A 144,179-nucleotide genomic window follows, 5' to 3' on the forward strand; every position below is an offset into this window, starting at 1 on the left:
AATAAATGCTCATTTCTGTCATCACCCTGTCTACTAGAAGATGCATTTTTCCCTTGTTGCAATTTTCCATTCATGATGTTATTCTGCTTTTTATAGCAGTCTTTAGCCATATGACCCATTTCACCACAATAGTAGCATTCAACATTGCTGTTTGCATTTTGGCCTCTTTGCCATCCACCACGACCTCTTTGGCTCCCCCTGCCTCTAGAGTTACCACTCCTCCTCCATAGGACTGGTTTTCTTGAGTTTGCTGCATATTCTGATTTCTACCATGGCCTCTAGATCGGCCTCCTCTACCTTTGCCTCTACCTCTTCCAGCATTTGAGTAGAAGACAGCTTCTTTTGAAGTTCCTCCTGAAGAAGATGCACCACCATTTCTTTGCTCCTCAGAAATTAGAAGAGCAATCAACTCCTCAAAATCAAGAAATCTTTCACGGACGAAAATGGATGTTCGAAACTGTGCATAATCCTTTCCTAGACCATTCAAGGTCATATAAACTAAATCATCATCTTCCACTGGCGACCCAATGGAAGCAAGTGCATCTGCAATCTTCTTCGCCTTCATGTGGTAGTCATTGATGCTCATACTTTCTCTTTGCACATTGTGCAACTCTTGCTTGAGCTGCATTTTCCTGGCTTGCGTATTTGTGCTATACATTTTTGACAAAGTATCCCATGCCTCCTTTGGCGTACTTGCATCTTGAATATGCACAATCATAGAGTCTGAAATGTTGATAGACAGCCAATACATAACTTTCCTGGCTCTCTCATGCCATGCTTTAAATGCCTACATTTGCTGTTGATTGGGAACATCAGGAAGAACTGGTTCTTCTTCATTTCCTGCAATGAATTCCCAATATCCTTTTCCCATAAGGAAATTCGTCATTCTAAACTTCCATGCTTGGAAGTTATTCTTGTTCAAGCTTTTCAGTGACAATCTGTGAAAGAGAATCAAACGCCATTACAGAATAGTGCAAAAAAATTCTGTCACTGCAAAGAACACAGCTTCAGCCTCACAAAGACAAATCTGCAAAACTGACGAAAGTGGTATTCGACCACACAGTCACTTCCTAGTGACGATTTTGCATCAACATGCAACAAGGATGATTCTGTAACTCCCAATGTCTCTGCGCACAGGCATACTATGCAATTTCTATAGTAACTTTTCACCGACCTGTAGAACAGTGGTGGCACGGCATAAAACAGGGCCTTTTCCTAAGTGCGTGCAGAAAACTTCCGCCTCCAAAACAGGCCCCGAAATGGCCTCAAATTAAAGAAACAGAGCAACCAAGGGCTAAAGCCTCCCCCGCAGCATATACTGCCCTTTTGCTACACCGCGAAGGGCATCTCAATCTGAGACAATGCACTCTTGCACTTTTCGGCTGTGCTACCTGCAGAGCTTGCTCCCAAAAATAGAAAAATGAAAGCAACACTGGTCCTTTTACCAGAACACCGCGAACTTGGTTTGCTTTCTTGAGCTCCTTACCATGAACAAGGCTCTAATACCATGTCAAGATTGTGGGAGAGAAGGAAGGAGTCTCACTTGTAGCTTTCTTGCTTGCACAATGGGGGAATACACACAAAGGTGGAGGCTGAAAACAATTTTCCTCTTCTTAGTTGTGTAAGCCAAAAGAACTCTAGTACATAGAAATAGAAGAACCCTATATATGGGTCTCAAACCAAACTCAACTAACTAAGGTGGCATACTAACTAAGCCACAAACTAGAGTAGATAAGGATAGGCGTCATCTAGCTATTATTCATGGGTGGTGTACCAACCACATCTGCAAACTGACAAGTCGGTGATATAAATGCACAATGGTCACCCTGGCATATCACGAGTGGAGCTCGATATCTCAATATAAACTGTGGTTACTTTTCAAAAGAGGTCTTCCTTTCCTCTTTCTCCAAGCTTTGGCCAAGCTTCCATGGAGTTTTTCAGTTGAGGTCTTCTCCTTATTCACTGATCCTTGCTTTCCTTCAACAATGGCTTGTATAATGGCCTTCTAGGCAACAAATGCAACATGTTGCATACCATTTTATGGACTGGAAGATCAATCACATGTGCAGGACAGTAGCCCAAAATTTGCGCTAATTTTTTTTAGCCTGCTTCTCATTGATCCTTAGCCAATCTTTAGCATTGATGCTTCTAAATGGTCTTTGGCATTGATTACTTCAACTCTTTGATGTGTAGACTCCAAAATGGGGCTATATTCTTCATCCTTTCTCTCTCTTGAAACCCTACATGAACAGTCCATGGGCAGCCATGAAAGCTTCAGCCCAAGCTCTCATTCTTCAATAATTTCTTGAGGATTCTTCAGCAATTCAGCCTGTGGCATCATCTCAATGAGGATTCTTCAACAAATTGCAAAGATTTCAGCCCGTGGAGGACATTAGAGCTCATATTGAAGGTTTATTTTGGGGCTTTTCTTCAAGAGGCTTGAATCTTTGATATTCAAGTGTTCAAGGGGCATTGATTCTTCACGGATTTGAGCATATTGGAGCTCATATGGACTGATTTAGTGGATATTTCAAACTCCATGGTGGATTTATGGTGGATTTTGAAGAATTCTTCCATCAATGGGATTGGAGCTGACATCTATCATATTTTTCAAGCTTAATCAAGGTATTTCTTTCACTTAATCTCTGAAATCTCTCAATAATCTACTTGCTAATGCTTTTCCATTTATTGATGAGAGATTATTGATCAATTAATTCTCTGAATTGATCAATAGATCAAATATTAGTGCTATTCCTCATTAATCTCAGCCTATTCCATTGAATTTCAGTATTGATTCAATCATTACTTCATCATAAATATTAGTTGCCAAGATTGATGCATAATCTTGACTTGTTTTGGTTGATTTCTTTTGCCCAAGCTGAAATATTATACAAGGGTAAGTACTAAAGCAATCAGCAAGTCATTGAATTGCATTGGTAAGACTCTTTCTCTATCCAAATTTTCCAAATTTCATTCAATTGCATCTCATGAAAAGGGCTGAATGAATATTCCAGCAATGCATTTTATATTGATTGATTAGAATAGAATGCCATTGCCATGTTGATATACCCACCAAGGAAAAAGGTGGATGCCGAGGGAGATAGTGGGACAAAAGAGAGGTGACCCTCCCTCACTATCAAATATCCTGAAGGGGTGCAACCAACCGACCCGGGGGGAACTTTGCCTACCTCCCGGTGATTCGAAGCCTATGTAGGGAGCCTGTCATGCCATTTTATCCCTCACACAAGTACAACGAGTGGAGAATTGAATATTGAAGAGTTTCCAAAAGCTCAAGTATCTTCAGGATCAAAACAAGGTAAAACATGGATTTTATAGGGCACTACACGGCATTTACAGGTTGTTACAGGTACACCCTTCATTACTGAAGCACAGGTGCAGGTGCTACAGGGTACTCACAGGTCCTACTTAGCCTTCTACAGGGTTTGGTAACCATTTGGGGTTACTATTTCACCTTACAGGGTCAAAACAGGGCATTTACAAGTCAAAACAGGGTGTAGGTCTAGACAATTTAGACCCAGAGGACTCAGTGATTGAGTTACAAAATTTTCTATCCTAAATTTGTTCTAGCATGCTATAGCTCATCTTGAAGAGGGCATTATTGGCTTTGATTTAAACTAAAAAATTTTGAAATCGGAGTTTCCTAGCAAAAGTTATAGCCATTTTCCTGACAGGGGATACTGCAGGACAGCACTATTATGGCAGGGCATAAGGGTAAAAATAAGGTCCAGGATGATTATGCTCAGAAAATCAGAGATTCCATGTTGGATAATGTACCTCAAGAGAGCCCTGAAGAGCCTCAAAAACAAGGGGAAATCAGTATACTCAATGATACCTTGTACCTACATGAACAAAAACATAGAGAACGTCATGAGGCCTTGTTATCAAGAATGGAGCAAATGGTTTTGTCTATTGATCAAACGAAGTCTTCCATTGAGAAGTTAGTAGATTTAACGACTCAAAAAAAAGCTTCTATTGACAAGTTGGTGGAATCTAATGCTCAAATTATGGCTCAATTCTCCCAATGGATGCAGATGCAAATGGGATCTAAAGAAGCTAAGGAGAAAGCCTATTCAAACAGTGAGCCTTTAGTCCCACTTCAGCCATCTAACCAAAATAGTCATGGTCATGGGATTATTGGACAAAGAGGCATAGGAAATAGCCAATATGAAGTAGGTGAGACTTCACAAAGACATGATGAATATTTAGGAAGTTTGAATGGAGCTAACTCTCAAGCTTTTGGGCTCAATACTCAACTTCCTAGGGGTCCTCTACCAACAATAGGAAGATTGCATAGTGGTTCTCAGCCACCTATTGGGAGATTTCCATCTCAATTTGGGGGTTCAATGCATGGTACTCATGATTAGTCTATTTTGGGACAGCAACCATTCCATGAAAGAGAGCTAAAGGACAAGATTGTTTTAGCCAAGTTTAATGGTCAATCATCTTCACCATCTGATTTAGAGGAGTGGACCTCTAAGATGGAATCTTACTTTGACATATTCCCCAAATCTGATGACATGAATATTCATTTCGCTTCTTTGCATTTGGAAGGATTTTCCCATATGTGGTGGAGGTATATCAAAAAGGAAAACATACTTGTAGAGAATTGGGAAGCTTTCAAGGCACTTATGGCTAAAGTATTTGTCTCCCCTCTTGAAAAAGAGAAATTGGCACGGAGAAGGTATGGTTTGGAACAAAGAGGCCTAAGTGTAAGAGAGTATGCTAACCGATTTCTCAACCTAACCATGTATGTAGAAAGCATCAGTGATGAGGCTAAGCTCCACAAGTACATGTATGGTTTAGAGCCATCTTTATTAGCTGATGTCATGGCACAAAACCCTACTTCTCTCTTTAAGGCTATTGAGCTTGCAGAGCGCTATGGAAGAAAATATAGAAGAGAATCTTCATTTCAGCTTGGTTTTGGATAGCCAAGGACTATTTTTAAATAGGGGAAAGTTGGTAACACTTATGGCAGCAATCATGTGCCAAATGGGAGCTTAAGGGTGCCAATGTATCCATCATTCAATGCTTTTAGACCTCAAAGTAATTTCAGGATAGCAAATAGTCCTAGAGTTGACTTCAAACAAGGGGACAACAAGCCTAAATCCAATTCAATCAACATGAATCCTAAGTTCATTCCTATGGATCTTTACAAAGAAAGAAAGGAGAAAGGCTTATGTTTCAAGTGTGGGGAAAAGTACACACCTGATCATGCCTCAAAGTGTGTACATAAAGATGTCAAACCCAAGCTTCAAAGTATGTTAGTCTTTGAGAATCTTAAAGACGAGATGGATGAAGCCATTGCAATTGCACTCAATGCTGAAAATGAATATCTTGAGGAAGAAGTTGGGCAAGAGTATTTCTATGATCGAGTTGACTCCTTTCCTTTTGATCTAGGTGAAAGTGTTCCTTTTGATCCAGATGGGACTTGTAATGACACACTTGCTACCACTAGTTGTTCTATTTCTATGGATGCTTGGACATGATCTAAGAGCCCTAATACACTCCATATGAAGGGTAACGTTCATGGAAAGGTAGTGTTCATTCTGATAGACAGTGGCAGTACCCATAGTTTTGTGATTAAGTCCATCATGGACAAGGTGAATTGTATTCCCACAAATTTATATCAGCCCATTAGAGTTCAAGTGGCCAATGGTGAAGAAGAAATCAGTACACAGATATGCCCACAGGTTCTTTACAGTTGGCTGAAAATTTTGAAGCAAAAGTAAACCTGATTACTTTGGAAATGGGGCCTATAGACATCGTACTAGGTTGTGATTGGTTGATGATATTAGGCATGATCACTATGAATTTCTCACAGTTGTATATGGAGTTTATCTTCAATGGAAAGCTCATCCATTTACAGGGAATTCCTAGTAGATCAGATTTTCAGCTTATTACCATTCAACAACTCAAAACGGAGTACAAGAGGCACTCACAAATATTTGTTTTGCATTTGAATAAAGAGATGCAAGATTAGCCCAATAATTCAGTAAACCTTCCAGCCTTGACAACTCTTCTTGAGGAGTACAGGGATTTTTTTGAGGTGCTTACTTCATTGCCTCCCAAGAGAGCAGTAGATCACCCTATTGATTTGGAGCCCAACTCAAAGACAAACAATAAGCCACCTTACAGATTATCTAGGTGTGAATGAGAGGAAGTAGCCAAGCAAATCAAGGAACTTCTTGAGATGGGATTCATTGAGCCAAGTTCTTCACCTTATGAATCTCCAGTTCTGTTAGTAAAAAAGAAAGATGGATCTTTCAGAATGTGCCTTGACTACAGGGATCTTAATAAGATCACAGTGAAGAATAGGTATCCGATACCCAGGATTGATGATTTGATTGATGAGCTCAAGGGGGATCAATTCTTTACGAAGATTGATTTGAGGTCAGGTATCATTAGATTCGCATGCAAGAGGGTGATGAAGTCAAGACTGCTTTCAAGACTGATCAAGGGCTCTATCATTTCTTAGTGATGCCATTTGGACTCACAAATACTCCAGCTACCTTCCAGAGCCTGATGAATACGATTTTATAGCCTTTCCTCTTTCAGTTTATCTTAGTGTTCTTTGATGACATTCTGATCTACAGTAAGACTTTATAGGATCACTTGGCACATATGAGGAGATTTTTTGATGTATTGAGACATCACATTTTTTATGCTAAGGAGAAGAAATGTTCTTTCATGCAGACTGAAGTGGAATACTTGGGACATATTGTCAGTGAAAAAGGAATACAGGCTGATCCCAAGAAGGTTCAGTGTATAAAAGATTGGCCAACACCCACTACTACTACCTCCCTTAGAGGATTCCCTGGTTTATCTTCATTCTATCACTGATTCATCAAGCATTATGTGGCTATTGCAGCTCCTTTTACTGATAGTAGCTTCAACCAGTTAAAGGGACTCCTTACCTCTGCTCCTATCTTAGTATGCCCAGACTTCTCCAAAGAATTTACCATACAATGTGATGCTAGTGGTTGTGGCATTTTGGCTGTTTTGTTACAGGAGTATGAAGTGATTGCCTTTGAGATCTGTAAGCTTATAGATAAAGAAATGGCCATGAATGTTTATGACTAGGAGATGTTGGCTATCTTGCATGAAATTAAGAAGTGGCACCATTACTTGTATGGCAACTGATTCAGAGTACACAGTGATCACAGGGTTCTTAAGTATTTCCTTACTCAGTCCAATCTTACTCCTAAGCAGCATCGATGGGTAGCTACACTACAAAATTATGACTTTGACATCACTCATATGAGGGGCAAAGACAATATAGTGGCTGATTCTCTTTCTCGTATGTGGGCTTGCAAAGTTTCAGCTATGACTGAATTGCATAATGATTGGATTGAAGAACTACAGGAGGCTTATCTTTTGGATGAAGAATTCAACCATATTTTTCAGAAATTATAGCAAGGTCTTATGGAAGAAAACTCGCATTATCAGTTCAAAAATGGCCTTACTTGTCATTCCTTCTACCTCTTTTTTTACACAAAAAATCATGGAGGAACTACATTCTTCGCCTTTAGTTGGACATTTAGGATTTTTCAAGACCTATGACAGGATCAACAAAAGTTTCTATTGGAAAAGACTGTGGAAAGATGTCAAGGACTTTGTCATGAAGTATATGCCTTGTCAACAGAATAAGGATAGCACCCATAAGCCAGGAGGTTTGTTGCAACCATTACCTATTCCTATAGGTAAATGGACTCATATTACTATGGATTTCATTACTGGCTTGCTTGCTACCAAGAAGAGATGGAATAGTATATATGTGGTGGTAGATAGACTCACCAAGGCATTCCATTTTATTCCAACCAAGATCCAGTTTGGGAGAGGAGGTAACTCGATCGGCATGGAGGTAAGCTCACTACACCCGTAGATGTGAATGGCGCATCGGCTATGTGAGAGGTAGCCATTAGTGCTCGGCTTGGAATGCTTGAAACAATAAGCGGTCCGTGGGTCTTGGCGGCTGAGTGAAAGCTCCCACATTTTGGTTCCATTGCCGGGACCAACGGATTCAAGCCTTGAGCACTTGCATGCTTCGAATCGAGCATTGAAGTAGGGTTTTCTCCGAACCGGTGCATGAGGTAGATAGGTAGGAAGCGAGGGAGTTTGAAGAGGTATGAGGTATTCGATCTCCTTAGCAAGTAGGTTTTTGTTGTTTTGGACTTGGGAAAGCATGAATGAGTAGTGTAGGTATTTTTCTTATAATTTTTTCTTGCATTTAGGAAGGATAGGAACAAAACATTGAAGCAAACAGTAGGGTTTTCTGTTACTGTATAACAAGTTGAAATAGAGAAATAGGGGCACAGATTTAGATTTTTGGCTGGAAGAGTATGTGGGACTAACTTCTGAGGTCACAGCAGGCCGGATGGGGCAATAAGAGGCCTAGGGAACCAGAAAATACCATATTTGACATCCTTCCTTCTGAGAAGAGAGTGAGCTTGAGAGCCAGGGAGAGAGCAAGAGAGAGAGAGTTGCGGGGAGATCATTGAAGTGCTGATCGATTCGAACGCCACATTGATTCCAGGTATGCATGGCAGTTCCTTCTATTGTTTTGCACCTATTTGGAAGGCATGAGACGATTTCGTGAAGTAGGTGTTGACCTTGAGGTATCACGCACAACAACCCCGTCCGCGCCGACGAACCAGTCCGTCCGATTCCTAGAATTGGACCATTCAATTTTGGGGTCGGACCGTCTTACTGCTAGAATCGGACCACCCTATCTGATCCGATTCCCAGAATCGGACCACTGTGAGAATCGGACCCAGTCTCAAAATCGGACACTCAGACCCTGAAAATCGGACACACTGAAAATCGGACTTCAATATCAGACACTCAGACCCTGGAAATTAGACACAAGGAATTGGATGGCTTAGAATTGGACGCCTGTCAAAATCGGACGTCCGATTCCAGAAATTGGACATGACCAAAATCGGACCACTGGGCCGATCGGACCAACCCAAAATTGGACGTCCGATTCTGATAATCGGACTCCTGAAAATCGAACATCTGAGAATTGGACAGAAAACTATCAAAATCGGACAAGTATCTAGAACACAAATTCTGACGCATCCAAACCCCGAAATTGATCCCAAAGGCTACATAGAGCTAAAGGCACATCACAGATCCATCACTGGGCTGAAACTTAGAGCAAGTAGTTCAAAATTTGGTTATAAAAGGTCCTCCAAATTGTGCATGGTGTTTATCGTAACGGCCCTGCGGGCCGCCCTGCGGGCCGAGGGATAGGTCCCCCAAGTAGGTTGGAGAGAAAATGCATGTCATGACAGGTCCTCCAAGTTGGACCCTAGTGTAGTAATGGCTCTACATGAGCATGGATTCTCACTTGCAAAAGAGAAACCAAAAGCCCATACCCAAACAGAGAGAAACAGAGACCCTAGATCATCAATGGGCCAATCTAGCCAATAAGGGCAAAAAGGCCACACTGCAAAAACACATACATGTTGCATTCGGACTGAATCTAGTCAAAGTGAAAAGCAACAACATCAAGCTAAAACAGCAAGAATGACTAGATATGACAGTCCTGACGATAGATGCTCCTTGAACAGCACTGCACTGACGAGCCAAGACATTAGTGGAGAATCTACATCTGGTTGTGCAGTTGGGGACTCAAGGGCATTTGTTAGAAGGCTTAAATTTACAAGCCAAGACCCGGAAGACGAAGACATAGTACCACCTGCTTATCTTAGGGTCAAACTCACTGTGAAAAGAAAGCACACTATCGATGCTTTCATTGATGAAGGATTAGATTTTAATATCTTGACCTATGAAGCATGGACCCTACTAGGCCAACCAGAGCTCACACCGATTAATGCAACTCTTAGACCTTATGGGGGACACCCACAAGTGCTCATAGGGAAGTGCAAAATCCTTGCGACAATTGAAACTCAAAGCTTGCCTATCCTATTTCATGTTCCTCCAAATAGTACTAGCTGCGGGAAGGAAACCCTCCTAGGAAGACCCTTCAAAAGGGCGACCAAGTGTGAGGTCGAATGTAGCACAGAGAATACACCTGACACTACCGAGTGTGAGGATAGTCACAACCTTTAGTAAGGGTGACCTCATCGAACCTCGAGGGAAAGGCAAGGAAGTTGCTGACATAATAGTCAAGCCTACTAACAAGAGCAAGGGCTTGTTGGAAGAATTGATACAAGCACAGGTCGAACAACGAGAACCAGTGAGTGAGGCCATACTTGAAATAAGAAGGTCAAGAGACAGTGCCAAGGATGGGCTTTGGACTTACAAATATCGTAGAAGGCCCCAAAAGAAGTCCAAGCCTTATAGGCAAAGGCATCGATGGAGGGTCAGCACAACGCCACGCTGGATATCCAAAGCATTGCTATGTGCTCAAGGGTATTACGCAGGTAACCGATGGATTTGGGTGCCAAAACCCCTTGCTAAACCTCCCTTGTCGACTGAAGGCCAGATCGTATCAAGAGCAAAGAAGCGTAGGAGGAGATCTAAATGAAAAATCAAGTCTCGATTCAACAACAGTGGAGTGACCGAGCCCCTCATGGTCAAAATTAGGAAACCAAACAGGACCAATCGGAGGGTAGATCCTCAACCTAGCATGCTTGACAAGAAAATATTAGATGTAATCATTGAGGATACGCAAAAGGCACTAGTTCCCAAGGAGCTTTTGGTTCCCCAAGAGGATAGCAGGCATCATAGGCACAACATTGCTCTTGGCAAGGTTAAATGCTCAACAAAGCAGATAGCAAAATCATCTAACAGCCACGAGCAAATCTCCTAGCCAGTGTCAAAGCCACTTAGGAGTCCCAAGTCTCCTACACCCTCTTCCCCTAAACTAACACAGGAAGCACAAGGGTCGTCAAGTGCAGCTACTCAATCTCAACCTCTACCTACATCAGAGATTCCAAGTGTCCAAGAGGTAGGACACGACACCACCCTTAGCTCTCAACCTAAGAATATGCCTGTGGAATCCATAGTGGCTAGCTCAACTGATACTCGATCTACACAAGTGAATGCTCTAAGGGCAACAAAAGGCACGACCACTTCCAATCAACCTAAGGACTTAACACCACAATCCACCAATAGTAGCAAGTCCATTGAACTTGTTGCTACTACTTCCAATCAGGGATCACAACAGTCATAGCCCTTGGCCATGACAATGCCCCTTGCGGAACGTGTCCTTAGTAGTTTACCTATGGAGGAGATGTCGCAACCAACTTCATTGACAACTCCAACCTACCTAAAGTCTAGGATGGAGGAGTTAAACATAAGGGAAGAGCTAGAAGCTCCAAAAAGGGAGGCAGTTATACCCTCACACCCTAGCGAGGCTATTCAGCAGGCCACGACTATGTCCCATAAGGACACACTAGAGAAAGAGAATGTTGAGGCCCAACCAAGCACATCAATGGTTGACCTGGTCCAAGGTCTTGAGTCGTTGAGAGATACACCTTCACTGACCAGGAAAAAGAGGAGAAAACAATGAAAACAATAGTAGTTATAGGTGGTTGTGGACTGTTAGATATGATCAATGCCCCACCCTCATTAGGTGCTACCAATGATCCATGGTGCTCAAAGTTGTAAGGCCCCCATTATGAGGAGAAGCCAAATGTGAGCCCGGACATTGGTTGAGTCCTGACTTGTATATCAGATGAGGTCTATGTGACCGGATGGCAAAAAGGTGACTGTTGTGGGTCTAATCTTTGGGTTAGACGGAGTGGTTAAGCTGGTAGCAACTCGAGGCACATTGCATTGAGTTGCATGGTAAGGGAGTTAAAAGGGGCCCCTATTGTGGGGTCCGGGGGCCGCGGAAGCGGCCCCTGGCTGGGGGGTCTCAGGGGGGCCAGCGGCCCCCCTGGCGGGGGTCCGGGGGCAGCGCCCCCAGCCCGATGGTAAAGGGAATATTCCCTAGAATATTCCCTGGCCGACTAGTGGAGGCTCATATGGTAGGTCGGTCAGCAGGCCGACCTAACGACCTTCGCGGGCTATAAAAGCTTAACCCCTTCGCAGCCATCTCTCACTCATCTTTCACCCAGTCAGAGTTTTTGTTCCAGCTAGCCTTTAGCTCTTCACCTATCTTCTGTCTAGATCGCCATCTAAGCTTCACACAGTGGAAGCGCACGGGTGGACAGAGCCATCTTTGTATCAGTTGTTTGGAGTTAAAGAATTTACTGATTCTCCTCTTATCTGTTGTGTACTCTCTATCTCTTTCTCAGATTCTGTTCGCTGCGCCGTGTAATATTTTACATGGTATCAGAGCCCAGGGGGCTCTAGAGATCGGAGAGCGTGCAAGAGGAAAAGGCTTCAACAGCAAAGAGAAATGATGTCGACTCCGGGAAGCAGTTCTGGCGCATCAGGAAGCGGTGCAGGAGGTGGTGCTACTGTACCGGCTATTCAAACACTGAGGATTCGTCCACCAACCTTCAGCGAAGGCAAGTTAGATGGTACAAACTACACCTTGTGGAAGTTCAAAATTACAACTATCCTTGATTCTTATGAGCTTCTGGAGACTGTGCTGGGGACTGACGTAGAACCACAGCCTACCCCCGACCCATCAAATCCTAGTGTGATGATTCCTCCGAATGCAGATCTTCTACGAGCTTGGAAACGAAGGAATGCAGATGCATTGTGTGCCTTAGTTACAAGTTGTTCTGACAGTGTTTTGACTCTGATTCAGCATACAACCAAAGCGTCAGAGGCTTGGAATGTACTAAGGAGTCAGTATGAAACACGAAACCAAACAAGGATTCAAAACTTGGAGAATCAACTAGCAGCGGAGAAGTTTGCTGAAGGAGAGACGGTTGAAGCATTCATCACTCGGATTAAGAATCTGCGCGACCAGATAGCTGGCGCTGGGATACAAAAGACTAGCGAAGAGCTAGCTCGGAGGTGTCTTCGGATTTGTCCACAAAAGTTTGATGGACTAGTAACTGCCCTTAATACTCAGGTGAGACCTCAAGCTTTGACTTTTGAGGAGTTTTGTGCATTATTAATGGAGGAGGAGTTGAGGCTGAAAGCCCGAGAAGGAAGCAACAATGGAGATGCTGCATTCTCTGCCAATGCAAAAGGCAAAGGTGTTTCCTCCACCAAAAATGATGGTGACAAAAAGAAGAAGGGCGGCAAGAAGAAGTTTCAAGGATAGTGCTTCTACTGTAAGAAGAAAGGACATGCAATTGCAGATTGTCGTGTCAAGAAGGCAGATGAAAAGAATGGTACCCTTAAAAGTAAAGGGAAAGAGACAGCCAATACGGCTGAAGCAGAGTTGGAATTATTCATGGCGACCATTGAGGAAGTGTGCTCCTCGGCGCAAGAAGAATCTACCACTGACTCTTGGGTGTTGGATAGTGGGGCCTCCCGTCACATGACCAACAAGAAAGGTCTATACAGTTCTATGCAGCCTCTACAAGAATCCATCACTGTGATGGTTGGAAATGATGCTAAATGCCCTGCTGCGGGCACATGTACTATTTCTTTTGTTGCTGCAAATGGTGAAGTCAAAAAGCTTTCAAATGTGTTGTATGTTCCCAAAATCAGGAGAAATCTCTTATCAGTTGCTGCCATAACTGATCTTGGTCATGAAGTGAGGTTCAAGAAGACAGGTGCAAAAATTATTGATAGTGCTGGCACAATTGTTGGCAAAGGAGAAAGAAGGAACAACCTGTATGAGCTAAGTGCTCTTACAGCCACCGCTGGAGTGGGCACAAGTAAGCTTTGGCATGAAAGGTTTGGACACATCGGATTTGCAGTATTGAAGGAGATGCAAAAGCAAGGTATGGTTGCTCACCTACCTACAATAACTGAATTGAAGGAACCATGTGAAGCTTGTATGATGGGCAAGCAACAGAGAAAGGCATTTCCACAAGAAAGCAAGAATAGAGCACAGGCTCCTCTAGAGTTGGTGCATGCTGACTTGTGTGGTAAGATGCCTACACAGGCCTTGGGGGGATCTTCTTATTTTATGTTGATTGTCGATGACTACAGTAGGAAGATGTGGGTGTACTTCCTTCGTGATAAGGCTCAAGCTTTTGGTAAGTTTAAAGAATGGCTAATACTTGTTGAGAATGAAACAGGGAAAAGTGTGAAGAAATTTAGAACAGATGGTGGTGGTGAGTTCAACTCAAAGGAGTTTGAAGGCTTTTGCAAGAGCAAAGGCATCAAGCGTCAATTGACGACGCCTCACACACCTCAGCAGAACGGTGTTGTGGAACGCAGGAATCGCACCATTGTGGAGATGGCAAGATGCATGCTAAAGGGCAAGGGATTGCCTAATCATTTTTGGGCTAAAGCTGTTAATACTGCAGTCTACATTCTAAATCGGAGCTATACAAAGGCTCTCAAGGGAAAAACACCTCATGAGGCTTACACTGGTAAGAAACCATCTGTCTCACATTTCAGAATTTTTGGATGTGAATGTTATGCACATGTTCCAGATGAGAAGAGAAACAAGTTACAACCAAAAAGCAGAAAATGTATCTTCTTGGGTTATAGTGATGAGCAGAAGGCTTACAAATTATATGACCAAGAGGCAAAGAAGATCATCGCGAGCCGTGATGTGGTGTTCAAGGAGGAGCCGCATACAGTGGAGGAGGAGAAGGCAAGTTCTTCCACTTTATCATCAAGCGAAGAAGTAGTCCACTATGAACCTGTCCCGAGAGCTATCCCTATCCTTAAGGAGGAGGAAGCATCATCTTCAGATGATGAAGAAAAAGTTCACCAACCTGACATCACCCCACCGGAAAAGCCATTTCCGCGCTGGGTGAAGCAGCTCTATGACAATAATCCTATGCCTGCATCTGTTGAGGAGAAGGCAGATGGACCAAGGAGGTCCCAAAGAATAGAGGAGCAAAGGAGGGCTTCTGCTCACATAGTCAATATGGCCTTGATGGTTGAGATTATGAGAGAAGTAAAGGAGCCAACTGACTTAGAAGAAGCACTTGCAGATCCATCATGGAAGGATGCTATGCAGGCGGAGTATGACAGCATAATGAAGAATGACACTTGGGAGCTAGTGGATCGACCAGCAAAGGGGAAGGTTATTGGCACCAAGTGGATCTGGAAGGTAAAGTACAAGGCTGATGGTACCTTAGAAAAGTACAAAGCTAGACTGGTTGCCCAAGGATTTTCACAAGTTGAAGGGTTTGATTTTCAAGAGTCATTTGCCCCAACTGCCAGAATGACCACTATTCGCACGGTACTTGCAGTAGCTGCCCATGAGAAGTGGCCAGTGTACCAAATGGATGTTAAGTCAGCATTCTTAAATGGTGACCTCAAGGAGGAGGTGTACGTGGCTCAGCCACCAGGGTTTGAGGCCCCCCATTCTGAGAACAAAGTGTGTAAACTGAAGAAGGCATTGTATGGGCTGAAACAAGCCCCCAGAGCATGGTACCAGCGGATAGATAGGTTCTTTTTAAACCTAAACTTCAAAAGATGTGCCTCAGATGCTAACTTGTATGTTTACAGGGATGGTAAAAAGTCTGTAGTGATTGTCCTATATGTGGACGACCTTCTTATTATAGGTGACTATGAAGATATGATCAACCAAACTCGAAAGGCTTTGAGTTCTGAGTTTGAAATGACAGACTTGGGCTTGCTACACTATTGTTTGGGGATTGAAGTCTGGCAAGAGCCAGGAAAGATCTTCATCTCTCAAAAGAAGTATGCATGGGAGATCTTGAAGGCATTTGGCATGACCGAGTGCAAGGAGATAGCTACACCTATGGAGGTGAATGCAAAGTTATCCGTCGAGGATACATCAGCACTAGCAGACATTGGGAGGTATAGGAGGTTGGTCGGCAGTCTGATCTACTTGTGTAACACCAGACCAGATATCAGTTTTGCTGTTGGTGTTTTGAGCAGGTTCTCAAACAAACCTCATGAGAGTCATTGGAAGGCTGGGATGCGGGTGCTCAGATACTTGAAGAAAACTCTTGACTATGGTATCACATACAGTTTCGGAACTTCTCTTGTGGGGAACTGTGACTCAGATTGGGCAGGAGACATTGATTCCAGGAAGTCAGTTTCTGGTTATTGTTTCTCGTTGGGTTCAGGAATTTTCTCTTGGATTAGTAAGAAGCAACCAACAGTGGCATTGTCTTCTACCGAAGCAGAGTACAAGGCAGCTTGTTTTGCTGCATGTGAGGCCGTATGGTTGAGAAGGATTCTATGGCATATGGGAGTGCAGGATGAAGAACCAACTGTGCTGAGATGTGACAATCAGAGTTGCATCGCCATTGCCAAAAATCCAGTGTTTCATGCACGCACCAAACATATAGAGATCCAGTATCACTATGTGCGTGATTTGATGGAGGATGGGATAGTGGAATTGGTCTACTGTCCAACAGAGGAGAATGGAGCAGATATCTTCACCAAAGCACTTACGAAGGATCTACTTCAAGTTCATCTTCAGAGACTTGGCATTGGGCCGAGGAGATAGTTCACTTATGGGTGGACATTGAGGGGGGGTGTTAGATATGATCAATGCCCCACCCTCATTAGGTGCTACCAATGATCCATGGTGCTCAAAGTTGTAAGGCCCCCATTATGAGGAGAAGCCAAATGTGAGCCCGGACATTGGTTGAGTCCTGACTTGTATATCAGATGAGGTCTATGTGATCGGATGGCAAAAAGGTGACTGTTGTGGGTCTAATCTTTGGGTTAGACGGAGTGGTTAAGCTGGTAGCAACTCGAGGCACATTGCATTGAGTTGCGTGGTAAGGGAGCGGGGGTCCGGGGGCAGCGCCCCCGGCCCGATGGTAAAGGGAATATTCCCTGGAATATTCCCTGGTCGACTAGTGGAGGCTCATATGGTAGGCCGGTCAGCAGGCCGACCTAACGACCTTCGCGGGCTATAAAAGCTAAACCCCTTCGCAGCCATCTCTCACTCATCTTTCACCTAGTCAGAGTTGTTGTTCCAGCTAGCCTTAAGCTCTTCACCTATCTTCTGTCTAGATCGCCATCTAAGCTTCACACAGTGGAAGCGCACGGGTGGACAGAGCCATCTTTGTATCAGTTGTTTGGAGTTAAAGAATTTACTGATTCTCCTCTTATCTGTTGTGTACTCTCTATCTCTTTCTCAGATTCTGTTCACTGCGCCGTGTAATATTTTACATGGACCCCAAGAACATTGAGACTAAGAGCGTTGGAGAGCTGAGGAATAAAGAATCGAGTCCATCCACCAATGAACCCATTCATGCCTCTCCTAATAGCGGTGAAACCTCAGACACATCCATGTGCTCTGAAAAATCAAAGCAATCGTTACCATCAATGGTTGCTTGCAACACTCAATCCACCGACAAACAGAACTCGCATTGACCAATCAAGAGTGGATACAATGCTGTCACAACAGGGTGACAAATTTATACAAGTCACATCCAAGGAGAACCATGATGCAATAACAAAGCCTTAGGAGAAACATGGAAACCCCAAGAGCATAAGAAATCCTAGCATTGACCAATCTTGCTTGTCTAGGCCTGAGTCCCCAGCTATGCTAAAGCCTAGGCAAACTCCTAGAATCTTGCATGAGATAGCAACTGAGCAAGCCCTCGTTGAACATAGAAGTGTCGTAGAATGCTTAACTGAGTTGGATGCTAAGCTCAAAGTGTTTGCACGTGTCTATGTCCTGGCAGACATGGGCGCATTCCCTAAAGAGCAGCTTGAAGAATACTTGCCATTTCCCTTATCCTAGGAAGAGCAAGAACATCTTAACGAGCACTATAATAGGCTCCTGTATGAACGCATGCGACTAATCTCTCACGAGGAAGCCGATGAACTATGCTTAACTGTAACATTCAATGATGTGCTTTGCCAACCAAACCTCTTAGAGATAGAGCAACTAAAGCGACAATCAGAGGGTCGAAGTCAATTCGAACAACGTTGAAGCAACAATCAGAGGGTCGAAGTCCATTCAAACAATGTTGGTGTGAAAACCACGTTGCTATGACCGAGCTAGGAGCCCAGATCATGACAGTCTCAGAGGAGCGATTGGCCAAATGGCGGTATCAAAGTGACCCAACCTATGTGGCACCAACTTCCTTTCGAGGTGTTGACTGCCATTCGGGGTACGGACTTAGCTGGAACTAGCCAAGAGAACTCTCTGTCTGATAAGGTTCTCACTGAGGAGGAGTTACATGTTGCCAGTAGACTCGGACAAGGTTCCATGCTACTCGATGTTGCAAAATATCTATCGGTATTGAGTAAGCTACCACGAGTACTAGATGCATGTGCCACACTCCAGTACAATCCGAAGTTCTACAATTGGCTTCTATCCTTGAGAAGTGACATGGATTCGTAAATATGTACATAAATAAACAATGAATTTTGTGACCCTGTATAGACAATGTCAACACACACAAGCAATGATAGTCAAGCGCAGGGAGAAGAGTTGGATTCAACAGGCTAAGCTCCTCAGGTCCTCCTCTCACCACACATTTAGAAGTTGTGTGACCATTCCCGCCTCCAGGTGGAGGGCACGCAATCCTCATCACCACCATAGGAAGCTGTGACCAACATCTCTGAGAGTGTAGGCAGGGTACTGTCCCTTTCTATACACCTTTCCCTCTTTTTGGTCTATCCTTTCGAGGATGAGCCCTGCCCCACTCCATGACAACCAGTCCACACAACTTAGCATGAGCCAAGATCTGCTAATGGCTAGAGGCCAAATGAACATCATCATGGGTAAAGCAATAAAAATGCACTAAAATATACAAACAAGGATGATCTAAGGCTATACCTCATGCCTCTACCTTGCCAAACATGCACGAACATTAATAATATTTTTTTCTATTTTTCGAAGTACAAAACCTCATTTTTCTCCATTTTTTTCTATTTTTTCTATTTATTTATGCATAAAAATAGATTTTAAAAAATTTATGATTAGACAATTGAAATATGTTTTTAATCAGAATTTCATTCCATGTGCATCTCTTTTCCCCACCTGAAACCAACAAGATCTTCATTTTTACTCTAAAAATACAATTTTCAGGATGTAATTTAATTATTGTGACTATTTATCATTACGGGTCTGCATTTCTTTTATACACAGCCCTCAATCATGATGCAAAAAAGATCCAAACAAATTTTTGTTCCATATGAATTTCATTTCAACCATCAAACATAAAAAAGAAGCAAATTTACTTTGTAAAAATGAGGCATACCACTTATGCACGTGTTGCGGGTTTTTTAATAATTGATATGGACTGCCACTCGATGATCATTCTTCAATGCTGAGCACCTTCCCTCAACCTCCTCTTGATCTTGGAGCAATCCGTCGCCGGACAAGCATCCTTCAGCCCCTCTTCTTCTTGATTTCATACGCATGAACAACCTTTTGGAGAAGAAAGAGAGGGAGGAGAGAGAAAGACTACAATTGGAACTCAGCAACGGGGCAGCCATTGGAGGAGCGAAGGGCGGTGATGGAGAGCGAAAAGATCAAGCATCTTGTTGTTGTAATCAAACTATGGGGTTACATTGAAGTGGCGTTTGCCCTCTCCCCCCTCTTCATCATTCGTCGTTGTAGCCATGGCGCCCCATTTTTTCTTCACGCGATTCCCAAAAATGGCCTACCTTGTCCTCTATGAAAAAAATCAGCGGGGGTGCTACCAAAAGGCACCCCCTTTCACCCAAAAAGGCACTTCACACTTGCCTTCTTTTGGTCTTGGCCTTCGAGCACTCCCGTTCTCGCATCTGACATCCGTTTAATGCTCTGAAAATTTCTACCTGACCGACTCAAAGTTCCCCACTGCGGGGAATTTCCTAAAGTCCCATCTAACATCCTGAGAAATTATGAAAATTTTGCAACCATCACTTGGTGGGTCTTTAAAGCACTTTTGGAACCCGTCGGCTGTTTGCTACTTAAAATTGACCCAATTCCTATGCCGCCTCCAACGGAGTTTATATTTCCCTTGAAATTTGGATTTTTTGGCAAATTTTAAGCACTTCTCAGGCTCAAAAATCAGTTCTCAATAACAAATGAGCGACATATTCATCATTGAGTCTCTTTTGAAATACAACATTCTACAACTTTTAATTCAAAGACTAATTATATTCCTTAAGTTTTGCCACTTTATTAACCAAGATTATTTTTTCTATAACAAGGATTCTTACATATGATCCATGCGTGCAAAACATTATAAGGCCTAGAGGTGACAACTGCTAGCTTGTTGGCAACCAATTGCCATGCATCTTGAACTTCCAACGCATATCTTTTATCGCGCAACTCAAAGCTCATGACAATGGTTGCATCTACATCAACATGAACATCATATCTATGACTCCACATGTGCTATCGCGAATGAAATAGTTCTTCCAAGAGTAAATGCTCAACTTGCAAAGCTACATGTGCATCTAAAAATCCATGTATTTCAACCATACATTTATTCTTCAACTCTTCAATCCATTTCTCTAATAATGATGCCAACATCTTTCCTTTAGCAATAATCTATTTCAATTATTTCACCTATTAGTCATGCTCAAGTTTGAATGCATCATACTTCTCTATCTTCATTTTCAAATCCAAATCTAAAGCATCCAACTTCTAGTCATTGTCATCAAGTTATCCTTGCAAATCATGGACAACAACAAACTTCACAGCTCTCTCTTTCTCAAACTGCAGGAAATAAAGTGTCAATTGTTGCATCATATAGTAACAACCTATAAACTATTCATAGGTAACCCATCATTAGAAGAAGAGGCCATGTTCTCAACTTTAGACTCCATCATGTTATACTTGACATCATAAGGGACCGACTATTGCACCCCCATAAAGTCCAAATGAATATTATCAATCTTCATTTTCTTCCCTACATGAAGTGTCTCCTCCATTGACTTTTACATTTCTACCATACATTTCTCAAGAGATGCCACAACAATGTCAAACACTAACCCACTTGCAACTTGCATAGCATAGAATTCATCATAATGATTTGAAGCAAATATTTGTAAATTGCTAACTTTTCTACGTCCCTATCAAATAACACGTCAAGATTTTTAGTTATTTCCACCTGATCCTTATGAAACATACAAGAGGAGAGAGAGGTGAAGAGACCAAGAGCACTCATACAAAAGCAATGGAGACTTGAATACACAGAGAGATAGGGTTGAAATCTTCTTCTTCTTCTTCCTCCTCCTTCTTGTTCTCCCTTACAAAAGAACTAAGCCTATATTATGATAAAAGACTAATATGAAAGTGCTGCAACATATGTACATGTGACCATTAAGTGTGAATCCACTAAGAAAAGAAGAGGTAGCATAATGAATGTGCTATAACCAAGGATGGACTACGTGAGTGTAGTCCAGCAATAGAATCACTAATGTATCCTCATATCTGTCACCTAATATGCCACTAAATAATATCATGCCACATCACCAAGATGTGTAGTAGATGCTAGCTCATGTAGAGCTCAACTATTAACCTTTTTTGCAAAAATCTACAAAAGTAGGAAAGCAGCAAGCAATTAGAATATACAAAAAGAAGCAACGTGTGTCAAAAGAAGTGAAAAGTGTGATATGTACAAGGATCAAGGAGAACCCAAAAGTGACAACCTGAAGATATACTAACTGCATCCAACTGTCAAAATTCAAGGCTTGGAGTAAAAGGTGCTCCTTAAGATAGAAGAAAGACAAAAATAACATAAAGACATCAGGCAATCTAGAAAAATCAAGAATCAATATCAATACCAAGAAGGTTCAAATAATTTTTTATAAAATCATTCTTAAGTATTGGGCTCACTTCCATGCAAATTGTAAATTAATGTGCATTTAAGGATGCACAGTTGGAGTGAGCTAGGATGTCTAGAGACAAGTCACATGACTCCAAAGCAAGCATGAAGAGATCATAGGCAATGGGCACCCTTGAAACATAGACCCAGCCCAAATCTTAAATCAAAGGTCACATATATATGGTGAGAAAAACCTTATTGTAACTATTCCATCAACTAATGCAAAGTAGGCTTATCTCTTTTCTTCTTCATTGTCTCAATCTCTTCTCTATGTGGCCATCTCTTGCATGCAAGATCTTAGAGAGATAGGGAGAGTCTTGTGAGAGCTTGTGAGCCTGTTCTTGGTTAATGTAGCAGAACTACATTGCTTCCTCTCCCCTTCTTGGAATCTTCCCAGTTTGAGAGTTGTAGAGTAGAGGCTTTGTTGTAGAGACAAAGAGCCAGAGGGGGCTTAGGAGAGAGTGTGAGAAAGGGAGAGAAAGAGAGAGAGAAGAGGAAAATTTGCATCAACTTGAAGTCTCCAAACATAGATGGCAAACAAAATACATTGAATAAGAGTGAGATGGGCTTTCTCGCTATGATGGATTCAATGCAAAAACCTCATGCATCATAGTTAGAACGGATGGATTGGAAGGGAACCAATCTGTGGAATGCATATATGTTTTTATTTTCATAGAATAGGCTTGGATTTCTATAAATTTTTTATATTAGGAAATTTTTTTTTGATTCAAAACATTTTGACAAACCAAAAATGTAAACTATTGCCACTTGCCTGTAACTGCCATAGCTTGCATTTGAGGCAAAAGGCAAGTGATCCATCACTTGAATGTGCCTCATGGACTAAAAAGTCACAAAAATTGTAGGTTTCCACTTTGATTTTACTTATTTCCATCAATTTTTACCATGTAATGCATTGGCATATTGCAAGTTGGGAGTTCAATAGCAACTAGCTAGTTGCAGTCACCACCCAACTACCCATAATAACTCTTACATGTGCATATCAATGCTATTCATGATTGGGGCTGAAAGACACATACAAGAGTCATGAAAACATGTGGGATTTGTTGTAGCTAACTCATATTTGTTGATTTTGGAGCTTGACACAATAAGCACATGAAAGTAGTTGCACTCATAACAACTAGGTGAATTACTTGCTTCTAGTGATTTTTAGGCATAATTAGAAAAGGATAAAGAACATGAGTGTTTCTGGTATTTCATTGAGATTTTTTATATTTTTTAATGAAAATATATGTGGCTTATGGTTTTGGAAAGAATTTAAGAAAGGGTAGCAAGAGGGTACAAACAATCTAATCATAATCACTATGGGTAGTCTGAGACTAGAACATGCATGCCTGACAAAATGAACATGGATGATTTCTTACATCAGTAAATCTAGTAAAAAATTCAGCCTTGAATGCCAAATCTTCATGAGAAATTAAGAGTCCATGCTAGTTTTTTTGTTTCTTACTGAATGATTGCTAATATTCGATTGTAGTGAAGATAGTGTGCTTATAACAAGGGTGCAATTGATGTTGAGATGGCAAGCCCAACACGTGCGGACATTGATGATGGACCACCTAGCTAGATGAGTCTGCACATTTACACTTAGCACATTGGTGGTCATTATGATACTCACATGGCCACTAACTTATTACTTATTATATTTAGTTTGTTACACCTACCTACAATTGGCAAAGATATAGCACCAATCCATTAGTGTAGTTTATTATGCATTGTTTGACTTAGTAGGCCACTTTCCTTTATGATATATCTTATCTATACTTTGTGTACATTGTATAGTGTGTGCAAGAAGAAGAAGAAATCAGCAAGAAAATGTTTTAGCCTCCATCTCTCTTCTTTGTTCTTGAGTGAGCTTTCTCTTATGTATATAGTGTGTGTTTGGCACATCAGCTCAAGAAAGTCTCCCCACCATGCAATTCTTGACATGGTATCAAAGCCATAGCACTAAGAGAGGCCGATTTTGAAGCCTAAAGTGAAGGAAAATAAGCAAGGTTTGAGCAAGCAAGCAACAGGTAAGAAGCTCTCCCATTCTTCCACTCTTTCTCTTGGATAGTATCTGTGGAGCCATTGAAAGCAGGGTAGAGTGAAAATCTCAGATTGGTTGCTGTGAGATTTGGTGTGCAAGCAGAGCACTATATATTCTACAGGTAAGCCCTTATAGACTTAATCGTAATTGTTTTGGGCATCTGAGGCCATTTCATGCCCCGCTTTAGAGCCACAAGGGTTGCAGATATCAATTTTAGGGTACACTATGATTTCGACTGTATTGCTCGAAAGTGGGTGCAAAGGTTATAGATTTTGAATCTGTAATTTTTGAGGTGTTTGGAAGTTCCGTGTGACAAACTTCCTAATAGGAAAGGGCCTTTATGAGTTTGTTTCAGGTGAAGAAAAGGAGCCAGAGCTGGGTATCCCTCCGACTACAGATGAATTAAAAGCATGGAAAGAATGGAATGCAAAAGAAAAAAAGGTGATGTACTGACTATATACAGTCATTGATAATACTATGCTAGGACGTATTAGAAATGAAAAAACTTCACATGCAGCTTGGACAATTTTCGAGAACATGTTTTTAGTAAATACAAAGACACGAAAGATTCAACTCAAGCAAGAGCTAAATACCTTGAAGAAAGGGAAAATGTCTGTCAATGAATATTTTTTGAAGGTGAGAAGCATTGCAGATGCTTTAGTAGCAATAGATGCAATCCTTGATGATGATGATTTGGTTGTTGAGATGACAAGCTCAACACATGCGGACATTGATGATGGACCGCCTGGTTAGATGGGTCCACACGTCTACACTTAGCACGTCGGTGGTCATTATGCATCTCAGATGGCCACTGACTCATTACTTATTATATTCAGGTCGTTACACCTATTTACAGCTGGCATAGTTATAGCGCCAGTCGACTAGTGTAGTCGGTTACGGTTAGTCATTGTTTGACTTAGTAGGCCACTTTCCTTTTATGATGTATCTTATCTATACTTTGTGTACATTGTAAAGTGTGTGTTCAACGCAGCATCTTGAGCAACTCCCCCCACCACGCGATTCTTGACATGGTATCAGAGCTGCACCATTGAGAGAGGCTGATTTCGAAGGTTGAAGCAAAGGAGAAGAAGCAAGGTTCGAGCAAGCAAAGCCATGGGTAAGAAGCTCTCCCATCCTTCAACTCTTTCTCTTGGATAGTGCCTGTGGAGGCACCGGAAGCAGGGCAGAGCAAAAATCTCAGATTGCAGTGAGATGCGCGAAGAGCGCTGTATATTCTGCAGTTAAGCCCTTTAGGACTTTTCTCGCAGTTATTTTGGGCATTTGAGGCCGTTTCAGGGCCCGTTTTAGAGCCGCAAGGTTGCAGACAACAGTTTCAGGGTACACTGTGACTTCGACTGTATTGACCTAACGTGGGTGTGCAGGTTACAGATTTCAGATCTGTAAGTTCAAAGGTGTTTACCAGTGAGTAAACACAAGGTTTATCTGCAAACTGGTTGCAGATTGCATGTATTGTTGAGCAGATAGTGAAAAAGGCTGTCTGGTGTATTGCTGTGTACTACAGGTCCAGGGTTGCAGAAGATTTGCTTGCTGTTGGTATTAGTTTTGTGATAATGGCAGAGAACAGTGGAAGCCCCATCATTGAGAAGCTCGACAAGAACAACTACCCTTCATGGAAGTTCCGTGTCACGAACTTCCTTATTGGAAAAGGCCTCTACGAGTTCGTTTCAGGTGAAGAAAAGGAGCCGGAGATGAATCCTCCAACTGCAGAAGAGACAAAGGCACGGAAAGAATGGAATGCAAAGGATAAAAAGGTCATGTATTGGTTGTCTGCAGTAATTGACAATAATATGCTGGGACACATTAGAAATGCAGAGAATTCATATGCAGCTTGGACCATACTTGAAAGTATGTTTTCTGTAAATACAAAGGCACGAAAGATTCAACTCAAGCAAGAGTTGAATACATTAAAGAAAGGGAAGATGTCTATCAATGAGTATGCACTGAAGGTAAGAAGCATTGCAGATGCATTGGCAGAGATTGATGCAATGCCCGATGATGATGATTTGGTGTCGTCTACCTTGGGTGGACTTAACAATGAAAAGGCTTGGAAGTCTTTTGTAACTTCCGTACATGTCAGAAAGCCATTTCCAGATTTCGATGAGTTGGTCTCTCTAATGATCACTGAAGAGATCAACATGCAGAGTGAGACATCTGAAAGAAGTGGTGAACAGGTCCAAGCTTTCTACTCCAGTTTAGGAAGGGGACGTGGCAGGTTCTCTTCAAGAGGCCGTGGTACAGGACGTGGTAGTGACAACCAGCAAAACAGATTGAATCAGCAATTTGGCGATATGCAGGTTTCAGGAGGTCATGGTAACTTTAGAGGCAGGGGGAGCTTTAGAGGAAGAGGTGGATGGCAGAACAGAGGTTCTAACAACTCTGGTATTTTGTGCCACTACTGTGGCAAAACAGGTCATATTGCAGCCCAATGTTATGCTAAGAAAGATGATATCTGCAGTGGTAAGTTGCAGCAAGGAAACTATGCATCGTCTTCACGATAGAATGAAGACAAAAATGAACGTTTGTTCGTTATGCAGCATATGCTGAATGCTGTTACAGGAAAGGGAACACATGAAGATGTTTGGTATGTTGATTCAGGTGCATCCAATCATATGACGAGCCATGCAGAATGGTTTGGAGAGATGCAGGATTTGCAGAATGCAGGTTATGTGCAGACAGGTGATGACTCATGCCACCCAATTTCACACATTGGAAAAGTTCCCTTGTCCTTGCATGATGGTAAGACAAAGAGTCTTTCAGATGTATTACATGTGCCATCTATTACAAAGAACTTGGTGTCAGTCGGTCAAATGGTAGAGCAAGGGCTGCAAGTCAGATTTAATGCAAAGGGCTGCTTTGTAGAGGACTTCAATGACAAGTGCAGATTGGTAGCAAAGGGAAGTAGAGTTGGACGTATGTTCACTCTAGATGCTGGAATTCCTACTATGAATGCTGCTATGTATGCCAAAGGAAAAGGTGTTGTTGCAGACATTGAAATTTGGCACAAATGCATTGGACATGCAAATGTACAAAGGCTGAAATTAATGCAGTCCAAAGGGTTGGTTACAGGTTTGCCTACATTTAAAGTTGCAGAATTTCAGAAGGTATGTGAAGCATGTCAGTTTGGTAAGCAGGCAAGACAACCCTTTTCACATGACAAAGATGTAAGCAAAAATATCCTTGATGTCGTGCATACAGACATTTGGGGGCCTACACAAAATGTATCTCTTGGAGGTAGTTCATACTTCGTCACATTCATTGATGATTGTTCTAGAAAGCTGTGGGTATATTTTATGAAGGAAAAGAGTGAAGCTTTTGAGCACTAGCTGCAATTGAAAGAGAAACAGGCTTAAAAGTAAAGTGTCTGAGGTCAGATGGAGGGGGAGAGTACCTCTCAAATGAGTTCAGTGATTTTCTGAGGTCTCATGGGATAAAGAGACAGTTCACATGCAGGTATACCCCACAGCAAAATGGGGTTGCAGAAAGGAAAAATAGGCATATTGCAGAAGTTGCACGCGCCTTGATGGCTGAAAAGAATATGCCTAAGCATTTTTGGTATGAGGCTGTTCATACTGCTGTTTATATTATGAACAGAACTCCCACAGTTGCAGCTCATGGTATGACCCCCGAAGAATGTTTTACAGGTAAGAAGCCTGATGTTTCACACTTGAAAGTATTTGGCTGCATTGCGTATGTTCATGTGCCAGATGAGTTGTGGAAGAAACTGGATCCAAAGGCTGAAAAGTGTGTCTTTATTGGATACTTTGTAGAGCAGAAAGGGTATCGCTGTTAAACCCTGTCACATGTAAGTTCAGAGTGAGCAGGGATGTCATCTTTGATGAAATGAGCAGTTGGTATGCATCTAGTGGTGATGCATTGGATGATGATGATGATCATGACACTCATGTGCAGGCTGAAAAGCAAGAATCATGAACTCTTAGCGGACCAAAGACATCATCTGGTAGTCCTTGGTCTGGGAGACTAAGGAGTATCTCTACATCTTCGGGTGCATCTAGTAGCACTACAGGTAAAGACAAAGGAAAGAATAAAGTGTCAGAAGGCATTGATACAGTTCTTGATGGAGACTCCAGTGGCTCAGAGAGCTTGGATGATGAGCTTGGCATTCCTTCAGTGAGGACTCCAGGTGTGTAGAGAGCACGTGTTAATGCAAAGACTCCATTGAGTGATCCAGTGGTACGCAGGTCTAGCAGGGTGAGATACCCTGTTAAAAGATTTGGTTTTGAAGGTTATGCAGCTCACCATTATGCTTATATGGTGAAATTAGTTGAGGATGTTGAGCCCATATGTTTTGAGGAAGCTGTTGGTCATGCTCATTGGGATGCAGCAATGGATGAGGAGATGGCTGCATTAGAGGCCAATAAGACTTGAGATCTAGTATCATTGCCAAAGGGAAAGAAAGCTATTGGATGTAAATGGGTTTATAAGATTAAACACAATGCAGATGGTTCTATTAGCAGGTACAAAGCTAGGCTAGTTGCAAAAGGCTATGCCCAGACATATGGCATAGATTATGATGAAACCTTCAGTCCAGTTGCTAGGATGGCAATTGTCAGATGTGTGATTGCTTTGGCAACATCCAAAGGTTGGAGGTTGCAGCAAATGGATGTAAAGAATGCCTTCTTGCATGGTGATTTGCAGGAAGAAGTGTATATGGATCAGCCAGCGGGTTATGAAGATTTAGAGCATCCCACATATGTGTGCAGGTTGAAGAAGGCACTCTATGGGCTCAAGCAAGCACCTAGAGCATGGTCTGACAAGATTAGACAGTATCTTGTCAATATTGGCTTTTATGTTTCTGATGCTGATCACTCACTTTATGTGAGAAAGGGAGATGCAGGTTTGGTCATCATAGTCATCTATGTGGATGACTTGATTATTACAGGTGATAGTGATAGTGGGATTGCTGAAGTCAAGGGTTGTTTGAAGATGAAGTTTGAGATGAAGGATTTAGGTGAGCTAAGGTACTTCCTTGGCATTGAGGTGATCAGATGTGATGATGGTATATGGCTGTCCCAAAGACAGTATGGCTTGGATATGTTGTCCAAGTATGGTATGACTGCATGCAAACCACTTTCAGTCCCGTTGGAGCAGAATGTAAAGCTGAGTGCTAATGTTGGGGATGAGATAGAAGACCCTACTATGTTCAGGAGGATAGTGGGGAGTTTGATCTACATGACCATTACAAGGCCAGACTTGAGCTACACTGTTGGTCTTGTGAGTCAGTTTATGCAAGTACCTAGAAAGCCACATTTGGATGCAGCCAGACGCATATTGAGATATGTGAAGTCCACATTACATTATGGACTTTTCTATGAGGCAGGTACAGATGTACAGGTATTTGGATACACAGATGCAGATTGGGCTGGTAGTATGTCTGATAGAAGATCTACCAGCGGATACATGTTCTCTCTTGGTAGTGCAGCAGTTGCATGGAGCAGCAAAAAGCAATCTACAGTTGCTTTGTCGAGTACAGAGGTTGAGTATAGAGGTGCTGCTGTTGCAGCATGTGAGGTAGTATGGCTGCAAAAGCTATTGGCTGATTTGGATGTCCAGGTGGAAGGTCTAGTTGTCATTTATTGTGACAACATGAGCAGTATACAGTTGGCTAGGAACCCTGTGTTCCATGCCAGGACAAAACATATTGAGGTATACTACCACTTTGTGAGAGAGAAGGTACTAGCAGGTGAGATTGACTTGGTGTATGTCAGCACACAGGATCAGATAGCTGACATCTTCACGAAGGCATTGGGTACAGAGAAGCTTCAAAAGTTTCGAAGCTTACTTGGAGTTGCAGAGATGCAGTTGAGCTTGAGGGGGAGTGTTGAGATGACAAGCTCAACACATGCGGACATTGATGATGGACCGCCTGGTTAGATGGGTCCACGCGTCTACACTTAGCACGTCGGTGGTCATTATGCATCTCACATGGCCACTGACTCATTACTTATTATATTCAGGTCGTTACACCTATTTACAGCTGGCATAGTTATAGCGCCAGTCGACTAGTGTAGTCGGTTAGTCATTGTTTGACTTAGTAGGCCACTTTCCTTTTATGTTGTATCTTATCTATACTTTGTGTACATTGTAAAGTGTGTGTTCAGCGCAGCATCTTGAGCAACTCCCCCCACCACGTGATTCTTGACATTGGTTTCATCCACTTTGAGTGGCCTTAGTAATGAGAAGGCATGGAAATCATTTGTTACTTCAGTCGTAGAGAAGCCATTTCTAGGTTTTGATGAGCTGATCTCTCTCATGATTACCAAAGAGATCAATATGCAGGGTGACTCATCTAAAAGAAATGGTGAACATGTCCAGGCATTTTACTCAAGTTCAGGAAGGGGACATAGTAGATCCTTTTCGAGAGGCCGTGGTATGGGACATACTGGCGATAACCAGCAAAACAAGTTCAATCAACAATTTGGTGAAATGCAGGTTTTAGGTGGTCAAGGAAACTTGAGAGGTAGGGGGAGCTCTAGAGGAAGAGGTGGATAGCTGAACAGAAGTTCTAGAAATTATGCTATTGTTTGCCATTATTGTTGCAAAACAGGTCATATTGCAGCCCATTGTTATGCTAAGAAGGATGATATTCGTATTGATAAATTGGATTAAGGAAACTATGCATCTTCTTCATGACAGAATGAAGACAAAAATGAGCGTCTCTTTGTTATGTAGCATATGATGAATGCAGTTACAAGAAAGGGGACACATGATGTATTATGGTATGTTGATTCAGGTGCATCTAATCATATGACTAGTCAGGTTCGGAGAGATGCAAGACTTACAAAGTCTAGGTTATGTGTAGAGGGCGGGTGATGATTCATGCCACCCAATTTCACACATTGGAAAGGTTCCCTTGTCCTTGTATGATTGCCAGACAAAGAGTCTGACAGATGTATAACATATGCTATCAATCACAAAGAATCTAGTGTCTGTTGGCCAAATGATAGAGCAAGCTTGGGTTGTAGGTTTGATTCATGCAAAAGGTTGTTTTGTAGAAGACTTTAATTATAAGTGCAGGTTGGTCGCAAAAGGAAGTAGAGTTGGCTGCATGTTCACTTTAGATGCTGGAATTCCTGCAATGGATGCTGTTGTGTATGCTAAAGGAAAATGAGTGGTTGCAAACATTGAAATATGGCATAGAAGTATTGGATATGCAAATGTGCAAAGGTTGAAATTAATGAAGTCTAGAGGATTGGTTATAGGATTGCCTTTCTTTACAGTTACAGAATTTCATAGAGTTTGTGAAGCATGTCAATTTGGTAAATAGGAAAGACAACCCCTTTTGCATGATAGAGAAGTGAGCAGAAATATACTTGATGTAGTGTATACAGATGTTTGGGGGCCTACATAGAATGTATCTCTTGGTGGCAGCAAATACTTTGTCACATTTATTGATGACTATTCAAGGAAGCTATGGGTATATTTCATGAAGGAAAAGAGTGATGTATTTGACACTTCAAATCTTTCAAGGCAGATGTTGAAATAGAAAAAAGCTTGAAAGTGAAGTGCTTGAGATCAGATGGAGGGAGAGAGTATTTCTCTAATTAGTTTAGTGGCTTCTTGAGCACTCATGGAATAAAGAGGCAATTTACTTGCATGTATACCCCACAACAAAATGGGGTTGCAGAGAGAAAAAATAGGCATATTGCAGGAGTTGCACGGGTATTAATGGTTGAAAAAAATATGCCAAAGCATTTTTGGTCTAAAGTTGTCCATACTACTATCTATATTATGAACAAAACTCCCAGAGCTGTAGTTCATGGGATGACTCCTAAAGAATGCTTTACTAGCAAAAAGCCCGTTGTATCTCACTTGAAGGTATTTGGCTATGTTGCATATGTTCATAAGCCAGATGGGCTACGAAAGAAGCTTGATCCAAAGGCTGAAAAATGTATTTTTTTAAATACTCTTTAGAGAAGAAAGGGTATTGTTGTTATAACCCTATCACAGGTGAGTGAGCAGGGATGTTAATTTTTATGAGATGAGCAGTTGGTATGCACCTATTGGTGATGTATTAGATGATGATAATGATCATGATAGCTATGTGCAGAAAGAAAGGCAAGAATCACGGAGTCTTAGTGGAGCAAAAACATCATCTGGTATTACATCTACAGTGAGCCCTTGGTCTTGGAGTCTAAGGAGTGGCCCCACATCTTCAAGTGGATCTATAAGTGTTGTAGGAAAAAACAAAGGAAAGAAGAAAGTATTGGATGGCAATGATGCATCTACTAGTCATTTGGGATTTGATGGAGATTCTAGTGGTTCAGAGAGTTTGGATGATGAGCTTGGTATTCCTTTAGTTAGGACACCAAGTGTACAAAAAGCTCATAGTAATGTAAAGGCTCCATTGAGTGATCTAGTGGTACTATGCAGGTCCAGCAGGGTCAGATACCATGTTAAAAGATTTGGCTTTGAAGGTTATGTAGCTCACCATTATGCTTATATGGTGAAGCAAGTTGAGGATGTTGAGCCCACTTGTTTTAAGGATGCCACTGGTCATTCTCATTGGGATGCATCAATGGATGAGGAGATGGCTACATTAGAAGCTAAGAAGACTTGGGATTTAGTGCCCTTGCCTAAGGGTAAGAAAGTTATTGGCTGTAAGTGGGTTTACAAAGTCAAGCATAATGCAAATGGTTCCATTAGCAGGTATAAGGCTAGGCTAGTTGCAAAAGGCTATGCTCAAACATATGGCATAGATTATGAAGAGACATTCAGTCCAGTTGCTAGGATGGCAACTGTTATATGTGTGATTGCCTTGGTATAGCAGACCAAAGGTTGGAGGAGTTTGCAACAAATGGATATTAAGAATGCCTTCTTGCATGGTGAATTGCAAGAAGAAGTATATATGGAGAAACTAACAGGTTATGAGGATTTAGAGCATCCCACATATGTGTGCAGGTTAAATAAGATGCTTTATGGGCTGAAGCAAGCACCTAGAGCATGGTCTGATAAGATTGGAAAGTATCTTGTCAATATTGGATTTTGTATTTCTGATGTTGATCACTCACTTTATGTGAGAAAGGGAGATACAGGTTTGGTCATCATAGTCATCTATGTGGATGTCTTGATTATTACAGATGACAGTGACAATGGGATTGTTGAACTTAAGGACTTTTTGAAGAAGAAGTTTGAGATGAAGGATCTGGGTGAGTTGAGATACTTTCTTGGTATTGAGATGATCAGATGTGATGATGGTATATGGCTATCACAAAGGTAGTATGGCTTGGATATGTTATCCAAGTATGGTATGACTGCATGTAAGCCTCTTTCAGTACCATTGGAGCAAAATGTGAAGTTGAGTGCTGACGTTGGGGATGAGATAGAAAACCCTACTATGTTCAGGAGGATAGTAGGGAGTTTGATTTACATGACTATCACAAGGCCAAACTTGAGCTATGCTATTGGCCTTGTCATTTAGTTTATGCAGATGTCTTGAAAGCCTCATTTGGATGCAGTTAGACGTATATTGAGGTATGTGAAGTCCACTTTACATTATGGACTTTTTTATGAGGCAGGTAAGGATATACATGTCTTTGGATACACACATGCAGATTGGGCTAGTAGCATGTTAGACAGAAGATCTACTAGTGGATTCATGTTTTCCCTTGGTAGTGCAGCAGTTACATGGAGCAGCAAAAAGCAACCTACAATTTCTTTATCGAGTATAGAGGCTGAGTATAGAGGTGTTGCTATGGCAGCATGTGAGGTGGTATGGCTACAAAAGTTATTAGGTGATTTGGACGTGCAAGGAGATAATCTAGTTGTCATTCATTGTGACAATATGAGCAACATACAACTAGCCAGAAATCCAGTGTTCCATGCTAGGACAAAACACATTGAGGTACACTACCACTTTGTGAGAGAGAAGGTACTTGTAGGAGAGATTGACTTGGTATATGTCATCACACAAGATCAGATAGCTGACATTTTCACAAAGGCATTGGGTGCAAAGAAGCTTTGAAGGTTTCGAAGCTTACTTGGAGTTGTAGAGATAGAGTTGAACTTGAGGGGGAGTGTTGAGATGGCAAGCTCAACACGTGTAGACATTGATGATGGACCACCTGGCTAGATGAGTCTGCACGTTTACACTTAGCACATTGGTGGTCAATATGATACTCACATGGCCATTGACTTATCACTTATTATATTTGGTTTGTTACAAGATATAGCGCCAGTCGATTAGTGTAGTTTGTTATGCACTATTTAACTTAGTAGGCCACTTTCCTTTATGTTGTATCCTATCTATACTTTGTGTACATTGTATAGTGTGTGGAAGAAGAAGAAGAAATCAGCAAGAAAACGTTTTGGCCTCCATCTCTCTTCTTTGTTCTTGAGTGAGCTTTCTCTTGTGTATACAATGTGTTGCGCAGCAGCTCAAGCAAGTCCCCCCACCATGCGATTCTTGACAATTGAGAATATTTTTGTGAAGCAATTGGATGATTTTTTTAATTAAAAATTTATTGTCAAAAATCTTTAAAAGCACTGAAATTTTTGAATTGTCATTATTTTGAATGAAGTACTTGGACAATAACTAGTTAGAGAGACTAGCTAGCCCACGGTGCTTGTGAGCAGCCTATTCTTGGATGTATTGTTAATAGAATGATCAAAAATGGTTTTTGTTATAATCTACTATGTATGATCAATAAAAATTGTTGAAATTTGGTTGGGAATCAAATCATTGGTTGTACAATCCACTTGGGACAAACGGGTAGACAAACTAGCTACAAAGTTGTTGCCATTAGTTAGTCAGCCAAACTATGTGAGCTCCTAAAATTCTTGATGTGCCCAAACAAAGAAGGCCACAAACCTACAAATTCTTTGATATTTGATTAGCATTAATCACCAATGTTGTAGAATTTCTATACCGCATTGAGATAGTCTTCGACAATGTTGACTATTTTCCTTCCTACGAGGACTAAAGAGTACATAGTCTGAAGAGGTAAGTGATGAAGTATGAGGTGACTTTAGCTCCATGTTTATTTCAAAAAATGTACAAATATTTATCACATGGGAGGTGGATTGGATCAATTAGAACTAAGGGTGCTATTGCAAGCACTTGGCACATTTTTCAGGAAGCCCGAAAAGCTAGTTCGAGGAAATCTAGGGGATATAATTTTGATCGATTTATACTCCTTGGTCCTTGTACTACTGATCACTATGGAATTGCAAGTCATTGGACTAAATTGCAAGTTTTACACCAGCAAAAGGACCCTCACATGCTCAGTTTTCCATTAGGAATTGATTGACAACAAGTTGGAAGCGGTTGACTAGACATTAACTAGTAAAGAGCTTGCCTTTTCGGATTTGGAGGTACGACTTGCATGGGCTTTGGTGCCCTATCTCCTTGTGTTGCAGATCACCAAGTCATTTGTGAGGATTCCTCTTTGAAGTCAATGGGGCTAGCTTGTGACATTGTGGAATCACAAGTAGGCCACAACCTCTAGGTGCACCATACCCCAAACCACTAATAGTGGTTGAAAAATCTTCATGAGGTCTGATCGAACTCATGGGATGGAGAAAGTATCTTGTGGGTAAGGGTTGAGTACTTGCTAACTCTCAAGACAATGGGATCACCCTTATTGCCTTGAACCCTAATGAACCTGATTATTCCAATCACTTGATTCACACTTGGACCATGATTTTTTGGGTAGTAAGACAAAACTTCATGTGTAGGTCATCCACCACTGTATGATTCTTAATACCTCAAGGCTTAGTGCTCGTCTCATTTCAGTCATCCAAGAGACACTCTCTTGAAGTAGGTTGGAATCCCTAACTCACCTTTGAGTGCAATAGTGCCAAAAGACCTTTTGACCAAAGGCAACCCAAGTCAGACATAAGTATATGGAGTACTACATGATCATTTTGCTAGAGAAAACCCTCATCTCTAGTAAGGAATGTCTTTTATCCCTAAAAGAGACCTTATTTTTTATCATCTCTAGAGGCAAATGTCACTCCACCATTAGTAAGCATAGGTACTACTCTTCAAGGGGTGAAGAGACATGTGCTCTCATGCTAATATCCATTCAACTTTGCTTGGATTTTGAGCGAACCACACCATCTTGAACAAGACCTTGTTATGAGTGCATAGATGAGGCTTGCTAAGTCATTTCGACCATACACCAAGGCTACATGAATAAATATATAACGTGTTGCCTATCAGATGTCCAAGCACGTTTTTAGTGGTTCATCAAGAGACGAATCTAAGTGACAGCGCCCGGCACTCCCATGGAATGTTCTCGGGTTTGTCGCCTAGGGTTTCCTGAGTCCGCCTCTCAACGGAACGTTTGCGGCTGAACCCACTAGGATCGACTTGAAATCCAGGTTCCTAGTGGTCAAGGTCTCCTGATAGCATTCTAGCGTCGGGTCTTGGACATCCTACTTTATACAGAGATACCAAAGCCGAAGCAGATCCGTGCTGCACTTGGTTCAAGGAGAGTGGGAAATGAGAGGGATGTGCCGCTCAACCTATCTGCCCATAGTGCATAGTCCCATTCTGGTCCCCTAAAACAACATGAGTCGGGTTCTAACCTAGTAATGTCTAATGGTCAAATGACAGTAAAACCTAGTGAGAAGCCTCCCAATTCTCTGGGACCACCCTGCCGTAGGACAGACCTATCGGAGGTTCCACCCACCCGCTTCCCTTGATAGCTTTAGTTTCCTAATTAGGTCCTATCATATTTATGTGTGACATTTAAAATCAACTTCCTTAATTAGTCCTTTTAGGGAATGGGGTTCATTTGCGTAATTTATGGCACAGACACAAATACAAAGCAAGAAATCCTTTGACAAACAAGTTCAACCAACTTCCTTAACTTATCTTCAAGTTAATCTTTGTCTCTTGCCCATACAGGAGAAATTATATATTCCCTTCTGTCCAATAGAAGTACCCGATCCAAATCACATGGCACCATAATTTTTGTCCAATATCTAGAATAGGATCTTCCAATGCCCTAGACATTGGGCTCACTGTAGTATACAACTCTATTATGGGCTAGGCAAGGGGTGTCCAGAGCTCCACTGACCCCAAGTGACCTAGGAGTGAGACACAATTTTCGTGGTTGGCCTTTTCACCACTCGATCTTTGGTCCGTGAATCAAGCAGTGCCCTCTCGAGTTGAAATACGGCATGACCTTAGAGATGGTACATCCACGCAAAATATCATTCCTTAATTAATCCAATTAAGAATCAAGTGCAATCAAGGCAATCATCCCTAATATCATCTTCCAAGAAAACATTCATTTATTCCCATGGCAACTTGTCATTACAGACCCCTTCCATGCATTTACCATCAAACACAAGCACTTGGAATAATAATCCAAATCACACCCCAACAACCAGTTTAATGCAGAAGCATTTAGGACGTTGTTTGATCAATCAACAAAAACAATGGTATCATTTTCCAAACATTGCAAGAATAGTCGCGATAACCTTTCCATCACATATTTGCTCTCCTCCTTAGAATCAAAGAGTGATTCCATGTAAAACTTACTTAACACTCCCTTCCTTTGGCTAAGACATATGTTAGGGGTTCAAACACTATACATGATGTACGTTCTATAGGTTACCTACATTGATCGATATTCCAATCCTGAATTGGATTGGTGGAAGTCGTAGTTATCAAACAGATCTCAAAACATTTTAGCTTTAATCCTTATGATTAATTTCTTGTACTAGCTCTTAGCCAAGCCATGAAGCGAATAGGAAATTGTTCTCATATATCAAGCGTGTCTTAGGCCTAATGTGTAAATACTTGATAAGATAAGTGCGAGATGATTTCAAGTAACTAGACTCCGACAATCCTTGCATTGAGCTAGAATCTAGTTTTTCTTAATATTTAGACTCTTAGGCTAAGTACTTTTGAAGTATCCAACTTTGAACTAGAAATTCCTATTCCCAATTCTTAATGTCGTGTTCTTTTGGCAATTATTCTAGTTGTAACCCTTGACTATGCTTTAACCTAGCACTTGTATGCACAATCTTCTTTAAATGTCATTCTTTTGGTGACTATACGATTCATAACCCTTGACTAATTCCTCCTTGTAATTGCACTATCGGCAAGTAGGTTGTGTGCAACTAAGTTGGGTTAAAAGGAACAATCAAAATGCCAAATTACAATAATAGAATAAGTTCAAGCTACTTCTTTGCATGAATTCATGTGCATACCAAAGTGATATAGCCTATGACTCATGAATAGAGAAGATGGCAAAAAATACTTGGATATTTGGATATGAATTATCCGTACCCGACGTTGTAATCGTATTAGCAATAACACTCTGGCCGACATCTCCATTGTTGGATGCGAGATTACCGTTGGTGCATGTCTCCCTCTGTTTTGGGGCCATACTTTCACCTTATGAATCTCTCTCTCTCTTTTCTCGTCAGAGAGATGGTGTGCCGGGGTGACCCTTCTCAATTGGGATGGGGGTTAAACTCCCAGGGAGATGAGGAGAAGAGCAATGTGTGTGGTCACTCTGTAAGGAGGGGACGAGAAGAAGAATCTTCCTTAGATTATTCTCTCTCACCCTCTCTGTTACCTCTTTCTCTCTCTCTCCCTCTCTCTCTCCCTCTTCTTCTTCTTCTTCTTCTTTGTCTCTCTATCCTCTCTCTCTCTCTCTCTCTCTCTCTCTCTCTCTCTCTCTCTCTCTCTCTCTCTCTCTCTCTCTCTCTCTCTCTCTCTCTCTCTCTCTCTCTCTCTCTCTCTCTCTCTCTCTCTCTCTCTCTCTCTCTCTCTCTCTCTCTCTAGCAAAAGGGGGGGACGGAGGGCAAGAGGTGGTATATCGCTGCCTTTCGGGGGGTGTGTGGAAGAGGTGGAGTGGTGGTCACGATGCATGATGGCAAGAGTTTTGGGCCTCCTAACTACCCGGGGACTGTCCATTATACCCAAAGGGGGGGGGAGTGGCATCATTGTTGCAGTCATCCTCCTATTCATCAGCATCTTCCACTCTCACTCCACATCATCTTCTTTGTCGATGTCGTCAACTGGTTCTTCCTCCGTAATCATCAGTGTCATCTTTGCCTTCTTCCTCCCTTTATCGACTTCATCTCCCTTCACCATGTCATTGACATGTCATCCTCCATTTCCTCCTCTTTCCCCCTCCTGCCCAGTGTTGATGGTGTCATTGTCATTTTCCTTCCCCCTAAGTCATCTCTTCTTTCCCCATCACCACCTGTCAGTGATGACAAGGGAGGGAAAGGGATAAAAAAAATTGTATCCACCTCAATAATTATTAGATGGGGGAGGTGTTCCTATGGCCCGCAAAGGAGCACAAGGGTATTACAAAATAATAATGTGCAGTGCATCAACCCATAACAACTTGAGTACATGACAAAATGGGCTGAAGGGTTGAGACCCAATTTACCTTGGACACACCGACACTAGTGTATGAGACTAGTGGCCCAAAAAGTAGCAACGACATTGCCTTGGGGATAGTTTCAAGATCCTTGACTATCATCCGATAGACTAAGAATTGATCAATCATTGTATGCTCAATTACATTGATAAATTCAATTATCAAGAGTAGGTGGGGTAACATCTTGCATTGTGCTATGGAAAGAGAACCCTTAGTGAGCGACCATCACCGGAGAGGAACATCAGGACTTGTTGAAACACAGAGTACAATGAGAAATACCACCCTTGGCCAAGCTTGGAATATCACTATTGATCAAAGCATTTCCAACAAGCCAACATACTCAAGGTGTTTGGATTGACAATCGGGTCAATACAATTATTGTTAGAGCATTACTTTCAATGTAATCACCACCCGCTTGTCTTGGAGTTGTCACTCAAAGCAAACATTCTCAAACCATACTCACATGTGCTATTCTCGAAACAACCATCCCTTATCACACTCAAAACCATCACAATCAATACAAAGTGCACTAGAGGCAAATAATGAAGATAATTATATTCACCTGAAGTGATAAACTAGGGCCTAGTGCAGAGAAAAAGTGCTTAGCCAAGATGTGGAGATCATTTGAAGTCCTTAGTTTGTCTTAAGGATTTTTTCCACCCCTTAGGTAAAAGAACATTGTAAATAACAAGAAGTTGACCACAAAAAGGAAATACCACTTCAAGTTCCATAACATGGGAATTATCAAGGACCTTCCAGGCCTTGTAAGACCATAGAGTCATTAAGAATGTGTCCATCCTTGACCTAAGACCCCGCAACCAAATAAGGAAGATTGCAACAAGGACTATGATAGAACTAAACCAAGGGAAATTAAGTAGCAAAGAATGCCAAAAGAGATAAGGTTTTAGCACACATCTAGACCTTGACAAGTAGTACCATACACAAGGGAGCCTCATGTTGTGTAAATCACCCTTGGGATTGGCAGAATGTGAAGAGGAGGGGTGCAAAATACTCAAGGCCCCCTCACATTATGTGGACCACCCCAGGGATCCACAAAATGTGAAGGGGGGCTATAAAAATCTTAAGGTCCTTCCCTTGCATTGTGTAGGTCACCCCCGAGACCCTCATAATGCAAAAGGGGGTTGCAAAAATCTCAAGGCCCCTCCCCTCATATTGTGTAGGTCACCCCTTGAGACTCACACAACACGAAGAGGGAGGGTGCAAAAATCTCAACATTGCACTTAAGTGAATAAATAGTAGGGATAGTTATGTCCTCATTTTTGCTAGGTCTATTTACACTTGGCATAAGGAGACATTTGCCCTTACACTTAACATTGTTAAGAGCTCATTTGCTAACCAAACCTCTAACATCATCATAGGATTACCAATTTATTGCTACAAGCCGTTCCATCCATATAATGCTATCTCATGTAATAGAAAGTCAAAATATAATTTTATGATGGAATATATATTTACATACAATCAAATTTTCATTGCAATTTGTAGAAATTACAGGCCATGGAAATTACACATAGCAAATATGAGAAGAATAGAGACTACTTTAATTTCAAACAAACTGATATAAAGATGGCTCTATCCACACGTGCGCTTTCACTGTGAAGCTTAGATGATGATCCAAATAGATGATAGACAAAGAGCTTAAGGGTATTTGGAAGAACTTTGACCAGGTGAAAGATTGACGATGGCCTTAGGCACATTGGGTTGACACCTGAGATATTCTATGACTCAATACATTATGTGCTATATGGATGATATGATACAAGAGTTTCATGGATCATGGCCAATTGGTATGGATATCCAAATGGATATGTAGGATCAACAAATTAAAGGATGTTTGAACCTAGACTTTCAATAGATCCATATCATCCAGTATAAAGGAATCGCTCACCATAGAAAAATAGCTTATCAAGAGTTTTATGCTTCACCTAAACCTTGCATAATATCTACATATCACAAAAACATAGTACTTCAATAACAACCAAAATAACTAAATATTCATAATTTCTTACAATATAAAAGAGAGAATTTACCTAGAAGGTAGAATATCTGCACGACTCTGTTCATTATAGTAACAACAATAGATTTGAAATGTAAGATCATCAAAACCTCTTGAAATCATAGCCTTCTCAACAAATTTTAGCCATTCTTTAAACTTATCAAAATCTTTAGTCTTATTACAAAGGAAGTAGACCCACATCTTCCTACTGAGTCATCAACAATCAACATTAAATAAGAAGATCCTCCCAAGGCATTTCACCGCACAAGTTAGCATGCACCAACTCTAGAGGAGCCTTCACTCTATTCTTTCTTTCTTGTGGAAATGACTTTCTTTGTTTCTTGCACATCATACATGCTTCACATGGTTCCTTCGTTTGTTTCAACTTTACTGAGGTAGATGAGCAACCATACCTTACTTATGTATCTCCTTCAACATTGCAAAACCAATTTGACTAAATTGAGATGCACAGATCCACAAAGCTTCAAAGGAGTTGTCAATGTTAATGGAGAGAGAGAGAGAGAGAGAGAGAGAGAGAGAGAGAGAGAGAGAGAGAAGAAGACACAAACATAGTATGTGGGTACAATGATAGTGTACCACTTAGGTTCTTTAGATAGGTATATGAATATGGTACAACCTTGAAGGCTACATTCACACCCAGTGTGGGTGCAAGCATAATGGCCCTTTATTCCCAATAACCTACCCCCTAAAGGCAACGTGCCTGAAGGTAGAGGAAAGAATCAACTAAGTCTAAGTATCTACAAAGCTGAAACCTATATCTATCCAACTCCCATCATCTATCGACAATGAGAAAATCGCTCTGCTAGAAGACCCTTCATGAGAAGGTCTACAAGGTTATCATCACTACATGTACCTATACAAGCTCAATGCTCTTATTATCAAGTACTTCCCTAATAAAGTGATATTTCACCTATATATACTTTGTCTTTGCATGAAACACAAGATTCCATGCTAATTGATAGCACTCTAACTATCATAGTGGAGGACAAGAACCTTTATAATGCCAAGCTCTCCAACTAGACATGAAAGCCGTAAAGCCTCTTTGCATACCACATTTAAAGCCTCTTTGCATGCCTCAATGTGGTAGCCATGTACTCTACCTCTTTATAGTAGACAATGCAACACACTTCTGTAGCCTAGATATCCAAGAGATTGATCCTCCTATGAAGGTGAATACATAACTTGAAGTAGACTTCCTACAATCTGAATGACTCGCATCGTCTCCATCCATAAATCCAATGATGATAGATGCCTTCTGTTTTCCAAAGCAGATGCACAAATCCTTTGTGCCCTTGAGGTATCTCATGATACCCTTCACTACTTCTCAATTCTTCATGCCAAGGTGTGCCATGTATCTGCCAACCACTCCCACCACAAATGCTATTTTAGGAGCAACCATAGCGTATATCAAACTACAATAACTAAAGCATACATAATCTTGGCCATTTTAACCTTTTCATCATCAAATGTAGGATTGTTCTTTGCAACTAAGTTTCACATATGGAGGCAATGGAACCCCAATCACTTTCCCCCCTCCATATTGAAACACTACAAAATCTTAGATACGTACTCCTACTATGATAGATAGAGAAGCCCCCTTCGATCTGTCCATGAGCATCCGCATCCCAAGAATATGATTAGGCTCACCAAGTTCCTTCATGTCAAAACTACTATATGTAGACTCTACTTCAAGGTGTCCAAAGTATGAACATCCCTTCTTGCAATCAAATGTCATCCACATACAAAACCAAGATAATCAGGCTGCCATTGCTATTTTCTTGGTGTATAAGCTATGATCCACTTGGATCCTGTTAAAACCTTGAGACTGTATGAATGTATCAAACTTATAATACTATTCTCAAGGTGCCTATTTCATTCCATACAAACTCTTTTTGAGTATACATACCATCTTCTCTTTCCCCTTTGCCACAAAACCCTTAGGCTACTACATATAAATATCCTTATCTAGATCACCATGTAAGAAAGTAGTCTTTACATCCATTTGTATGAGTTCCATATCCTCAAATGCAACCAAGCCCAAGATGGTCCTCAAACTAGTCATTTTGACTACATGAGAGAAGATCTCATCAAAGTCAATCCCATGTTCTTGCTTGTATTCCTTTGCAACAACCCCTGCTTTGTACTTTGATGAGGAACTAGAAGTGACTTTCATCTTATAAACCCACTTGCATGGTAGAATCTTTTTCCCTTTAGGCAAATTCACCAAATCTCAAGTACCATTCTTCTCAAGAGATTCCATCTCTGATAACATAGCCTTAAACCACTTCTTATTGTCTTGTCTGCCCATTGCTTCCTTGAAGCATAATGGTTCATCACAATTAGTCAACATGACATAATCAATAGCATACTGAGCATTAGGGACAAACCTATTAGGAAATCTTGAAGGTCAGGTCAAGCTACAGCTGAAGGTTCAACGTTTGCGGGCTATGGGGCCTGCAAATCTGCATTAACAACTTGCTATCCTAAAATTTAGCATGTTTTCCTACAAATCTAGCTATCTTAACTACGTGCTATCTCGCTGAGACTATGGTACATCATGGGAGATACCTTGCAAGCATGATTCTCTACATTTGTAGGGTCATTTACAGTAGGTATTTGATGCTGTCCAATGGGCATTCTTTGATGTTCTACATGTACATCTTCCCTAAATACAAACCTTCTAGCCTCCTCTATCTTTTCAAGTTGTTTATGCATGTGATCTTTACATAAGATACCATCATTGTTGTGTACTACTTTCCTTTTCTCAGGATACCATAATCTATACCCCATTTCACCCTCATCAGCATATCCTAGAAAAATGCATTTACAGGGATTTGGCTCAAGTTTGTTGTGTTCTTTCATGTAGATATGCACATAAGCCTCACAACCAGACACTCTCAAATGAGCATATGAAAGTGACTTACTTGACCACTAGTGTTTAGGAAGCCTCCCCCCAAAGTCCTATTCAGTGAGACTAAGTGAGCAAGTGAACAGTTGTCATAATATTCTCTGCCTAAAAACCATGGAGTAATGTAGCATGAGATAGCATAGTGCGAATCTCATCCTGAATGGTCCAATTCATATACTCTACGACTTTGTTTTGGGATGGATTATGAGGGGTAGTGAGCTCCCTCTTTATCCCTTTACTGTCACAAAAGTTCTAAAAGGATTTTGACACATATTCCCCACCATTTTCAGACTGAAGAGACTTGAGTGTCTTACCATTCATATTTTTAGCCAATGCCAAGATTTTCTTGAACTTATCTAAAACCTCATCCCCTTATGATGAATAGGATACGCCCATACTTTGTGTGTAGCATTATCAACAAAAGTGATAAAGTACTTCTTTTCCCCTAGAGACAACCCTAGCATTTGATATGCATCTGAATGTACCAACTCTAAAGGCGAAGATTTCAATAAAAGAGACTTGTTATGTGATGTCTGAGCATGTTTACCATAGAGACAATGATCACAATGGTCAAAATCAGCATATCTCAAACACAACAGATAACCCAAATGAGAAAGCACTTTCATTCCAATTTGACTCATGTGTCCCAAACCGATCATGCCACAAAGAAACACTTAGTTGCTTGATAATGGCAACAACATGATCACACACACTAAATACATGCAATGTACAAGGTATCACTCTTAGACACTCTATCAATGACCCAAAATCCCTTATATATTCTTCATTTGCCATCCCCAAAAGTAGTGTGATAGCCATCATCATCTAGCTGCCATGTGCTTATCAAGCTCTTCTTGAGCTGGGGTATATGCCTCACAAAATGGAGATTAAAGAGTGAACCATGCTAAAATTATAGCAACACAATGCTGATTCTTGCAATATCACATGCATTGTTGTCCCCCAAGTGGACAACACCATGTCACCACCACTATAATTAGTGAACTACTCACAGTGGGGTGTAACATGAAATGAAGCACCTGAATCCAAGATCCAAGTATGCATCTCATCATCGGAATCTACAACCAATGAATATATACTAAAGCAAGAAGAGACAAAGAGGATATCACCACTGATATCACTCTCATGGCCAACTACATTGACTTCCTCTATCTTGATAGTGCTCTTCTTTCCAGGTTAGTTGTCCTTTTTTTCATCCTTGCTATCATTAGTATTCTTACCCTTGCCTTTCTCTTTCTTCCACTTATAGCAATCATTCTTAAAGTTGCTAGCACCATTCTTTTGAGCATACAACTCCTCAAGTCTCATCCACATAGCATAGGTAAAATCCAACTTCTCTATGTTGAACAACAAAGAGTCTACAAAAACTGAAAGCTCAATCATAGAGCATGCAAGCTCATCTGGATGATCCCAATCCTCTAGCTCTATGTCTAATAGTCGTATCCCCTTAGTCTTTTAATAGACTTTGTAGCATTACTTCTGCCATATGGCAAAGTTATGTGCACCCTTAAGATTATTGATATGTAGAAGGTTGCTACTACACTATTTTTAGCCATGATTGTAGCCCAAAATGAAAGAAAATGTCACCAAAGCAAGCCCAAACTGTCACACAACTAACCAAGAAGAGATGCAAAATCCAACCAGTAAGATATTTCCAAATTTTACTTTTTAGTACTCATTGTTGATCATATTCCAGCATAGCAAAGACATTTTAGATCAGTAGCATATGTGAATGCATCACCAAATAGCATATAACAACTCTAGGCATAAACTGTCTACCAAGATGGTACCTATTGTTCATAGTGTACAACATCAAATTTCTACATAAACTAATCTATTTTAGTCTAGATATGAGGCACAAAGCATGTTCAATCACTACTCAAGCATATGTTATTACATCGCTCCAAATCAGTACTAGAGAGCTTCACCAGTATACAACTCAACCAAAATCTCTTACAGGTATTGTACCTGTAACCTAAAATTGTTTTACAACTAAAGACTATTTTGGAAAGCTCAAAACATCCCCAAAGTCATCTTCAAATGTTTAGCATTCATGGTATATAGGAATACAACATCAATAGCACCTAAGAGAGGTAGCGCAAATGCATTAGGCATAGCATAAAACCTTTCTCAAGTGCATTCAGCCCTATATATTACAACCCATAAATCTCTACCAAAACTAAGAAAATGAAGTGTTTGAATCATCCCAGAGCATCTCATAGCATGGGCATGACATCCCCAAAGTATCCAACATCAATCATAGTCATTCAGGCATCAAATGAGCATAATCAAGGAGTATGAAGCATCAAGACAAGGGGCTACCCAATTTAATAGAGCCTATAGACTATTCGTCACGGTCCAAAACTGAAGATATGGTGGTCAATATCAATGCCAAGTGTTAATAGTCAATGCCCAAGTTTATTGCCACTAGACAAGGGTGTAAGTGGGAAGGATAAGCCATCATTAAACTGGAGCAAAAGCAAAAGAGGACTGATCTCACAGAGGAAGGATTTGGACAGCTGGTATGAATTTGTGCCTGATATTTTTGGGGTTTGGGCAGCAGTAAGAAATGGCTTGTAAACCTCAATCAAGGTTATAGGAAGGCTAGGATAAGCCTAGAGCAAGTATGCAACAAGCCCTACAAGTCTTCAGATGCAGGACCTATAGACTAAGCTCAAAGCTCATTGTTGTGAGCTCAACATAAGCTCAAGGAAGTCTTGCAAAGCACCCAGAAAGCTGGGGAAAAATGGAACTCCTAGTCCGCCAGCTCTGATACCAATGTGCACAAATCCATGGAACTTCAATGGAGTTATCAATGTCAATGTAGCTAGAGAGAGAGACACAGAGAGAGAGAGAGAGAGAGAGAGAGAGAAGAAGAAGAAGAAGAAGAAGAAGACACAAACATAGTATGTGGGTACAATGATAGGGTATCACTTAGGTTTTTCAGATAGGTATATGAATATGGTATAATCCCAAAGGGTACATTCACTCCAAGTGTGGGTGTGAACATGATGGCAGTTTATTCCTAACATAAATCTTTCGTGCCAAAGTTTACTTGTACCCACACCATGTTGAGATGACAAGCTCAACACATGCGGACATTGATGATGGACCGCCTGGTTAGATGGGTCCACACGTCTACACTTAGCATGTCGGTGGTCATTATGACTCCACATGGCCACTGACTCATTTCTTATTATATTTAGGTTGTTACACCTATTTACAGCTGGCATAGTTATAGTGCCAGTCGACTAGTGTAGTCGGTTATGCATTGTTTGACTTAGTAGGCCACTTTCCTTTATGTTGTATCTTATCTATACTTTGTGTACATTGTAAATTGTGTGGAAGACGAAGAAGAAACCAGCAATAAAACGTTTTTTGGCCTCCATCTCTCTTCTTGTCTCTTGAGTGAGCTTCTCCTTGTGCATTCTATGTGTGTTCGGCGCAGCATCTTGAGCAAGTCCCCCCACCATGCAATTCTTGACATGGTATCAGAGCCGTGCCACTGAGAGAGGCTGATTTCAAAGGCTAAAGTGAAGGAGAAGAAGCAAGGTTCGAGCAAGCAAGCCATGGGTAAGAAGCTTTCCCATCCTTCCACTCTCTCTCTTGGATAGTGCCTGTGGAGGCACCGGAAGTAGGGCAGAGCAAAAATCTCAGATTGCAGTGAGATTTGTTGTGCGCGAAGAGCGCTGTGTATTCTGCAGATACGCCCTTTAGGGCTTTCCCGCAATTATTTTGTGTATCTGAGGCCGTTTCAGGCCCCGTTTTAGAGCCGCAAGGTTGCAGACAGTAGTTTCAGGGTACACTGTGATTTCGGTTGTTTTGACCGAAAGTGGGTGCGCAGGTTACAGATTGTGAATCTGTAATTCTTGAGGTGTTTGCAGGAAGCAAACATAAGATTTATCTGCAAACAGGTTGTAGATTGCATGTATTGTTGAGCAGACAGTGAAAAGGACTATCTGGTGTATTGATGTGCACTACAGGTTGAGAGTTGCAGAAGATTTGCTTGCTGTTTGGAATTAGTTTTGTAATAATGGTAGAGAATAGTGGAAGCCCCATCATTGAGAAGCTCGACAAAAACAACTACCCTTCATGGAAGTTCCGTGTCACGAACTTCCTTATTGGAAAAGGCCTCTACGAGTTTGTTTCAGGTGAAGAAAAGGAGCCCGAGGTGAGTGATCCTCCAACTGCAGAAGAGACAAAGGCACGGAAGGAATGGAATGCAAAAGACAAGAAGGTCATGTATTGCCTGTCTGCAGTAATTGACAATAATATGCTGGGACATATTAGAAATGCAGAGAATTCATATGCAGCTTGGACCATACTTGAAAGTATGTTTTCCGTAAATACAAAGGCACGAAAGATTCAACTCAAGCAAGAGTTGAATACATTGAAGAAAGGGAAGATGTCTATCAATGAGTATGCACTAAAGGTAAGGAGCATTGCAGATGCATTGGCAGCGATTGATGAAATGCTAGATGATGATGATTTGGTGTCGTCTACCTTGGGTGGACTTAACAATGAAAAGGCTTGGAAGTCTTTTGTAACTTCTGTATATGTCAGAAAGCCATTTCCAGATTTTGATGAGTTGGTCTCCCTTATGATCACTGAAGAGATCAACATGCAGAGTGAGACATCTGAAAGAAGTGGTGAACAGGTCCAAGCTTTCTACTCTAGTTCAGGAAGGGGACATGGTAGGTTCTCTTCAAGAGGCCGTGGTACAAGACATGGTAGTGACAACCAGCAAAATAGATTGAATTAGCAATTTGGCGATATGCAAGTTTCAGGAGGTCGTGGTAACTTTAGAGGCAAGGGGAGCTTTAGAGGAAGAGGTGGATGGCAGAACAGAGGTTCTAACAACTCTGGTATTGTGTGTCACTACTGTGGCAAAACAAGTCATATTGCAGCCCAATGTTATGCTAAGAAAGATGATATTCGCAGTGGTAAGTTGCAGCAAGGAAACTATACATCATCTTCACGACATAATGAAGACAAAAATGAACGAATGTTTGTTATGCAGCATATGCTGAATGCTGTTATAGGAAAGGAAACACATGATGATGTTTGGTATGTTGATTCAGGTGCATCCAATCATATGACCAGCCATGCAGAATGGTTTGGAGAGATGTAGGATTTGCAAAATGCACATTATGTGCAGACGTGTGATGATTCATGCCACCCAATTTCACACATTGGAAAAGTTCCCCTTGTCCTTGCATGATGGTAAGACAAAGAGTCTTTCAGATATATTACATGTGCCATCTATTACAAAGAACTTGGTGTCAGTCAGTCAAATGGTAGAGCAAGGGCTGCAAGTCAAATTTAATGCAAAGGGCTGCTTTGTAGAAGACTTCAACGACAACTGCAGGTTGGTAGCAAAGGGAAGTAGAGTTGGACGTATGTTTACTCTGGATGCTGGAATTCCTACTATGAATGCTGCTATGTATCCTAAAGGAAAAGGTGTTGTTGCAGATATTGAAATTTGGCACAAACGCATTGGACATGCAAATGTACAAAGGCTGAAATTAATGCAGTCCAAAGGGTTGGTTACATGTTTGCCTACATTTAGAGTTGCAGAATTTCATAAGGTATGCGAAGCAGGTCAGTTTGGTAAGCAGGCAAGACAACCCTTTTCACATGACAGAGATGTAAGCAGAAATATCCTTGATGTTGTGCATATAGACATTTGGGGGCCTACACAAAATGTATCTCTTGGAGGCAGTTCATACTTTGTCACATTCATTGATGATTGTTCTAGAAAGCTGTGGGTATATTTTATGAAGGAAAAGAGTGAAGCATTTAAGCACTTTAGAACTTTCAAGGCTGCAGTTGAAAGAGAAACAGGCTTGAAAGTAAAGTGCTTGAGGTTAGATGGAGGGGGAGAGTACCTCTCGAATGAGTTCAGTGATTTTCTGAAGTCTCATGGGATAAAGAGACAGTTCACATGCAGGTATACCCCACAGCAAAATGGTGTTGCAGAAAGGAAAAACAGGCATATTGCAGAAGTTGCACGTGCCTTGATGGCTGAAAAGAATATGCCTAAGCATTTTTTGTCTGAGGCTATTCATACTTCTGTTTATATTATGAATAAAACTCCCACAGCTGTAGTTCATGGGATGACTCCTAAAGAATGCTTTACTGGCAAGAAGCCTGATGTATCACACTTGAAGGTATTTGGCTTTGTTGCATACATTCATGTGCCAGATGAGCTGCGGAAGAAGCTTGATCCAAAGGCAGAAAAATGTGTCTTTATTGGATACTCTTTAGAACAGAAAGGGTATCGCTGTTATAACCCTGTCACATGTAAGTTCAGAGTGAGCAGGGATGTCATCTTTGATTAAATGAGCAGTTGGTATGCATCTAGTTGTGATGCATTGGATGATGATGATGATCATGATACTCATGTGCAGACTGAAAAGAAAGAATCACGGACTCTTAATGGACCAGAGACATCATCTGGTAGTCCTTGGTCTGGGAGACTAAGGAGTACCTCTACATCTTCAGGTGCATCTAGTAGCACTACAGGTAAAGACAAAGGAAAGAATAAAGTGTCAGATGGCATTGATGCAGTTCTTGATGGAGACTCCAGTGGCTCAGAGAGCTTAGATGATGAGCTTGGTATTCCTTCTGTCAAGACACCAGGTGTACAGAGAGCTCATAATAATGTAAAGGCTCCATTGAGTGATCCGGTGGTGCACAGATCTAGCAGGATCAGATACCCTGTTAAAAGATTTGGTTTTGAAGGTTATGCAGCTCACCATTATGCTTACATGGTGAAACTAGTTGAGGATGTTGAGCCCACATGTTTTGAGGAGGCTGTTGGTCATGCTCATTGGGATGCAGCAATGGATGAGGAGATGGCTACATTAGAGGCCAATAAGACTTGCGATCTAGTATCATTGCCGAAGGGTAAGAAAGCTATTGGATGTAAGTGGGTCTATAAGATTAAGCACAATGCAGATGGTTCTATTAGTAGGTACAAAGCTAGGCTGGTTGCAAAAGGCTATGCCCAGACATATGGCATAGATTATCATGAAACCTTTAGTCCAGTTGCTAGGATGGCAACTGTCAGATGTGTGATTGCTTTGGCAGTAGCCAAAGGTTGGAGGTTGCAGCAAATGGATGTGAAGAATGCCTTCTTGCATGGTGATTTGTAGGAAGAAGTGTATATGGATCAGCCAGCAGGTTATGAAGATTTAGAGCATCCCACGTATGTGTGCAGGTTGAAGAAGGCGCTCTATGGGCTCAAGCAAGCACCTAGAGCATGGTCTAACAAGATCAGAGAGTATCTTGTCAATATTGGCTTTTATGTTTCTGATGCTGATCACTCACTTTATGTGAGAAAGGGAGATGCAGGTTTGGTCATCATAGTCATCTATGTGGATGACTTGATTATTACAAGTGATAGTGATAGTGGGATTGCTGAAGTCAAAGAATTTTTGAAGAAGAAGTTTGAGATGAAGGATTTAGGTGAGCTAAGGTACTTCCTTGACATTGAGGTGATCAGATGTGATGATGGTATATGGCTGTCCCAAAGACAGTATGGCTTGGATATGTTGTCCAAGTATGGTATGACAGCATGCAAACCACTTTCAGTCCCGTTGGAGCAAAATGTAAAGTTGAGTGCTGATGTTGGGGATGAGATAGAAGACCCTACTATGTTTAGGAGGATAGTGGGGAGTTTGATCTACATGACCATTACAAGACCAGACTTGAGCTATGTTGTTGGTCTTGTGAGTCAGTTTATGCAAGTACCTAGAAAGCCACATTTGGATGCAGTCAGATGCATATTGAGATATGTGAAGTCCACATTACCTTATGGACTTTTCTATGAGGCAGGTACATATGTACAGGTGTTTGGATACACAGATATAGATTGGGCTGGTAGTATGTCTGATAGAAGATCTACCAGTGGATACATGTTCTCTCTTGGTAGTGTAGCAGTTGCTTGGAGCAGCAAAAAACAATCTACAGTTGCTTTGTCGAGTACAGAGGCTGAGTATAGAGGTGCTACTATTGCAGCATGTGAGGTAGTATGGCTACAAAAGTTAATGGCTGATTTAGATGTGCAAGTGGAAGGTCTAGTTGTCATTTATTGTGACAACATGAGCAGTATACAGTTGGCTAGGAACCCTGTGTTCCAATGCCAGGACAAAACATATTGAGGTACACTACCACTTTGTGAGAGAGAAGGTACTAGCAGGTGAGATTGACTTGGTGTATGTCAGCACACATACAAGAGTGAATGGTGCAAAATCTAGTTTTGTTCCTTTCAAATTTCCTATGTATATGTGGAAGGAATGCCGCTATATGGTAACATCATCATTAAGCGATTAATGAATCAATGGTAGCCTAATGGGAAGGGCAAGGGTGCATAGTGTAAGAAAAGTGGACTTAGTGAGAGTGAACTAATGAGAAATCAAGAGAGTGAATTTGCGAGAATGAACTCTCAAGAACGAATTAGCAAGAGTGAACTACAAGAGTAAACTTAATATGAGTGAATATTTTGAGGGATGAGCAACGAGGAGCTACAGGAGATCTTCACACGCATGTCTCTAGATCAAATGGCTCAATTCAGAGATATGGCAGGCCAGGAGCTATCTCGGACACCATCATGCCATTCTATTAGATCTACTTCAGTGTGCTCTAATGCTTCAGTTTCCAGTAGGTCGATGCTCCAGACTTGGGCCGAACGCAGGGAGTGGTTTTAGGAGATGATACAGAGAGGTGGATGCAGTGAGCCTGCAGTCGGCTCGGGATATAGGTGCATCATGTTGCGTCACCTATGGGATTTGTCACACCTATGGGGACTTCTACTCCAGTCACTCCAGCTTTTGCTTAGCCGTCTGCAGAGGTGGCATCCCTATGTGTTCTACTCCGAGAGATACTACCCCCGTAGGTACACCAGATGTACAAGGGTCTCTTAGATATGCCTAGGAGTGTAGTCACAGGTAGGAGAGGACACATCTTAGGCATCCCCAAAGGGGTATGGATACCTCGTAGATGATAGGACATGAGCCATCATCATGAATGATCAAGGGAGGAGGGTGGGTGATGGCTTGTATGAGAGAGTTATGCCAACAGGTTTTTTGGCACAACGTCTTGGATCATTGGAAGAACATATCGGAGGGGAGCAAGGACTACATAGTAGCATCCTTGCATGAGGAGTTTCCGATACCTGCCACAGCAGATAGGTTCTCCACATGCTGCATGATGGAGTGCATGCATGCATACATGTCATACAGACTCATCGGATGCATGCAAGGCACTTAAGAGTGGGGCCTCAAAGCCCGAGTGGCTAGACGCAAATGACTGGTGCCAACTCAGGGAGGAGGCTACAGATTCTCTCGGATGTTGGAGACAGCAATACGAGGCGGCGAGGGTACGACTGTAGGCAAGAGTGGTCCATCATGTTGGGATTGGCGGCTACAGGACTTATCTGGAGGACTTTGTAAGTTTTTCTTTTGTTCTGTTTGCTTATTTTTTTGCAATATCCCTTGTACTGACAATCGTGTTTCTAACAGTTGTATTTTGTTTTCTTTACAACACTCCATTACAAACCATGTTCCCACCGGCCTAGAGACTCGATATGCAGAGAGACATGGTCTCACTGCATTGATCGACTGATTGTATGGACGTGGAGGCCTAGTAAGTCACTCATCTTTCTTGTTTGTAGTTACTAATTTTAATTAAAATGCATTATTGTATGGTGGACTAATGTGTAGTTGTTTCTTTTTTTGCAGAGTCTGTTCGATGCTCCTTTGCGGTGGCGGGACGAGCTTTCGGATGGCGAGGATCTATAGCTCGCCCTTTGATCCATGGAGTGCACATCCTCTTCTTTTTTGGTCATGTCATTTATGTAGGCATTTTCTATGCACTATCTTATTATCATCCTTTGTATCTTGCCACGATTGTACCATCGCTTTCATTACACGATATTGTATTTATTTTATGTATCAGTCTTATGGATTCAAGTACACTTTTCCTTCATGGAGACGAGCATTGTACACTTTACTGTAACTCTTTTGTATGGCCCAAATAAAGCACATATTGCTATTTGTGGTAGGCCAGCTTGCTGCCCTGCCACAAAATTTTCTTTTTTCCATGTAACCATTGCTATTAGCATTGAAAATTTACTGCATGCATCGCTATTAGCATTGCAGAGTTAGCGTTGCAAATTATCGCTATATGTATCGCATATGCGACACTAATAGCGATGCATATAGCGACGATAATAGTGACTATTCTATGGCATTGCTAATACTGATGTTTTTTGCGACGACGGAGGGAAAATTTTTTATGAACATTCTTGTCACTTTGAAAGTCGGTATGAGGCCTGTATCCCTTGTAGTGTGTCTTGGGAATTGATTGGTTTAAGAAAAATAAAGCTCAACGTCTCTATACCAAAGATGAGGTAATTCCAAGATTTGGAAGGTAATATGATGAAGACATATGAGAAAGTTGGGAGAACCAGAGTCCACCAACTAATCAAAGCAAGCGTACTCCAGAAAGGGAAAACAAAAGTGGACTAAAAATTTCAAGGGGGTCAAAGATGGAAGTATCCATAAGTTTGAGAAAGCAAAGAAAACTACATGCAGACATTGCATTAGGTTTCCTCTTTAAATAGGCTCTTGTCTATGTTGGATGCATTGCATTGGATCAAGTTTGACTTGCCAACTTGGATCCTTATCCTTCCACTCATCATCCTTATCTCTCCACATTCTCTTAGATCTAATTCCCATACATATGCAACAAATATGCTACGAAACCCCCCTTGATGTGTGGTCACATTACCAGTTGCCATTGTCATCAGGGATGTGATTACAAAATAAAATTGCCCCACTTGAGTCCCTTATCATATAAGTCCCATTGGCTACATCATTGGTGCCAGCGGTGGACTTTACAATTGTGGGATTTATAATAGGTGTCCATGCTCTTGTTGATTTCCTTTGTCTTTTTCATTTGATATTCTTCATTTGCTTTGTCTCCTTGGAATTTTTCATTTGATCTTCTTCTCTTCATCAATTGGTCTTCGTGACTTTCATATTTTTTGGGGGGATTTTTCTTTAATCAGTTGCTCTTTGACTTCAAGTGTTATTATAGTGTCCTTCTTATCAATAAGATGGATATAGAAAGATACATTGCTTTGGCTTGATCACTTCATGGCATATATTGTTTGATGGGACTTTACATTGATAGTTTTGGGATGCATGATGAGATTTGGGGTTTTGTTGGACTTTGGCTTAAAGATTTCATGGCATTGGATTTGATTTTGGACAATGAACTTGACACTTGTGCATAGTGGAAATAGAACATTGTTTTTATGGGATATGGGAAGGTCTTACCATGTGGCATTTTTGCTCAATGATAGTGTCTAATCCCAATTATAATGGTGCTATTTTGAGATTTTAAACTAAGGATTTATCAATAAGGCAATGTGTATACAACAAATCCTTTATGCTTTTACGACATTTGGTTTTAGCTTTTTAAAGGTGTGAATAGTATTTTTGACAAGCAGTTTGTGCATGCAATGTGAATAGGACTTGTGCCAGACTAGTTTTAAACAACAATAGTGTGAATGAGGCTTTAGACTAACTAGTTTGGCATGCATGTAGTGTGAAGAAGGATTTTGGAAGGAACCTTTTTTAACTAAGGTTTTAAGCTTAATAGAAGATAAGGGGGAAAAGGGGAATTGAAAGCAAGGGCATTGTTTTTGGAGACATTGATTGTGTTTATTGAATGAAATTCCATCTACTTGCAATTTTTGTTTGTTGAGTTGGCTCCAGAAGATTATGCCTGCAATGATACATGGACTTGGGCTTTTGTGATAGTGTCGTATTGATGCTATATTTCCATTAGATCTTCTTGAAATCCTTACAAAACCAAATTACAGGGGAGCTTCAAGCTCTACCCCGAGACCTACGGACCACTTATTGCTCGTGTTTCTAACCGAGCAGCCATGGCTACCTCTCACATAGCCGATGCGCAATGCCTACCTTATGGGTGTAGTGAGCTTACCTTGATGCTTGATCGAGTGCCCTCCTCTTTCTTGCACACCGGTAGCTCCACGATCCTTGAGGCAAGATCAAGCAACCTCAATCCCTCTCCCATGAGCTTCATCCTCCATAGCCACGCGCGAGACAAGAGAAGAGAAGAGAGGAAGGGAAGATGAAGAGAGAAGATGGAGAGCTTCTTCTCCAAGATCCCTCACTCTCACACAATCACTCCCTCACTCCCTCACACTCTCTCAATCCCTCTCTCAAGCACAAGCAAGAAGGCAAGAAACAAGAGAAGAAGAAGAAGAAGCTTTTGCCATACACAAGAATGAGCTTCCCATTCACTTTCCAACTTTATATACATGCCCTAATTTCCATGGGCGGTCATCCCCCTTTTTTACATGGCCGGCCATTAGCCTAGGCCCATTTCCTCATTTCCCACCGTTCTAGTCTATCCTATCCCCAACTAATGCATACAATTTTCACAGGAGTGAGCCTGGTGCTCTTTTACAAGGTTTTGGAAGTGTTTTTGCACTCAATGGTGCACTTTTTAATCTTTTACTCTCCTTGGGCGACTCCAAGACTTCTTGAGGATCGTGCCCATGCATTTAATTTTTTCCCGAGTCTAGTTGCCATTTAAGGCGCCTTTTCTTTTTCTCTTTTTTCATTTCTTGCTCCTCTGTGCTGTGGTAAACATTACCCCCTCCTAGCCAAGTGCTAGTCCCATGGCACTGTGGTGGGAAGTAGTGGGATAGATGGTGCTATTGCTAGGTGGAACTGGTGGGGAGATGACACTGATGCTTGTGAATGAGAGGTGATGGAGTTTGATGACGATGACCAGTAGAGATTCCGGCATGCTTTAGGCTTCATGAAGATTCTCGGCATCCTTCACACTGTGCTAGCGCCCCTATGGAGCCGGTCATCTTTTGAGTATCCGAAATGCTTGAAGCAATAGGCAATCCCTTAGGAGGATGGTATTGGAGGGATTTATTCTGGAGAAACCCCCAGAACATTGGTTGCCTTGAAAAGCCGTGGCCTGGGCTGAAAACCCCTAGCGGTGAGTAGAGGATCTTCAGTTTGAGTTGAAAGTCTTCAGGCTTGTGGTATCAATAAGCGATCCGTAGATCTTGAGGTGGTGGGCATGGATCATTGGACGATGAGGTTCTAAGATCTATGCCAATGGCCGCTCCATCAGTGGGTTTTCCTTCTGCTTGATTTGGTAGGCATCAGTAGGTGGATGATTGGCAACATGAAATCTGTTGAGCCATTTAAACCTTCGCAGCGAAGCGCCTGAAGTTACGGTAATGTGGTCATTTCCGACTCTTGGAAAATTTCCTTGTCATTGGAGGATGTAGTAGATGATGTCCTTCAACCAAGCAGCCCGTTCTTGAAACACGAACATAACCTGCAAGAAAAGTGGTGCACTTCCTAGGGGGTGTGTCGGTCTCACTGTGTAGTGCATGGTGCCCGTGCTAGTGAAACTGGGAGATGGGTCTAACCTTGGGCAAGCCCTTGGTAATGTCCCACACTTGAGGACCCAGTTCGTGCGGCATTGGAGGTGCGGTGCAAAACTTAGGGTGACAGGTCTAAAAAGTCCTGCCCTTGATGTGCCCTAAGTGTGAAGTGGGGGAGGGGCTAGAGAGGACTCTAGATGCAATGAGGGTGGTGCACCATAATAGTGAAGGAAGACTGAAAGCACTTTTTTTTTTGAGAGAGTACATTGGGTAAGGTATGGGGCACCTATTTAGTCACGGGGCGGTCGCAAGCATTGTGATAAAAATGTGCGACTTTGTAGGTATTCTTTAATACTGGCTTTAGCTCTTAGAGGAGTGGTGGACAAGAAGGGGTGATTACACCTTGCAAAACGGGTGTCACTCATATTCTCTAAGAGCTCTAAGCAGAAGGCAGGGAGGAGAGTAGCGCGCAGCATCAACCTAGTCATGGCTCTACTGTCTATTCCTAGGTTAATATCAAAAAAGAGTGGGGGAAGATAGGCTTCCTCTGCTGTAGGTTTCTGGAGTAGCAGGAATTTGAGAAGTCTGAGGTAATTACAAGTGGTTAAGAATGCTAGATCAGGGGAGGAAGAGAAATCCACAAGAAAATGATTTATGGAGGGAAGTATATCTTCTACCCACCGGTGCTGCTTCCACACTTGCGTTGGCTTCGGCTTTGTGGCCAGGGCTTGCGGGTTTGAGCTCTCCGCCCCCATGGGTCTCTTCCACCGATCTCCGTGTAGCTTCCGCCAGTTTGGCTAGTTCCTTTAGTCGCTGCTCCTCGGCTTCTTCCTCTGCCCTTCTTTTCCTATCCTCTTCTGCCTTCTTTGACTCCTCTCTTATTCTAGCAAGCTCCTCCTCCTCTTTCCTCCTCCTTTCTTCCTCAGCCCTTCGAGACTCTTTTTGAGCCCTTTTGATGTCAGCATGTTCTTCCTTACTTAATTTCTCTTTCTTCTTCTTCTGTCTCCTATCACTTTTGCTTTGTTCTTCGGGTTTGCTCGCTCGTGGAGGTGGCACCTCCTACTCTCCCTTGTCGCTTACTGTTCTTTCGCTTGATTCCCCTCCTTCATGGTGAGGTGGGCTTTGATGCGCAGCTTCCTCATCTGTGACGCCCTCATTCTTTATTGCTTCGTCTATGATGGCTGTCAAGATGCCCCCGTATCTGATTGTAGTTGCCTTTGACACAGGTTTCTTCCTTGCGGAGCACGCAGTTGAGACAGGGGATTCTCCTCCTACTGGTGCTTCCGCCAGAGTGAGCAGGGCAGCTAAACTTTGAATGGTCTTCTGTACGAATCCATTCCAGTCTATCTCTTCAGGAACTCCTGCTGCTATGCTTTCCAACAGTGGGACCCCGATCATGTTCATCAGCGCATTGTAACGTTGGCCCGAGAAGAGGATATGGATCATCTTTGCTTGTAATTTCACCGCTGGGTCCGAGATGTCAGCCAAGCTGATTCCATCCACGGTATGCACCGCTTCTTTCTTGACCCCCAGCATGGTGTAAACATCTCGTCTCAGCCTTCTCTCTTTCTTTGGCACAAGCCCTAGGGCCTTTTCTATGATTGTTGCATTGAGGGGCACTTCGATTCTTCTTTCTTGCTCCCCTGTCCTTACTGTGACAGTGCCACAGTTCCGGCTCTTGTCGAAGTTCCTTAGGAAATCTGCACACATGCTGCAATCCACAGCTTGCCCCACCTTCTCCACGTACTTGTGGAGGTGGCATCTGTCCACCAATTCTTTGATCACGGGTTCCTCCAGGATGGCCTCATCCAAATTCAGTGTGTGCTTGAAATTGAACTGACTGAATCCGCGCATCTTGATGCTGATGCCGAATTTGGTCATTTCCTCTTCAGAGAATGGGATTTTTCCCCCTTTGTCCTATCCTACCATGGTGGTGACCTGTCCACACACCATGCCAACATTAATGCCTAACAATTGGCTTACTTCTAATCAAAACTCAGTTTGAGAGAAAAATATATGTGCTTAAAATGGGTACACTTGCTTAGAGGTTTGACCATTGCTATTGTTTTACTCTGCAGTATTCTTCCATAGAAACTTACTTAATTATAACAATCTGCTAGCTAGATAGCATAACTTTTCATTTTTGCTCTGCTCTTGCTCACATTGCTCCCCCCTCCGTCGGGGATCTTTCAAAGAATCCTTCCTAGGATTAGCACAGGAAGGACGAGGTAAGCAATGTTTCGCGTGGGTTGACTTACCTAGCCAATAGCCAATCATAGAAGCTTGGATTGTATTCAAGTTGGGCATGACAATCCAGAGTAGATGGTTGGATGGAGACTTGGGAAATGTATGTCAAAACGTCGTGGAAGAGATCTCCAGTATTGAGGCGACTGGCAACGTGTAATTCCTCTTCGGTGAGGAATTGGTCAATGTAGGGGTGGGCGAGCACATGGTGTCCAAATGCTGATTACGGATGATGGCCAAGTCCCTAAACGAGATAGGTGCCACATAAGTGGGGTCATATTCGATAGTTTTAACTGCCCTGTGTTGCTCAGCATTGGTCATTATGCGACAACCTTTTTTCTCCCATTGGATCCTTAGCGTAAATCATTGCCGCAAGAATGTGGAAGGTGAGCTTGCCATCTACTTGAGCTCTTGCAACTCTTGTTCAAGAGCAGAACGAGGAGGCTTACGATACGAAGTGATAAGTCTTCTGAGGGCAGCTTGATCCTTCGAGATTTCGTCGTTTGCTATCAGTTCGGCAGCAATTTTGGGGACTTTAGTGGTCATAAGTTCGTATTCCTCCCAATTGCATGGTAATGCACGAACTTCCGAAGCAAGCGTTTTGTCAAGAAGACCTAGGTCTAGCCTCTCATAGCTTCTAGCAAATGTAGTGAAAGTTTCGTCTAACATTTTAATGCAGGTTATTAAGTCATCCCCAGAAGTTGCGGCAAGGTCCTTAGCCAAAGAGAAGAAAGGTCGTATTGCGTATGAAGGTTTAAGACCCGCTGGCGGGGGTGGTGCAACTGGACTGGATAGTTGTGACTTCCTCATCGGTGTCACGGGTTGGGCCTTGCACTCTGAAGCATTTTGAGATGCTGCAGGAGGCTCCGGAGGCATGGGGGTTGTGCTAGGTTCTGAGTGAACAGTCATAGTGGTTTGTAAGTTCTCTGGATTAGGTAAGTTTAAGGCCTATGGCATGTGCTTTGGTCGATAGATGAGCTGAGGCTTGCTAGCCACAGCTCGCCAGGGCATGCTGACTATGTGCTGGCCGCCCTTTGTGCAAGCCTCTCTCATTAGGGTGAGATTGCTTGTAGATGGGCTTCGTAGCTGGCCACTTTTAGGCACCCAAATCCAGGGATTGCCCTCGTAGTATCCTTGTGCCCGCAAGAGATCTTTGGGAATCCAGCGCGGCATGGTTGTGTGTCTACAGCGATAGCGCCTGGGCTGCCTCTTGGGTCAGGACGGTTGATAATTTTGACGTTTAGGATCATACTTGGGTGGTCTACCCGGATGTGGTTTCTGCCGTTTCGGCACCCATAGAAACTTGGACTCTTTGGCCTTGTAAGCGCTCTTGGTGGGCTTGGGCCTGGGGTTAAGAGCCCGGCACGAGGCCGTAGTTTCTGTCTGTTCAGACTCGGGCTGAAGCGTGGTCGTAGGGTTTTCTACCGGTGGCTTCGTAAAAGTGGGGGAATTAAGACAGCCCTTGCTGAAAGTCATCACTATGCGCACATTGCTGATAGCAAGATGTATGCGGTTTAGGTTGTAATCCACATTGCAATTGGTTTGCTTCTTGAAAGTGCGACCCAATAGTGACACATTACCAACTCCCTTAGTGTCAGGTAACACATGGAAGAAGGCTGGTAAACTTTCAGACTCAATGGAAATGACCACCTTGCACTTCCCTAGGAGTGGGTAAGCAGTACCCCCAAACAGGGTGAGTTTAGCGTTAGTGGGCTATAGTTGCGGTTGACCAATACGTGTCCAATGGTCATGCATCAAGATGTTGTAGTCGGCACCTTCATCAATCAAGGCTTCAAAAGAATACACCGCTCGTGCTGTGACTGTGATCCGCAGGTACACCGATGCCACTGCTTCTTCATCCTGATCTGTAAGGTCAGTTACAGTAGCCATGCAGACGTTCAGTGGGGGTTCTAGCATGGGTGGCCCATGTAATGGATGTGAAGGAGGATAGTACTTCTTAATGCGGCTGCCGTTAAAAAAGCCTATTCCTTCACCGTCAAGTGTCTCCAACTCGACATTCCCGGTCCTACCGATCACGCGTACTCTGAAAGGCCCTAGCCCCCGAAACTTCATCTTCTGTTTATGTCCTTTTACCGAGTACAGCAGGAAAAAGGTCCCCTTGTTTGAAGTCTCGCTACTTGACATGCTTGTCAAACCACATATTTCGTCGAGCCTTTTCACAAATCAGAGAGTGAGTGGCGAGGAGTCAGGTCTCCGTTAAGCGCTCGAGTTCCATTAAGCGGTTGGTCCAAGCCTCTCTTCCCTCCCAACGCTCCTGGACTGCTAGCCTCAAACTAGGGATGAAGAATTCTAAGGGAAAAATGGCTTCAGTTCTGTAAGTCAGCCTAAAGGGCATCTGTCCTACAGCCATTTTATAAGCTATGCGATAGGCCCACAAGGCCGCCATTAGCTTGTTGTCCTAGTCACTTCTCGAAGTAGACACGACTTTTGTAAGCACATTGACTAGGATTTTATTTGTGGATTCGGCTTGGCCATTAGCCTGAGGGTAATAGGGAGAGGACTTTCGATGAATTATTAGAAAGGTAGAGAGCAAGTGGGCAATCACTTCATTAATGAAGTGTGTGCCTTGGTCGCTTACAAGTTCGATTGGACAGCCAAATCGTGAAATGACCTGCTCCCACAAGAACTTTGCGGTGGTCCTAGCGTCGTTCTTCCTTGTGGCTCGTGCCTCTGCCCATTTCGTTAGATAGTCGATCGCCACTATGATGTATCGAGCTTGGGAATATTGTGCTGCAGGACTGACAGGTCCAATAAAATCGATGCCCCATTTCTCGAAGGGTTGTTGGGCTATGACAGGGGTCAACTCCATCTTGTCCTTTTACACAGGCACTTTGGTCCTTTGGCACTCATCGCAGTGCTTTACAAATTTAGCTGCATCGTGGAATAGGGTGGGCCACCATAGCTGGGATTGTAGCACCTTTCGGGCTATTGTGTCCCCACTAAAGTGTCCTCCAGCGATTCTACCATGTGCTTCGTTTAATGCATCGTGCATCTCGTGCTCACACACGCATCTGCGCAATAGACCGTCTTGTCCCAGCCTATAGAGTTGGCCAGCTATTAGTTGGTATGGCTGGATTTTCAAGATAAGTCTTTTCAGCCTGGCCTTCTCAATGGGTCGCTCTGGTAATCCATTTTCTAGTACTTGCACTATGTCATCGGCCCAATACGGCGTCAGATCCGCTTTAAATAATTCTCATTCACTAGACAAGTTAAAAAGATGGGCGTCCGGCAAATCATCAGGCATGCCTTGCCCAGCGGCTTCTCCTGTGGGTATGCGGGACATGTGGTCAGCCATGTAGTGCTACTTTTCTTTGCGTACAACCACAGAGAAGTCAAACTCCAGTACAAGGAGTAACCATCTAGCTATGCACCCCGTAGCGCAAGGCTTGTTCACAAGATACAGTAGGGCTTGATGGTCAACAAAGAAGACAAAGGGAGTGGCCAACAGGTAATGCCTAAATTTCTTTACTGCAAATACCATGGCCAGCCCCTCCCTTTCCGTCGTGGAATAGTTCATCTCGGTCTCTGTGAGCTGCCTGCTGGCAAAACTCACAGAGTAATCCAAGTTATGCTCACCAGGCTGGTATAGCATGGCTCCAATAGTGAACTTAGAGGCGTCTATGTGCACATGGAACATTACGTTCTAGTCTGGGGTTCGCAAGATTGGTGCATTCGTAAGAGCCTTTTTCAACTCCTCATATGCGCGCTGGCATTCCTCCGTCCACTCAAACACTATCAATAGCTTGTACAGAGGTCTAGCTATTAATGCATAATTTAGCACAAATTGTCGATAATATCCAGTGTGTCCCAAGAAGCATTGAACTCCCTTGTAGTTGTCGGGTGGCGGTAGGTCAACAATGACTCTGACTTTGGAAAAGTCAGTAGAAATGCCGTTCCTTGACACTACGTGCCCCAAGATGCATCCGTGTTTTACCCAGAACTGGCACTTTAAGGGGTTTAGCGAGAGGTGGTATAGCCTACACCTTTCAAAGACAGCTCTCAGTTTCTCCAAGTGTTCGGCCCAACTAGAGTGTAAACATAGGTTGTCTACGAACACTTCCAGTTCGCGCCTAAGCATGTCCTTTAAGATAGTGCACATTAGGCATTGGAAAGTTGCAGGTGCGTTCATTAGCCCAAAAGGCATGACAATGTAGGCGAACACGCCCCATTCCGTGGCAAAGGCAGTCTTGTGCTTGTCGTCGGGGTGCACTTGCACTTGATTGTAACCCGAGAAACCATCCAAAAGACTGTAGGCTTCCTTCCCTGCTACCCTCTCCAGCATGTGCTCGGTGTAAGGTAAAGGATAGTTATCCCTTTTCGTAGCGGCATTCACCTTTTTGTAGTTTATGCACACTTGGATTTTTCCATTTTTCTTCATGACAATCACGATAGGTGATACGCAGTCCGTGTGCTCGATCTCATATACGAAACCTACCCTCATGAGTTTATCAATCTCCTCCTTTACTGCATGAGCGTGCTTGGGATTCATGGGGTAAGGTCGTTGTTTTGTTGGCACTGCATCTGGAACCATTGGGATGTTATGAGTCATGACCCTAGGGTCGACTCCCTTAAGTTCAGGCAAACATGTCAACGTACTCTTGCAGGAGCACAACAAGTTTGGTCTCTTCCTCCTCCACCAAGTCATCTACAACGAACACCAGTCTTGGTTTTCCGCCTTTCCCAACCAAGTTAACCTCTTTGACTTTGGCGGGTCCCTCGATCGGCTCATTAGTCTGACCTTGTCTGTTTGCACCTAACAGGACCACCACTCTGTCACCCTTTTTAAATTTTGTAAACCGTTTGGGTAGATCCTGTGGTTTCCTCTGCCTTTCCACTTCTGAGTCCCTTGCTTGCTTCCTAACCTCCTCCTTTAGCCTCCTGTGCCTCAGGTGGACTGGCAAGTCTCCCTTGGTGCGTTTGACCTTAGAGGGTTGCGGTATCTCGGGATCAGTTTCAGTGCTAACTTCCGATTCTGAGTTGAACTCGCATCCCTCACTTGAGGAAGGTGTTTCCCCAGGGGGTTGTAGTTCTGTAGGAGAATCTAACTTGAGCACTGGAATTACCCATGGTTGTGCTACTCCGGCTTGCTCGTAATCCACGGCTCCTATTCGTTCTAGCCAAGATCTGTCACACTCCATTAACATGACTCCTTTTTCATTTCGACTGATCCCTTCTTTCCTAGGCCTTAAGTTTGCCCTGATTTGCTCTATCACTTTTCCCTCCGTGTCATACTCTATCGTGTCTACCTCTTCTTCACTCTCCTCTCCCGTAGAGTGACAGTCCTCATACTCCTCATCGTCCGGGTCCTATCCTTCTGACTCCTCATCATCCCCCAAGCTTCCCTCTTCAATCTCCTTGTCGTCAGTAACTAAAGCCCAGTTATATAACAAGTTCAGGTCATGGACCTTGGTCCATTTCCATTCTGGTTTAGCTAAAAGGTCACATAGAGGTTTTAAGTTAGCAGCTAAATTGCCGTTCAATTTACCGGTCAGATACTCTACGATTTCTTGAAGCTCTAATTTGTTGTTGGGGATGCGGGACGAGGCCGGTTTTCCTGGGTTGAGTGAGCCTCCTGCCATCATGCAGTGCGGCACAACTGGCTCCTCAGTCGGCATGGTTGCGACTTTAGCAGCCTGCTGATGTGGTCCTTCCTCATCCGAGAATGGTAGGTCAATGGTTGCCAAAACGTGCATCCAATCCCTCTCATCCTCAGGGCAAGGAATATATCTAGTGAGCGATCCATAAGGTTTGGTCGTTTGAGTATTTCCTTTTAGCATAGCCGAGATGGTAGCTAGGTCGACAGGTGTCGTCGTCCAAGTGTCCATCTCTACCCTCACTGCACTAGTTCTGTTCCCTAGGAAAATCAATCCATTGCCCCAGTCCTCTATGACTCGTGCATTCCTCATCCAAGGTCGGCCTAATAGTATGTCGTAATCCACTCCCTTCACGACAATGAAGTTTACCGAAAATTGCACACCAGCAATCTTTACTGGCCAATTCTTTAGGACCCCAAATGGTCTTACCTTCATTCCGTTTGCTAGCGTGACATTGAATCTAGCAGCCTCTACAGGAGGGTTTCCCCATGCCTCTAGGACCGCATGGTTCAGCACACTAACACCGGCACCTGTGTCTACAATTCCTTTCTGAGTCATGTCTCCTAAGGCTAGGACGGGCAAAACTGCGTGCATTTCAGTGCCTTCCCAAAAAGAATTGATGTGCAAAGACTTAGGATCTGAGTGTAGAGTTAGACTTGGGATCCGTGTAACTGCATCATGATCTTGCGGATCAGCACCTGCAAGTTCTGCATGTCCCTCGATTGAGTCTTTTAACTCCTGCCACAAGGAGTGATTTTGCCTAAGCAGATCCTCCAAGCTTAGAGTTACTGGAGTGGACAGCAAAGTTGTGAGGAGGCTATTGGACCCTTGTCTTCCTTTGAGGCTAGCAGTTCTAGGCCATGCATTCTATCTGCCCTGGTAAGCTTCCCTCCGGCCTTGCTGCTGAGTCGCTCTTAGTGGTGCAGGTATGCTCCCAGCTTGTGGTTTTGAGGGTGAGACTGGTGTGCTAACACTGGAGAAGTCGTCCAATATGGGTTCAATGTCCTCGAGGTGCTTTTGGGCATCCTTGACCCACTCCTTGACCTTGGCTATAGCCTCGAGTTGCCGTTTGGGATGGGGATATTCCTCTACCTTGGCACTCCCTAGCTCTGCTGTCTTAGGAGCTGAGGTCTCTGTCTCTGCTTCTGTGACCTTCTTTCCCGTTACTAGTGTGGTCGTTTCCTCAATTTTAAGGGTTATCTTCACCTCGGCTCTCTTTTTCCGTCTCCTTCGGCTTTTCTTCCCTATTGAGGTTGCATCAAGGTTACTTGGCCCTGGCAAGGAGATGCCTGCTTGTTTCGTCTGAGCTCGCGTCATAGCATGTAGCGGGATGGGCGTATCCTCACTACCAAAAGTTTCCACTCCAAAGAGCCCAAAAGGCACCGATGGCATGTTGGCAGCGCTTGTTGATGGCTTCCGCCTAGGACAGTCAGGAAACAGATGTGTGATTCCACACTCTGTGCATCGGATACCTGCTTTGTCTTTGTTAGCTTGTTCTTGCTCTCGGCAGTGTGATGAAATGTGGCTTGGATGGCTGCAAGTCCAGCATGTGACTGGATCCCAGCTAGGCCCTCCAAAGCCTCTGCCTCGTCCTCTTCCTAAAGCCATCACCATCACTAGCCGATAGTCCATCAGGACTAGGTTGCCCTCCTCGTCGTAGGATACATACGGATTGACATATGCCTCTTCCTCATTAGGCTCCTCCACAAAGTGAACAGAAGCATCGCTAGGTGGGTGAGTCACAAAAGGCCTTGGTGGCCTGGGTATACCAGTTGGGTTCATTTCCAACCTAGGCACGACAGGTCTTGAGTCAGTTGGTGCTAGAAGAGCTAACTGGGTTCCCCTGCCAAAGAAATTAGGTGGCCTATTCGTGGTCTCTAGTCGCTCCTAAGGATTTTTTGGGGTTTATGGTGCTCCCTCTATGCTCTATCAAGGCTGGGCTACCATATAAAGGTCAGTTTTTTGCTCTAAGTCAGGTCGGGGTCTCTTGGCCAGGTTGCTAGAGGTCGCTTCTAGATTGTGTAGTTGTGATTTTCTCTGGTTTTTGACCCAATTGGTCCTAACTTGGGGAGATGGTCTTATTCTCAGTTTTTTTTGTCTTCTACCTTGTCTCTACCCAACTTGTCTAATTCTCAGAATTGGAGGGTTGTACTGATGTGCGTATGGGAATCTCCTCGGCATTTTGCAATGCGCTGCATCATGTCTGAATCTACCGCAATTTGAGCACGACCGAGATCTAGGATCTTGGCACTCCACTGGGAGGTGATTGCTGCCGCAGTACACACATTGTACATGTGATCTCACAGGCTTTCTAACGAGCTCTTGCAACCGTACAATCTCCATTCTCATCTCTGCCATCCCTTGGTCATGGTCTATACTCTTTCCCTTGTCCTGCGCATTAGCAATTGCTTTTTCCCCTAAGTGCACATGGGACCGATGTAGTTGCAGATATTGATATCTGGCATAAACGCATTGGTCATGTTAATGTACAGCAACTTAAATCAATGCAGGCCCAAAATATTATTGCAGGATTGCCAAAATTCAAGGTTGCAGAAATGCATAAGATATGTGAAGCCTGTCAGTTTGGAAAACAGGCAAGGAAACCATTTCCTAGACATGTTCAAGAGAGTAAGAAGCCATTGGAATTAATCCACTCTGATGTGTGGACTACTAAAGCTGCATCTCTTGAAGGCTGTCATTATTTTGTCACTTTTATTGATGACTATAGTAGAAAAGTTTGGGTGTATTTTATGAAAAAAAAAAGTGAAGTTTTTGGGCATTTCAAAACTCTTAAAGCTGTGGTTGAAAAAGAAACAGGCCTGCAAATAAAATGCCTAAGGTCAAATGGAGGGGGAGAGTACCTCTCAAATGAGTTTGCAAGGTTCTTGCAGGAGCATGGCATAAAGCAGCAATATCCATGCAGTCATACCCCACAACAAAATGGAATTGTAGAAAGAAAAAACAGGCATATTGGAGAGGTATCTCGTGCCATGCTCAATGAAAAAGACCTGCCAGACTTTTACTGGGCTGAGGCAGTTGCTATAGCAGTCTACATAATGAACAAGACTCCCACTGCAGCAATACATGGCATGACTCCAAAGGAGAGGTATACTGGTAGGAAACTAGATATTTCTCATTTGAAAATTTTCAGTTGCATTGCCTATGTTCATGTGCCAGATGAGTTGAGATCCAAGTTGGATCCAAAAGCTGAAAAGTGCATCTTTATTGGTTATTCTCTGCAGCAAAAAGGGTATAGATGTTATAACCCTTCTACTCGTAAGTTTATAGTGAGCAGAGATGTTTTTTTTAATGAGATGAGTACCTGGTATAAACCAGTAAATGTGATTGATAATGTAGATGCACAAAATGGTAATGCTGCACAGAATTCACAGCAGCACACAAGATATTAGTGGACCTGGAGCGTCCTCTAGCAGTGGTTCACATTCTTCGCCATGGACAGGCAGATTGAGATCAGGAGAATCTTCTCAAAGCAATGCAGATAGTGGTATGCAGGTATCACAAAAAGGAAAAGAGAAGGTAGATCCACCCATGTTTGATGTGAATGCAGGTCACTCTTATGTGGATGGTGAATCCAGTGGCTCAGAACAGAGCATTGATGATGAGTTGGGTATTCCTTCTATTGTTACACCTGGAGTAAGGAAGACCAGGGATGTTTTGAGAGCACCTGGGAGTGAACCTACTTTGCACAGGTCTACCAGAGCTAGATATCCTGTGGATAGGCTGAAATATGATGGATTTACAACCATTCACTATGCATATATGCTCAAAGTGATACAAGAACCAGAACCCACTTCTTTTGAGCAAGCCATGGGAAAAGAAAAATGGGAGAAAGCCATGGATGAAGAAATGGATGCCTTGGAAGAAAATGCTACATGGGAATTGGTACCTTTGCCTAAAGGTAAGAATGCAAGTGGCTGTAAGTGGGTTTATAAGGTGAAGCACAATGCAGATGATTCTGTGAACAGATACAAGGCAAGATTAGTAGTCAAGGGGTATGCACAAACATATGGCATTGATTATGAAGAAACATTCAGTCTGGTTGCAAGGATGGCAACCATAAGAGCATTCATTGCTATGGCTGCATCAAAGGGATGGTCTTTACATCAGATGGATATAAAGAATGCCTTCTTGCATGGTGATTTGCAAGAAGAGGTCTATATGGAGCAGCCACGAGGTTATGTGCATGCTGTTCATCCTGAGTTTGTTTGCAGGTTGAAGAAAGCCTTGTATGGCTTGAAGCAAGCACCTAGAGCATGGTCTAACAAGATAGGACAGTATCTTGTCACTATTGGCTTTCAGATTTCCAAGGCAGTTTTCTCACTTTATGTGAGAAAAATAGAGAAAGGTATTATGCTACTTGTCATTTATGTTGATGATTTGATTATGACAGGTGACAGTGATGAAGATATCCTTCATGTGAAAATGCTATTGAAGCATAAGTTTGAGATGAAGGATTTGGGAGAGCTGCGTTATTTCTTGGGCATTGAGGTGATTAGATCACCAAGTGGGATACGGCTCTTGCAGAGGCAGTATGGATTGGACATGCTATCCAAATATGGGATGACAGGCTATAAGCCTATTTCAGTTCCTTTGGAGCAGAATGTGAAGCTGAGCGCAGATGCAGGTGAGCTTCTCGAAAACCCTACTATGTACAGACGCATAGTAGGAAGTTTGATTTATATGACTATTACCAGGCCAGATTTGAGCTATGTTGTTGGATTGGTAAGTCAGTTTATGCAGGCTCCAAGGAAACTGCATTTGGATGCGACTAGACGCATACTCAGGTATGTGAAGTCCACATTGCAGTATGGACTATTTTATGAGACTGGGGTTCAGATACAGTTGCATGGATACACTGATGCTGATTGGGCTGGTAGTATTTCTGATAGACGATCTAGCAGTGAATATGTGTTCTCTTTTGGGAGTGATGCAGTCACTTGGAGCAGCAAGAAACAGCGTACAGTTGCCTTGTCGAGCATAGAGGCTGAGTACAGGGGTGCAGCAATGGCTGCATGTGAGGTAGCTTGGTTGCATAAGCTACTTTATGATATGCATCAGCCTACAGATGGGCCAGTTGTCATTTATTGTGACAACATGAACAGTATACACTTGGCAAATAACCCAGTCTATCATGCTAGAACAAAGCACATTGAGGTGCATTATCACTATGTGCAGGAGAGGGTTTTACTAGGTCTTATTGATCTAGTTTATGTTAGCACAGAGGAGCAGGTACCTGACATATTTACGAAGGCATTGGGCGTTTGACTACACATTAGAATGAGCTTCTTATTTGATTTCTTGACTTTTATACATGCCCTTCTCCCCTCCTTGGGCAGCCATCCCCTTTTTGATTTGGCCTTTGCCCATTCCTCTACTCTCTTTTTTTCTCCTTCCTATTAGCATAGGCCTCAACTTATGCCTCTCATTATTTACAATTTGCACGGGAGAGAACCCTTCACTCTTTTACAAATGAATTGCAATGCGCCCGGTGCCTCTCTTGCTAGCATATCACAGTGCACTTATTATTGTGTGCTTCCTTTTATATTCAAGACTTTTTCTATACTTCATGTCTTCAGTTTTTTTTTCTCAGTGCACCTTTCTCCTCTATTTTCCTCTTATGGTTTGTTTAGAGCAGCAGGTGCGATGGACACCTTGGGATTGTCTTCCATTTTTTATTTTTTGACTTTTCCATCTTGGTCTTTCAAGGGTGTAAAAATGTTATTTCAAGCACCTATGTATTATTCTTGTACTTCGTGGACATGAGACCATCATGACTGTATTATCATGCTCATTGTATCTATCTCCCACAATTGTATTTGTCACTCTCGCAACTATTGGGTGGATTGTAGCATGAATTTTTTATTGTATTAGCTTAAACTAGGTCTATTTAGTTTAAGGACAAATAATGCTTTAAAGGAAGGATTGACCTAGATCCCACAAAGTGAGTACGATGCCCAAAAGAGGGTATAAATCCTAATTCATTGCTATGGAAATCCTAAATGTAAAGTGTAATGCAAACCCTAACCTTAATCCTAACCCTAAAATGGTGAGCCATCTTAGAGAAGAGACCTAATCCTATTTCTAATCTTGGGTCTATATAAGGGTGGGAGGTCTCAGTTGTATTGACTCTTTTGATACCTCTATATTGCAAAAGCTCTATTAATACAACCATTCAATCTTTATATTATTCTATCATCCTGTCTCTATTATTGAGAGAGAGAGAGAGAGAGAGAGGTGTGTTAAGCAAGGGTTTGAGAAAGATGAAGCTCTATCTTGTGTTCTTTCTCTTCTTCTTCTTTTCTACTAGCTTCTCGACTTGTTAGTATACTCAGTGGTGGATGTAAAGGAGCAACCTCATTGGATCGTGTTTCTTGGGTTATGGAACCATCTTTGACCCTTTAAGATTGTAAACTACAACATGGGAAGGCAAGTTGATGAGTTCACTATACCTCAAAGCTAGTCTTGTGTTCTTGCTTTCTTGGGATAGAGAAAGGGATGCATGGTTAGCGAGAGTGGAGTGTCAAGAGACAATATGAGAGATTGTCACCAAAGTGAGTTGGAACTTCTAAAACAATAGAAGTCCATCCAATGTCTTGGTTGTTGTGCATTTAACCCAACATTTTGGTTCCTTTGATGGGATAAAGGATGATGCAACTGCTAAGGTTCTCACACTCCTACTGTGTGGCGGAATAGGAGGCTTGTGCATATACTTGAAAACCCATAGGGCTAGGTTAAGAAGACTGAATTGGAAGAAACCGGTTTGTATAATCAAGACTGGTAACATTGGCTTTGCTAGAATAAGAAAATACACGTAATACAAACTCAACACCACAAAAAACTCACAAACTAAAAACGCAAAATGCAAAATGCAAAATACAAAACTCAAGCTTCTCTTGTTTGACATTTTGTGTGGCAACATTGGGAGTGGAAAGTTCACTTTGCTTAGCTTTATCATTGGTCTAAAAAAGATATAGTATGCTTTTATAGTCTTCTTTTGAAGCTTTTTGCTTGTTGTTGATTTGTGAAGGAAAGAGGAAGAAGAAGAAGAAGGTAGTGTAAAAGAAGAAGAAGAGCTAGAGAAGAAGAAGAAGAGGTAGATAAGAACAGAAGAGGAGGAGGAGGAGTGGAAGAAGAGGAAGAAGAATAGAGAAAGAAATAGGAAAGAAGAAAAGTGAATAGAAGAAGAAGAGATAGAAGAAGGAGAAGGAGAAGAAGAAGAAGAGAGAATAGAAGAAGAAGGAGAAAAGAAGGAAGTGGTAGAAGAAAGAAGAAGAAGAAGAAGAAGAAGAAGAAGAAGAACTGGGTGAAGAAAAGAGGAACTCGCTCACAGCTCAGGCTATCAGCCCAGTTTGGGGCACTGTTCTTGCTATGGCACATCAATTCATGCACTAGTGGCCAAAACACATTCACTAGTAGCAGTGTTGTTTCATTTTACGGATGTATTGATGTGTGTTGATCGACCATTAATCACATGTGGTTGTCTGTTGGCTATTGAAGTAGGGTTTGATCCCACAAAATTTGTGAAGGGAGCTACAAGCTCAACCCTCGAGACCTACAGACCGCTTATTGGTCAAGCGTTTCAATCCAAATAGCCATGGCTACCTCTCACATAGCCGACGCGCCCTCCCTACCTATGGGGTGTAGTGAGCTTACCTTGATGCCTGATTGAGTACCCTCCTCTCCCATGCACGCCGGTAGCTCCACAATCCTTGAGGCAAGCTCAAGCAACATCAATTCTTCTCCAACAACCTCCATCCTCCATAGCCGCGCGAGACAATAGAAGAGTAGAGAAGAGAAGAAGATGAAGAGAGGAGATGGGTAGCTTCTTCTCCTCGGTCCCTCACTCTCAAACACTCACTCCCTCACACTTACTCACTCCCTCTCTCAAGCACAAGTAAGAAGGCAAGAAGAAGAGAAGAATGCCCTACTTCCCACGGGCGGTCATCCTCAATTTTTACATGGCCGGCCATGGCCTAGGCCCTTTTTCTCCATTATTTCAATTCCTAGCTAGTCCTACTGCCCTTCTAAGTTTATAATTTGCACAAGAGGGAGCCTGGCGCTCTTTTATAAGGATTTGAGAGTGCCTTTGCATTTAAAGGTGCGCTTTCTTGCTTTTAACTCCTCAGACTTTGACGGCTGCGCCTTGGACTTTTGGCAGTTTTTCCCATGCTTTTGTATTTTTTTCGGACTTATTATTCTTTTAGGAGCCTTCTCCATGCTTGCCCTACGTCTTTTCTTGCTTCTCAGATTTTTCTATTTTCTCGCTTTTTTCCTATTGCTGCTAGTGTTGCATTAAACATTACCCCCTCCTAGCCGAGTGCCAGTCCCATGGCACTGATGGTTGGTAGCTTGGAAGGTGGTAGTTGTCAAGATTGTGGGAGAGAAGGAAGGAGTCTCACTTGTAGCTTTCTTGCTTGCACAATGGGGGAATACACACAAAGGTGGAGGCTGAAAACAGTTTTCCTCTTCTTAGTTGTGTAAGCCAAAAAAAAATCAAGTACATAGAAATAGAAGAACCCTATATATGGGTCTCAAACCAAACTCAACTAACTAAGGTGGCATACTAACTGAGCCACAAACTAGAGTAGATAAGGATAGCTGTCATCTAGCTATTATTCATGGGCAGTGTACCAACCGCATCTGAACTGACAAGTCGGTGACATAAATGCACAACGGTCACCCTGGCATATCACGAGTGGAGCTCGATATCTCAACAGTAGTGTTGGTGGTTGGGTGGCCTTTTGAGTTTGTATACATGCCCTTGTTGAGGATGATGTTGGAGGGATTCATCCTTGAAATTGAAAATGGTGTTGAATTGGGTCCCTCCGGAAAGGTGTCTTGAAAAAAATCTACTTTGTCTTGACAAAGATCTACCCTTGAAATTGAAAATGGTGTTGGGGCCGATCCATTGGTTGATGTGCTTTCTCCTTGATATGGCCCGATCTTAACTTGCAAGGCAAAGTTGTGCACTTCCTAAGCGGTGTGTTTTCCTCTCCGTGGTGCGTGTAATGCACGTGGCAGTGGAAGTGGGAGTTGGGTCGAACCTTGGGCAAGCCCATGGTGTTGTCCCACACTTGAGGACCCAGTTCGTTCATCATCATGGGTGCGGTGCAGAGCTTAGGGTGACAGGTCTGGTAGTCATGCCCTTGATGTGCCCTAAGCGTGAGGTGGGGAAGGGGCTAGGTGGAAACCCTAGATCCAGTGAATGTGGCACTCAAGATGTTTCATGGGGAGCTCAAACCTTTGTTTTCTCTTTCTTGCATCTTTTTGTCCTCTAGTGCCCTCTTTCTTTTCATTCCTGGTACTGGCTTCTTTTCTTTTTCTTTTTTCTCTTTCTTTCTCTCTCTCTCTCTCCTTTTTTTTGGATGACTTATTGATCATGGCTGTGATGATGACTGGAATACAAAAAGAGTTCTTATGATGTATTCCTATCATCCTCGGATGGTCCACGAGGTGGCCTCAGGCACTTAGTCAAAAATGTGCAGCTTTGCAGATATTCTTCGATGCTAGCTCTTACCTTCAGAGGTGTTGAAGACAAAAAGAGATGGTTACACCTCGTAAAGCGGGTATCGCTCATGTCCTCTAGGATTTCCATGCAGGAGGGGAGTAAGGTTGCCCTCATCATGGGCCTAGCCATGGTGCGACTATTGATGCCTAAGTTGATATCAAAAAAGAGCGGGGGGAAGGTGGGCTTCCTTAGCTGCAGGATTTTTCTTAAGCAAGAACTTAATGAGCCTAAGGTAATTACAGGTTACTATAAATGACGGGTCTAAACATGAGGAGAAATCCTCGAGGAAGCGGTTGATGGATGGAAGGATATCCTCCAATCTAAAAACCAAGCATCCCTCGGGAGTCCATGCATTGACATTGTAGATTGTTGGAAAGTCAAGGGGCCCATGCAGATTCCTGTCATGGTCGACTCCATGTCTGCGGGGGTAAGGCATGTAGATGAGGTCATTCCGCTCTTCAAGAAATGAGTTGTAGAAAGTAGTCTAGGCATCAAAGTTGGTATCCCAAATACTTCCTCTCCACTTTGGTTGCACCTCGTAGCCTTGGACAGTCTTGGGAACCTGGTTCACCTTATCCTGCCAATAATCTGTTGGTTCCTGCCTCCATCTGGTAACTACAATGTTTCTCTCCTCTATCCATCTGTTGGCGAGGTCATTAGCCATTCTGTTGATTCTTGCCACCATCTCCAGTGGTAGAACACGATCCAAAGCTCGTAAATAAGAAAAGGACAGCTCAAATGGTCATGTCTAGAACTCCTGTTGTCGCCATATAGTCAACTCCTGAGACCAGTTGACGGGATGGGGATCCTTGTGTATTGACATGGGCTCTTCAGGGAGTTGCTGTGTCCATAAACTTGCTCTCCTCTAGGCTTGCTCTGCAAGCTCTTGCCTTCTTCTTTGGGCTGCTACCATGTGTTCGGGAATTTGTGCCCTTCTGGCTCTTTCGATGGCAATTCAAGTAGGGGAAGACTGGGCAATTCACTAAGTCTAGCATCTGTGTCTTCTCCTTATTGTGGTGGTTCAGCTGCTCTTCTATTGTTTTCCTTCCTTGTTTTCGCAATGGTAAACTGCAATTGTGCCTCTGCGAATCTCTCTGATAGTTCTTCCCGGATCTGCTTAGGGCTTTCTAACTCTAAAAAATGTAGTCTTCTTTCTGTTATTGTCATAGCCATGAGAGCTTCCACATCTCTTTTTGTGTTTTCCAAGTCATCTTTCAACTCTTGTGTGCTTCTTCATGTGGCATCCTGCCTTTCTTGCTCTAGGACTTGGACCTCTCTTTCTAGTCTTCCTTGCTCCTCTATTTCATACCATAGCTGAAACGCTAGGGCATCCTCTTGCTCTTGACATTGCCCGACTCCTGGCTTTCTTGCTCTAGGACTTGGATCTCTCTTTCTAGTCTTCCTTGCTCCTCTATTTCTTTAGCTTCATCTTCAAATCTTCTCTTCCTCTCCTCCTTGACTCTTCTTGATTCTTCTGTGATCCTTTCAAATTCTTCCTCTTCTTTTCTCCTTCATTCCTCCTCCATTCTCTTGGACTCTTCTTGTGCTCTTTTCAACTCAGCTTTCTCTTCCTTGCTTAACTTTTCCTTCTTCTGTTTTTGGATCTTGGCAGTCTTCACCTTTCCTTGTTCCCTAGCTTCGGCTTGAGTGGATGGTGCTTCAGGCTCTTCTCTGTCACTTATGGTGTGTTCACTCGATCTGTCTTCCTCACGATGCAGTGGCTGGGAGGGTGCTACTATCTCTTCAATTCCCCATGCTTCCTTGGTGGCCTCGTGAATAATGTTCGTCAATACACTACCGTATTTGATGGTAGAAGCCTTGGAAGATGACTTCTTGCGGGCTGATCTCACGGTAGAGGTTGGGAACTCTCCTCCAGCTGCTGCTGCACTCGTAGCAAGGGCCTTTGCTACTATCTCGATGGTCTTTATGACAAACCCGTTCCAATCCACTTCCTCAAGGGACCCTGTTGCTATGCTTTCCAACATCGAGACACTAATCCTATTCATCAAAGCATTGTATCTCTGTCCTGAGAAGAGGGCGTGGACCATCTTTGCTTGCATCTTTACTTCGGGGGTTTGGAATGTCTGCCAAACTTGCTCCATCCACTGTGTGCACCTCACTCCTATTCATCTCCAACATGGCATATACATCTCTTCTATAATGCTTCACAGCCTTGGGGGCCAAGCCAAGGGCCTTCTCCACCACTTCAACATTAAGTGGTACCTCCACCTAGTGGGAAACATCCCCTCTTCTTACTGTCACTATGCCACAGTTCCTACGAGCATCAAAACTCCTCGGGAACTCTCGCAAGCACTGTAATCCACCGCTTGTCCCACTTCCTCCACATACTTCCAAAGAGTACACTTGTCCACCAGCTGCTTTATTGCTGGCTCCTCTAGGATGGCTTGGTCCAGGTTTAGAGTGTGCTTAAAGGTGAATTGATTAAATCCTCATGTCTCCACACTTATCTCGTACTTGGCCTATTCTTCTTCCATGAACGGAAGCTTACCGCCTTTTTCATGTATTGCCATTGTGGGTACATGCCATGCAACAGTACCCATAATTAGTTTTGATGGGGTAGGCAAGATTGAATTACGACATTATGAAAGAATTGAACAATTAGAAAAGCTGCACGAGAACGTGAAATTGGAGAAATAACAAATTAAAAGAAAAGACATGAATTTTCCAAGTGCGCTTTGCTCTTAAGTTTTTATGCGTAGTTCAACTCTTCATTATGTTTTTCCTTTGTGTTATGTTTTCCTGATCACCTTACCCCCTCCCCCTCGTGGAAATATGAAAATCCTTCCTAGGATTGAATAGGACGAGGCAAGGGCATTAAAGCACAACGTGGTGTGTTTAATTTGACAACAGCCCTGGTAGAAATTTGGGTTGTATTCCAATTGGGCATGACGGTCAAGTTCATGCAATATAATGGATGCTTGCATGATATACATTAGGACATCCTGTAGCACATTGCCAGATTTGAGGTGGCTAGCAACGTGTATCTCTTCTTCTATAAGGACTTGGTCAATGTAAGGATGGGCCAATAAATGGTTGTCAAGCAGTTTGTTACATAGGATGGCCATAACCCTAAAAGAAGTAGGAGCTACATACGTGGGGTCATATTCCGCAGCCTTGATTGCGCATCTCTGCTTGGCATTCGTCATTATTTGGCAACCTTTCCACTCCCATTGGAGGCATAAGGCATACCATTGATATAAGAATGAAGAGGTAGAGTTTGCAAGACTCATAAGCTCTTCAAGCTCTTGGATTGGTGCAAAGCCGGCAGGCTTTCGGTATGAGGTCAACATCTTGCCGATGATTGCTTACTCCTTTGAGACTTCACTACTAGCAATAAGCTCAGTTGCAACCTTGGGGAATTTGATGGTCATGAGCTTGTAATCTTCCCAGGTGCATGGTAAAGCACGGACTTCAAGCAAGTGGCTCATCAAGAAGGCCAAGGTCTAGCCGCTCATAACTTTGGGCAAAGGTCGTGAATGTGTTGTCTACCATTTTAATGCAAGTAACCAAGTCATCACCTGAATTGACAGCAAGATCCTTGGCCATAGAAAGAAATGAGTGTCCCTCATATGAGGGCCTAAGACTTGCTAGTGGCTATAGTGGAATAGAACTAGATGGATGCATTAGCGATGATGTTCCACTAGATTGCTCCTTGGGAAAAGCATCCACTTGGAAGGTTAGTTGTGTGCCCTCTAGCTTGAAAGACGTGCAACCTTCATCGTGAGCTACTTTGAGCATGCAAGAGTCGGTCATTAGATGATTGCGGGACATCTAGCTATTACGTAAGTTGATAGGTTTGTGAGATCTCAAGAGACATAGTGGGTTTAGGCTGCAAGGGACTGATTGGTCGAATCTCTAAAGACTTTGCTCTAGCATCAGTAGTGGCTGGTTTAGAGCCATCAGGTTGCGGCTTTGGCCAATAGATGGGCTTAGGTTTTGGGGCTTTGCCCTTTGTGGTTGTCATAGATTTAACAGCTTGGATCTTAGGTATGGATGGTTGTTTAGTGAACATGCTGCTTGAAGCAGGTGTGCTGCAAGCTATGTAAGGGGTTTGTTCTTAAGGACTGATGTCTTGGGCAACTAGATCCAACTGTTGCTCTCATAGTGTCCTTGAGCACGTAATAGGGTTATGGGGACCCATCACGGCTTAAGGATGTGTTTACAGCTTTGGCATCTAGGCTGCTTTCTAGGCTTTGCATGAGAGTTCTTAGGTCTGCGGGGTCGCATTTGCTTATTGTGGGAAGGCTTGCCTTGATGTTTAGGTAGCCATTGAAATGTAGGTTGCTTAACCTTAGGAGTGGGTTTGGTGGGGTGGTGTTTTGTGGGCTGAGTGGGGTGTCACACATCACGACCCCCCCCTTAGCCTTATGCATGGTCTTCTCTATTGGTGGAGTGGCAGTCTTGGAGGGACCCGCACTGCCCTTGCTGAAATTTGTCACAACGCGCATATTTCCTATGGCGAGGTGGATATGTTGTAGGTCGTAATCGATGTAACAATGGGTTTTTTTTTTGAAAGTGTGCCCTAGCAGCGACGCCTTGCCTACCTCCTTCGTGTTGGGCAACACATAGAAGATGACTGGCAAACTTTCAGACTCAATAGAGACAACGACTTTGCACTTCTCAAGGAGTGCATAGGATTTTCCCCCAAATGGGCTAAGTTTAGCGTTAGTTGGTTGCAACTAGGGTTGACCAATGAGGGTCCAATGAGCATGGGTTAGGATATTGAAGTCAACTCCCTCATCGATCAAAGCATCAAAAGAATGTGTCTTTTGGGCTGTGGCCATGATTTGTAAATAAGTTGGAGCAATAGCTTCCTCATCATCCTCTATCTCGGCAATGATTGCGACGCAGATATTGACATGGCCCTCTATCATAGGGGGCTCAGGTAAAGGATGTGTGGGAGGGTAGTACTTTTTCATGCGACTTCCATTGAAAAAGCCTATGCCCTCGCCTTCCATTGTTTCAAGTTCGACATTGCCCATCCTACTGATCACACGCACTCTAAAAGGTCCTAACCCTCAGAACTTCATTTTCTGCTTATGGCCCTTCACAGCGTACAACAACACAAGGCCACCCTGGTCAAAATCACATTGTTTCACATGCTTGTCAAACCACATCTTTCTTTGCACCTTTTCACAAATTAGAGCGTGGGTGGCGATGAGTCTAGTTTCAGTGAGGCGTTCCAACTCGATAAGATGGTTAATCCAAGCCTCTTTCCCTTCCCAACACTCCTGCACCGCTATCCTTAAGCTAGGGATAAAAAGTTCTAAAGGCAGGATGGCCTCGGTTCCATATGTCAGCCTAAAGGGAGTTTGTCCCACAACCATTTTATAGGTTGTTCGATAGGCCCATAAAGCTGCCATGAGCTTGTTATGCCAGTCGCTTCGAGAATTGGAAACCACCTTTGTGAGCACGTTGACTAGGATCTTATTCGTTGATTCTACCTGGCCATTGGCTTGGGGATAGTACGGTGAAGACTTCCTATGGATGACCAAGAAGGCTGAGAGCAGGTGGGCAATCACCTCCTTGATGAAGTGGGTGCCTTGGTCACTCATTATCTCAACAGGGCAACCAAATCTTGAGATGACCTGCTCTCATAAGAACTTCACTATGGTCCGTGCATCGTTCTTCCTTGTGGCTCTTGCTTCAGCCCATTTCGTCAAATAGTCAGTTGCTACGATGATATATCAAGCCTGTGAATACTGGGCCACATGACTAATGGGTTTGATGAAGTCAATGCCCCATTTCTCAAAAGTTTGTCATGCTATTACATGGGTCAATTCCATTTTGTCCTTCCGTGCGGGGGCCTTGGTCCTTTGGCACTCATCACAGTGCTTGACAAATCTAGCTGCGTCACGAAATAACGTGGGCCACCACAGTTGAGACTTCAGCACCTTGCGGGCTATCGTGTCTCCACTGAAATGTCCCCCAGTGATTTCGGCGTGTGCCTCTCTCAACGTGTCGTGCATCTCATGTTTGCACATACACCTGCGTAGCAACCCGTCTTGCCCTAACCTATAGAGTTGGCCGGCAATCAACTGATAGGGTTGGATCTTCACAATAAGCCTCCTAAGCTTGGCCTTCTCGATAGGTCTCTCTAGTAGACCGTGTTTGAGCATGTAGACAACATTGTCAGCCCAGTATGGCATTAAATCAGCCTTGAATAATTCCTTGTCACTGGACAAGCCAAAGAGATGCACATCTAGAAGGTCTTCTGTTATGCCTTTTCCAACATCTTCACCTGTGGTTATGCGGGACATGTGATCTGCCATGTAATGTTGTTTCCCTTTGCGTACAACCACAAAGAAGTCAAGCTCTAGAAGAAGCAATAACCATCGTGCAATGCGTCCTGTAGAGAGCAAGGCTTGTTCACTAGATAGAGCAATCCTTGATGGTCAACAAGAAAGGTGAAGGATGTGGCCAAAAGATAATGTCTAAATTTCTTAATGGCAAACACCATGGCTAGCCTCTCCCTTTACGTAGTGGAATAGTTCATCTCCATGTTAGTGAGCTACCTCCGAGCAAAGCTCACTGGGTAATCAAGGTTTTGTTCGCCAGGTTGGCACAGAATAGCTCCAATGGCAAACTTGGATGCATCTATATGCACATGGAACATTCTGGTCCAATCTAGGGCTCATAAAATGGCTGTGATGGTAAGAGCCTTTTTTAATTCTTCGTATGCACTTTGGCATTCTTTGGTCCACTCGAATATAATTAGCAGCTTGTACAATGGTCTTGCGATTAGTGCATAATTCAATATAAAGCGCCGATAGTATCCTGTGTGACATAAGAAGCACTGAACACCCTTATAATTATTGGGTGGTGGCAAGTCGACAATAACCCTGATCTTCAAGAAATTAATGGTGATGCCATTCTTGGACACCACGTGCCCTAGGATGCATCCATTTCTTTGGCTATCTCTTGGTCTTGTGTCGTGCTCTTACCCTTATCCTGCATGTCAGGGGCTGATCTCTCGCTATAGGTTGTGGCTTTCTATGTGGTTCTTTGGCTAGAGCCATCTCGATTCGAGCTTCTAGCGCTTCTCTTCCTAAGCTGGTCATCTACCCTTGTTGCCTCATCGAAAACCCTAGCGAGCACATCTCTCTACAAGCTTGAGCTGCTTGTCAGTGCCTTGTAAAGTTCCTCACTACGGATTCATTTATAAAAATGGTAGAGACCACTCTCTTGTTTGGTCGTTCATTGGTAGGGATTCTCTTAAACAGGCTATGTACATGAGTGACATAGTCTCTAATGTCCTCTTTGTCCTTCTGCCTGACATTCATCAGTCGGACTATGAGGTTGTCCGAATACCCTATCTCTGAAAATCTCTTGATAAAGAGATCCTTCAAGCGATTGAAGTTTGTTCACTCTACTGCGTCTAGGCTGGTGTACCATGTCCTTCCCTTATCACCCAGGCAAAGCCCGAAAGCCTGTGAACGTTGGGCGAGGTCCGTGAGACCGTTGGCATTGCAAACCTACTCGAACTACTCCACGAAGCTATAGGGGTGGTTGCTGGGCTGGTACTTGTCCAGCTGCTTGGCCACTGCAGGGATCTTGTTATGGCTCTTTGTCCCCTACGTGACTCCCAAGCCTATGAGCAAAGAGGTGACTAGCGTAGTTGCACTTTGTTCTGCACAGTTGTGTTGTCTATGAGCCGCTTAGTGACAAGCTCCAGGTCTACCTCAAGCTCCCTCTCCCTCTCTGCATTCAGCCCTGTCGTGGCCTTACCAACTAAGGCTAGAATGCATCGTGTCTCGTGCACCTCTAAGTCTTGCCGCAATTTCCTCGTCCTTTGCTCGCGGTTATACGTCATGATGCTCTACAGTGCTTTCCTAGTTGCCTTCCTCTCTTCCACAAGGCTCGTAACTACTTCCTCGATCAGTCTGCCATGGATCACAATCCTTGTTAGCCGATCGTATTGGTCGACCATATGCTGCAATTTGATTGGGAACTCACCCAAGTCTAGTTGGTCATCCTCTTTGTAATATACCCCTTTTTAAAAAAATAATTTTAACACAAATTTGTTTATGCCTCCCTCTCTCCCCGCCGACAGCACGTCGGGGAGAGAGAGAGGGAGTGAAGTAGTGTTAGGAGGGCATACAACCCCCCAAATGGCAGAGAGCTCTTCCCCCTTTACTGCAGCACGGCCCCCCCTTCGTCTTCTCGATAGTGCCCCCCCCCCCCCCCCCCCTTTTTTGATGTGAGCAAGTGGCCACCAGGTGACCCCCCCTCTGGTTAGAACACTATATAAAGGCTTATTCTTTATGTAGGAAAAAAAACGGATGATCAGGTCGTCATGATGATAAGAGAGAGAGTGTGAGAGAGAGAAGAAGAGGAAGAAGAGGGAGAGAGAGAAGAAGGAGGAGGAGAAGAAGAAGGAGGGAAAGGGGAAGAAGAAGAGGGAGAGAAGGAGAAGAAGAGAAGAAGAAGAGGAAGAGGAGAGGGAGAGAAGAAGAGAAGGAGAGAGAGAAGGGAGAAGAAGAAGAAGAAGAGAAGAAGGAGAAGAGGAGAAAAAGTAGTAGAAGAGGAAGAGGAGAAGAGGGAGAAGAGAAGAGAAGAAGAAGGAGAAGAAGAGGGAGAGAGAGAAGAAGAAGAGGAAGAAGTAGAAGTAGAAGAGGAAGAGGAGAGGGAGAGAAGAAGAGAAGAAGTAGAAGAAGAAGAGGAGAGGGAGGAGAAGAAGAGAAAAGAAGAAGAAGAGAAGAAGTGAGAGAGAAGAAGAAGAAGAAGAGAAGAAGGAGGAGAAGAGAGAAAGAGGTAGAAGAGGAAGAGGAGAGAGAAAAGAAAGAAAGAAAGAAAGTTATATTAACGTCTTCTAAAGACCAAAACTGGCCTATGAGACAAACTGTGATACAACTGATGAGGTCCAGCTATCCAAAATAAAAGTGCTGAATGAAAAGCTAAAAACTGGAAACTGAAAATACGGTGCTGTGAGTGTGATAAGTGTCGTGTATGTGTATGTGCGTATGTAGCTCTAGTACTCCAGATAATGGCTACAAAAGGGGAACAAATGTCGGCTGTGATAGGGGAACAACTGTCGGATGTGATAAAGTGGTGCGATGTGTATATGTAATAGATGCAGGGAGATATACTATCCTGGGATGTAGTAGCAGTCGTCGAAGTCGCTAATAGCAGGTGATCCCTCCTGGATGCAGGATGTGGTACATCGGCGGTGGAGAAAGAGCAAACTGGAGGTCTGAGATCCAGTGTGTCGAGTGTCGTCAGATCTCAGTCTGCTGTCGATGTAGATCAAGAATCCTCCGGATCTCCTGTCGGTGTGGCTGTGGGGTCTGAAACCCACGGATCCTCGTGCGACGTCGGGTACGCTGGTCCTCAGCCTGCTGTAGTGTGAGCCCGGAGGTCTGGCTGGAGGCTGGTACAGTAGCTCTCACTCTGTCTGTTTGAAAGAACTGTGTAATAGTCGTCTGTCTGAAAGAACTGGAAGAAGGAGAGAGAGAAGAAGAGAAAAAGAAGAAGAGGAGAGAGAGAAAGAGAGAGAGAAAGAAAGAAAGAGAGGGAGTGAGAGTTTGTGAGTAGCCTCGAGGAGTCACGTTCGTGAAGCCATCTTTTTCAAGCCACCCCCTCGGCAAAGGACCCCCATCTAACGACCTTTCCTACCCAAGCCTATCGTCCTGAAGGTCGTTAAGGTCCAGTCTATCCAAACTCCACGTGGAAATGGCTCCTAAAAAGAAAGTTGCGGGAAGCATAGGTACCAAAGCTACCGTTGGCACCGATAATGTGGGAGAGGCAAGTGGAGCGACCAACGCAATGAATGCCCCTATGATCATGAATCAAACCCAAGTTCTTTAAGCTTTATAATTAATTATGTATTATTTCTCGTGGAATAAATGAAGGGGTTAGTTGCGTGCATGGAACAAGGACGATTTGTAGGATTTTTGTTTACTCCAAGCGCTAGGTTGCATGCATGAAATGGTGGAGTATGGAGTTCCCATAAGTCTATATGCATGAAATGATAGCTTTTACACACATAGAATGATAAGGTTTTTTGCATTATTTCACATAAAATAATAGCTTTTAAACCAGTTCAGTGCATGAATAGTTATTTAGAATTCATGCTTCGCGATCATGACTAAAAGAAACAGATGAAATGATAGTTTCCATTCATTGGATGCAATTGCACCGATGGATAGAAACCTAGACCTTCATGAGACCTGGTGCATTAGGAATAAGTATAATTGCATGTGAATTGTTTTATCGATCTTGCTATGGACTATTGCAAATGGATACTCTCCTAGCTTAATTGAAGCTGGTGACCTAACCCTAAATGGATTGTTGACCCAAGTTATGCTTATGCGATATGAGTCTGCTTGGGTCCAGTTGTATCTACGCAAAGTGGAGTGGTTGTTGACCAACACTGGAAGGCTGTTAGGAAGACTCAACTGCTAGGAACCCGAACTTCAGGTCGATCCTAGTGGGAATGGCCGGATAAGTTTCGTTGCGAGGCAGACTCAAGAGACCCTAGTTGGCAAACCACGTGTCATTCCTTGGGAGTGCCGGGCGGCATCTTCTAGATTGATCTCTCAATGGGCTGCTAAGACGTGTTCCACAATTTGAGGGGCGGGCACATTACAGTTGGTATCAAAGCAAAACTTCATAATGATACATGATTGATTAATGTTTGGTTTATAGACATATCCTAAACAAAAATAGCCTAAGTGGTATGACTTGATTGTCAGGCACCTTCTGCACCCATGAATGCTGACATGCAAGAGAAGAAGTTCCTTCTCAAACAAATTAAGCCACCCGAGTTTGATGGCAAGGGAAGGACTATTCAAGCCGATGCCGAGATCTGGATTGAGTCCATGGAGGACTATTTTGAGGCAGTAGGAACTACATCTGCTAACCAAGCCATGCTCGCCAAACTTAAGCTTACAGGCAAAGCGAGACTTTGGTGGAAACAGTGGTGGAGAGACCAAGCGATCTTGGAGGGGACAGTCACTTGGGATAAGCTTAAGGAAGCTGTGCGAGGGAAGTATCTGCCACCTGCCTACTGCACACAAAAGATGAATGAATTCTATGACTTGAATAGCTAGGATTATCCCTTGAAGCATATTATTCAAAGTTCGTTTCACTCCTAAAGTATGCACCCCCAATGGATATGACACAACAGGTGTCAAAATTCTATGTTGGGTTGAATCCACCTATAAACACTCGATTGAATCAATGCGCCCAACGGACTTGCGAGACGCATTACTCCGAGCGAATCCAATCGTCCAAGAACTTAAATTAGGCAACTATGATAAAGATGACTCACGAGATCAAGACAAGAGGTGCCACAAGTGCGGAGAGATAGGACACATCTGTAAGAGATGCCCCAACCGCCGATGTTTCCACTGCAATGAACTAGGACACATCCAAGCAGATTGTCCTGAGTTGGACCCTGAGAATCAGGAATGTGCGGTCAAACAAAGCCATCTAAACTCTACTTTTGGCTCATATTATGAACCATATGATGATGAAGGCTTGGAGCCTGTTGTAACCTTTGAGGATGACTAGATATCCTAGGAAGATCTTCTTGAAGTAATAAGTCTTGTACTTGGAATAAATCCTACTCTTGTACCTATGGTCAATTCAAATAATATGAGTGCACTACTTGGAATATTAGGACTAGCATAGTGGATGCATGGTGGGTCTTAACCCACAGGTCATAAGCCCCATTAGCGCTTGTCTTCCCCAGGTCTTCTCGAGATGAGGACATTTCGATTCCTCTAAGAGGGAGAGGATGTAATATATCCCTTTTTTAAAAAATTAATTTTAACAAAAAAAATTATCCCTCCCTCTCTCCCCGTCGACAACACGTCAGGGAGAGAGAGAGAGAGTGAAGTAGTGTTAGGGGGGCATGCAGCCACCCAGATGGCAGAGAGCTCTCCCCCCCTTACTGCAACACGGCCCCCCCTCCGTCTTCTAGACAACGCACCCCCTCTTTTCGACGTGAGCAAGTGGCCGCCACGGTGACCCCCCCCTCTAGTTAGAACACTACATAAAGTCTTAGCCTTTATGCAGAAAAAAAAATGGATGATCAGGCCATCATGATGATAAGAGAGAGAGTGTGAGAGAGAGAAGAAGGAGAAGATGGAGAGAGAGAGAAGAAGAAGGAGGGAAAGGGGAAGAAGAAGAGGGAGAGAAGGAGGAGAAGAGAAGAAGAAGAGGAAGAGGAGAGGGAGAGAAGAAGAGAAGGAGAGAGACAAGGGAGAAGAATAAGAAGAAGAGAGAAGAGGAGAAAAAGTAGTAGAAGAGGAAGAGGAGAAGAGGGAGAAGAGAAGAGAAGAAGAAGGAGAAGAAGAGGGAGAGAGAGAAGAAGAAGAGGAAGAAGAAGAAGTAGAAGAGAAAGAGGAGAGGGAGAGAAGAAGAGAAGAAGTAGAAGAAGAAGAGGAGAGGGAGGAGAAGAAGAGAAAAGAAGAAGAAGAGAAGAAGTGAGAAAAAAGGAGAAGGAGAAGAGAAGGAGGAGAAGAGAGAAAGAGGTAGAAGAGGAAGAGGAGAGAGAGAGAGAAGAAGAGAAAAATAAGAAGATGAGAGAGAGAGAGAGAGAGAGAAAGAGAGGGAGTGAGAGTTGGTGAGTAGCCTCAAGGAGTCGCATTCGTGAAGCCATCTTTTTCAAGCCACCCCCTCAGCGAAGGACCCCCATCTAACGACCTTTCTTACCCAAGCCTATCGTCTTGAAGGCCGTTAAGGTCCGGTCTATCCAAACTCCGTGTGGAAATGGCTCCTAAAAAGAAAGTCATGGGAAGCGTAGGTGCCAAAGATACCATTGGCACCAGTAATGTGGGAGAGGCAAGCGGAGCAACCAATGCAACGAATGCCCCTACGATCACGAATCAAACCCAGGTTCTTTAAGCTTTATAATTAATTATGTATTATTTCTCGTGGAAGAAATGAAGGGGTTAGCTACATGCATGGAACAAGGACGAGTCGTATGATTTTTGTTTACTCTAAGCGCTAGGTTGCATGCGTGAAATGGTAGAGTATGAGTTTGCATAAGTTTATATGCATGAAATGATAGCTTTTACACACATAGAATGATAAAGTTTTTGCATTATTTCACATAAAATAATAGCTTTTAAACCAGTTCAGTGCATGAATAGTTATTTAGAATTCATGCTTCGTGATCATGACTAAAAGAAACACATGAAATGATAGTTGCCGTTCATAGGATGCAATTGCACCGATGGATAGAAACCTAGACCTTCATGAGACACGGTGCATTAGGAATAAGTATAATGGCCTGCGAATTGTTTTATCCATCTTGCTATGGACTATCGCAAATGGATACACTCCTAGCTTAATTGAAGCTAGTGACCTAATCCTAAATGGATTGTTGACCCAAGTTATGCTTGGTTGTTGAAAAGGTTGTAAATCCCTTGAGCAAGTGTTCTGATACATCCAAGTTAAATTCTAATTGTGCGTGCAATGGGATTGCAGTGCCTTGAAGCAAGAGATTGTGCATTCAACTGTTTATTAATGTGGATTTGGATGTTAACCCAAGTGGGGTGTGATTGATGATTGCATGGTCGAGTCTGAGATGACTGATTGCCATGGAAACAAAAGGGATGTTTTCCCTAGTAATTGCTTTTAAGCTGGTTGCTTCAGTTGTGGTTGATTTCCTAAAGGTATAATTAAGAAAGGATGGTGCTAGCTACCCCCCCCCCTCGCGAACTGCCAAACCCTAACCAAGGGGGTTATGAATCCGCGCTTGGAATGTGGACCGAACCCGCCGCGAGAGGTCTCTCCGTGGAAATTACTTGGTGTAGCAGGACACTTGGGTGCCAGTGGGGGCTCTAGCCGTAAATCCCAATGTCTCCGGACCCTACGCAAGAGTTCTACGTGACTCGAGATGGGATCTCGAGGCCTTGATACTAGTTACAAGGCGGAATCTTGGTAGGATAAACCTTTGGGTTTTGTTGCCGTGAGACGAAAGGATTTTTCTGCGAAGGCAGAAAGGAACACTTAATTCTCCTGTATGGACGGGAAACAAACATTAATCTAAAGATAAGTTAAGAAAGTGTTTGATCTTGTTTTATCTTGTCTTTGTGTCAATGGCCTAAATTACGTAAAGGAACTTGTGATTAACGGGTTAATTAAGGAAGCTGCTTTTATGTGTCAAACATAATGTGGTAGGTAATTAGATAACTAAAACAACCCCCACGAGGGAAGCGTGGTAGATGTGACCAATGGGTCTATCCTATGGAAGGGTGGTCTCGGTTAGCCAAGAGCTTTCCTCAATGGAATTTATTTGATGCGAACGTTAGTTAGACAAGGACCTTAGAACTTGTAAGTTGAAACCCTAATTCATACCGTTTTAGGGGACCAGAATGGGACTATGCCCTATGGGCAGAGAGGTCGAGCGATGCCTCCCTCTCATTTCCCATTCTCTTTGAACCAAGTGTGATATGAGTCTGCTTGGGTCTAGTTGTATCTACCCAAAGTGGAGCGGCTATCGACCAATACTGGAAGGATGTTAGGAAGACTCGACTGCTAGGAACTCGGACTTCAGGTCAATCTTAGTGGGAATGGTCGGATAAGTTCCTTTGCGAGGCAGACTCGAGAGACCCTAGTTGGCAAACCCCATGTCATTCCTTGGGAGTTCCGGGCTGCATCTTCTAGATTGATCTCTCAATGGGCTGCTAAGACGTGTCCCACAATTTGAGCGGCGGGCACGTTACACTCTCGGTCCGCATCTGCTCTTGACATTTCTGCAGCCTCTCGCTCCACCCGGTTGTTGATCAGTCCAATCAACTCAGGTACCGACTTGCCCTCAATCCTATCATCTTCAAACTCTTCGAGGTCTTCAAGGTCTTATTAACAGGGCTCTGTGGCACCCAGCTACGTCTCAGGGTCTGCTCCTACTGGTGGGTTCTTTGAATTATTATGATTCTATGTGAGTTCCTTGTTATTGAAAGTAGTTGTCAATTTTATTCACACTTGTGCTTAGTGCTTTCCAGTGCACAATGCCAAATCAAGCTTTCTCCCTTTTAGTGCACTTTAAATTATGAAATCAGCATGGAGTGTGAATGCAAAATGAACAATGTAGTTTTCGCTTTTTTCCCTTTTTTTCGTAGCCTAATATGTCTCTAAGCGCATTTTTTGGTTGTCCTCTCGTATTGTCTAGGATCTATGCTGCACACTCTACAACTCGTCAAGGACGGATTGGAATCTGAGGGTCAGGAGAGATTGTAACTCAAGTGAATTAGGTTCCAAGATAGATTAGGACTCATAAAGACAGTCTTGAGTAACTCAAACTGATAGTTCCATTACATTGAAATGAGTGTCAAGTGCATGCCTTTATAGCCTTTTGAATAGTACCACTCTCCTCACTGTGCATATGGGATTTTGAACACTCTTCCTAAAGCATACATAATTTGTCTATCTTCTAGCGTCTTCAGGGCATACATCTAGCCTCTATGGGCAACTATCATTTGCTATTCTCACCACCCCACCTCAAATTAGGAGTTCCTACACCTACTAGCATTAGCCCCCCTACATGCGGACATGGACCAGGAGACTAGCTCTTTGGCAGCCTTAGTGAGGTCAAGATTGAAACTTTACATTTTCAGTAGGGTTATCCACTATGGGAAACAAGAGATCCACTATGGGAAGACATTTTGTTTATTTGTGGCAGTGGGAAAAAAATCTTCTTCATCTTTGTTATGCTTCTTTGGCACCCTTCAGTATTTTGATTTATCTTCTTGGTCTTCTTTGTCTTCATGCTCTTTTCCTTTGTTGTGCTCTTTATCCCTTCTGTTGATGTGTGGTATGTGCATTTTTCTCCAGTTTTCTTGACACAATCTTTCTACTCAATGTGATAGATATAATTTGGTACATTGCTTTGACATGGTACATTTTTTTTGACATACATGACTTGGTGATTACATAAATCAGTTCGAGGCAAAGGATAGAGTGAATAGGGCTGCTTGGACCACTTTTGAGAGCAATAGTGTGAACACACATTAAAAGAATTAGCTTGAGTGTGAAAGGAGAGATTGAGTTAGGTCTTATTTTTAACTAAAGCCTTAGAATTTAGGGAAAAAATATTTAAAAAAACGGAATGGAGAGAATATTGAGCTGCAAGCTACTCTCTCTCGGCCTGTCTTTCTCTGCGTGTGGGGAAGGGGGGAGATCTGCATTTAGCCATGGCCTCTGAAGATGGGTAAGCTCTCTACACGTCACTTTTTCTTTGTCAAGTAGAAGAAGGAGATCCAGATCATTGCCACAACAATGATAACAAACCTCAGCCTTCTCGTTTCAAAGCTGCCATGTGTGCCCTCCTCATGGAACTCCTCTACTTTGACCTCCCTCCGAACTTCCTTTCACTTCCAGTTGGAGAGCAAATAGATGAAAGATTCGAATGCTCCAATCTACTATAGTGGATGGTACCATCTCTTCTACCAATACAACCCAACTCAAGCCTTCTAGGGCCTTATATATTGGGGGCATGCAATCTCGATTGATCTCATCCATTGTCTATACCTTGATTATGCCATGGAGCCTGACCAGTGATACGAAATTCGGGGAGTTTGGACATGCTCTATAACTTTCCTGGAAGATGATACTCTTCTGATCATCTATACAGGATCTACTAATGAATCCGTATAAGTGCAGGCTGTAGCATTTCCTAAGGATACTTCAAATTTCTTTCTCCAAAACTGGACCTCCTGGCCCGTCATGTCCCAGATTTGAGCCTTGATCTTCTTACCGTTGATGATGAGGCTCTACGATTGAAACTCGATGCTTCTCTATCTATTACACCCTCTTCTTCTTTCTCTTCTCTGTCAAACCAAAAATCACACCCTTTCCTTTTTCTTCAAAGTAAAGCCCTTTCTTGCAATTGAAAGCAAGCCCTCAGCTGCCTTACGCAGGTCCCTCTTCTTCTTCTTCCAAATAAAAGCTTCTAAAATAAGAAACGAACCTTAATACCTCTAATGTGAACTCCAAACCGAGCTTCTTGAGTAGCACCATAGCACCTTCTTTCTTGAGCTTCTTTACTTCATACACAACACTGGATGTTGGCTTGAAAAATTGGAATAGAGACATGCATGTATAAGGAGAAGAACGAGATGGAAAGGGTTTAGAATATGCAAGGAAGAAGGGAATGTTAGGAAGCTATGCTCACTAGCTATCTAGCTCAACCATGGCTCTGATACCATGTTAATAAACACAAATCTAGAGCTAGTTAGCTATGGTGAACAAAAATCAAACACACGATACATTATCAAAATGAGAGATTGTAACTCAAGTGAATTAGGTTCCAAGATAGATTAGCTTGGACTCAAGTGAATTAGGTTCCAAGATAGATTAGGTTCCATGATACCATGTTAATAAACACAGATTTAGAGCTAGTTAGCTATGGTGAACACAAATCAAACACACAATACATTATCAAAATGAGAGATTGTAACTCAAGTGAATTAGGTTCCAAGATAGATTAGCTTGGACTCAAGTGAATTAGGTTCCAAGATAGATTAGGTTCCATGATACCATGTTAATAAACACAGATCTAGAGCTAGTTAGCTATGGTGAACACAAATCAAACACACAATACATTATCAAAATGAGAGATTGTAACTCAAGTGAATTGGGTTCCAAGATAGATTAGCTTGGACTCATAAACACAGTCTTGAGTAACTCAAACTAATAGTTGCATTCCATTGAAATGAGTGTCAAGTACATGCCTTTATAGCCTTTTGAATAGTACCACTCTCCTTATTGTGCATATGGGATTTTGAACCCTCTTCCTAGAGCATACATCATTTGTCTATCTTCTAGCCTCTTCAGGGCATGCATCTAGCCTCTATGGGCAGCCATCATTTGCTATTCTCAACAATAAGCAACACAATCCTCCCATTTGTGCATTTAATTATTTTTGGAATTTAATATTTAGATAAGGAAGAAAGCTCAATTTTCCTTAATGTAATTACTAGGGATCAAGCAAAGAAAGTAGGATTATTGATACTAGGACCAAGTAACTTGGAAGGTTCTTCAATCAAAAAGAAAAAAATAAGATGATGATGATGATGTACAAGGAATGATTAGCCTTAAGAGTGATATGAAACCATGCTTACAACAAGAAGACAAAGTCACTAGCACATAAAGAAAAACCTTATCATTCAAGACAAAGAAGAAGTGAAATGCTCAACTAATAGAGAATATTTTGACCCTAGCCATCAAATGCAATTCATAGAGAATGTCAAAGGTTAGGTAAAAGAGGCCCAAACACGTGTTAAAGATATAGATCCAATGTTAGATCAAGATGCTCAAGATCTATCAAGCATAGAGCTACCATTGTCCCCAACATACATGAAATTTATTGGGAATTCATAATCTAACCCACCTATCCAAGGATAGGAAGGAGAGCTAGCCATGCCCTTCCATAGACAAGATTCTAGAGTCTAGAGGTCTAAGAAGAGTAAGTTTGATGAAGCAAATACATGTTTAATACCTATTCTAACCCTCACCCAAGTTTCAATGCCTCTCAATCTACTAATGAAGCAAAACATAGTGAGTGACAAGCTTGTAAATCTTGGATAGATAGATCTTTAGAGACAATGATTGATGTAAATATATAGGAGCCTAATTCAAAAATACACATACCTATTTTAACACATAGCCCACTACTTGAAGCCTTGCATATCAATGCTGGAAACCCTACTAGTAGTGGCATCAGGAGAGAGAACCTAACAAGGGATTGTCAACACTGGAGCAAGTGTGAGTGTTTTGGGTCACATGACCTATTGAGGTAAGAGCTAATGGCCAATAGCTAGGTGGCACCCCTTATATAAGTACACATTGTATAGTCATATATAAGTGAATAATAAAGAATAAGGATACTATATTCATTGTATCCACTAAACTCTATTGTGTGCTACCATATCTCTCAACCCTCTTACACTTCATAGCTTCTATCTCACATTCCACCATTGCTTTTGTAATTGTGTCCAAGCACAAGCAAACAAGCACTAACATCACTTTTGACATATAGTGCCTGGGTTGGGAAGCAAGACATAATCATAGCATAGAGATCAAACACAAAGTGTACTCAAACTCAATCCAAAATATATTACCAAATTAGAGACCAATAAATCAATTCGGGACCAAACGGTCATAACATAATACAAGGGACTAAACAATTGTAGGATACAATGACAAGGGTAGTACTACTGCCAAACACAATGACTCAAAAAATAGTACAAGATAGGATCTATTGTGAGACAACCCAAGTTGCCATTCATAGAAGACTTGGTAGAAAGACTCAGATAGGATATGGCATAGAGAAAGAGGACTCCTTTTGCTACTTGGCCTCTAGAACTATGAGTATGCTTGAACAACAACCAAATACCATGATTACCTCCCTACCATTATATAGGCCACTACCTACAAGGGGACATTCTCTCTGCCCATGTGTCATGTCAGCCAGTGGGATGACATTCTATATGCCCATGTGTTATGTTTGGTAGCATTTACTGCATGTCTACACCTTTCGGCTCCTTAATGTGTTGTTGGCAACTTGGGCTTAAATGCTATTGACTACCACCATCTTTAACGTTGTTATGCATGGTGCACTCAAACCCACATAACTACTCATTGATGTCATTGTCATCCTCTATATCAGGCATGTCATCAGCTTGCAACAGCTTTGATGGTGGAGATGGGGCTAGAATGGCCAGTGGTGGAAGGGGAGGTAGTAGAGGGTGAGGTGGAGGTGGGGCTAGAATGGCCAGTGGTGGAAGGGGAGGTAGTAGAGGGTGAGGTGGGTTGGGATTGGGTGGGGCCCAAGGAGGCCAAGTGTTGCTAAGCCTCTTGGTGGGTGGCAGAGTGGTGGGAGGGGATTATACTAGAGGTAGTGTTGGAGTAGCCTCCACAGGTCAATGTGAGTCTAGAGGGGTAGCTACAGAACATTGTGGTAGATAAGCATGATAGCTAGCTTCTCCAAGTAAAGGGCATTGAGTCAGATTTGCTACTAGAGTTGGTCATGTTTGAAAGTGATTTGGACAAGGTAAGCCTAGACTTCTTCTAGTTCGAGTTTGTATCGAGAGTTGGCACTAAGAAGGGCATGGATTTAGTGCAAGTGTTTGAGGGAGATGGCCTCAAATTGAATTAGGTGGCTCAAAGTTGGATGTTGCTAGCCTACTTTATGATGTTGGAGGTGCAAGCAAAGGTATTTTCAGAGAGTGGATTGTTTGGATGGGGATCACCATCTCCATGATCCTAGCATGGGTTATTGGGTTTGGGGTTATTGGGTGTCGGGTTTTGATGATGTCCTTGTTTAGCTATGGCCTCGAGCTTGGGGTAGTCGGATGTTGGGCTCTAGCATGGTTCTTGTCCCTGGCTTTGGCCTTGGATAAGAGGCGGGTATTGCGATGGTGCTTCAGGGTAGGGTAGTCTACAAAAACCTGACCAAGGCAAGGAATGTCCACCTTCTTCATCTCTCCGACTACTTGAGCCTACACTTCTTCTGGGATCTACCACCAGAGATGGTCAAATTATATCTTCTAGTCATGATTTAGGTCTAGCAAGACCTATTGAAGTACTTAGATTTGCTCCTCTACCACCTCAGCATTATGCTACTCTAGCACTGCTTGGTAGTGTTCATCGACTGCCACTTTGGATCCCTAGAACTGGTACCAATTGAGAAGTCAAAGAAGTCTAGGACTGGTGGCTTGGATGAAGTGTTCTTCTTGCTCAGGGTACTAATGGGCTCCTCCTTGGTGATCTACTTCTCTTTGTCAATGGTGGGTATGGGGCATCTTGCTTGAGGTTTAAATTCCCTGGCTAGCCAATTCACTAGGATCCAGAGAGTGGATGGTCCAAGGTGACAAGTTTGAATTTGGTTGTCAAGCTAGAGTGTGTTGGGGTGAAGCCAATGGGGGGGCTCTCACCTTGGTGGTGCTGGCAAGGGTAGGGGGTCACATTGGGTAGAAATTGGACATGAGGGGTAAACTTGGCATCAAAGTTTGGCTCATCTAGCTTGTTGGGTAGAGGTGGGAGCTTGAAGTAGAAGTCCCTCATGGTGGCTTGGAGTTCACATTTTAGTTGCTCCTAGCAGTCGATCCACTTCCTCTCATAGTCTTGCTAGAGTTCTTCAATGATCTCTAGGAAGAGTGAGGTCGCACAATCTGGATTCTCTACTCTAGCTACGCATGTTTGGAGAAACACATTTTCCCTCTCGTGCTCCTGGGGGCGTGGCTCCAGACATCATTATCAAAGCTGAATTGGGCACGTTGGCAGGCCTCCAACTGTTTGCCGCTAGTCATAGAGGGTAGCGTCTTTCTAGTGGAGTTTCTTGGAGATGGTGTTTTCTTGCTTGAGGTAGTTGACTTGGGCATAGTGAGCTCTTGTTGTTTGTTGGTGCTATTGCTAAGTCAAGAACCCATTAATGAAGTTTAGCGACCACTAGTGCACCATGTACCAACTGAACTTGGTCGGGATGAGGATAAGTGGCAAGGGTGTAGTGGTAGGGAGAGGCTAGGAAGAAAGGGTGGTGTCAGGTTAATTAGTGAGAGTTGTTGGCACATATTTGGTTGGGATGAGGACAAGTGGCAAGGCTGTAGTGGTAGGGAGCGGTTGGGTAGAAAGGGCAATGTCAGGCCGATTAGTGAGAGTTGCTAGCACGTGTCCAAGGGAATTGTTCTCTTGTTGTGGATCCTCCTTCCACTAGAACTTCTAGCCCTTCGACTTGAGGAGGGTGAGCTTGGTTGAGAGGCTAGTGGTGGTTGAAGTGGACTTCTTGGGCAAAGAGGGCTACGGGGTCACCCACTAGGAGTGATCTAGGGTAGTGGCCTAGTGGTTGAGGGTGTTCTCTGGCCATTTTGAGGAGTTGGTCTTTAGCATTCTCCATGGTGGGTGGGGCCTCCTTTTTGAGTCCTTGTCCTTTTGCATTATCGATGGGATTCTCGATAGGGTTGGGGATGGGCTCTGAAGTAATTCTAGTCCTAGGATGAGACTGGGGGATGTCTACCACTAATTAGGCAAGTAGCTGGGGGGGGGGGGGGGGGGGGGGGGGGTTTGACCAAAGAAAGGGGTAGAAAGAGATGAATGAAGTATTTCCCACACATCACCTTCATGGCCTTGACTACTATTGGTGGGCGACATGTTTGGTTTCAATGAAGAGGCGATCCCTAAGGATATGAGCCCATGCAACAACAATAGAAGAGGTGAGAAGAATAAAGAAGCTACCTTCTTTGAGATGCTAAATACCTTTGCTTGTAGGTAGAAGGCCTCAACCAAAAATTGAAGAGCCTCCTACTTTGATTTGTGTGATGCAAGGAGGTTGCTCAATTGGTACTCTTTGTTGGTGATGGGACCAAATATATTTTCCACCACTTGGGTGGAGAATGCTAGTGGGTTGGTCTCCCCTTGGTTAGGTAGGGCCAACTTCTTCTACACATGGCAGATGGAGAGGGTATACCTATGGCTATGGATGTAGATGGCGGTGCTTTTGTTAAACTTCTTCAAGATGAACAAGATTTTTGAGTGAATTGCATCAGAGTTCCATGGGAGGGTGATGAAGTGAGTAGCTTGTAGGGCATCAAGCCATGTCTTGTGCTATTGATGGCCCCAGTGGTAGGTAGATACAGCTCCTCAATGGTGAGATGGACATTTGCCATGAAAGAAGTGTTGAGATATCGAGCTCCACTCGTGATATGCCAGGGTGACCGTTGTGCATTTATGTCACCGATGTGTTAATTGCAGATGCGGTTGGTACACCGCACATGAATAATAGCTAGATGACAGCTATGCTTATCTACTCTAGTTCGTGGCTCAGTTAGTATGCCACCTTAGTTAGTTGAGTTTGGTTTGAGACCCTTATATAGGGTTCTTCTATTTCTTTGTATGAGAGTTCTTTTGGCTTACACAACTAAGAAGAGGAAAACTGTTTTCAACCTCCACCTCTGTGTGTATTTCCCCATTGTGCAAGCAAGAAAGCTACAAGTGAGACTCCTTCCTTCTCTCCCACAATCTTGACATGGTATCAGAGCCTTGTTCGTGGTAAGGAGCTCAAGAAAGCAAGCCAAGCTTGCGGTGTTTTGGTAAGAGGAGCAGTGTTGCTTTCATTTTCTATTTTGGGAGCAGATCTCTGCAGGTAGCACAGCCGGAAATTGCAAGAGTGCATTGTCTCAGGTTGAGACGCCCTTCGCGGTGAAGCAAGAGGGCAGTATATGCTGCGGGAAAAGGGCTTTAGCCCTTGGCGACCCTGTTTTTTTGATTTGAGGCCATTTCGGGGCCTGTTTTGGAGGCGGAAGTTTTCTGCATGCACTTAGGAAAAGGCCCAGTTTTATGCTGTGCAACCACTGTTCTACAGGTCGGTGAAAAGTTACTGTAGAAATTGCATCGTATGCTTGTGTGCAGAGACATTGGGAGTTACAGAATCATCCTTGGTTCCTGTTTATGCAAAATCGTCACTAGGAAGTGACTGTGTGATCAAATACCACTTTCGCCAGTTTTGCAGATTTGCCCTTGTGAGGGTGAAGCTGTGTTTTTTGCAGTGACAGAATTTTTTGCAGTATTCTGTAATGGCGTTTGATTCTCTTTCACAGATTGTCACTGAAAAGCTTGACAAGAACAACTTCCAAGCATGGAAGTTTAGAATGACGAATTTTCTTATGGGAAAAGGATATTGGGAATTTGTTGCAGGAAATGAAGAAGAACCAGTTCTTCCTGATGTTCCCAATCAACAGCAAATGCAGGCATTCAAAGCATGGCATGAGAGAGCCAGGAAAGTTATGTACTGGCTGTCTATCAGTATTTCAGACTCTATGATTGTGCATATTCAGGATGCAAGTACGCCAAAGGAGGCATGGGATACTTTGTCAAAAATGTATAGCACAAATACGCAAGCCAGGAAAATGCAGCTCAAGCAAGAGTTGCATAATGTGCAAAGAGAAAATATGAGCATCAATGACTACCACATGAAGGTGAAGAAGATTGCAGATGCACTTGCTTCCATTGGGTCGCCAGTGGAAGATGATGATTTAGTTTCTGTGACCTTGAATGGTCTAGGAAAGGATTATGCACAGTTTCGGACATCCATTTTAGTTCGTGAAAGATTTCCTGATTTTGAGGAGTTGATTGCTCTTCTGATTTCTGAGGAGCAGAGAAATGGTGGTGCATCTTCTTCAGGAGGAACTTCAAAAGAAGCTGTCTTCTACTCAAATGCTGGAAGAGGTAGAGGCAGAGGTAGAGGAGGCCGATTTGGAGGCCGTGGTAGAAATCAGAATATGCAGCAAACTCAAGAAAACCAGTCCTATGGAGGAGGACGTGGTAACTCTAGAGGCAGGGGGAGCCAAAGAGGTCGTGGTGGATGGCAAAGAGGACAAAATGCAAACAGTAATATTGAATGCTACTACTGTGGTAAAATAGGTCATATGGCTAAGGACTGCTATAAAAAGCAGAATGACATCATGAATGGAAAACTGCAACAAGGAAATTATGCATCTTCTAGTAGACAGGGTGATGACAGAAATGAGCATTTGTTTATGGTGCAGCACATGAACAATTCTGTGACAAGTGCAGAAGAAAGCAATGATGTATGGTATGTTGACTCAGGTGCATCAAACCACATGACAGGTCATGCAGAATGGATGGAGGATGCAAGGAAAATGGAAAAACCAGGATTTGTGGAGACTAGTGATGATACTGCACATCCTATTGTGCAGATTGGAAAAATTCCTTTGTCTATGCAGGATGGGAAAAAGAAATACCTGTCCGATGTATTTCATGTCCCAAATATCACCAAGAATCTAGTTTCTGTTGGTCAAATGGTTGAACAGGGCTTGCAGGTCAGATTTAATCCTCATGGATGCTTTGTTGAGGATATGAAAAATAAAGGTCGCTTGATAGCAAAAGGGAAGAAGAAGGGCAGAATGTTTACATTGGATGCAGACATGCCTGAACTGAGTGCAGCAATGTTTGCACATGGGACCGGTGTAGTTGCAGATATTGATATCTGGCATAAACGCATTGGTCATGTTAATGTACAGCGACTTAAATCAATGCAGGCCCAAAATATTGTTGCAGGATTGCCCAAATTCAAGGTTGCAGAAATGCATAAGGTATGTGAAGCCTGTCAGTTTGGAAAACAGGCAAGGAAACCATTTCCTAGACATGTTCAAGAGAGTGAGAAGCCATTGGAATTAATCCACTCTGATGTGTGGACTACTAAAGCTGCATCTCTTAGAGGCTGTCATTATTTTGTCACTTTTATTGATGACTATAGCAGAAAAGTTTGGGTGTATTTTATGAAAAAAAAAAGTGAAGTTTTTGGGCACTTCAAAACTCTTAAAGCTATGGTTGAAAAAGAAACAGACATGCAGATAAAATGCCTAAGGTCAGATGGAGGGGGAGAGTACCTCTCAAATGAGTTTGCAAGGTTCCCGCAGGAGCATGGCATAAAGCAGCAATATTCATGCAGTCATACCCCACAACAAAATGGAATTGCAGAAAGGAAAAACATGCATATTGGAGAGGTATCTCGTGCCATGCTCAATGAAAAAGACTTGCCAGATTTTTATTGGGCTGAAGCAGTTGCTACAGCAGTCTACATAATGAACAGGACTCCCACTGTAGCAATACATGGAATGACTCCAGAGGAGACGTATACTGGTAGGAAACCAGATATTTCTCATTTGAAAATTTTTTGTTGCATTGCCTATGTACATGTGCCAGATGAGTTGAGATCCAAGTTGGATCCAAAAGCTGAGAAGTGCATCTTTATTGGTTACTCTCTGCAGCAAAAAGGGTATAGATGCTATAACCCTTCTACTCATAAGTTTACAGTGAGCAGAGATGTTGTTTTTGATGAGATGAGTAGCTGGTATAAACCAGTAAATGTGATTGATGATGTAGATGCACAAAATGGTAATGTTGCACAGAATTCACAACAGCAGTCACAAAATATTAGTGGACTTGGAGCGTCCTCTAGCAGTGGTTCACATTCTTCGCCATGGACAGGCAGATTGAGATCAGGAGAATCTTCTCAAAGTAATGCAGATAGTGGTATGCAGGTATCACGAAAAGGAAAAGAGAAGGTTGATCAGCCCATGTTTGATGTGAATGCAGGTCACTCTTATGTGGATGGTGAATCCAGTGGCTCAGAACAGAGCATTGATGATGAGTTGGGTATTCCTTCTATTGTTACACCTGGAGTAAGGAAGACCAGGGATGTTTTGAGAGCACCTGGGAGTGAACCTACTTTGCGCAGGTCTACGAGAGCTAGGTATCCTGTGGATAGGCTGAAATATGATGGATTTACAGCCATTCACTATGCATATATGGTCAAAGTGATACAGGAACCAGAACCCACTTCTTTTGAGCAAGCCATGGGAAAAGAAAAATGGGAGAAAGCCATGGATGAAGAAATGGATGCCTTGGAAGCAAATGCTACATGGGAGTTAGTACCTTTGCCTAAAGGTAAGAATGCAATTGGTTGTAAGTGGGTTTATAAGGTGAAGCACAATGCAGATGGTTCTGTGAACAGATACAAGGCAAGATTAGTAGTCAAGGGGTATGCACAAACATATGGCATTGACTATGAAGAAACATTCAGTCCGGTTGCAAGGATGGCAACCGTAAGAGCAGTCATTGCTATGGCTGCATCAAAGGGATGGTCTTTACATCAGATGGATGTAAAGAATGCCTTCTTGCATGGTGATTTGCAAGAAGAGGTCTATATGGAGCAGCCACGAGGTTATGTGCATGCTGTTCATCCTGAGTTTGTTTGCAGGTTGAAGAAAGCCTTGTATGGCTTGAAGCAAGCACCTAGAGCATGGTCTGACAAGATAGGACAGTATCTTGTCACTATTGGTTTTCAGATTTCCAAGGCAAATTTCTCACTTTATGTGAGAAAAATAGAGAAAGGTATTATGCTACTTGTCATTTATGTTGATGATTTGATTATGACAGGTGACAGTGATGAAGATATCCTTCATGTGAAAATGCTATTGAAGTAGAAGTTTGAGATGAAGGATTTGGGAGAGCTGCGTTATTTCTTGGGCATTGAGGTGATTAGATCACCAAGTGGGATACAGCTCTTGCAGAGGCAGTATGGATTGGACATGCTGTCCAAATATGGGATGACAGGCTGTAAGCCTATTTCAGTTCCTTTGGAGCAGAATGTGAAGCTGAGCGCAGATGCAGGTGAGCTTTTGGAAGACCCTTACAGACGCATAGTAGGAAGCTTGATTTATATGACTATTACCAACCCAGATTTGAGCTATGCTGTTGGATTGGTAAGTCAGTTTATGCAGGCTCCAAGGAAACCGCATTTGGATGCGGCTAGACGCATACTCAGGTATGTGAAGTCCACATTGCAGTATGGACTATTTTATGAGACTGGGGTTCAGATACAGTTGCATGGATACACTGATGCTGATTGGGCTGGTAGCATTTCTGATAGACGATCTACCAGTGGATATGTGTTCTCTTTTGGGAGTGCTGCAGTCACTTGGAGCAGCAATAAACAGCCTACAGTTGCCTTGTCGAGCACAAAGGCTGAGTACAGGGGTGCAGCAATGGCTGCATGTGAGGTAGCTTGGTTGCATAAGCTACTTTATGATATGCATCAGTCTACAGATGGGCCAGTTGTCATTTATTGTGACAACATGAGCAGTATACACTTGGCAAATAACCCAGTCTATCATGCTAGAACAAAGCACATTGAGGTGCATTATCACTATGTGTGGGAGAGGGTTTTACTAGGTCTTATTGATCTAGTCTATGTCAGCATAGAGGATCAGGTAGCTGACATATTTACGAAGGCATTGGGCACAGAGAAGCTGCGCAAGTTCAGAGACCTGCTTGGTGTGCAGGAATTGGGATTGAGCTCGAGGGGGAGTGTTGAGATATCGAGCTCCACTCGTGATATGCCAGGGTGACCATTGTGCATTTATGTCACCGACATGTTAGTTGCAGATGCGATTGGTACACCGCCCATGAATAATAGCTAGATGACAGCTATCCTTATCTACTCTAGTTCGTGGCTCAGTTAGTATGCCACCTTAGTTAGTTGAGTTTGGTTTGAGACCCATATATAGGGTTCTTCTATTTCTTTGTATGAGAGTTCTTTTGGCTTACACAACTAAGAAGAGGAAAACTATTTTCAGCCTCCACCTCTGTGTGTATTCCCCCATTGTGCAAGCAAGAAAGCTACAAGTGAGACTCCTTCCTTCTCTCCCACAATCTTGACAAGAAGCACCTAAGAAGAGTGATGCACAAACAACATAGAGAGAGGAGATGGTGAAGCTAAGACATTGGATACAAATAGAAGGTGACAAATAAGGGAAGTGGTAGAAAAAAACCTAAAAGACTGTGGAGTGAATATGAAAGGCCTACAGCCAATGGATGTGTGCCACATCAGAAAAACATGCCATAATTAAGTATAAAAAGAATGAGATTTTTGAGGAATCATGCTGCCATCATCGGGGATGTCATTAAATGAGTGGGTGCCATAAATGAGCATTAGGTCAACACAAGTGGGAACTTTTGGAGCCATTGATATGGAGGTGATGGGTGATCAGTGGGTATGGGATGTCAGAATTCAATGGAGAAATGAAAATAAGAGAATATAGTGTGATAAAAAATGGGCATTGGAGGTCTTCAGCATGATAGTGACGTAGTCAGAATCCATTGACATGCTTTGGCAGCAACTTGCCATGTAAATCTTTCAAATAGAATGAATTAGTGCCAAAATCATAAAATATCTAGAAATGACTGCTCTAGTAGAATTTGAGCTTGCCGAGAAGTTTCCCTATTGAGTCTTAAAGACCTAGGATGATTTGGCCTTTCTCAAAAGGTCATTTCTTGGATAGTCAGTTGACTTGGTGTTTCTACCAAGCTTGGACCTTGGACAATAGAATATATGTGCTACAGATCTGATGTTCTTCTAATTGGGCTATGGATTCCATCCAGAAATTGATTCTTTGGGAATGAGTCAATCTTTCATGGTGATTCAAAAACTCGAGACTATAAATTTGAGGGGGACTAATGGCTTCCATATTAAAGGCAAGCTTATAGGGATTCATGTCGATAATGACCTTGAAGGATGTCCAGAAAGCCCGTAGTGTTGCAGGAAGCTTAGGATCCCAATCTTTTCTATTCTAATCTATCAACTTGGTTAAGATTTTACAAAAGACTTTGTTGCTGGACTTAGCTAAGCCATTAGCGTTTGGGCTAGTAAGCAAAGGATTTCTTATGGACAATCAAAAAGAATTATGTGAGCTTCTTGATTACATTATTGATAAAATGTATACCTCTATTGTTGACAAGTTCGATTGGAGTGCCATATCTTGTGAATATGTCCTTAAAGAGACATTTTATGATGTTGTGGTATTGTCTGGTAGAGCCCATGCTTCAATCCATTTGGTACAATAATCCATTTCCATCGGAATATACTTGTTTCTTATATATGCCACATCTAGAGATAGGACCAATGAAGTCTAGTCTCCACTCTACCTCTGGAAAGGTTCCAAAGGTAGGATTAGCGGGAGAGTGGCAAGCAATCTTTGGCTCTAGGCTAGACAAATCATTGTTGAGACCTAAAGCTCTTATGTGTGACTGACAGTGTCTTAGCTATGTCTAGCTGTATCAGCAAGTGTGGGACATTAAATAAGTCAGTGACTTTAGGCTATGTGTGAATGGTCTAATAGACCTTAGAGTGTTATATTCACTTTAGATATATATTGTCAAGATTGTGGGAGAGAAGGAAGGAGTCTCACTTGTAGCTTTCTTGCTTGCACAATGGGGGAATACACACAAAGTTGGAGGCTGAAAATAGTTTTCCTCTTCTTAGTTGTGTAAGCCAAAAAGAACTCTAGTACATAGAAATAGAAGAACCCTATATATGGGTCTCAAACCAAACTCAACTAACTAAGGTGGCATACTAACTGAGCCACAAACTAGAGTAGATAAGGATAGCTATCATCTAGCTATTATTCATGGGCGGTGTACCAACCGCATCTGCAACTGACAAGTCGATGACATAAATGCACAACGGTCACCCTGGCATATCACGAGTGGAGCTTGATATCTCAACACTCCCCCTCGAGCTCAATCCCAATTTCTGCACACCAAGCAGGTCTCTGAACTTGCGCAGCTTCTCTACGCCCAATGTCTTCGTGAATATGTCAGCTACCTGATCCTCTGTGCTGACATAAACTAGATCAATAAGACCTAGTAAAACCCTCTCCCACACATAATGGTAATGCACCCCAATGTGCTTTGTTCTAGCATGATAGACTGGGTTATTTGCCAAGTGTATACTGCTCATGTTGTCACAATAAATGACAACTGGTCCATCTGTAGGCTGATGCATATCATGAAGTAGCTTATGCAACCAAGCTACCTCACATGCAGCCATTGTTGCGCCCCTGTACTCAGCCTCTGTGCTCGACAAGGCAACTGTAGGCTTTTTCTTGCTGCTCCAAGTGACTGCAGCACTCCCAAAAGAGAACACATATCCACTGGTAGATCCTCTATCAGAAATACTACCAGCCCAATCAGCATCAGTGTATCCATGCAACTGTATCTGAACCCCAGTCTCGTAAAGTAGTCCATACTGCAATGTGGACTTCACATACCTGAGTATGCATCTAGCCGCATCCAAATGCAGTTTCCTTGGAGCCTGCATAAATTGACTTACCAATCCAATAGCGTAGCTCAAATCTGGCCTGTTAATAGTCATATAAATCAAACTTCCTACTATGCGTCTGTACATAGTAGGGTCTTTGAGAAGCTCACCTGCATCTCCGCTCAGCTTCACATTCTGCTCCAAAGGAACTGAAATAGGCTTACAGCCTATCATCCCATATTTGGACAGCATGTCCAATCCATACTGCCTCTACAAGAGCCATATCCCACTTGGTGATCTTATCACCTCAATGCCCAAGAAATAACGCAACTCTCCCAAATCCTTCATCTCAAACTTCTGCTTCAATAGCATTTTCACATGAAGGATATCTTCATCACTATCACCTGTGATAATCAAATCATCAACATAAATGACAAGCAGCATAATACCTTTCTCTATTTTTCTCACATAAAGTAAGAAATCTGCCTTGGAAATCTGAAAGCCAATAGTGACAAGATACTATCCTATCTTGTCAAACCATGCTCTAGGTGCTTGCTTCAAGCCATACAAGGCTTTCTTCAACCTGCAAACAAACTCAGGATGAACAGCATGCACATAACCTCGTGGCTGCTCCATATAGACCTCTTCTTGCAAATCACCATGCAAGAAGGCATTCTTTACATCCATCTGATGTAAAGACCATCCCTTTGATGCAGCCATAGCAATGACTGCTCTTACGGTTGCCATCCTTGCAACCGGACTGAATGTTTCTTCATAGTCAATGCCATATGTTTGTGCATACCCCTTGACTACTAATCTTGCCTTGTATCTGTTCACAGAACCATCTGCATTGTGCTTTACCTTATAAACCCACTTACAACCAATTGCATTCTTACCTTTAGGCAAAGGTACAAATTCCCATGTATCATTTGCTTCCAAGGCATCCATTTCTTCATCCATGGCTTTCTCCCATTTTTCTTTTCCCATGGCTTGCTCAAAAGAAGTGGGTTCTGATTCCTGTATCACTTTGACAATATATGCATAGTGAATGGTTGTAAATCCATCATATTTCAGCCTATCCACAAGATACCTAGCTCTCGTAGACCTGCGCAAAGTAGGTTCACTCCTAGGTGCTCTCAAAACATCCCTGGTCTTCCTTACTCCAGGTATAACAATAGAAGGAATACCCAACTCATCATCAATGCTCTGTTCTGAGCCACTGGATTCACCATCCACATAAGAGTGACCTGCATTCACATCAAACATGGGCTGATCTACCTTCTCTTTTCCTTTTCGTGATACCTACATACCACTATCTGCATTGCTTTGAGAAGATTCTCCTGATCTCAATCTGCCTGTCCATGGCAAAGAATGTAAGCCACTGCTAGAGGACGCTCAAGGTCCACTAATATCTTGTGACTGCTGCTATGAATTCTGTGCAGCATTACCATTTTGTGCATCTACATTATCAATCACATTTACTGGTTTATACTTGCTACTCATCTCATCAAAAACAACATCTCTGCTCACTATAAACTTACGAGTAGAAGGGTTATAGCATCTATACCCTTTTTGCTGCAGAGAATAACCAATAAAGATGCACTTCTCAGCTTTTGGATCCAACTTGGATCTCAACTCATCTGGCACATGAACATAGGCAATGCAACAAAAAATTTTCAGATGAGAAATATCTGGCTTCCTACCAGTATACCTCTCCTCTGGAGTCATGCCATGTATTGCTGCAAAGGGAGTCCTGTTCATTATGTAGACTGCTGTAGCAACTGCCTTAGCCTAGTAAAAATCTGGCAAGTCTTTTTCATTGAGCATGGCACGAGATACCTCTCCAATATGCCTATTTTTTCTTTCTGCAATTCCATTTTGCTGTGGGGTATGACTACATGAATATTGCTGCTTTATGCCATGCTCCTGCAGGAACCTTGCAAACTCATTTGAGAGGTACTCTCCCCCTCCATCTGACCTTAGGCATTTTATTTGCAGGCCTGTTTCTTTTTCAACCATAGCTTTAAGAGCTTTGAAATGCCCAAAAACTTCACTTTTCTTTTCATAAAATACACCCAAACTTTTCTACTATAGTCATCAATAAAAGTGACAAAATAATGACAGCCTCCAAGAGATGCAGCTTTAGTAGTCCACATATCAGAGTGGACTAATTCTAATGGCTTCTTACTCTCTTGAACATGTCTAGGAAATGGTTTCCTTGTCTATTTTCCAAATTGACAGGCTTCACATACCTTATGCATTTCTGCAACCTTGAATTTAGGCAATCCTGCAACAATATTTTGGGCTTGCAATGATTTAAGTCACTGTACATTAACATGACCAATGCGTTTATGCCAGATATCAATATCTGCAACTACACCGGTCCCATGTGCAAACATTGCTGCACTCAATTCAGGCATGTCTGCATCCAACGTAAACATTCTGCCCTTCTTCTTTCCTTTTGCTATCAAGTGACCTTTATTATTCATATCCTCAACAAAGCATCCATGAGAATTAAATCTGACCTGCAAGCCCTGCTCAACAATTTGACCAACAGAAACTAGGTTCTTGGTGATATTCGGGACATAAAGTACATCCGACAGGTATTTCTTTTTCCCATCCTGCATAGACAAAGGAAATTTTCCAATCTGCACAATAGGATGTGCAGTATCATCACTAGTCTCCACAAATCCTAGTTTTTCCATTTTCCTTGCATCCTGCATCCATTCTGCATGACCTGTCATGTGGTTTGACGCACCTGAGTCAACATACCACACTTCGTTGCTTTCTTCTGCACTTGTCACAGAATTGTTCATGTGCTGCACCATAAACAAATGCTCATTTCTGTCATCACCCTATCTACTAGAAGATGCATAATTCCCTTGTTGCAATTTTCTATTCATGATGTCATTCTGCTTTTTATAGCAGTCTTTAGCCATATGACCCATTTTACCACAGTAGTAGCATTCAACATTGCTGTTTGCATTTTGGCCTCTTTGCCATCCACCACGACCTCTTTGGCTCCCCCTGCCTCTAGAGTTACCACATCCTCCTCCATAGGACTGGTTTTCTTGAGTTTACTGCATATTTTGATTTCTATCACGGCCTCCAAATCGGCCTCCTCTACCTCTGCCTCTACCTCTTCTAGCATTTGAGTAGAAGACAGCTTCTTTTGAAGTTCCTCTTGAAGAAGATGCACCACCATTTCTCTGCTCCTCAGAAATTAGAAGAGCAATCAACTCCTTAAAATCAGGAAATCTTTCTCGAACAAAAATGGATATTCGGAACTGTGCATAATCCTTTCCTACACCATTCAAGGTCACAGAAACTAAATCATCATCTTCCACGTGTGACCCAATGGAAGCAAGTGCATCTGCAATCTTCTTCACCTTCATGTGGTAGTCATTGATGCTCATACTTTCTCTTTGCACATTGTGCAACTCTTGCTTGAGCTGCATTTTCCTGGCTTGCGTATTTGTGCTATACATTTTTGACAAAGTATCCCATGCCTCCTTTGGCGTACTTGCATCCTGAATATGCACAATCATAGAGTCTGAAATACTGATAGACAGCCAGTACATAACTTTTCTGGCTCTCTCATGCCATGCTTTAAATGCCTGCATTTGCTATTGATTGGGAACATCAGGAAGAACTGGTTCTTCTTCATTTCCTGCAACAAATTCCCAATATCCTTTTTCCATAAGGAAATTCATCATTCTAAACTTCCATGCTTGGAAGTTGTTCTTGTCAAGCTTTTCAGTGACAATCTGTGAAAGAGAATCAGACGCCATTACAGAACACTGCAAAAAATTATGTCACTATAAAAAACACAGCTTCAGCCTCACAAGGGCAAATCTGCAAAACTAACGAAAGTGGTATTTGACCACACAGTCACTTCCTGGTGATAATTTTGCATCAACATGCAACAAGGATGATTCTGTATCTCCCAATGTCTCTGCGCACAGGCATACGATGCAATTTCTATAGTAACTTTTCACAGACCTATAGAACAGTGGTCGCACAGCATAAAACAGGGCCTTTTCCTGAGTGCGTGTAGAAAACTTCCACCTCCAAAACAGGCCCCGAAATGGCCTCAAATCAAAAAAACAGAGCAACCTAAGGCTAAAGCCATATCCCACAGCATATACTGCCCTCTTGCTACACCGCGAAGGGCGTCTCAATCTGAGACAATGCACTCTTGCACTTTCTGGCTATGCTACCTGCAGAGACTTGCTCCCAAAACAGAAAAATGAAAGCAACACTGGTCCTCTTACTAGAACACCGCAACTTGGTTTGCTTTTTTGAGCTCCTTACCACGAACAAGGCTCTCATACCATGTCAAGATTGTGGGAGAGAAGGAAGGAGTCTCACTTGTAGCTTTCTTGCTTGCACAATGGGGGAATACACACAAAGGTGGAGGCTGAAAACAGTTTTCCTCTTCTTAGTTGTGTAAGCCAAAAATAACTCTAGTACATAGAAATAGAAGAACCCTATATATGGGTCTCAAACCAAACTCAACTAACTAAGGTGGCATACTAACTGAGCCACGAACTAGAGTAGATAAGGATAGCTGTCATCTAGCTATTATTCATGGGCGGTGTACCAACCGCATCTGCGGTGACATAAAAGCATAACGGTCACCCTGGCATATCATGAGTGGAGCTTGATATCTCAACATATATGATATGGAATAATGGAGAAAGAGAGATGAGAGCATACGACTCCTCTTTGTTGGCTCAACCCTTCTCTCTATCTCTCAACATGGTATCAGAGCCATCGTGCTCCGTGAAGCTTTGAGACCTTGGTCAAATGCAACTACTCTACAAGACCTATTGATGCAGCATATGAAGGGATTAGTGGCCTGCAATGGAGATTTTCCTATGAACTTTGTGACCAAGGTACTTTAAATGAGCAGCAAACACGTTGGGATAGAGTAGCCAGGACCAAGCCTTTCAGAAGATTGGTTGTGGCATCATGGAGCCATTTAAAGGATTAAAATGTACATGTTAAAGCTATCATGAGTGAGCATTGGCTTAAAGAATACAAGCAGCAGCTCACATGATGGGTTTTTTAGCATTTGCACCTATTTTTGAAGGGAGATAATGAAGAGCATTAAAGCCATACAAAATCAGTACAGATGTGGTCAACATGGACAGCACAGGACACAGTCTTTAGTTGAATATGTGATGGCTATTGCTGATACTATTCATTAGCTACTATAGAATAGCACCTCTACAATGCTTTGAATATATCTAGCTAAATGCTTTGGATAATAACCAATAGCAAAAAGTAATGTGGATAGCAGTACAATGCACTAGTTTTTCCCTGAACCTTGAAGACAATTTCAGTAAGTCAAATCAAGAAGGTATCTTATTGAGATATTGAGCAGCAATAGTAGGGAATGAATCAAAAAGGTGTGAAGGTCACAAAGCTTGGATTGAAATGTACTTGATGCTCTCTTTGCATTGGCAATGATTAAGGCAGCCAATTGTTGCTGAATGTCATACATGCGGAAGGTACCATGACTGATAAGTGATCATCCCATTATCTGTGGTTGATTATCTTTAAGGATGCTTGGAAAAGTATATGGGCTACCTCTCATGCATTTGAGCATTGGTTTGGAATGTTAAATGCTCAACTTTGAAAAGTTTTGACATGCTGAAATCTATCCTGGAATTTCCAACACCAATACAGGGCACCATTTGATCCATAAATGCCTTGGAATGATGGATATGACTATCTAGAATGTTGGATGAATGTCTGGGCAATATCCGTGTACACTTGGGCGTGATTAAAAGGGATTAAAAACTCAAATTTGGAGTGCATTTATAGATCTAAAATTACTGAAATTTGTAATTTTAATATATGACAGTATCACTCAAGGTTGAAACATACTAATATCCATTTGGTACATGTCAGGCTTGAATCGTGCCATTGATGCTATAGGTATTTCTGTGGGATATTGTGGGTAGTAAATGCCCAAATTTGGATTGGTTTATTGCTGGTTATAGTAGGATATTAACTGGTTTAATTAGCTAGAAAAATATTTACTTCCATACTTGATGTATATGCACTGAATTGTGCCGCATGATCATGTATGGTCTCCTACATGTACTAGTAGATGTCTGAGAGTTTTTGGAGCATGTGTGACATGTATAAATCTCAATTTTGGTCTTGAAAGAGCTGTTGGTCATTGACAGTCTACAAATTTTAGACTGCATATTTGGTTGACTATAGTAAGGTTGCATGATACATAGCTACAGCAACTACATGGTCTATGTGTTGACCGATGTATCTATAGGTTATGCCACATGTTTGTGGATGTCTTTGAGATGTTAATGGGCTGAAATACCCTGATTATAGCAAACAGTTAATTATAGAAAACTATCATAAATAGTCAACGACTACAATTGGTCGATTAGACTTGTTGGCTTGTAGGAAGTTAGGCATTGTTTGCAACATGGAAAATGCAGATAGAACTGACATAACCCAGATAGTGGGGGAAAAGCTTGATAGCAATAATAATGCCATATGGAAGTTTTGCATGGAGAACTTCTTGATAGGTAAAGGATATTGGGACTTGGTGTGACACGTGTTGAAAGTGAACCTAAAATCCCAGAGAGAAATCCTACAGCTGATCAAAGACGAGTGCACCGAGCTTGGTTGGAAAGAGCTCATAGGGTGCTACACTAGTTATCTTTGTGTATCTCGGATGCTACCCTAATGCACATCATGAACTACAAGTCACCAAGAGATGCATGGAACATATTGATCAGGTATTATGGCACAACTACTAGTGCCAAGAAGGTACAGTTAAAGCAGAAATTCAACAACATGGAGAGAAAGCGTGGAACTATAAAGGATTATGTCATAGAGATTAATACTATCGCAGATTAGTTGGCATCCATTGGCACACACAGGTTGAGGATGAAGACATGGTTGCACTGACATTAAATGGTTTGGGATTTGAATATAAGTCATTTGATACTTCTATCTGTGTGCGGGCTGAAATGCCAGATTTCAATGAGCTGGTTGCACTGCTTATTTCTTGCCATTTGATACTTCTATCTGTGTGCGGGCAAGGATTGATGGAAGAAGCAAGGCAATCAAAAGGGCAAGGAGCATGGACATTATGCATCATCCAGTTACATAGATGATGCTTCTGGGGGTAGATTGTTTGCCATGACATATGTGAAAGACAAGGCTGCTGAGAAGTCTACTGAGGATGATGTTTGGTATATTTATTCGGGGGCATCAAATCATATGACGTCTCATGGTGACTAGTTTATTGACATGGCGCCTAAGAGGAATGGCTATGTATGCACAGGGGATGACATGCAGCATAGCATTAAGCATAAAGGCAAAGTACCTTTGGTAATCCATGATGGTAAGAAAAAGAAGTTACATGATGTATTGCATGTCCGATCAATTACTAAAAATTTGTTGCTTGTGGGCCAAATGACTGAGTGAAATTTGTAGGTTAGGTTTAATAAGCATGGTTGCTTCATTGAGAAGTTTGGTAATGGCTGCAAATTAATTGCTCATGGTCATAGGAATGGCAAGATGTTTACTCTTGATGCCACTTTGCCACAATTGAAATCAGCCATACTTGCCCATGGCTCTAGTATAGTTAGAGATTTAGAAATATGGCATAAAAGAGTGGGGCATGTTAATCTTTAGTAGCTGTAAGTGATGCAAAAAAAATAGCTTGTTACAAGTCTACCCAAGTTTGCTTACATGGATATTGGTCATGTTTGCGATGCTTGTCAGTTGGTAAACAGTCAAGGTTGCCATTTGTCAAGCATGTAAGAAATGGTAAGCGACCGTTGTAGTTGGTTCACTTTGATGTGAGGGGACCAATCCATAATGCATCTATGGGAGGCTCTAGGTATTATGTGACATTCATTGATGACTTTAGTCACTATACTTGAGTTTATATACTGAAAACAAAGGATGAAATGTTTGCTATTTTTCAGCAATTCAAGAAGCAGTTTGAAAAGGAATTTGATTGCTATATCTCTTGTTTGAGATCTAATAGTGGTGGGGAGTATGTGTCAAATGAGTTTGACAATTTTTTGGCTAAAAATGGCATACATAGGCATCTTACATGCAGCTACACTCCACAGCAGAATGGGGTAGCTAAATGGAAGAACAGGGTGTTAATGGAAGCTATTTGTGCAATGATGAATGAGAAGAAAATGCCACTCTATTATTGGGTTGAGGCTATTATGACAGCCATGTATAACTTGAACAGGCCTCCCATTGCAAGCATTCATGATATGACACCGTTTAGAAGCTCTATGGTTACAAGCATGATATCAGTCACATGAAAGTATTTGGTTGCCTTGCTTATGTGCATATCCCTAATGAGAAGAGAAATAATTTGGATCTGAAAGCACATAAGTGTATCTTTATTGGTTATTCACAGGAGAAGAAGGCATATAAATGCTATGATCCCTCTACTCGGGAGACACTAGTCAGTAGAGATGTTATCTTTGATGAGATGGCCTCTTGATATGCATCACATGATGCAATGCCATTGGAAATGCCTTCTACACATGTTCCTACAGTTGATTCGCAGTAGAGTACTGCATTGATAGGCCCTAGTGGTACGATGATATCTCCATGGATAGGGAGATTGCAGAGCTCTAGCTCACCATCCACTAACACCACTATGCCAGTGAGGGGGAGATATGATGTGGTGAACAACAATGGAAAAGAACAAGCTACTGATGATACATCTAGTGTGATGACACTGGCAGGATGACTTCAGGCTATGACTCAGCTGGCAGTTTAGACAGTAAGCTTGGTATTCTAACTATGTATACACTTGGCACTAGGCAAAACAGGTACATTCTGCCTCATGAGAGAAGGGAACCGAGTAGCGCACCATAGCTTAGATGCTCACAGAGAGTCAGGTACCTTGTGGATAGGCTGATTTATAGTGGTTATTTTGCAAAGCATTATGCTTATATGACGAAGGTTATGGAAGTTAAGAAACCTGCTACTTATGCTAAGGCAGTGATGGATAAGAATTGGTGCACAGCTATGGATGAGGAAATAGATGCCTTGGTCAAAAATAGTACTTGGGATCTTGTTCCACTACTAGAAGGAAAGAAGACCATTGCCTACAAATGGGCTTACAAGATTAAATGCAAGTTGGATGGTAGTATAGAGAGATACAAACCAGGCTAGTTGCCAAAGGATATGCTTAGCAGTATGGGTTAAACTATGAGGAAACATTCAGCCATGTTGCCAAGATGGAAACCATACGAACAGTGATCGCATTGGCGGCTGCTAAAGGCTAGAAATTGCAACAGATGGATGTTAAGAATGCATTTCTCAATGGTGATTTAGTAGAGGATGTTTATATGGATTAGCTTGAAGGGTATGTACACCTTGATTTTCAACATTATGTATGCAAATTGAAAAAAGCATTGTATGGGCTGAAGGAGGCTCCGAGAGCCTCGCATGAAAGGATTAGTAGTTACTTGCAGAGTTTGGGATTCACTGTTGGCAGGGTTGATCATAGTCTGTTTATGAAAAAGAAGGTTTGGTAGTACTGGTTATCTATGTTGATGATTTGATAATCATAGGTTATGATGACTTGGGGATACAACATGTTATGTGGATGTTGAAATTTGAATTTGATATGAAGGACTTAGGTGAACTAAAGTATTTCTTGGGTATTGAGGTGATCAAGGTTGAAAATGGTTTATGGCTGATGCAAAAACACTATCCATGGAAATGCTAAAGAAATATGGCATGGATGAATGTAAATCACTGGATACACCTCTTGATCAGAATGTCAAGTTGGACATTAGTACTAGAGCTGAAATTGATTATGTGACTATGTACAAGCACATAGCTAATCTACACCATCACCAAGCCTGACTTGAGTTATGTTGTTGGGCTCATAAGTCAATTCATGCAAAAGCCGAGAAAACCACACTTGGATGCTATTAGGCGGATTGTGAGATATGTAAAGTCCACTATAGATTATGGGTTGTTTTATGTGAAAGATAAGCCCTTGACACTGGTTGGATACACAGATGCATATTGGGCAGAATGCTCATATGATCGTACATCTACAAGTGGTTATGCCTTTGGATTTGAAAGTGGAATGATCAGTTGGAACAGCAAGAAGCAACCTACAGTTGCATGTCTAGCATTGAGGCAGAGTACATGGGTGTTGCATTGGCAGCATGTGAGACTGCATGGCTGCTCAAGCTTATGGATGATTTGGATATACAAGTGGATGCTCCATTGACATTATTATGCAAAAATCTCAGTAGTGTACTACTAGCAACAAATCCAATTTATCAGGCGAGGACTAAACACATTAAAGTACACTACCATTTTATCATAGAGATGGTTCTTGCATGGAGAGTAAATCTTATGCATGTGAAGTCTGATGAACAAGTTGCGGATATCTTTACCAAGTCTTTGGGTAAAGATAAGTTCAATCGATTCTGACAACTACTTAGTGTACATGTTTTATCTTGAGCTTGAGGGGGAGTGTTGATACTTTAAGCTTTTGTGTGTGACCGACAGTGTCTTAGCTGTGTCCATCTGTATCAGCAAGTGTGGGACATTAAATAAGTCGATGACTTTAGGTTGTGTGTGAATAGTCTAATAGACCTTATAATGTTCTATTCACTTTAGATATATGTGATATGGAATAATGGAGAAAGAGAGATGAGAGCATGCAGCTCCTCTCTGTTGCCTTAACCCTTCTCTCTATCTCTCAACCATCATAGTACTAGACCCTATTGCAAACATCATCATGCATAGTTGGCCACCATAATTGAGCTTGCTAGATTTTGGGAGTTGTCACTTTAGTAGCGAAGTGGCTACCAACAATTCCTTGATGGGATTTCTCTAAGACATCATGCTGCTCCATAGGGAGCACTGCTCTTTGCAACACTCAGATAGCATGTGGTAGTACAATTGTCTCATGATAATTTCAAAATGTCGGCGCTAGAGGACCACTTGTTTTTGTTGGTCCTTCTAGAGATATGGTGGAGGTACTCTAGCCTCTAGTTAAATTATCATTTATTCATACCACGATCACAAAGGGTTGGGTAGTGTGCTGAGTCATCTACAGGTGCATTGACTTGTATGACAAATAATTGGGCATTCGAAAAGTCATCCTCTATTTACTAGTCAAAGGTCCCTGGAGTCAAGGGGGGACACGAAATCCAGAAATGACATGCTAGGTGTTGGGATGATGTACCATTGTGTATTCAAACTCTTGTAGTATGGGAATCTATCGAGCAAGTCACCTGTTGATATTTTGTTGCTTGACCAAATATGCTAGTCCTAAATGATCCACATGAAAGACAAAGGTATATCCTAGAAAATAATGCCAAAATTTTCTTGATGGAGTAGATCATGCCAAGACACTCTCTTCTGTTATTATTGAATATTTTTTATTAGCATTAGATAATCGTTTGCTGGCATAAAACACAGGTCTGAACCAACCATTAGTATCCTGTTGCATAAGCACATTGCTAATAACAATGTCAAAGGCATCTAGAAATACATGGAAGGTCTTTGCCCAATTGTTAATCCTCGAAAGACTAAGATAGAAAATCTAGAAAATTGGAAATGGAAGACAATTACAAGGCAAGAGCAAGACAAAGGACAAAGGCACACTAAGGAAAATTTGAGAACACAAAGTGTAGGAAAACATTCTAAATGTAAGAGGGAGGTGCATAAGAATAAGTGCACCTTAATATTTTTCAAAAAGAGTACCAAGCACATTGTAATTTATTTTGTAAAAGAGTGTCTCTCTCTTTCATGCAAATTGTAAAGAATAAGAGGCACGGGTTAAGTCCATGCTAATAAGAAAGGAGGAGGAAAAAGCATGGAGGAACAGTCTCCAAAAAGAGAATGGCTTCCCAAGGAGGAGGTAGGGCATGTATAAACATCAAAAAGTGAATGAAGAAGCTCATTCTTGGTGTGTGGCAAAAACTTGCTCTCTTCTTACTTCTTGATTCTTGCTTCAGTCTTATGTACAAGGGAGAGGGAGAGTTTGTGTGAGAGAGTGAGGGACTATGGAGAAGCTCTTATTCTCCTCCCTTCATTATCATCTTCTTCTCTTCTCTTTTCTCATGCACATGGCTATGGAGCTTGAAGCTTGGAGCTTGGAGATAGATCTTTCTTGAAAGTGCATCTTGGATTGTGAGCTACTGGAGGATTCATGGGAGGAGGTAACTCAATTGGATTCAAAGGTAAGCTCACTACACTTGTGTGTGAGAGAGTGCATACGGCTATGTGAGAGGTAGCCATAGCCCTCAACTTGAAATGCTTGAAGCAATAAGTAGTCAGTGGGTCTTCGCAATGTGGTGGAAAGAGCATTGACATTTTGGTTTCATTGCTAGGACAAACAGATTCAAGATTGAGTGTTTGTGTGCTCCAAATTGAGTGACAGAGTAAGAGTTTGTCTCCAAAATAGTGCTTGGTTTAGGTAGGAAGCGAGGGAGTCAGAGGGTGTTTTGATCTCCTTTTCCTGATAATTTAGGCATTTGAAGATTGAGGAGCATTAGTTAGATCTGTGGTATATGGTTTAACATTAGTAGGATGCATTAAGGTTTGGAAATTTTTTTTTAAAAGAGAGAAAAGATAAGTCTCTATAACAACCACGAAACAGGGGAACAGAGAAAGAAAGGAAAAAGTTTTTGAATACCTAGGAAAGAAAATAGATATTAAGGAAATAAAGGGAGAAAGAAAAGGTGAGAAAGGGGGAAGAGAGAGCTCATTTGGACACTGAGAGATTGAGAAAGAGAGTAATTGAGAGAGGAGAGAGAGCCACATGTTAAGAGGACAACAATAGAAGCAATCTTGGTATCATTGCATTCATGTATTCCATACTTTGAGTCTTCCTTGATATTGATTGAATGAAGTCAGGACCCTAGGTGTAGCAATAAGTGGTGCATGTGATTGTTCCAATCAATTTTGTGTCGTTTGATGTATTTTGTGTGCTGCTCAGATGGCATCCCTAGGACTCGAATGGTCGAATCCTCCCTGGTACTTGAATGTTCGAGTAACTTAAGTCCACTCACAGTCCAGTTGGACACTCGGACTCAGACAAGTCCACTCGAACTCAAATGACTAAGTCACTTTGGTCCACTTAGATGGCAAACTCACACACTTGGACGGGCACCCCTTGTCCAAGTCCAAACACTCAGATGGGTACCCCTTGTCTTGGACGTCGAGAACCCCTTGTCCAAGTGTGACACTTGGACTAGTCCAATTGGACACTCGAACTCAAATAAGTCCACTCAGACTCAAATGATTGAGTCACTTTGGTCCACTTAGATTGTAAACTCAGACACTTGGATGGACATCCCTTGTCCAAGACTAGACACTTGGATGGGCACCCCTTGTCCAAGTTTGACCACTCGAATGGTCGCAAAGCCCACTCAGATGAGCAAATTCGGGACTCATACGGATTATCCAAAACAAAAATTTTGACCACTTTGACCACTCTAGGACTTGTTCAGGTCAACATCTAAGTGCCCAGCAATCCAGGTTAGAACTCAAACTTGTATATGAGACCATAGAGTTGATTGTCACTAGAAATTTAAATAATGTGGGAGTTCACACTTGAATGCTAAGCACTACAAGGAAATAGGGGAATAGTGATGGTCAGTTTTGCAACACATATCAGCGGCGTCGCTAAATGCGATGCAAATAGTGACGGTACTCAAAGTAAAAAAAAACGGTAGAAACCCGAGCATGGCATTTTGCCACAAAGAGCAAAAGAGATCATACATTTGTGAGGGAGAGGGAGAGAAAGAGGGAGAAGGAGAGCTTCTCGCCACCACCGCCGCTACTTGTGAAGAAGAGAAGGAAGTGCGCGAAGGGCGAAGAGGAGATGAAGAATCCATCCTCGGGCCTTTGTGGTGAGTACATTGCTTCCTCTTGGCTTGTTCTTGTTCTTTCTTCTTTTCTTTTGTTTGTTTTTGTTGAGAATGAGGTGTTGAGATATCGAGCTCCACTCGTGATATGCTAGGGTGACCGTTGTGCATTTATGTCACCGACTTGTTAGCTGTAGATGCGGTTGGTACACCACCCATGAATAATAGCTAGGTGACAGCTATGCTTATCTACTCTAGTTCGTGGCTCAGTTAGTATGACACCTTAGTTAGTTGAGTTTGGTTTGAGACCCATATATAGGGTTCTTCTATTTCTCTGTATTTGAGTTCTTTTGGCTTACACAACTAAGAAGAGGAAAATTGTTTTCAGCCTCCACCTTTGTGTGTATTCCCCCATTGTGCAAGCAAGAAAGCTACAAGTGAGACTCATTCCTTCTCTCCCACAATCTTGACATGGTATCCAACTGTAACGTGCCCGCTCCTCAATTCATGGGACACATCTTAGCAATCCATCAAGAGATATATCTAGAAGACGTTGCCCGGCACTCCCAAGGAATGACTCGAGGTTTGCCAACTAGGGTCTCTCGAGTCTGCCCACAACGGAACTTATCCAGCTATTCCCACTAGGATTGACCTGAAGTCTGACTTTTCCTAACATTTCTCGTTAGCATTTCCTTTGAGGAAAGCTCTCAACTAACCGAGACCACCCTTCCGTAGGATAGACCCATTGGTCACATCCACCACGCTTCCCTCGGGGGTTGTTTTAGTTATCTAATTACCTACCACATTATGTTTGACACATAAAAGCAGCTTCCTTAATTAACCCGTTAATCACAGGTTCCTTTACGTAATTTAGGCCATTTGCCTGTAATTTACCTACCACATTATGTTTGTCTCCTGCCCATATAGGAGAATTAAGTATTCCTTTCTCCCTCCGCAGAAAAATCCTTCCGTCTTCCGGCAACAAACCCTGAAGGTTTATCCTACCAAGATTCCGCCTTGTAACTAGTATCAAGGCCTCAAGATCCCATCTCGAGTCACGTAGAACACTTGTGTGGGACCCGGAGGCATTGAGATTTTTGGCCAGAGCCCCACTGGCACCCAAGCATCCTCCTACACCAAGTAATTTCAATGGAGAGACCTCTCACGATGAGTTCGGTCCACATTCCTGGTGCAGATTCACAACCCCCTTGGTTAGGGTTTGGCGGTTCGCAGGGGGTAGCTGGCGCCATCCTTCTTTAATTATCCCTTTAGGAAATCAACCATAGCTGAAGCACCCAGCTTAAAAACAATCACTAGGGAAAACATCTCTTTTGTTTCCATGGCAATTAGTCATCTCAGACCAGGCCATGCAACCATCAAACACACCCCACTTGGGTTAACATCCAAAACCACATTAACAAACAACTGAATGCGCAACCTCTTGCTTCAAGGCATCACAATCCCATTGCATGCACAAACAGAATTTAACTTGGATGTATCTAAACACTTGCTCAAGGGATTTACAACCTTTTCAAACAACCAAGCATAACTTGGGTCAACAATCCATTTGGGGTTAAGTCACCAGCTTCAATTAAGCTAGGAGCGTATCCATTTGCGATAGTCCACAGCATGATCGATAAAACAATTCGCATGCAATTATATTTATTCCTAATGCACCGGATCTCATGAAGATCTAGGTTTCTATCCATCGGAAACTATCATTTTATGTGTTTCTTTTAGTCATGATCGCGAAGCATGAATTCTAAATGACTATTCATGCACTGAACTGGTTTAAAAGCTATTATTTTATGTGAAATAATGTGAAAACCTTATCATTTTATGTGTGTAAAAGCTATCATTTCATGCATATAAACTTATGTGAACTCCATACTCTACCATTTCACGCATGCAACCGAGCGCTTAGAGCAAACAAAAACCCTAAGACTCGTCCTTGTTTCATGCACGTAGCTAACCCCTTCATTTCTTCCATGAAAAATAATACATAATTAATTATAAAGCTTAAAGAACCTCGGTTTGATTCGTGATTGTAGGGGCATTCGTTGCATTGGTCGCTCCGCTTGCCTCTCCCACATTACCAGTACCAATGGTAGCTTTGGCACCTACGCTTTCTGTGACTTCCTTCTTGGGGGCCATTTGCCACGCGGAGGTTGGATAGTCTAGACCTCAATTGCTTTCAGGACAATAGGCTCGAGTAGGAAGGATCATTAGATGGGGGTCCTTCGTTGAGGGGGTGGTTTGAGTGTGGCTCCTCAAACCCTCACCTCTCACCAACTCTCTCTCTCTCGCTCTCTCTCTCTCTCTCTCTCTCTCTCTCCTCCTTCTCTTCTCCTTCTCTCTCTCTCCCTCTTCTTCTTCTTTCCTTCTCCTACTCTCTCTCTTCTTATTCTTCTTCTTCTTCTCTTCCTCTTCTCCTACTCTCTCTCTTCCTCTCCTTCTCTTCTTCTCTCTCCTTCTCTCTCTCTCCTCTTCTTTCTCTCCTACTCTTCTTCTCTTCTCCTTCTCTCTCTCTCTCCCTCTTCTTCTTCTTTTCTTCTTTCCTTCTCCTACTCTCTCTCTTCCTATTCTTCTTCTTCTTCTCTTCCTCTTCTCCTACTCTCTCTCTTCCTCTCATTCTCTTCTTCTCTCTCCTTCTCTCTCTCTCCCTCTTCTTCCCCTTCTCGTCTTCTCTCCTTCTCCTCTTTTCCTTCTACCTCTTCTCCCTTCTCTCTCTCCTTCTCTTCACCTCCTTCTCTCCCTCTTCTCTTCCTTCTTCTCCTTCTCCCTCTTCCTCTCCTTCTTCTTCTCCCTCTCTCTCTTCTCTCTTTCCTTCACTTCTTCTCTCCTTCTCTTCTCCCTCCTCTTCTCCTTCTTCTTCTCCTTCTCTTCTTCTCTCCTTCTCCTCTTTCCCTTCTACCTCTTCTCCCTTCTCTCTCTCCTTCTCTTCACCTCCTTCTATCCCTCTCCTCTTTTCTGCTCATGGGAGGGGGGGGGGCTCAGCCTGCGAACGCTAGAGGGGGGCCACTGCCCTGTAGTCGAGGGAGGAGGGGGAGCTTTATAAGGTGGAGGGGGAGGTGGTAAGGCGGTGCCTCCCGCCACCTGGTGGGCTGCATGCCCCCCTTTGTTCATTACTCCTACTCTCTCTCTCTCTCTCCCCGCCATGCACACGATAGGGGGAGAGAGAGAGTGTGTTTTTAAAAAAGCTTTCAAAAAAATTTGAAAAATCTAGAAGGGGGGAGTTCTTATTGGGGGAGGCACGGGGGTCACGGGGGGGGAGGAGGGGGGAGGGGTTTGTTGTGGGAGGGGTGCGGGGGAGACATTACAGTGTGACCTCCCTAGGTGTGTCCCGCCCCCTTGATGTGCCTTAAGCATGAATTGGCTCTTTCTTGTTTCCTTTTTCTTTTATTTTTCGCTTTTTTTTAATGTACATGAGGAGCTAGTCCTCAATTTCTTGGTCATGAGAGGAGGAAACTGGGGAATTAAGGGACTTACTAAGGAAGTTCCTACTCTGCATATAGTCCTTTAGATTCATACGTACATTTAGAGGGGTTATTGACAAAAATTGATTGCTACACCTATTAAATTAACTGTTGTTTGTGTCCTCTAGTAGGGCCATACAAAAGGATGGGAGGAGGGTGGCTCTCATCATGAGCCTAGTCATCACGCAAATATCTATGCCGGTGTCAAGTCAAAAAATAGGGGTCATGGGCGGTATTCATGAGAGGTAGGTTCTTGCTTAAGAAAAACTCTAAGTAGCCTAAGTTAGTTACAAGTTGTAATGAAAGCAGTATCAGGGCAGTAAGAGAATTCACTAAGGAAATGGGAGATAAAGGGTCCTAGGTCATCTTCGGAGAATATAAGGGCTTCCTCTAGCTTAGTATACATTATAAATTTTAGGAAAATTGCAACGACCATGGATGTTGGAGTTAAAGTCCACCTCTACCCTTCTCAGATACAGCATGTATGTTGGGTCGTTTCTCTCATAGGGTAGGGTGCTACAAAATGGCATCGATGCATCCACGTTCCCGTCCCAGATTCGTCTCCTCCATTTTGGTTGTGACTTGTACCCCTTCACGGTCTTGGTGGGCACCTCCATAACTTTTTCTTCCCAATAATCATGTGTCTCCATCCCCATAGTGTTGGATTCTTCTCTCTTTCTACATTCCACTGATCTCCAAGCCTTCTGCACATGCCTATCACCTCCTCTACCACTTTATAAGATAATACTCGGCTCAATGTGGGTGGGTATAGGAAGGTGAATTCAAAAGGCTTGCACTTTTTTTCCCATTGTCCCCACATTATGAGTTCCATGTTCCAATTGACAGGAAAGCTTTCTTCTTCTTGTGGGATGGGAGCTTCCGAAATTGCTAGGGATCGTGCCCTATAATATTTCCACACAATAAATGTTAGTTGGTTAGTTCGAAAGTTAGTTAGTCAATTAATAAGTTAGTAAGATTACTAACTAAAGACCAACTAAGGTAAAAAATAACTTACATTAATAGCTAATAATTTTTATTTAATTTAAAAAAATTAAATCGAGTCGTAAATCCAATATTTTTCTTGGATTGACAAGGACCGTAGCCACCCTTCATGAAAGTTACAACGTGAATGAGACTTATGAGCCATATTAATCACTAGTATTAATGTGTATAGTTTGGATGGTCCAAAAAATGTATATTTTAGATATTATCCTAAAAAGATAGAACTAGATGTCATTTAAAAGAAAAGACAATTGATGTTTTAGTTATTTTTGGAGATTTTATAAAAAGAAAAAAGATAAAGAGAGTGACTGGCGAAATCGCACGCACCGCTATTGCAGTCTACAGGCAGTAGATAGCACTTTGAACAGGGAGAGAAAGAATGAGTGATATAAAGTCTTGGGGTTTTACCCCCCTTTTGGAGCCAATGGAACCATTAGATTTATGAGTTAAGCATCAAGTCATTGAGTTTTCCAAGAGTCCCTCCACCGAGAACTCTTATTCTCCAGCCACATTCCCTCCTCTCTAATTCATTATAAATATGAGGCATGGGGAGACACAATGGAGCATAAGGAGACCCTAAGAGGCTGCAAGAGAGAGGTAGAGAGAAGGATACCCCTCCAAGATATTGTGAGAGAGAGCTTGAGAGAGAGAGAGAGAGAGAGAGAAAGAGAGAGAGAGAGAGAGAGAGAGAAAGAGTTACCCTGAGAGGCTACACAATTCCCTCTATCTCGATCCTCGACTTAGCCATCTTCTCTTACACTCTCCCATCTCGAATCTATTCTGCATTCTTAATCTCTTGAGTCTACTTATAGACAATGGCCTCCAAGCAAAGAATGTCACATAGGGATGGCAATCCTACAACCAGCAACAACGAAGCTTCGGGTGTAGGCATCACTTCAATCCAATTGCAGTTCCGGTCACAAGTAATGTATTTCTAAATTGATAAATGCTTGCTCTAATTCCCGCATGAGATACATTAGGCTCTATACTATGATGTACGACAATAGGTCATGGGAAGGGATAGGCCTCTTCTCACATATTTGAAAGATGGAGTTTTCAAAGTGCATGTATTAAGGAAAGTTAATTGCATTTACTTGTGTATGGCTTATTCGTTGATAAAGCAATCAGTAAGGGGTTATGAATAGCATAATCGTAAAAACAATGACATTAAGAATATTAGTATATTGCTTCATCATATCCTTAAATTTTCCAAGGACATTCGAGGCACTTGACTGATAGCCGCAATCCTCTACATGTCATTCTATTGGTCTAACCACTTGATTAGGGATTGGCTATTGATTCCCTAGAACAATGGTAGGATTTATCGTTGGGCTTCCGATAGTTTGGGAGCCATCTGACTAGTCATAGGCATGATCACACTAGGAGGAGCTAGCAACATGAACACATTTGGAATTATGCTTCCTCTCCCATTAGGAGGACTCATGAGCATCCCTTGACCTCCATTTGTCAATGCTAGAGTATTTCCAAACCCTAAACTCAGATTCCAATTTGCCCTAGAGGCATAAGTCACTTGTAATCGCAATTCTACCTCTTCTACTCGTGTAATAGCCGTATCATTGTCAACAAGAGCAACACTACTCAATTGCACTTAAATGTTAAAGTCTAGCCCATTCAATAAGTATTACAATTGAGTAGTAGCTAGAATAGGAATATAGATTTGCAACTTATGAAATACCTCCTTCGATTTCTTGGCATACCCACGGACATTCATGTGAGGTTGTTGACATGTAACATTGACGACACGTAGCCAATACTGACCTCCCCTTTTAGGGGCAAACTCTCTTCGAAAGGCCACAAAGAATAAGTCGATCATAGTTATGGTTCCAACCTCTAGGCTGTGATATCGCACTACTGCAACTCCATCCTTTTAGAGTCATGTTGAAGGATATCATCAAGTGTTTCTCATCTTGAATTCGGCAGTTAAACATCAACTTTTGAAATTCATTGATGTGAAGTTCTGCATCTTCCTCTACTAACCCATTAAAAATAGGTAGAGGAAACCCTAAGGCTAGCAATGTTCAAAGAGTAGAGAGAGAGAAAGGGAAAAACTCGATATCCATGAGCCTTCAGGCTCTCAAGCTCATTCCTTCATTTGCACACACTCTACTGAAAAGCACACACCCACTACAAGATAAAGTGACCTAGTGTAAATGTAGACTAGACTGACTAACTCTAGTCAGGTCACTGACTGACTACTAACACAACTTATTTAATGTAGTCACATGTAGACAGCTGTACACACTAGCTGTCATAAATGTCGGTCATAGATGAAGACACACTGACGGTGAGCTTGATTTCTAACACTCCCCCTTAAGCTCAAAAACAAAACTCAAATCATCTGCATCACTCCAAGTAGCTGTCTAAAGTGAATGAACTTATCTTTACCAAGTGATTTGGTAAAGATGTCTGCTACCTGATCTTCAGTCTTCACATGCTCCAAGTCAATCTGATCTGCTAAAACCATTTCCCTGATGAAATGGTAGTGAACCTCAATGTGTTTTGATCTTGCATGATAAACAGGATTGCTTGCTAACATAACACTGCTCAAATTGTCACAATACAGCTTGATTTTGCTGTCCAAGTGTACTCCCAAGTCATTCAGTAACTTCTGTAACCACTTAGCTTCACAGGTCGCTAAGGCCGCACCACGATACTCTGCTTTTGTACTAGACAATGCAACTGTAGGCTGTTTCTTACTCTGCGAACTGATCATGCTACTACCCAATCCAAATGCATAGCCACTGGTTGACCTCCTGTCATATGTGCAACCAGCCCAGTCAGCATCAGTGTACCCCATCAAGTCAAGGGTTTTCCCATATGCATAAAACAGCCCATGATCTGTGGTACCCTTTACATATCTCAGAATTCTTCTGACTACATCCAAGTGTGGTTTGCGAGGCTTCTGCATGAACCGACTGATCAGCCCCACAACATAACTCAAGTCAGGTCTAGTGATCGTGAGATAGATCAAGCTGCCTACCATCTGTCTGTACATAGTAACATTCTCAATCTCTGTCCCAACATCAATCTGCAGCTTGACATTCTGCTCCAAAGGCGTATCCATAGGCTTGCAATCAGCCATACCATATTTCTGTAACATGTCATGAGCATACTGCTTCTGTAGCAGCCATATGCCTTGAGGTGTAGAGACAACCTCAATCCCCAAAAAATATTTCAGCTCTCCAAGATCCTTGACCTTAAACTCGGCCTGTAAACATGTCTTTATTTCTGCAATCCCATTTTCATCATCTCCTGTAATGATTAAGTCATCAACATAGACAACTAGGAAAACATAGCCATTATCTGTCTTTTTCACAAACAGACTATGATCAGCATCTCCCAATCGGAAACCATGTTGCTGTAAATAACTGCTGATGCGAGCATTCCATGCTCTGGGTGCCTGTTTCAGCCCATATAATGCCTTTTTCAGCCGACATACATGTGCTGGAAATTCTGGATGTACATAGCCTTCAGGCTATTCCATGTAAACCTCTTCCTGTAATTCTCCATTGAGAAATGCATTCTTTACATCCATCTGCCATAGTTTCTAGCCTCTAGCTGCTGCCAAAGCAATCACAGTTCTAACTATAGCCATCTTTGCTACAGGGCTGAAAGTCTCCTCATAATCAAGACCATACTGCTGTGCATACCCTTTTGCAACCAGCCTGGCCTTATATCTTTCCAATGATCCATCTGATTTACATTTTACCTTATACACCCACTTGCATCCAATAGGTGTTTTGCCCTCAGGCAATTGTACCAAATCCCATGTACAATTTTCAGCCAAAGCTGAATATTCCTCATCCATAGCAGCACGCCAATTCTCATCTGAAACTGCCTCATCAAACTTACTTGGTTCTCTAAAACCTGTTACTTTCGTCATATAAGCATAATGACGGGCTGAATATCCAGTGTAAGTATACCTATCAACAGGTCGTCTGACCCTCTCTGATCTCCTGAGCTGTGGCTCACTGTGAGCTTGCCTCTCATGAGGCGGCACATAACGGCTCTGTCTAGCACCTGGCATCATAACAGACGGAATCCCCAATTCACTATCTAAGCTGTCACTACTAGATGAATCATAACCTGCAGTGAGTGGACCTGTTACATCTTCAAAAAACCTTTTCTTTTCCCTTATCTGTTCTCCCCCTCACACTGACATATCCGTGTCAGTGGATGTAGTAGTGCGACTCCGTAATCGTCCTGTCCAAGGACTCACTGTAGATGATACATCACCTGTCTGACCAGTCATGGAAGTACTCTCTGCAGGAGTATTTTTAGCATGACTCATACTGGGTGAGCCATTAGTAGGCACTGCAACAGGATTCCCATACTAAGATGCTAACTCATCAAATACCACATCTCTGCTTATGAGTGTCTCATGCGTAGAAGGTACATAACACTTATATGCTTTCCGTTCCTGTGCATATCCAATAAACACACTTTTCACTGCCTTAGGATCCAATTTCTTCCTTTTCTCATCCGGCATATGCACATATGCAATGCTGCCAAATACCTTCAAGTGTGAAATATCAGGTTTATGACCATACAGCCGTCCATACGGAGTGACATCATGAATCCCTGCTGTAGGGGTTCGATTCAGCACATATACAGCAGTCACCACTGCTTCAGCCCAATAACCATTTGGCAGACATTTTTTATTCAGCATAGCTCTAGCTGACTCCATCAAAACCCTGTTTTTCCTCTCTGCAACACCGTTTTGCTGCGGTGTATAACTGCATGTGAGCTGTCTTCTGATCCCATGTTTAGCAAGATACCTGTCAAAGCAGTTTGAGACATATTCACCTCCTCCATCTGATCTCAAACATGATATGTAACAGCCCAATTCATTTTCAGCATGTTTCTTGAAGTCTTTGAATGCATCAAACACATCATCCTTATGTTTCAAGATATAAAACCAAGTGTACCTGCTGAAATCATCAATAAATGAGACATAATATCGTGCACCACCAAAAGAAGCATTATGTGAAGGACCCCAGACATCAAAGTGTACCAACTGTAAAGGCCTAGTGCTGTTTTTTACATGTCTCATGAAAGGAAACCGTGCCTGCTTCCCAAACTGACATGCAGGGCATACATGACCAAAATCATTATACTTGAATTTAGGTAATCCAAGTACTACTTCTTTCTGCTGCATAGATTTCAGCTTTTGTACATTGACATGTCCAATTCTCTTGTGCCAGATCTCTATATCTCTGATGGCACTCTCATCATGAGCAAACATAGCTGCTTTAAGTTCAGGAATGGTTGCTTCCAAAGTAAACATCCTGCCATCCCTTCTGCCCTTGGCAATTAGCTTGCAGCCATTTCCATACTCCTCAATGAAACATCCATCCTTGTTAAACCTCACTTGCAGATTCTGTTCTGCCATTTGACCCACAGACAACAAATTCTTTGTTATGGTCGGTACATGTAAGACATCATGCAGGCCTTTCTTCTTGCCATCAGGCATCATCAATGGAACAATCCCTTTATGCTTTATGTCATGTTGGGTATCATCCCCAGTACATACATGACCATGTGTACCTGCAACCATCTCATCAAACCACTCTCCATGCGGGGTCATGTGGTTTGATGCTCCAGAGTCAATGTACCACATGTCATCTCTGTTCTGCCTTGACACAGTCTTGGATACATGCTGCATGGCAAAGAGTCTATCAACTGACTCATCATGAGCACCACTGGAAGATGCATAGTGCCCATGCTGTCTGCCATTTGCCTTCATATCTCCTTGCTTCTTGTAACAATCCTTTGCAATATGCCCATACTGGCCACAATAATGACAGTCCTTGTCCCTGTTGGACTGATCAGACGACTGCCATGAACCAGAACCACCACCTCTACCTCGGGGTGATCTCCCCCTGCCTCTAAACCCACCAGATCCACGCTGGCCTTGTGTATTTGCACCATGCCAATTACTCTGCTGCTGCTGTTGTCCATAGGTATTACGAGTGTCACCATGACCTCGAAACGAACCACGACCTTTAGATCCTCTGCCACGCTGGCTAGAGTACAACACAGTGTCTCTACTCTGAGATGCACCAGAACCTGTATTCAAACCAAGTTTGACTTCTTCAATGGCAGCCACATAAAGAAGGACTTCCCTCCCACGCACTCATTGCATGAGCCTCCAATGCTAGCACCCCCTATCCAAGTACGAGTAGCTACTATCACTGAGATGAATGACGAGGATAAGGAAGCCATAGAACCAGCTTACCTAAGCATAACAGTCACTGCCAAGCACACATGCATCATGACTCTAATGTCTCAACTCATGACCATTGGACCCAAATTAGCAAACCGCAACTACAGCCCATTAACGCTAAGCTCAATCCATATGGAGACCGATCATACACACTTTTGGGAAAGTGCAAGGTTGCAATTCCTATTGAGTCTAAAAGCATGGCAATGATCTTTTATGTGTTGCCCAAAACTAAAAATGCAAGCACAGAATCGCTGTTAGAACGAACTTTTAAGAAGCAAGCTCATTATAATGTCAACTACGAGTCGCAACATATCCACCTAGCCATGGGCAACGTCTGAATAGTTACATCTTTCAGCAAGGGCGGCGTGACTCCTTCCCAGTCCACAAAGCCACCGGTAGAGAACCCCACCATCAAGTCTAAGAAGGGGATCGTGACTCGTCACAACCTGCCAAGCCCCAATGTCAGCAAACCATTGAACCCAACATTGAAGCCAATCAACCCTAGTTCAAATGGGTACCTAAACATCAAGGACTACCACCTAGAAGCAAACACCCACACCCTCACAAAGCTAAGGATCCACACTCAAAACCTAGGAGGCCAAGATAAAACTATAAACATCGACGTACGGTCAAGCCGCGATGGGTCCCCAAAACCTTATTGCAAGTGCAAGCCTAACATGGATCTAAAACATGGCTTGAGGTGGAAGCTATGGAGGTTGGAAGAGAAAGAGTGAGTTCATGAAGACACTGACATGATAGACTGTTACACAAGTGAATTAGGTTCCAAGATGGAAGCTTGGACTCATAAACACAATCTTGTGTATAGACTCACAATGACACAGAGACTTTACTGAATGACAAAAGTAATATGACATTGCATTAGAAAAGAGAGCAAGTACAATGCTTTATAGGAATTGGATGGTAGCACTTCTCCTACTGTGCTTATGAGATTCTAGTCCTGAGACCACACTGCTCCATACAAAGAGGTTAAGTAGGTGTGATTGTAGAAATCTCAACACCCCTCCTCAATCACAACCAAAAGTACAAAGTGTGTAGAGGCTTTAGTGAGAGCAACACCTGCAAAGTGTGGGCACATCATAAACATGGCAAAACACTAGAGGATGTCATAGAAAAGGCTAAGTGTGGGTACCACAAACATGATGGACATCTAGAGGCTGTAACAGGGGCCTCACCAAGTGTACAAAGGCTGCAGTACAAGGCTACATGAGGAGTTTACAAGTTTATGTATGAAGCATTAGGTCTAGGCAATACAAGGCCAAAAAAGTCAATCCAAATAGGAGTGATGAGGTTTATCTTTATCCTGGTGGTCTTCTTCTTCCTTTGCCTTTTGGGACCTCTTTTTGGCATGGCAGGACTTCTCAGTGTGTTCGGTCCTTTTGCAAAAGTCATAGAAAAGCTAGTCCTTCTTGCCTTTGTACCTATTGCCAACATATAATGCTTATTCATCTCAAGAGGTGCTTGGTTCTTCCTTAGTTTTTAGCTTCTTTTCATTCTCTAACAGTGATGTCTGGATATCAACAAGCTCAGGGTTTGGCATATTGATTAGAGTTGTTGACACATTATTATATTCAAGAGGCAAACTTTTGAGCAGAACACCAATGCAAACATCTTCTTCCATTTTAATGTTGATTCTTGCAAGCTGGGTTAAAATTCCTTCCATGTAATTTAGATGTGTGGCAAGTGATGTGTTGGACTTCATTTCAAGCCTGAAAAATTCAATCAAGAGACCATACTTTGATGACTTAGACTATGCACTAAACAAAGTGTCAAGTCTTTTCCATGTATCTTGTGAAGTATCACATTTATCCACGTGGTGGATATTAGTTGTCATCTAGCTCCAATTTGATAATGGCCTGAGCCTTATCACCATTCTTTTGCCAAGTGATTGCAAGGTTTGCATCATGAGGCTTCTTCTCTTTGCCACTGGTGATGGCCCAAAGACCTTTCTTCGTTAGGATGAGCTTGATGTGGGTCTGTCAAGTGTGAAACCCGACCTCTTAAAGCCAACTATTGGAGAGTCCTTGCCCATGTTGGAATTGCAAGAACGATAGTAAACCGGCTCCAAAATTCTTAGATTTCAGTACAGAAGAACTGATCTTGAATGTGCTAACAAGCACAGGTGCCCAATAGGCACTGAGTGACTAGTATCAAGAGATACTTGTGGAACCATATGCTTGAGAGATCTTCAAATCTTCAATGAGTCTTCAAGAACTGATCTTCAAGGTTGTATTCCCCTCCTTGATTTGATGCTGGTAGTAGCCCAAAAATCTCAAACCTGGTGTGAGGTAAAACTTATATAAGTGACAAGAGTCACTATTTTTAAGTGTAAAGAGACACTATGATACTATGCTTCAATCTTGCAAGAAGTCACCATGATCTCCCCTCCTCAATGGTTTGATGCGTATACTTGCTTGAATCTTCAAAGACTAAATGGATTTAAATGATAATGCCTTGGCTTGAATAGCAGGAGAGAGAAAATGAAGTGGTTTTGAGCTTGAGGAATATTTGGCTATGAAGGATTAGGGTTTTTTAGAGTAGCCTGGTTTTTCACTCTGTGTGAGTTGGATAGTTGATCATTTTCAAAAAAAAAATTTATAGAAATGAAGCTTGGTAGATAGGCTACCAAAGCCCCATGATCTCTCGCCAGATTGCACATCGCAGAGAGCATGCCATTGTACGGATGCAGACAGGCACAGAATAAGGTAGCGAGCTGAGAAAATGGCAATGTCAGGCTGTGGATTGCCTAATGTGGATAATTTCTATGATAGGATGAAGCATCTTGAAGTTAGGGACAATTCCTTAGAAGGAAGCGTGTAGAGATAATGCATGGATGTGGAGATATAAGAGCTCCAAGCAAGGTTGGTACTACCTAGCTATGGCTGTCATGGAAGGTTGGTGAAGATAAAGTAAGAAAATGAACCCATTGGTTGGACTTGAGCTAAGAGCAGAGTTGGAGAGAGACTAGAAGGGAGGTTTATTGATCTGAACTTATGTATGCCATTCTCACCATGGCTCTGATACCATGTAAAAATATGGATCTAGAACATGGCTTGAGGCAGAAAGTGATGGAGGTTGGAAGAGAAAGAGTGAGTTCATAAAGACACTAACATGACTGACTGTTACACAGGTGAACTAGGTTCCAAGATGCAAGCTTGGACTCATAAACACAATCTTGTGTATAGACTCACAATGACACAGAGACTTTACTGAAGGACAAAAGTACTATGACATTGCATTAGAAAAGAGAGCAAGTACAATGGAATTGGATGGTAGCACTTCTCCTACTGTGCTTATGGGATTCTAGTCCTGAGCCCACACTGCTCCATACAAAGAGGCTAAGTAGGTGTGATTGCAGAAATCTCAACAAAAACAACCAAAGGACCTACTCAAATGCCACCCTCAAGCTTGGCCACATGAAACATTGAACTAGAAACACTTGGGCCACAAGAGAATCGGGCCAACAAGCCCATAGAACCTCCAAATCCTAGATCAACAGAGCCTAAACCAATCTATCACCCAAAATCGTAGCCTGCTACTAACAAACCACCCCAATCTAGCATTGATGGTACCCCTCAAACCTTAGAAGCATCTAGTCACACGACAACCGCAACTACAACCAAACCCCTCAAACATGAGGCCAAGCTATAGCCTAAGGAGCAAACCAAGCTACGACCATTAGCTGTTGAACTTTCTAGTTCTGTCAAACCTCAACCACCTACTAGACTTAGACCCTCTTATAAGCTGGGATCAATTCTAATCTTGGCCGCAGACTTAGCTGAAAATACGAGGGATGACTTGGTTGCTTGCCTTAGATGCTTGGACACAACTTTCATGTCGCTTGCTAAAAGCTATGACCAATTAGACTTGGGACTTTTGGACGAGCCCATAGCAATGGAAGTGTGGACACTCCCTTGTTCTTGGGAAGAATTGAAATTTGTGTTTGTAAAGGCTTTCAAGGCAGTTGCGGAGCTGATTGATATCGAGGTTTCCTGCGAACAAGCGCATCAACAATGCCTCATCACCTCATATGACAAGCATACATCTTGTGCCAATGATCAAGAGATAAAAGACTTGAAATAGCTTGTAGCCAACAACTCCCCTTTCTTGAACAAATGGTACACTTTTTGCCTCCAGTGGGAGCTCGAGGAATGTCAATTCATGTCAAATGCCAAGCAACGATGCGCAATCAAAACATCGGAGTATGACCCAACTTATGTTGCTCCAACCTCTTATAGAGTATTAATGACCATTCGTGCTCGACCCATGGAGGAACATATTTAGGGACACCCCTACTTAGATCGCATCAACTACACATTGCTAGTCGCATGGACTCCGGGGACTTCTTGCTCGATGTCCTTACTTACATCACTTAGCTCAACATCCGACCTTTTGACATGGACCGGTATGCTCATATGGAATATAATCCAAACTTCTATGATTTGCTCATGCAAAAGTAAAGCACTATACCTATGTGCAGAACGCCCTCTACACTCTAGCCTTCAATCCTAGGAAGGATTTTTCTCAATTCCAAGGGTGAGGGGGTAAGGTAAGGTAAACGTAAGGTAAGGGTAAGGTAACTCAAACCAAACACATAAGGAAAACAATAAAGGAAAGGTGCACATTGGTAGGATGAAACAACTTGTGAGTGCGAAAAAGGTCAATAAAACTTGAAATCAATAAACTAATTGGAAGAAATTTTGACTTTTGCACTCGAGCAATTTAGCTCAGCAAATATGTAGTTATTTCCTTTTTTTTGTGACTATTATGAATAACACTAATGTCATATATGGTTTCATGACAGGCACCCATCATGTTAGGCTAAGAAAAGGCTGGTAATTTGCCTTTTCCAGAAGAAGAACAGGTAAAATATGGTCTTTTGGTGGAGACACGAGCCTTCAACCTGTTTAAGTTCCGATAATATCTTAAACTTAGAAGATGGGCTATGAGGCAGATCATTGAGCAATGCAATCTATAGAAATACATGGAAGCAGAAGGCCAGGGGGTAGGCTACATTCACTATGTAGAGTTTTTGCAGACTTTCCACAATAACCACAGCACTGTAACTATGCATGAGGAAGAGGAAACTCGTCGGGTGCAGATTGAATTGACCCCGGAGCTAGTGGAAAGAGCATTGGAATTGGCAAACAAAGTAGAGAGGAAGCCGAAGAGAGGTGTATATGCCTTGCTAGGAATGGACAAGGTGAAGGTCCACACCAATGACAGTGTTAGCTTGGCAAATATTCCGGATCCCAAAGTCCAAGTCCAAGCCAAGATATTGCATGCGTTGTTTTCTAGTCAAAGGTACAACACCATCATGAGTTGCATTAATGTCCCCCTGTTGGTGGAGAGCATCGCAACACAGTCACTAGATGAGGTGAGCCTCAACAGCTTTGTGAGGAAGACCAAGGCTAAAAGGAAAGCTTCATCTTCAAAGGCCGCAACCATTGGATTTGGTGGGGTTCTTACCGCCATCATTAGGGAAGCCTTGGGGCAAGGGCAGGAAGGAGGAGGAGAAGGAGTGGATGAAACACCAAGCAAGTCGCCACCCCACCAAGAGCAAGAGGCACAGTCCAGTGAAAGGATGCTGAGTGAGAAAGAAGAAAATAGGAAATAGGAAGAGCAAACTAGCCAGGGAAAGGCTAAGAAGATGAAGAAGAAAATTGCACTAGAAAAGCAAGAAGAGGAGAGGAGGAAACAAGAGAAAGCGGACTTACAAAAGGCTCGCAGGGAGTTGATAAAGGCCATGGAGGAAAGAAGGAGAAAGTAGGAAGAGGAGGAGTTGAGAAAAAAGGAGGAGAAAGACATGGCCCTCGTAATGCATAGGTCCATTAAGCAACAGTCCAAGCAGGACGAGCCAGAGTCCGCGAGCCCGCTTAAAGATGAAGGGCCGAGCTCAAGCACCCACATGCCAGAGTTCGTGCCACTTGCGGTGTGAGAAGGCAAGGGCAAGGCCCCAATCACCCCCACTCTCACTTCCCTGACACCCACCACCACCACTGCCATGTCCACACCCAATTCTATGACCCAACTGGATGCGAACAACATGATGGCTTGGGTCTAGTACTTCCTGAATAAAGAAATGAGCTAAGGAGCTGGAAAAGGAACCCCTTTGGTAGGAACCAAAAGGCCGGCTCCAACCGACACCAAGTTGAGAAAAGACCCAAAGAGGCAAAAGGTGGTAGCATCCACAACCTTTGTTCCCGCAACAAAGCGGCCACCAGGAGAATTCCATGAACATGTCAAGGAGCTTCGCTCTCAATTACAAAAAGCCAAGGAGGAGAAAAAATTGCAGTGGTAGAGCTAGAAGCCGAAAAAGAGGCCATGGCTGCATCCCAGTTGGAGAAAACATGCCAAATAGCAATGGCACAAAGGGAAGTTAATGAGCTAAAGGACGAGCTACAAGCTAGAGAAGAGACAAAAGTAGAATGGCAGCTGCAATTGGACAAAGAAACTGAGGCCATACAATGCTTGCAATGGCACAATGAAGAGATTGTGAGGCTCTACAAAGATCTATAAGCTGAAATGGAAAAAATCACTAAAGCCACACAGAAGAACTAAAGGAGCCGAGGGAGGAAAGAGCTCACAAGTACGAACGAGAGGTGGAAAGATTAACCCAAGAAGATGCCTTGGCACAAGAAGAGAAACAAAAGCTAAAGGGAGAAATGGAAGATCAAGAACGAAGGCTGATAGTGCTAGCTCAGAGGCAGGGAAAAAGCCTCGAAGACATGAAAAGGAGAGTTGACGAATGGGCTAACCAGAATGAAAAAAGAGTTAAAGTCTTGGCATGTCATCTAGCTCAAGTGGAAAAAGAAAAAATACTTGTTGAAAGCAAAGTAGAGGCCACCCAAGTGAGCTTCCAAATGCAGCAACGTGCCTTCCTGGATACCCTATTAGACGTCTCCCAGGCAGAGGCGGGAGAGTCCATAGAGGCCATGAAAAAGAAACTGGGAATGGCTTGTAGAGCCTTGAAAGCAAGACTACAAATGCTGCCACAACCTAAGGGAGTTGACCCAAGCCTCTGGCAAAGCAACGCCACTACCTCCTATTAGCAGATCTAACCCCATAGGAAGTGGATGCACTTGGATTCATCAAAGAAGAGCAGTAAGAGCCAAGACAAGAGAGGGAGGAGGATATGAACTTTGAAATGGGACCACATGAGGAAGAGCTTGTCCCACCGCCTCCTTCCCTGAGACCTGAAGAGCAGCAACACGTAGACAGCTCTATAGAAAAAAAGCCGGCACTAAGGGAAAGAAGAAAACAAATGGTGGAGGAGACAAGGAGAAAATGGAATGTCAAGGGAGTGAGGGCATCCCATGCACCTATCCCAACATGTGAGGATGATGCCCTAGCAAGCTTCCACACTAACCTTGTAATTTGGGAGAGGCAAGAAATGTCCAGGATCTCCTTCGACTTTAACTTCCAGTTCCCCACCACCTTGCATAGGGTTTTGCCCATCAAGGTGGTGGAGGAGGTGATTAACATCGGAAGCAGGCTCTGACAGAAATGGCTAGAGGAGAGAGAGAAAAACCCCACATTATGGGCCACTGAAGATGTTGAATCTTGGCAAAATAAGGTTTTTGAAGTGCCAAGATTCATGCTTGGCTATGAATTCCAACCCAAATGGAGAAGAAGGGTCTGCGACACCAACATGGACACTTGGGTGACCTTTTGCAACACTTAACCCTTTGAGCAAAATGACACAACCTTTATGCCCTACCCTCAAGGGGTGGGAGTGGATTTTGACTCCAGTGTCCACAACCGCTATGATTTTCCAATAATATATAATCCTCATTGTACTACGTATGAAGATGCTCTCACCTTCACATTAGAAAATTTGTATGATACCCTAATCCACTTCACCAACAAATTCTCTTCATGCCCTAACCCTACCTTTATTACTGCTTGTAATTACCTTAGGTTTCTTAGGATACTCCTTAGGCAAGACCCCACTCCGCAGGTGCGCGGCCTTCTAATTCTCCATTTTGATCCTAATGCTAAAGATAGTTGTGCAATGGCTCGACTAATGATGGGAGTTGCTCTACTACCTTCATTTTGCTTAGCTCTTCTAGATGATATTAATGATAGCTGCTTCACCCACTGCAATCATCCATTCCTCTCCACTACCACCCTTCAAGTTCGCCTAAACCTCAAGCGGTATCTCCAAAGCTGCCAATTCCTTAACAAATCTATTAAGCCCCCTTCTATACCTCACTCCAAAGATGAAAACTAACTTCTTTCATGACTATACAACTTGACCCCAAAAAAAAAGAAGAATAATAAGAAGAAAAAGAAGAAAAAGAAGAAAAAGAAGAAGAAGAAGAAGAAGAAGGAAACGGGAGATAAGGAAAAAAGAAACAAAAGACAAGAAGGCACAAAGCAAAAAGGCAATCACAAAGAGCAACAATGGAGAAAAAAATCACACGTAGACATAGCAAGCTACACATAGGTCATAGTCATTGCACCTAGGGGTCTCAAGTTAGGTACACCCGAGGCCTTGTCCAACCACCCCCTAGCCTTTTTTGATCCCCACCACACATGCTTAGGGCAAATCAAGGGCAGGACATACCTAGGAAGGTAATTCTTGCCTCTAGTTTTGCCTCTAGTTAAACTTGTCACCCTAAGCCCCCTGCACTGCACCTCCCTTGTGCACAAATTGGGTCCTCAAGTATGGGATACCACCGAGGGCTTTAGACCCATCTCCCAATTTCACAAGCACATGCATTGTGCACTCCATGGTAAGACAGAGACACCCCCAGGTAGTGCACCTTCTTTTCTTTCCAAGTATGAACAAAGGTCTCAGCCACCGACTTCGACGGCCCCATCATCCATGCAATATGCCCCCGGCCCCCACCACCTTAACCAGGTGATTTGTTTTTTTCCAAGCTCAATTCCTTTGCAGCCCCGTCATCATCGACTTACACATCCGCCCTTTCTCATCGAACCCTGCAATGTCTCAAGACTAGCAACCACCTCCAAGAGGGGCCATTTTATGCGACAACATTCCCATGAAGGCAAACCAAGGCAGAGGCAAATCGAGGCAACCCCTGTCAAAAAGTGAATGAAGAAGCTCATTTGGAACAGCGTAGGAGAAGGCAGCCAGATGATGGATCTGCCATCCAACTTTAACTTTATCTTCAATTTCAAAGATGGATCCACACATCCGCCTCTCTCCACATAGGGATCCATCGAACTTTATCTTCAATTTCAAATATTGTCCTAAATCAAGGAGAAAGACGCACAAGAAAAAGCACAAGTCAATACTTTTGTAAAAGAGTGCAAGGCACATCATGATTTATTTTAAGAGCATAGGGCTCTCACCCATACAAATTGTAAAGGTAAATGGGTGGTAGGAAGGAAGCTAGGAAGATAGGAGGACAATGGGAAAAAGGGCCTAGGCCACGACCGCCCATGTAAAAAAGGGGATAAGGGGATGACCACCCAAAATCGATTTAGGGTTTTGTATATAAAGTTTAAAAAGTGAATGAGGGCTCATTCTTTAGTGTGTAGCAAAGTGAACTCTTCGTCTTCTGTCCTTCTCTTCTCTTGCTTGCTTGCTTGCTTGTGAGTGCTTGAGGGAGGGAGTGTGAGAAAGTGAGGGAGTGAGTATGTGAGGGTGAGGGATCTTGGAGGTGAAGCCCTCCACCATCTCCTTTCTTCTTTTTCTCTTCTTTTCCCTCGTCTCACGCATGGCTATAGAGGATGGAGCTTGGAGGAAGGGGCTTGAGAATGCTTGAGCTTACATCACAAATCGTGGAGCTATCGAAGTGATTGAGAGAGGAAGCAACTCAATTGAGCATCAAGGTAAGCTCACTACACTCGTAGAGAGGCATAGTGAGTCGGCTATGTGAGAGGTAGCCATTAGTGCTCACTTGAAACACTTGAAGGAATAAGCGGTCTGTGGGTCTTGGTGGTTAAGCTAGAGCTCCCTCTACAAAAACCAACAAGAAAACATTTTGACCTCTATCACTTCTCTTATGCTCTTTAGTGAGCTTACTCTTGTGTGTATGGTGTGTGTTTGGCACAAAAGCTCAAGTAAGTTCCCCCATGTAATTCGTAACAATGTGGCTAATATCCTTGTAAATATTATAACTACCTTATAATACCCATATATACAGATTGTATTGAGTCAGATCAAATTCTGTTCATTATAATTAAACTTCTTTTTGTGAATATCTCGGACTACTCTTGTACTATTCTTTTCATTCTATTTCAGGTAGATGGTATGAATAAAGTGACACATTGAAACTGAACCTGTATTTTGTGTTAACCTACATACTTATATACATTTTGATATCAATGTTTGTGTCCAGTTACAAAAACAATGGTGCGCAGGGATGGGGTGGATGTGAAGAGATGATGGGAGAATATATGAAATGAAATAATGAAATAAAAACTAAAGTAGTTCTACCTTAAAAACCCTAAGTTTTGAACCATTAAAGGACTATTTGCATATGATGTTTAGTTATCGTTTTATGTGATGCCTTTGTAGGTGACATGCGTATTCAAATATGTTAATGTAGTACTTGCATATTAAATCACCTAACATCTAGAAGGAACCACCCCTCTCTTTCTTCTCCCCCCTCCCCCCTTAACACATATATATGCATGTGTATGTGTCATATCTAAAAAAAATTATCTATAAATATTCAAAAAATTCATTGTAAATTTCAAGCATATACACATACTTTACCAAATCATCATTGGATGGGAGGTGCTTTCCCCCCTCTCCCTAAGTGAATGCATGGATGTATGTGTCTTATGTTGATTACAAAAGTGTGTTATACATGTTCAAAAGTATCAACATTAGGGGAGGTGTTTCTCCCCCTATGTGTGTAGTTAGTTGTATTCATCTTATCTCAAAATTTTAAATATGTTTAAAGAGTTTCAAATATAATTGCATAAACATATGAAAAGTTAAAAATATCAAAAAATTAAGATATTACAAGCATATGATTTTGTAAAGCATCTATATTCCATTAGCTAAAAAATCTGAATGTTTATAAGCATTGGATATGACAAGTTGTGGTTTGGATTTTTAAGGAGACTCCACAAATTCTAAAATATGTAGAGCCATATACTTTCCATTGGTAATAGTACCCTCATCTCAACTTCATCCTACCATCTTGTTGAGAGTGGAAAAAGACTGAAATTTTGACTGATTTTTGTTGTTTTTGGTGGATTGAATGATTGATTTGGTATGATTTTTGATTGATTTTAGAATTATTTGATAGGTTTGGATCGATTTTGATAGCTCATGATATTTTTTTATGAAGATGTATTGATGTGATAGGTTATGATGATGTTCTGATAGCTTCTGTATGATCCTGTTTGAGCCTGTTGAGCTTTTGTTTTCTTTTGTTTTCCTCTTTTTTGTTTGAGTGAGGTTGGGATATTGAATGATGAATTTTGAGGTTGTATGATAGCTTATTGAGTGATTTATGATGGGTTTATTTGGTTTTAGTTGAGCTGAATGTTTGTTGTTTAGTTGTTGTTGAACCTCTGTGGAGCCTCTGTTCTTGCTCTATTCCTACTTTGTTCCTGTTATGTTCTGTTCTATAGATCTTTTGTATATGTTCTATGATATGAGGGTGTACTTTGGGAAATTTTTCTAACTTTTGGAAAGGATGAATCTAAGTTCAAAAGGGCTAAAACAAATGGAAGAAGTAGCTGCTGAAGGCTGAAGAGAAGACTGAAGTGAAGTGATAGTGACGAGCTATGAAGAGTCACTATAGTGGCTCTAGTACCCTTTCATACCTCCCATATCTTTTGAGAGGTGTATCCATGACCAAAGAAGTATTATTGAGAGTCATTATTGAGTATTATAGTGAGGAGATGATGTATTATTGATTGAGAGAGAAAGAGAGAGTCAGAGATAGCCAATTCTATCAAAACAATGTATTTATTTATGAGAGATTGAGTGAGAGAACTATGAAGATAATGAAGATGAATCATATGTGATTATTTCCATTCAAAAATGGTGTTTTTGATGGATTCTATAAAGATATTGAAGATTATGGTTGATTCTATCAAATCCACGGGAGATATCTACTATGATGTTGCATGAAGATTTGTTCTTTTTCTTGGTTGTGGTTCTCTAAAGAATGAAACAAAATCTTGTTGATGTTACAAGATAGATTTTCTTGCAGTAGAAACCCCTTTTCCTTGGTATCTCTCTTGGGGCTCCATATTTTTCGTGCGCAGTCGGGGAAGAATGCCATCAACAAGCATCAGAAGAGGCTGAAAATAAAGGAAATGGCATTGCTAAGAAGAGAATAATTCAACAGATGTTTGCAAAGTTCCTTCTTCCATTGAAGAGTTGAAGATTCTCGTTACCAAAGCTAATTTCCACAAGAAGTTCATCCCACAATGGCAGAAACACATTACCATCATGATGCAGGCTCTATGTGGTAGACTATTTTCTCTTCCTATTGAAGCAATAGAAACTTGCATCTTGGTGGCAAATTGTTTGGGAACAAACGGAAGTGCAGAAACAGAGAGAATGACCATCCATGGAAGATTTGGCATTCATTGAGAAGTTTCCAGGCATCATTAAGTGGGAGATTGTGAAGAAGCTTCAGGAGTCGTGGTCATTGTGGAGGTTCACAAAAATAAGAAAGAAAAGAGTTGGAATTTGTTCGTGGATGCTCAATAGCAGGACACGTGGGATGCTTGGTGCACTGACAATCTCATGTTTGTTCAATTAGCAACCCACTGGAAGTTGGTGGATAGAGTATTATTCACAACATACACTACTGAAACCATCAGAAGCTGACATTATTATGATGATGGCACAACAACGATTCTCAAAAGAATGAGTTTTGATACTTTCAGAATGGAATATCTCCCCCTTTGTGGTGGCATGAAAGCAGAATTCAGAGACGTTGAAAAGAAAAAAATAGAAGCAATGTTGGCAAGAGAGTCCTCCAGAGACTAAAGCCTTCAGTTATCCTTCTATGGAGCACTAACAACTTAGTGGAGCCAAGCCCCTCATGAATTATGCCATAAGGAGACAAGTGCTAGAACGAGTTCAAAGGTATGTGAGAAAAGAGAAGGCAAGAATCAAGACCGAGAATGAGCTTGCAGCAGAAACCTTCTTTGACGCCCTAAAAGAACTCTTTACAGAAGTCCCCATGGTGACTCAAGGTTCGCTTCCTAGTCAGATTCGTCCTAGAAATATTGATGATAGGCCAGCAAATGTAGTCCCATTGCCAATTTTTAAGGGAGAGTAATGATAAAGATTCAAAAAATGCAATGGATGAGGAAATGTATGCATTGACTGAGAATAAGAGTTGGGATCTTGTAGAGTTGCTTTGTGGCAAGAAAGCAATTGGATGCAAGTGGGTTTATAAAGTCAAGTGCAAGTTGGATGGCTCATTGGAAAGATACAAAACAAGATTTTTTGCAAAGGGTTATGCACAAACATATGAACTAGACTATGAGGAGATGTTTAGTCTAGTTGCAAAGATGACTACATTGAGATTAGTGATTGCCTTGGCTTCGATTTATGGTTGGAATTTATACCAACTAGATGTCAAGAATGCTTTCTTGAATGGTACATTAGAAGAGGAGGTGTACATGGAATAGCCAAAGGGATATGTTTACCCTAAGTATATGCATTATGTATACAAGCTAAGTAAGATATTGTATGGGTTAAATCAAGTACCTAGAGCTTAGTGTGAGAGGATCAGGGAGTTCCTATGCAGCATGGATTTCTGCAAAGCATGGCTGATTATTCACTCTATGTTAGACACGTAGAGGATAGAATGGTGGTTGTTGTCATCTATGTTGATTATCTTATCATAACATGTGCTTTAGAGAGAGAAATTACTGAAGTAGAACATGGTCTACACAAGGATTTTGACATCAAAGATCTTGGATTATTGAGGTACTTTCTGGGCATTGAAGTGATTAACACTCCACATGGACTTTGGTTGGTGCAAATGCAATATTCATTAGAAATGTTAGAGAAGGATGAGATGATACCATGTAAACCAGTTTAACATACTA

The sequence above is a fragment of the Lygodium microphyllum genome, chromosome 3, assembly GCF_053477565.2.
Source record: "Lygodium microphyllum isolate KBCC chromosome 3, Lygodium_microphyllum_v1.1.10, whole genome shotgun sequence".
Taxonomy (NCBI): domain Eukaryota; kingdom Viridiplantae; phylum Streptophyta; class Polypodiopsida; order Schizaeales; family Lygodiaceae; genus Lygodium; species Lygodium microphyllum.